The sequence below is a fragment of the Nelumbo nucifera genome, chromosome 7 (assembly GCF_055504915.1).
Source record: "Nelumbo nucifera cultivar China Antique chromosome 7, China Antique-T2T, whole genome shotgun sequence".
Taxonomy (NCBI): Eukaryota; Viridiplantae; Streptophyta; class Magnoliopsida; order Proteales; family Nelumbonaceae; genus Nelumbo; species Nelumbo nucifera.
This window is the reverse complement of record NC_142655.1, coordinates 34,208,435-34,329,466: the sequence shown is the minus strand read 5'-3', so window position 1 is coordinate 34,329,466 and position 121,032 is coordinate 34,208,435. Positions and strand designations below refer to the sequence as shown.

The window sequence follows — 121,032 nt, the reverse complement described above, 5'->3', positions numbered from 1 at the left end:
ATAGTCCTCATAGCAAAAATTCATCATTATATGTCCATCATAAACATAAATATAGTCCTCAAATCAAAAATTAAAACCATCATAGAAAAATGTATAACAGGTGACATGTCCTTTAAGCCATCCATCACTTGCATGTATGAGAAAATTTGAATTTCAAGTCTTCGACCAATCTCTTCATCACCAAGCATCCACTACTTGCACATTCCTACTCACCATTTGTTGTATAAATAAATCAATTACCCTAAAAAGTTTAAAGTAGAGAACAAAAGAAAATAATAAAGTAGCCATAGGAGAACTTTTTAAGTATTATTACCTTGGGTCCAAAATAGTTGCAATCCCCATGATTTCATGAATCACATTCTAATACTTTTCAAATTTTTGCAACATGTTTTGAGCCATCTTATTAATCACCACACTAGGAGGCCTGAGCCAATAAGACCTCACAAAGCACCTTACTTGTATGCAAACAAGGCACATAAATAAACTTAAAGAAAAACAATAATAATATATAATTTATTATCAAATTTATGAATCAAATTATACACAATGAATAAATTAAAATTAGCAATTTAAATCATATATAATAACAAACTATCACCTATAGATAAAGTCATATTTATGCATGCAATTAATTAAAAAATGAAGAAAGAGAATTAAATTTAAAATATGCCTTAGAATTTGGCTATGTAATATCTAAGAGCTATTAATGAAGTGTGTAGTAATAGCCATAAACCCCCTTTTCTGATTGCTAGATGTCAACATGTCACTAGTTATGGCCACTCTGCTTTCATTTTTCTCAAGCATTTTCATTGTCTTCATTCTTTCAAAGTAATAAATCTTTAAATATCACTCTTTATAGTGTTCTTGGAAGGGCATTTAAATAAAGGCTGAAGAGCATTTGGATATCTCCTCAATCCAACATTCTTCACCCTAGAAAGGGGATATTCATGCATTATGATCATATTTGCAAGTTGTCTCCTTCCAATGTCTTGATCAAATGTATAAGTAATTATCTCTGCTTTGGTGTTGAAGTTGTTTGTTAAAAACCTTCTGCCTTGTATCAACCACTCTATGCCTTGGTCACTTCTTTAAATGCTCATGTAAATGTTTTGTGCCATTCTTTGAAGCTCCCCTAGGTAATTTACTAAAATAATTGCAATTGTCTTCACCATTCATTTTTTTTTTCTTTTTTAAAGTATTCCCACACAACACTTTTAAGTTTCTTACCCTCTAAAGTACAAATACTTTCATTTTCCATTGTCATTTCTTCTATGGATGGATTTGAGCTTTTATTTGGTGTATTTAGTCCAAAGCTAAGCTATCAACCGGTGTTGATGGATTGAAATTATCACTTGGTATAGAATGTTGGGAGCTAACTTTTTGAGACATATCCTACCTATACAATTAACAATGAATAAAAATAAATAATACAAGAACCAAAATAGCATTCATATATATATATAGAGAGAGAGAGAGAGAGAGCCAAGGCTATTTCATGATAAAATTGCTAAAATGAATGTTTAACATAATAAAATTACTAAAATATAACTTTTCAGATTACATAATATTATAATATAATCTGAAATACTTTCACCATTAACCAAATGTCAATAATCCATAGAATCAAGTAACTTACTGTGCCTTAATGAATCATATGCCTAAGAGTGAATTATATGATAGCAAGTTACCAACAAAGATCAAATTTACAAATTCCAACTTTCATGTTTCAAGTATTCAACTATTCATTATTCAAACAAATAAATTTTAATGGCTAATTAAATTAAACATCTATTAGACCGAAAATAAATCTAATGGTTCAAGCAAAACCCAAGATAACTTTAATATGTGGGTCATGCCATTAAAGAAAGCAAGGATTAATCAATCAACAACTGAAATGCCTAAAGTATGCCCAAAATAAAAACACATAAGACAGTTCATGGTTGCATATGTATTTCTCATTTCCAGAACTGAAAGCAAGGATTAATTTCTATAGTTTTTGTTTTAAAAAAAAACATTATTCTAGTGGTTTCAAAATTTGAAATAAAACCAACCTCTTTTCAAAAACATAGTACAAGAATATGCTAGCTTTTCTTTTTTCCTTTTTTTGTTGGGATTTCAAAAATAAATGAAAACAAAAATATGTTGTAGAAGATTCCCAAAATCTTTAAAACAAAATTTTCATTAAAGTTATGCCTGATTTATTTGGAGATTCTTTGCCAAACTCACCTCCCAAATGCAATTTATAATTCAATAAGCATGTTTTGAATGATTTGAGGCCACTAGTGATACTATTTGACTCTTGAAAGAGGGAGTCCATATATACCAATACAAGGTGGATATGGGTTTTGAATGGACTAAAACCTGATAATCCTTAATGGACCTAGCCAAACAACAAATGAACCACTGGTTTTCCGCTCTCTGCACTTTAGGTGACTTTGCAAGACATCAATATACACAAATAGATACAACTAGAATACTCAAAGAATAAGTAAACTAAGAATGAAGTCTATCTTTTTTCTCATTTTAGGTTTTATTTGATTTCATATTATTTATCTTTAATTACTATTTATCTCCTAAATTATATCTAATTTGGTAGAGAGATTTTCTCCTAAATTTTCTCTTATTCTTATTTATCCTCTCCTCCACTTTTCAACTAGACCTATCTAAAAGGGTTTGAATAAAAAAATTTACAAATTATTTTAAGATTATAATAAAATTGTGTAATAACATTAAATATTTATTAAAAACACAAAAAAATATAATATGTTTAACAATATTCATATAATTAATAATTTTACATTTTTATGAAATTCATAACGAAAATTTGTACTAACAAGATAAATTATAATTTTATATATTATTCAATTAAAATTCTATTCAAATGATACAATTTTAAAATTTTAAAATAAAATATTATTTAAAAATTTCAATAACTAAATATTTTAAATAACAAAATACTAAAAGTTGCTAAATAATTATATAACAAAAATATTTAAAATTAAGTAATAACTTTAAAATAAATAAAAATTAATTAAATAAAGCTTTAAAATATTTTACTTATTATTTAAATAACAAAATAGTTCACATAACTAAATTTTAAATGCTTAAAATAAGGAAATCATGTAATAAATTTAAAATATTTCTTAAAAGTAGAAAAATAATTATAATGGTTTCCATAACGTTTTAATTAATACTAATTTTAAATTTTAAAATATTAATAACGAAACTATGTAATAATGGAATAGATTTTAATCTTATGGATTATTAAGTTCAATAAATAATTAGTATTTAGAAAATTTAAATAATGGTATTATTTAAATAAATAAATAATTTTTAAATATTTTCAATAAATAAATCATATTTTCAATATTATTTAAAAACAAAAAAGATAGATTAAATAACGAAATTATGTAATGACTCTAAAAATTTTATCAAAACGCAAAAATATTATTGAAATCATGAAAATAGATTAAATAATTTTGATGTATTGAAACTTACAAATAACAAAAATATGTAATAACTTTCAAAATAATATTTTTAATAGATATTAAAAACATAATAATAATTACAATTATTAATGTACTAACTATAAAAATTATTTCACTTATCAATTAATAATTCAATGAACTAACTTTCCGAAAATTTAATATTTATTAATAATAATTTTGAAATCTTAATCTATATTTATATATGATAAAATTCATATTTATTGAATTTTCAATAATTATTTATTATATTTTGTGATAAATATATTTTCAATAATTATTTATAAATCTATTTCTATTTTTTACTTAATAGAAATTTTTTCAATAATTATTGGAGAATAAAATAATGTTATTGGACTTTTCAAATTTCATTTATTGTACTTATTGTATTTATTTTATTTTTATTGTATATTTATTTTTAGTAATTATGTAAATTACCATTACAATTTATTGATTACTATTGATTAGAGATCAAACTCTTATTGAAGATTACACTATTTATTGACTAATTTAATCTATTTTCAGTATTTATTGTATTTTTGTAGTTATTGTATTCATTGAATTTTTATTAGTTATTTATTATATTATCATTCTAAATTTATTTTCAATAATTGTGTGTTTCCGTTATCAATTTTCAATAATTATTGGAGATTAAACTATTGTTATTTATTAAAGATTACTATTAATTTAGCTAAAATTAGGAGTATTCACGAATCGGTTCGGTTCGGTTGTCGGTTGTTTGACCAATAAAATCGACTTGGTTGGGTTGGGGATTTGGTCACTCAAAACCAACTGACCATTAGGGAAAATCGGCCAACTCGGGTTGTATCAGTTTGGGTCAATTTTTGGTTTGGTTGATCGGTTCAAAAGATTAAAACTTAAAAATTAAATTTAAATTAAAAAAATTGAACGATATTACTAAAAGATAAACTACAAAATTTTAAATTTACAATATAACACATTTTACACTAAGAAAATATGGGAATTTTCCCACTTTCCCTTATTAAAATATGGTGGGTTCAATTCGGTTTTCATTTTACAAATGGCCAAACTGAAACTGAACCAAAGTCAACCGAAAATACTAGCAAACCAACTCGGGTCAAGTTGGGCTGGGTTGGTAGGTTTCATTGATTTGATGAACAGCCCTAACTGAAATTAATTATTGTTATTTTTATATTATAAAAAATATTAAAAATAATATATAAAATATAAAAAAATATTAATTATTTAAAAAGTTAAAATATAAAACAATTGTCTAATTTTATGTTTTTCTATTATTTATCCACTTAACAAAGCTCATACATGGCATAAGTCATCGCTAGTTATTCACTAATTCAGCACATGGTCGTATCACCATTATTGCTTTTACTTCTAAAAGCAAAATCAAGATAATGGATGTTTCAAGTATGTTCAAGTTAATATTAATAAGCATTTTCTTTTTTATTTTTTAAATGAATATCCTAGTTTCAGTTTATATGAATAGTAAATACCCTTGTTTTTTCTTTTTTTTTTTTAAATTTTTGTGACGGTTGATATTTGTAGCTTGTCAGGCACTCACACAATGAAGAAAACCCAGAGAAATGTCAGCCCAGGCTATTCCAAATTAAAAGTTAGAGAAGGATGGTCTGGGAACTGGTTGTTATTCTAATGGAAGGGATGATTGCTTATGATGCAGAAGCTGATAGATGGCATCCTTTGCCTCAACTCCCAAGTGCTAGTGCTAATTGGCACCACTATGAGTTTTCATGTGTAAGGGCTTGTTTGTTTGCTCTGAAGTCTAACATCTAAAAGTGTAATGATTACATTAAGAAGTATATTGGTATTGGTGAACTTTTCTTTCCTCTAAACTCTGAATGCAGAGAATGTTGTTTTGAATCCTGAATTCTGAATTCTGTAAACTATCAAATATTCATTTTGGCCCCATATATAAGAGTTTTTGTATGTCTTTTTGGGGGTATCATTGGAAAATTAACAAAAAGTTGTATGATTGCACTTTAAGAGATAAGAGATAAGAGGAAATGAACAACCAATTTTTTCTTAAAGTTAAAAAATTCCTCATAAGAGATAAAAGTTAAGAGGAAACGAACAAACCCTAAGTCAGTAAGTGCTTTTTATCTCTTTGGAAATGGAGTAGAGGAATAGGCTAGCCAGTATCAAATGTGAGACAACAGATAGAGCTAAAGGATCTCTTTGGCAAAAATCTGAAGAGAATCTGAAAATAGTAAAAAATAAATAAATAAATAAAAATTAACTTATAGTAGAACTGCAGAACCAGAACACTTGATGACTAGAATGTTGGCTTGAACGTTGAATCTTCGATCTTCAAGTTCAAGAATCTCTTCGGTACTTAGGGTCTATTTGGTTTGCAGGAATAAAGGTCTGGAATCGGAATCATAATGGGCCATTCCGATTCCAACTGTTTGGTTGGGCGGAATCGGAATCCCATTCCCATTCCTGCTGGAATGGGATTCCCCCATTTGAGGGAATGACCATTCCTTGCCCCTCCCTTGGGAATGAAATCCCATTCCTACTGATTTTAATTCTCATTCCCATTTCTGTCCAAACCAAACAGACTATGGGAATGGACCATTCTGATTCCAATTCCAGAAGATTTTGATTCCGATTCTAACTACGAACCAAATGGACCCTTAGTACTTTATAGAATTGTAGTTTGGAGGTCAGTCGATGGAGAGTCTCTCAATCCAGTTACCGCCATAGGTTTTTTTATGTGTTTTGACTTTTGAGTTTCCATTCTTTTTGACAGTTTTGCCCCTTTCAAAGTTTCAAACTTAAAAGTTAAACCAAGGGGCCAAAATATATATTGGACTTGGACTTAGACATTGAACATTCCAACGTCCAATTTCCAATTTCCAACTTTCAAGTATGGGCATTCCAGCTTCCAACTTCCAATTCTGTAATTTGTTAATCTGTTTATCGTCAAAGTTCAAACAATATTACAAAGACTCAAAAAAGTTCACATTTTGAAAATGAAAAGACCAAAAGCCCCAAAAAGGTAGGTTTGGGTAATTAGATCAATAGGACTTGGTTAAGTCTCAACTCTTAACACCCACGAAGGGTTGAACTAAATTCCTCTTTTTGTTTTAATTCTTATGAAATCCTAGTTCTAACATCTTTATGTTTTCAAAAGATAAAGGATATATCAGTCATTTGCCTATCTATATATTATAATATATATATAATTTTATCAAGTAACTCTGTTATATATTACGGGATTTTATCCTGGCAACTGGGTAGGGTATCCATGAAAATTTTCATTCTCAAACCACATCGTTATACAAGTGGAATGTGATGTCCCTCTTAAAGTTTGAAAAACATATAAGACATTTATTTCTTATAGTGGCCCAAAAAGTGATGTTCTATCACCCGTTAGAGCGATTTTATTTCTTAATTCTGATAAAACATATAAGATATATTTATTAGGATTTGACTATAATACCAGAAGAAGTTATAACCAATCAACCAGTATCATATAAGTGGAAATGAATTATATGCATTCTATTAAAATTCATGGGCTCTCTTTTATAAAATTAGGGGGGTTGATTAGTCAAAACTCTTATAGTATAATGTCTTTTGGCATCATATATTTTCTCATACTTGATAATATATACACACTTGCATGGCCTATTGGGTATTGGATAACTTAAGGAAAAAGGACAAAACCCAAACCCATTCCAAAACCCTATAGGGATTTAATCTAAAATCCAAACCTTGTAGTGTTTTGATAAATTGGTCTTATTAGAGTTGGGATGGATCGGGTATCCATTATCCAAAAATTCCCACAAAATCACTAATTTGCCATCCCTTATTTGATACTAACTACTTAATATTTAACATTTCAAATTGAGTTTGAATTCAAACAAATAGTCAAATAGATATCATTAGCAATCATGTTTTTATCAATAAAATTTAAAATTATCTATAAACAAAATAAAATTCATACACAAGTAAAATCACCTAAAAATAATTCCTTGAATTGGACTTGAACTTGACTAGACCAATCGAGTGCTTCGGCAAATAGACACCGTTTGCAATCCCAAATCCTTAAAACATTAATTTAAAGCCCACTTAAATACATAAATAATTACATGAATATTTTTTTAAATTAATTGATAAACATTAAAATTCATAGACAATTCACCTAAAGATATTGCTTGGATTGGACTTTAATTTGCCCAAACCAATTAGTCTTAATATGAATTTTGAAAATAGTTACCATTTGCTTTTTGCAATCTTAAATCTTAATTACATTATTTTAAAATCGATTAAATTTATAAATAAGTATATTAATAAAATTTTAAAATTACCAATAAAATTTTAAATTTCATAAACAAGTAACTCACCTAACTTGAACTTGATGATTTGGTTTATTAATTATCAAGTAACTCCAATTTTGATATATCCATTCTCAAAAAAATAAATAATATATATCATAAGCTACTTTCGTGCCTTGTATAGCTTTTTAGAGGGGTAAGGATTCTATGTCCCCCTGTAGACACCCCATTTTTGCGCTCTTCAGTCTTTCTACAACATTTTGAGCTTCAAAGCATGCTTTAAGCAACCTCTTAGCCGACTTGGGGGCAACTTTGGAATTTTACAAAAGTAGGGGTCTATAGGATCCAAGACCATAGGTACGTAGAGCTCGAAAATCTAATTTTGATGACACTAAGATCACACAAATCCAACATCATTTACCCCTTCATCTTAAGACCCAAATACTGATCCGAATGATTTTGATGTTGAACCACATTTCATGTCAAATAATAAATCCAAAAGCATAGGTACATAGAACCCAAAACTCTAAATCCAACAATACCAAGATCACCTGGATCCAACCCCATTTGCCCCTTCATCTTAAGACTTAAAAGCTGGAACCGATCCTGATTGTCTGATTCGAGTCATTTTGATCATGAACCTCATTTCACAATAAATTATAAATCCAAAATCATAGGTATGTAGAACCCAAAAATACAAATCCGATGACACCAAGATTGTCCAAATCAGACACCATTTACACCCCTTCATCTCAAGACCCGAAGCTTGAACTGATATTGATCATTCGATTGGGATCATTTTTTATCTTGAACCATGACCCACATTAAATCAAAAATCAAACATTGCAGATTAATAGAGCTCGAAATTCAATGTCCAATGATACCAAGGTCATCCAATTCCAACATTGTTAACCCCTCCATCTTGAGACCCGAAGCTAGACTCGATTTGGGCCCTTTGTTTGAAATCTTCTTAACTATAACTTCGAACCTAAGAACCCTCACAACCAGATCTTTCTCCTAACCTCTACAACTATCTTAAAATCTAAAATTTGACTAGTTAAGGAACCTTCAATCAATCAAGTCAATCACCTAAACATGGAGTGTTCAATTTAAACAACTTATACCACTAATTGTCTCCATTAACTAAAAGGATCTCTCCCAAAGCTGTCATGACATCCCCTTCCCTTATTTAACTCCCTTCCAAAAAACCCTTTAAACCTTATCCATCGATCTCCATAGTCTCCCAACCTCAACCCCCCATTCCCTTCTACATTCCTCTCCAAAAATCTATAAACATCCCTCTTTCTCATACACAAGGTTACACATTCTAACATAGAGTGAGAGAACTCTACCCCAAAGCAATACTCCCTTCATGTCCAAAGCAATCCTATCCTTCCCTCACCATGTCCAAGCTCATGACAATACCTCCCTACATGTCCAAGGACTTCCCCAAGCCTTCTATACCATTGTTGCAATTCTTAACAACATTGTCTTCACTCATAAGTCTTCATAATCCCCCTCCTCCCACACATCCTAGGTTTTTATATAGGAATGTTTTCCACCACTATAGCACCCTTCCACTTCACCCACAAACTGAGAAAACCCAATAGTCGCCCGAAAACCCATCATAGAGCTTAAGAGACATGGTTAAACTTGCTTGAATTCGGTGATTGCTAAAGGGAAGGGAGATCCATCATATGGATGGCCGAACCATATAGGGTGGATGGGCGAAATTTCAAAAAATTTATTTCTCCCTTCCGGGAATCGTATTCCCAGTTTTAGAAAAATTGCATTTTTCAAGGGTAGTTCTTGAAACAAACTAGACTAGATTTGGAACCAAAATAAAGGGAAGGCTATACTTGATAAGGAATCCACAAACATAGCTCTCAAAGTAGGTGTTCACACCCAAAGAGTGTACCAAATGCTGCCTCCACTTAAGATGGCACAGCTCAAGATGAAGTAGGATCAGCAATGCAGTCCTTCAACAAGAATTGCAATCCTTTAGCAAGGATCAAGCAAGGGAGGTGAGCATGAATTCAGTTCTGATTTTCTTGCAAAAATCAAAATCAAGATCCAATCTTAAGCTATCCAAGAATGGAGATCGAACATGGGATATGGCGGCAAGAGCAGAAGGAGAGGGAGAACTGAAAACAGTGTGTAACCTTTTTGCAGTTCGCCCTCCTCTATTTAAATAGATCTTAAAGAGTTTATCTCCTAATCTGATTAGGAGATTCCTAATCCAAATCTTTATTTGGATTTGACTCTTTAAGTGGATAAGACTTATCCTCCTATCCTTACCTGCTGATCCAAACCCATATTTGAACCCAAATTCACCCATATTGATTAATCATATTAATCTTTGGCCCTAGGCCCATTAAGTAAGTTCGCTTGCCTCCCCTTTCAATAGCTAGCTAGCTTGGCTCTCTTTGTATGGCGTAGGACCCTAACATTGATCTTCACAAAAGCCATATGGGTTCAGCCTAGCCTCTGTTACAAGACCTGACCAAATTCACTATTGAACACAGTAAACCCTTGAGCCCATCAGTATGGACTTTTAACATGCCCAACATTTATACTAAATGGTCATTGAATCTAGCCACCTTATGAAGGCCCAAGTACTATGGTCTTAAGTGAGATTAGCCCATCAGGTATAAAAGCCTTAAATGGTCTTAAATTTAACCTCTCAACCTATAATGATCAAACACTGCCCGATAAGAGTGGATCTCTCCATCGGCTGCAAGGTACAGTGTTGCACTCTCTACTCGGATGGATCCCAAGAATTAAAACCTTTGCAAACCTTTTTCATAAAACATAATATAGGTATATATAAATATATTTTGCAAAACAAATCTCAAACAAGTTTGAAATCAACTACCGGTAGTTTAGGTTTCCATCAGAAAGAGTGCTATCCCCAATCATTCACTTTGTCCGACAAAGGGGCTGATTCCGTCACTATGATCACCCATTCAGGTGAATTCTCAGCCTGTCCCAACATACCCAGGTTTTGACCCCCGTTAGGGATCTCACTGATTGACATATCAAAGACAGCCCAATCCAACACCTAGTGTAGTACCATAACTGAGTCTAGGGGTTAGGTGTAACTTTTCAGTTTTGCCCATTAGTCTCCAAGGTCCAGAGTATAATTAGAAATTGGTCTGGTTCAGTGTTTCCAACAAACACACGCTACATGTGCTTCGGGTCTAACTTTGAAAGTTGAGATAAGCCACCCCAATCGACTTGGCAACACATTAGTGTTAGCCTTGGCAGGATAAACCTCCCCAGGTCTATCCAAAGGCTGAGAACATTCTAAACTAACACGAGTTTCATAAGTGTCAAGTTTAAGGATAATTACAAAGAAACATAGTAGATATAATATGAATCAATTATGTACTTTTATTCATTTACAATAAATATCAAATGTACATCAATCTGATTGGAGATAAGGGCATACACTGTCTAACAATTACTACATAATAACAAAAAACTTCCAACAATGATTTATTTATTTCTATGGGCTACATATCTTGAACCTTGGGAGTGTCAAAATGTCTAGGAGCAAAGGAAATTATTTAAAGGGTTTTTGTTATTAAGTTGCATGAGTTTCAACGAGAACTAGTTAAAATTTCAAAAGCAGTAAAGTATATCACGTAAGTCAACTTTGCTTATTTATTCTGCTTAGGAGGTATGGTATCTTTTTTAAGTTTTTCCTTTTTTTTTATGATTCTAATTTCTTTCACTTTATTTTAATTTAAGCAATTTGGCTTTCTGTTTTAGAAGTAGTCTAGTAGGATGGGATCATTAGCCATCCGGTGATAAACATATCTCCATTAGACTAATGTTGCAAATGCTTATCTTGCATTCAACTTTACATGCCTAGAATCATAAATGGGTCGACTAGTTTCTTTTTTTTTTTATGTATTTTGTTTTGTTTTTATCTCAATGTTTTAGATCCATTCATCATCACGTATTTAGCTTCTTATCTCATGTATGGTCAAGTTGGATAAATGTGTGGCATTTTTTTAGTGCTATTAAGTGGTTAAATAGGTTCTCTCGGTGCTCTTTAAATAGTGGTCACTTCACAACATTTTGGCTTATTTGTTAGCTTGAATCATCCTTATTATTATTGTTGTTGTTTTTGTTCTTGTTTCAGCTATGCTATAGTATTTGTCTTTTAGTTCACCTATCTTATCATAATGTGCTTTATCTTTTTATTGGACACCATCTCTTACTTTAATTTTTTTTTAACTTCCCAATTCAATTAAGTTCTTGGCTTTACTAAAATCAGCATCCATTAGGTTAGGAAATTGTCATCTTTTTGAGCACTTATTTATTTATTTATTTTTTCTTTTCTTAGTAGACTTCAAACTCCACTATTTTCTATTTTTAGCAAATGACCTATTTCATTTTTGTATGCCTCAATTCCCTTTTCAAATTAAAAGAAAATGTATTTCTTCTTCCTCCTCTCAAGTAGGCCTTTTCTTAGGTCCTTGGATGCACTAATCATATCAGTAGTTAAAAGTCTTCCTCATCTTGTACATTAACACCGGGTTAAGTTTGGATTTTGGGTGCATTCATAGTCAGAATATTCGGCCTACCTCTTCACATATTATTCATATTTTTTAGTATTAATATCTCTAGGTTTCTACTTGTAGCTTTGCATCATAGAATTAGTATCATTAGAGTCCCATTCACTTTTGCCTTTGTCTTCCTACCTCTTTCTCATCTATTGTGATAGTTGTAGTTTGTTTTTTTCTTTCTAGTTTAAATCGTTAATTCAATCTTTTTCTCATTGTTTAGCATTCCATTAGCACTTATTCTCATTTTAATTGTTAGATTGTTGTATTTTTGTTTATCTTGTCAATTTGGTTTAGTGCTTACTACTCTCTTGAACCCAAAAATTATAAAAATTTTCCTTGGAACTTTGGTAAAGTAATGGCCAGTTTAACTAGGCGAGTATGGGGTGCTTAACACCTACCAACATTGTACCTTGGTCCCCAAAAATCACTTATCTCCCTTGGGCTAATTAGTCACCAAGAAAACCATAATTTTTCTTGTAAAAATCCTGGGTTTTCCTGAATTCCCATTTCTAAAACTTCAGGTGGCGACTCCCTACTCCATCCATATTTCGTCCTCCCTCCGGGTTGGGTAGCTACACTCCCTCAAAGGTCTTTGTTTATATATTAATAAAATTTATGGTGCCCCCCTCCACCAGGAGTAAAGTTTAGGGTATATTTTAACCTCAATTAGAATAAATACCATCCAATTAGGGCCAGGTGGATAAATACCACCCTTGCCCCATCCTCAATTGAACCTAGTCAATAGTCAAAAAACTGGCCTTGACTAGGACAGGGCCCTAACTGGGGTGGGTCAGGTTGCCATCCCTAATATTTATAGGGGCTTGGCCAACTCCAACCCACGTCCTCTCCCTAAGCACATTACTTGAAAATTTTCACTAAATCATTTATATTTCTCATGTGCCAACAAAACCTTTACAACTAGTTGGACTTCTTAGGTGTCAAAAAGACCTTTATAATAGTAGGGATGCAAATGAATCGAATCATGGTTCATTGTCAGATTTGGATATCCCTATTTCGGATTTTTGGATTTTTAGATGGATTTGGATCACACCCTATCTGATCCGATATATATGTTCTATATATGTGTGTGTTATTTATTTATTTATAAATATGTTATTTATATTGCACTTTTGTAAATTTTTGATAGGGCAAATTTCTTAAACTACCCCTACTATTTAGTTAATTAAAAAATTGTGCCCTTATTGTTTAACTATTATCTTGCACCACTCCTACTGTTTCTAACAATTGACTAACTCTACCCCTGTCATTAGCGTCCTTTAATATTTTGTCAAAATCCATACACATGTGACACCATGTGACGTTTAATTTTTTAAAACCCAATATTACCCCCGTCCCCTTCCTCTTGATGCAACGACAGAACATCAACACCCCCTTCCTCCTCCGACCTCTCTCTCTCTCTTCCCTCTATCTTTCTTTTTCTTCCTTTTCTCTTTCTTCTCTTTCTAAAATAAGACACTGATCTGAAATGTTATTAAACTAGACATAGTTTGAATGTGGAAAGTCGAGATTTGTTGATCAACGTTGAGGGAATAAATACCTAGACTATCATTCGTCACCACTATGGACTTTGTAGGATTAGATTTGAGGATTGATTGAAGGAAAGGGGGAAGGCAATACAGGTTTGCCACTACAACTTGCGGTGACAAAGAAAGGGTAGAGAAAGAGAAAATGAGAGAGAGAGAGAGAGGGAGAGAGTGAAGAAGGGGATCAAAAGAACGAGAGAGGGAATGAGGGAGAAAGAAAGAGACCTTTCAAGAGAGGAAGATAAAACGTGGGAGCTTCTAAAACTCCTTTGTCGTCACCTTCTTTTGAGTTTCAAATTTCAAGGTTTAAATCAATATAGTCCCATCTGATTCTTTGTTGTGACCTTCTTCAAGGTTTTAAATTGAGATTCATCATTCATGATGCAGTGATGTTCAGACGTCATAGCTTCTAAAACATGCAATTGATTCTGAGAAAAAGGGCTTCCTCAAATCCAATCACAATGAGTCAATCACCTATTCAACAAAACTATTCTATCGATTCTTCTTTATCTCTGCTTTTCCTATCTAGAGAAGTCTATTCTTATAGAGAGTTCACAACCGATGAGATTAGAGTGGCAACTGATGGGATCAGTGGTGATGACATCATCGAATAGCTTAAACTGCACTTACCACCACTGAGATGGTAATCACTTTTTTACTATAAGAGATTAATGTGATAGCAACGACAGAGTAAAAAAATAAGAGGGTAAGAGAGAGAGAGAGAGAGAGAGAGGAGGGGTGGGCTGGATGGGTAGTTGGATTCCAAAATCCATCTTCATATCCAATTCTGACTCCATCTTCTACGACACCACCTTTGCATAAGTCTAGCGAGTTGTCCATTTGGTTGCTTCAATGGACAATGATCACCCACTTAACTAGTATTCTAAATTGCTCCAACATACCTAGGTATCTATCTAACCTTAAGAGGATCTCATTGGTTGGCATCCCAAAATCAACTTTGTCTTAAACATAATGCAATGTCATTATCAAGTCCAAGGTAAGTACAACCTTCTAGTTTTGCCCGTATATCTCCAAGGTTGAGGGAACAATTGGAAATTGGTCCATGTTCAATGTTTCTTACAAGCACCCACTAATTGTACTTAGGGTTTAACACAATCCAATTGAGATAAGTCGCTCCACCATTTCAGTAGTACATCAAGGTTGTTAGCCTTGTCAACATAAACTCTCCAAGTTTATCCAATGGTTAAGAAATTTCTAAACTAATATAAGTTTCATACATGTCCAGTTTAAGAGGTAATTCACATAAACATACCAATCACAAACATAAAACAATAATGAACTAATTTTAAACATCATTTTGATGTAGTTAAGGGCATATACTATCTAGCAACTCCCACTTGCACTTATGTCCAATCAAATACAAGTCATAGTGCTATACTATTCCCATGCCTATCAAATTCTTTTATTTAAGTGGCTTAGTCAATGGGTCTACCGCATTATTCGTTGATGCCACTTTCTAAATATGAATATCTCCTCTCTCAACTATTTCCCACAGAATATGGTATTTTCTCTCTATGTGCTTAGACTTTGAGTGAGCTCCTAGGCCCTTGGCTTAAGCAATGGCTCCAATATTTTCACACAACAATGGAATGGGTAAAATGTTGTAAGATATAACTCCTAATTGTTGGATGAATTTCTTCATCCAAACCGCTTCCTTAGCAGCCTAACTTTAACACCAGCTTGATCTAACTGGTGGAATGGATTGTCGATTACTAAATAGTATATTCATCCATTTTCATTCTACATTTTCAGACACTAAGGAGTAGCTTTTGTAGTTTGGTTGGATGTGGGAAGAGTAGTGAGCTTGTTCCACTAACACATTGGTCTTGAAATTAGGATTAGTTCTCATTATTTATTTATATTATTTTTCTTTCTTTCATGTTTTAATGGAACCATTCTTTGAAGTTAATTATTGGTTGAATAGGGATTTTGATCCCACATATTAACATGAAGTGTTTTGGGCATATTTGATGTAGGAATATTCAAAATATTTTAATAACTTTATTTTGAGATAATTAAAATTATTTTACAAATATCCAATTGTGACTTTAAGTAGGACAACCTTACATGTTCTTTGAACATGCGGTGTTGTCATATCTTGACTTAGGTTTAGGGCATGATAATTGCTTTGGCATTGATGTACTTCTCGATGTGAAGGAGGAGGTTGGCCATGTCCTATAGTGGCTTGTCACTAAGGAGAAGCTGAACTCCTAGTTCCTTATGCCATTTGTGAGAGCAACCACTACAAGGGAGGGGGTCGAGGTCCCTTACTTTTAGGGCCTTAGTGTTAAACCTTTTGATGTACTCCCTTAGTGGTTCATACCTCTTCTACTAGACCACAATTTGTGATGTTGAGGTCATCTTGTACTTCCTATTGCTAATGAAGTGGTTCATGAACTTAGTGCATTGGCCATGATCTGATTGGTTGGTCAGTAACCTATAAAACCATTGTTTTGCTATGTTTGTAAATGTAGATTAGAAGGCCCTATAGGTGATTGGCTAATGGTATCCATTGAGGAGCATGAGGGCTCTAAATTTCTCTAGATGGTCTACAAGTCCTCATGTGTCGCCTATGGATAACATCTTGAGGTTGGCCAAGAGCAACTTGTCTCGAATGTACGTGGTGAGGAAAGGGTCATTTGATAATTATTGTTTGAGGTTGAGTAGCATCTCTCTTTCTTCCTTAATGGTTAAAATCTAAGCTTGCATGTCTTTGAGCTTCTCATTGACATTTGGTTTCCAAGTCAATTTTGGGGATAGGTTGTGCACATATGTAATCAAGTTGAACATGGTCCTAGACTACCAAAGGGAGTTCGTTTTGAATGGTCCCCCTTTTGGTGGGTCCGAGCATCATCCTATCTAAAGGAAGGGGTAATCCATCATCTGGATGGCCAAACTATGCTAGATGGTTGGGTGAAATTGAAAAAATTTTCTTTTTACCCTTTTAGGAATCATATTCCAAGTTTTAAAAAAATTGCATATTTCAAGGATTTTTCTTGCACCGAACCGGACCAGATTTGAAACCAAAAATAAGGAAGAAGTATACTTAATGCGGAATCCACAAGTGTAATTCCCAAAGTGGTAGTTCACTCCCAAAGAGTGTACCAAAACCTGCTTCCACTTAAAATGACACAGTTTGAATTGAAGTTGGTTTAGCAATGCAGTTTTTAGCAAAAGTGTGACCCAACACCTTGGATCGAACAAGGGAGGTGAGCATGAATTTTCTCTATACTTTTCTTACAAAAATCAGAAAAGGAACTGATCAATATCAATCCAAGAAGTGGAGGTCAAATTAGGGTTTTTGGGGCGGTAAGAACAGAGAGAAAGAGTTAATAGCAAAGTGATTTAGAGCAGATTGAACTATCCATTCTTAAACCTTAAGGATCACTACTCCTAAAGAAATTAGGAGGTTCATAATCCAAATTTTTATTTGGATTTGGACTCTTTAAGTGGACAAGACTTATCCTCTTATCCGAATGGCCGATCTAGACCCAAATCCAAACCCATATTTGCCCAAGTCACATGACTGCTTAAGCTGTCATGTGACCACTTGATTAATCCAATTAATCTTGGGCTTTAGGACCATTAAGCAAGTGGATCACATCCCTACGTAGTTGCTGGCCCATTTGGTTCTCTTTGTAGGACCCCAACAATTACCTTACATAAGCCCATATGGGTTCAACCTACCCTTTGTTAAAAGGCTTGTTCGAATTCACTATCAAGTACAGTGAACCCCTGAGTCCATCAGTATGGGCTCTTAATGAGCCCAACATTTACATTAATTGATCATTGAGTCCAGTCATCCTATGAAGGCCCAAGGACAATGGACTTAAGTAGGATATAGCCCATCAGGTAATTAGCCTTAAATGGTCTTTTACACTTAACATCTTAGTCCTTAATGATCAACCACTGCCCGACAAGAAAAGACCTCTCCCCTAGCTACAAGGTGTAGTGTTGCACTCTCTGCTCGGATGGGTCATGGGATTTAAAACCTTTTGCAAACCATTTTCTTAAAATCATATAAATATATTTTGCAAAACAAATTTCAAACACGGTTGAAATCGACTGTCAGTAGTTTTGGTTTCCATTAGAGAGAGTGCAGTTCCGATCATTCACTTTGTCTGGCAAAGGGGCTAATCCTATCACTACGATCACCCACTCGAGTGAATTCTAAAACTGCCCCAACATACCTATGTTTTGACCCCCAAAGGATCTCACTGATTGGCATATCAAAGATATCCCAATCTGACACCCAGTGCAGTACCATATTCGATTATAGGGTTATATGTAACTTTCTAGTTTTGTCCACTAGTCTCCAAGGTCTAGTGCATAACTGAAAATTGGTTTGGGTTCAGTGTTTCAAACAAACACACATTGTATGTGCTTTGGATTCAACCCTGACAGCTAAGACAAGCCGCCCCAACCTTCTTGGTAGGACATTAGTGTCAACCTTGGCAGGAAAAACTTCCCTGTCTATCCAACGGCTGAGAACATTCTAAACTAACACGAGTCTCATAAATGTCTAGTTTAAGGGTAATTACATAGAAACACACCAATTATAGCATGAAACAATGATGTACTTTTGTTTATATACAATAAAAGGATATGCACATCAATCTGATTGGAGGTAAGGGCATACACTGTCTAACACTACCGTTGTTGCAACCATGGGGTTGCTACTTGTTTTGGCCACCTAGGCAATGGACTTGGTTTCCTTTGGACCAGGGGGAATCATTTTGGGGTTGGCAATCAAAGTGATTAAGCTGGTTGGTCCAGGGTTCAGATCTCAACCTTGCTATCAGGATGCTCTATAGTCATGATCCAATAAGGCAAGGAGATCTTTCACTCAATGCTAGAGGCTTTGGAACTACTCTTGCATAATAGGTTGATTCTCCTGTGTTGGTTATGGGGGTTTGGCTATGGTTAGATTTTTTGGTCATTTCTTTATGACTGTGGAGACCTACTGAGAGAGGGAGAGTGCTTGTGGATCACTGTTGGCATTGATGTGTCTTTGGCAAATGTTCATCAAGCTTTTCTGATTGTTTCCTATAAATGGCACTAACTTGTTGCAATTCAAAACTAGGTAATAAATGGGGGAATGAGATCAAGAATCAAGCAAGCCAAGGAGAGAGTGAATGATCTAAGCTATTTCTAAAGGCACTTGCAAGAAAGATAGAGTCTTAAGGTGTGTTGCTAGGGGAAAACTCTATGATGCTTAAGTTAATAAATGGACAAAGAAACATCAGACTGAGCTAAGGAGGTTGGATCAATGAGGAAAGTAGAAAGATGAGGTGAGAGATAAAAGAGTGTGATGGTGTGCTTCTCTTTTTCCGGTGGTGCTTGCCTATTTATAGAGGAGTCGTGCTCATTAAGAAGTTCTAATCTTGTTAGGAGATGGCTATCGAGCCCGACCTAAGTTTCTTGGTGACTTCCCTTATCAGGATCTAAGCATGTCGAGGGATTTTGAGTGAGACCGATCGATCGGGTCGATAATTGGCTAGTTTGGGTCATCATTGAGTTCCTTGAGTATTTCATCCATGGGCATGTGGCGACTTAGGATTGGACTGCACAAATGGACCTTATCAATAACAAATATATAATAATTGAGATGTTAGGTGTGCTCAAAGTTTTCTATAAATTTATATATTTTGTAGAACTTTACATATTTTCATTATTTAATTATCACATAATGAGTTAACCCATTTGACCTAGATAGTTGAATTGCGAGACTTAGGATGGAAAAATTGTTTTCCTCATGACTTTAAAATTTTACTCACACTTATTTTTTGCTGAATATAATGAATATATAGCATTATATATGTGTCCAAATGTTTTTTAATTTTTTTTTTATATTTTTATGTTACCATCTCTTTTTAAATTTTAATACTTAATTATGACATCATGGACTGACCCATTTGACATGGAAACATAGACTATTAACCTACTACCTAGATATATGAAAATGGTTTCATTTTTGGATAGTGTTGAAGTTTTTGTTCAAATTACATTATTAACTCACAAAATTTTTGCTTACTACACTTATTTTTATTTAATATGATTAATATATATTATTAGAAATGTACCCAAATTGTTTTATAACTTTTTGGTGTTTTCCCATAATCTTTGTATTTTATCTATTTTTAATTATTTTAACCATTGCATCATGGGTTAACCAATTTGACCCAAATTGTTAAACCATTAACTCACCACCTAGATAAAAAATGGTTTTATTTTTGATCAATTTTAAATTTTATATTCCATTTTTATTAATAAAAATAATTATTATTTATCATACTTTTTTAGTTTAATATGATGAATTTATAATATTAGGGGTGTACTCAATTATTTTTCACAAATTTCATTATTTTTTGTGTTTTTTGTACTTTTATTTGTTTTTAAATATTATTATTTAACTATTTCATCATGGATTGATCCATTTACTCAAATGGTTAAATTGCTTACCCATAACCTATAATGAAATAAAAAATCAATTTAATTTCTATGTTGATTTTAAAAACATATGTTCTTATACAGTTATACTATTAGAATTTTTCTGTATGGATGTAATCAATGGAATTTAATGATGAGAAACAAAAAATAGCTTAAACATTGGATTCAATTAGAGAAAATGTGAGTTGATACCTTAAGTATGGAACTTAATGAGGGAGAATATAATTAAATGAACTAAGTAATAATATTCAAATTACATTTTCTACCCTCACATTAGAGAGGAACTAAATTCAAAAAGGAGGGGTATTTTAATGTATAATAGGTAATAGATTTCTCGGTCGTTAACTTCATATAAATTTATATAATATCTATGTACACATAACTGTACTATATATTTAATTTTTGTTGGACTGGAATTTTAATTAGATCAATTGAGGTTAAATCTACATCCACTCTTTGACTATTATTTAGATGCAAGTTCTAACATCTAAATCCCATATAACCAGCCAACTTTTGCATCTATTGCGTGAAAACAGTTATGGGCAATCAAACATATCCCCCCTCGAGTCCCTATATTACTCTGGCATTGGTTGCATAATTGGCATCCCATCTCCTCTCAAAATGATGATTTTTAAGTGGTTTCCAATTTGATACTTCTAGATTGTTGGAATATTGGTTCTGGGAATGGGCTAGGCAGGAGGGTTTATATGAGGAGTCCAATATGTCATAGAGGATTTTGGTATTATGGTCATTTATTTAATAATGTCTTGCATTGGATTTATCTTTAAAAACAAGAAAATTGTTGATAAATATTTATTTGGTGTTGTTTGACAGTTAGGCACCATTAGATGTCATTAGGCACTACATAAACTAAATAGTAAATAAATTGCTGGGTAGTGAGGGAAACATTAAAAATGATGTTTCCCCCAATGGTTGGCTCTCATACAAACTAAGAAAGCGTTTAATTAATAAACAGTCTTATCAAATAGCATTTTGGAATAAACATCTATGTAGCAATGAACTAATGTCATTTCTCAAATAAATGACCACAGAATCAAACACACCCATCATGTTTTCTAGGTGTTTGTTCCATTGTGATGTAGGAAATGAGTCTACGATCACCAGATGCGTGAACCTGCCAACTAGATAAAGACACATCAATGGGGCTGAGAGATCCAAACATTAACGGGACTTTGGTTGTTACCTAGATGTGTCCGGTTTCACCCCGTTTCAAGTCTGTTCCTCTCTGGAATTCATTTGGCCTTCTATGGCATCCTCCATTCCTCTCCGACTCCACTCTCCTCAGCCACCTTTGATCCTATCTCACGGGCTTCAAAACCCTCCAAAGCTCAAATTCATCATGTTTCAAGTCTACAAGTTCTCCTCACTCAGTCTTAAGATTCTTCTAGCTTTCACTTCTTTGTCCTCTTCAAATCCGTCGGATTGGGATAGAGAAGAATTAAGATGGTTCGGAGAAGAGTAACTGTGGCCCCTCGAAGAGCAATGATGGATTTGTGAAGAATCGTGTTGGAATTCAGAGCGGGAAGTGCTCCTCCAAGAAATCTTTGAGTTGAATTTGCGAATTCAAGCCCTAGAATGCCAGAATTCTCTACAAGGAGCTGCAATGTCGGAGACAGTTTCCAACATCGTGTCACTCCTACAAGCACTGAAGGATGTTGAACTGAACTTGCTAAAGCAAAATCGAATTGCTGAGAGTGGTTCAGGGTTGACACCTCTAGACACCCCATTTTTGCGCTCTTCAGTCTTTCGGCAGCACTTTGAGCTTCAAGCATGCTTCAACTAATCCCGCGGTCGACTTAGGGGTATTTTTGGAATTTTACAAAAGTTAGGGCCTCAAGGATCCAAAACCATAGGTACGTAGAGCACAAAAAACCAAACCCAATGACACAAATATCATCCAAATCTGATACCGTTTACCCTTTCATCTTTAGACCCAAAGTCGAATCTGATTTCGATTGTCTGATCGGAATCATTTTGACCCAAAACCATATTTCACACCAAATTAGAAATCCAAAAGTATAGGCACGTAGAGCCCAAAAAATCAAACCCAATGACACCAATATCATCCAAATCCGACACTTACCCCTTCATCTTTAGACCCAAAGTCGGAACTGATTCCGATTGTCCGATTGGAGTCATTTTGACCCAAAACCATATTTCACACCAAATCAGAAATCCAAAACTATAGGTGCATAGAGCCTGAAAATCCAAATCTAACGACACCAAGATCACCCAAATCCAAAACCGTTTACCCCTTCATCTTTAGACCCAAAGCCGGAATTGATTCTGATCGTTTGATCAGAGTCATTTTTACCTTAAACCACATTTCACACCAAATCATAAATCCAAAACTATAGGTACGTAGAGCCTGAAAATCCAAATCCAATGACACCAAGATCATCCAAATCCAACACCGTTTACCCCTTCATCCTGAGACCTGAAGCCAAAACCGATTCTGATCGTCCGATCGGAGTCATTTTAAGCCTAATCCTCATTTCACATCAAATCCAAAATTCAAGACCATAGGTTCATAGAGCCCAAAAGTCCGAATCCAACGACACCAAGATCACCCGAATCCGACACCACTTACCTTTTCATCTCAAGACCTGAAACTGGAACCGATTCCGATCGTCTGATCGGGATCATCTCTGATCCTAAATCCTGAATCCCGTAAAATCTGAAATCCAACCTTATAAATGGATAGAACTCGAAATACCGAGTCCAATGGTACCAAGATCGTCCAATTCCGACACCTTTAGCCCCTTCATTTTGATACCCGAAGCTATACTCGATTTAGGCCCTCCGTTTAGAATCCTCTTCACAATAACTTCGAACCTAGGGTATTCCACGACCCAAAACTCCCCTCAGCCTTTGTAAACATATTAAAAATCTAAGATTTGACTAGCTATAGCCTCCAATCAATCAAGCCAATCACCTAAACTTGGAATGTCCAAGTTAGGTAAATTGGTGAAATCTTTATCTCTTTGTCTTGATTGATTGAGAGAATATCTAACAAAGCTGTCTTGACAGCCCATTCTGTCAATCAATCTCCCTCCAAAAACTATTTAAACATCATCCATTGATCTCCCTTATCACCCATCTCAGCCTTCCATTCCCCTCTCAAAAAATCTATAAATATCACCCATTTCTCACATCCTAGACACACAATCTAACCTAGACACAAGCTAGCTTAGGGAGAGAGCTCAGCTCCCACAGCCATTACCCATGTCCCAAAACCTCTCCACTCACTCTTCAGTGTCCCTAGAGTCCCCCATATCAAGCCAAACAACACCCTTGGGTCATGCCTTAATTCAAAAGAAGAAGTATAAAGCCTTCTTGAAACAATATCATCAATATAGCAGAAATGTACAAACATTCAGCAGTCGTTCCACACCATTTGGCTATATCACCAACGTCCTTGGTCACCAAAATGGACCAAAGTTCATTCTAAAACTTGGGGATCACTCAATCCAAAGAAATGCAGCAAGAGTTGCAATGGAGTTCAATGGTTTTGGTTGCATGTTTGAGAAATGTTGAATGTTACGTTTCGAGTAGTAAGGCAACCTTCGCAAGTATTTCGAAGGTCCGTTTTCTTTATTTGAATGGATATCCTTTGCAGATCTCAGGGTATATTGGTTATAAAATTGTTTTTTTAACTAATAGTTAATGAACGTTCTTTCAAGTTTTTTTTTTTTTAATTATTTAAATCGCAACATGGTTATTCTTCCATTTTCTTGATGATTTCTGGTTTATTTTCTTTTCTTTTTTTCTTTCTCTAAATAGTATAATAGAGATTAAACTTGGTTATAGAATTGTCTCTTTTTCTTTCTCCAATCTATTTTCTTGTTTTATGTCTCTTTTTATTTTTTTGTTTCGGTTGATTGATGTCAGTCAATTATCTGTCGTTTAGCCCCCTTGCACTTATTACTTATGTTTATCATAATAAGATGTTAGTTTTTTTTTTTTTCCTTTTTTTAGGAATTTGTCCCACCATTAGAAGTTTGCATTAGAATCATTTTACATCCCATGATAAGTCTTCTCATTCACATTCATCAAACGTTCAGGTGTGCGAGCTGCACAACTTTTTTTTTCTAGTGTTCAACCCCCTAGAACACTGAATCCAGTCCTTGTTTCGCACAGAAGAATGAAAATGTTTGTGAATGAAGACTAGACCTTCACCTGATTAGATGGCGAATTTATGAGAGCTTTCTGGGGTGTTGAACAAATGTAGTGTTTTTGGTGGGGGCTCATGAGGCCGGATTGACGAACATGGTGTTCTTGTTGCAAGGAGCTGTGGTGGTGGGATGGGGTCTGGAATGGGCTTCTGAAGGTGGCCGATGGGATGTTTGGGTTAGGGCTCAGAGGAGATGAGGAGATGAGGACAAGAGATGGTGAGGGGAGAGTTCGATTGATCTTAAACTTTCAAAAGAACCTTATTTTTTGAGTTTTGTTTTTTTGTGGGCGTTTGAACCGAGTTTGTTGAGCTAACGATTGAACACCCGTTAAAAGTTGGTGGCCGCCTGTGATTGGTGGGTTCATGCATCCAATGCACCCATGGGTGCTCAGATCGCGGACTCGAATACTCGTAGGAAATATGGAAGGGGAGATGTAAGGTTAAGGGTGCAAGTTGGGCAGGTTGGGTTAGGTTTATGGCCAATTTGGGCCCAAACCTAAAATTTGGGCTTAAGGCCTGAGCCTAATGTCAAGCCCGATTTTCTTAACCAGAGCCCGACCCGCATTATAATATGGTGCACTTGGATTGGGTTAAGGCTCGGGCTAGACTTGGATTGGTCAATGAACCCATTCTTAAATTATATATATACATATATATGTATGTATGTATATATAGTTGGGTCAGATTCGGACCAAACTCGGACTACTTAAGGAGTAGGACTAGGCCCAGGCCCAATCCAAAAATTAAAAAGCTGACCTTTTGGGCCTGAACCCAGCTCGAAAATAAAAAATCTAAGATCAGCCTGTGTAAAATTTCGGGCTGGGCCCGACCAAGTTGCACCCTATGTAAGGTCGCCTTAAATCGATCACAACAGTTCAGTCTCTGCCATTCTTCATAAAGCGGAGGCATTAATTGCTGACTTGCAGTCGCAAATTCAACTTCACCGCGGAGTAGATTGAAAATTGTACACAAATCCCGGTGTTTGGAAAGTCAGTTTTGAGAGAGCAACTTCCTCCTCCAAATCAACCATAGGAGTGGTGGTTCGGGAATGTACAGGAGCGCTCTTTTATGCTCGTACTGTTGTTGCTTCTGACAGTTTAACCTGTTTCAGACTTGGGCCCATTGAAATTTTGACAAAATCTGAACCCTAACCCATTAAAGTTTTGTGCTAAGCTTCAGTTACATTCTATTTATTTTGAAGAGTATGCACAGGATGTTATTCCTACTCCTTCAAGGCAGATTTACCTTATCTTGTCCGAATCTCTCCAAAGCTTCATTTTGTTCCCAATTTGGGCTATCTGTGTTGAGGCCTCAGACTTGGGCTTCTTGCCCGTCATTTCTGGCTTCCCATTCTCATTAAAGAAATTGTTTAATCAGACTTGGAAAAAATATTCAAGATAATCGGGTTTGAATTTGACATTAATATTGAATTTGGAATTCATTTGCAGCCCTAGAGGCTGTTAGTTCTTGGGTGAATGACGGTTTAACTCAGCATATATTTAAGGTAGGTGTCAGCTCGGAATTGATATCAATTCACAGACAGGCATTGATGCATAGGATGGGGTAAATGACATTTTAAATTATTGTTAATCTGCAGTGAAAATCAGAATTTTGCCGTGGGCCTGTCTGGCTGCCCATACTTTTCCGTTAGTTCTTTTCAATATAAAACAAAAATTAAAGTAATATAACTGAAAGCTTGAAATCAAACTATTGATTTGTAATCCATCATTACGTCAATATATAGACAAGTTTGAATGGATTTAATTTGGTTTTCTATTTAGAGGCCTTCCCCAAGGTGGTACCCACGTGACTGATGCTTGTGACGAAGAATGCAACATAAAAATTTATTCTTTCCCTTTTCAACTTTTGTTCCAACCCTTGAACCAAAGAATCGCCCCAATTTCTCACCATAGTTTTAAGTCAGGTTTGGACATGAATTTAGACTAATGGGTTTGGGTTTGATCATCCGACTTTTTTATTGATTGAACCCAAAACATGAAATTCAGACTTTTTACCGATTCTTTCAGGGCTGCCTATTGAAATAAAAATAGGCTGAAAATAAAAGGAATAAGTTCTGGATGATGTGCTCCATCATTCTATCTTTTCATTATCGAACTGTTTAACAAAAAATATATCATAGACTTGACTTCTCATTCTTTTACTTTTTTACTGTGTGATAGAGGATCTCTCAAGTCTTTGTAGATCTTGACTTTTCGTTCTCGCTGGATGGTGACACAGGAAATAAAGAAGAACCTTCACATGAGTCCTTCAAAGACTTGGCTAATTTTGTTTTTGATAAACCCACAACATTCCAATGGAAAGAAAAACAGAAGAGATGCCCCTGTTTGTGTTTACGGTGGCAGAGTTCAACAAATAATCTTATCTTTCGTTGAGAATTGGTGTTGTGTAGTGTCCTTATTAAAAATAGAATGTGCCCAAAACATCTCTTCACCACTTTCGTGTTTCACGGGATCACTAGGGTATATGATTCCTCCACAAAGATTAGATATAAATTCCTTTCAAATAATTAGCTTCCAATTCTGACTGGTTGTTTGATTCTTTTTGGTTCTGGCCTTCTTACCCTATGCAGGCAGCTTACAAGCAGAGCTCAGATTCTTGGTGCGGAGAAGCTCCTCTTTAAGCTTTGGGGACAGAGCAGGCTACCTAAATTATGAGATCTTCTGAGACAGACCAGTAGCTCAAAAGGGAAAATTTTCTTTCTCCATCTCCTGTACTGGCGAAGAAGACTCTGTGGACTGGAGAATCCAGCCAAGGTAATATGGAAATCCAAGTCTCTGTTTTGTGTTTTGCTTGCAATCTGTGAAACTATGTTTAGTCCCTGAAACAAGTGATGGAAACCTAGTTTAATCAGTAGTGTTTCCTCTGGTAACCATCTGTTTTGATGAACAGAGTCTGATTGCTACACTGTGAGAACGCTTTTCCACAAAGAAACATGTCTCTGCTTGTTAATACAGTCTTCCTTATCCTTGTGGGGCAACTTAATATGCTACAAGCTTTGCTCCCTATTACATCAAATGACATGGCCACTGAAGAAACCCCTTCTTTTCTCTGCAAACTGAAGTTTCTTCAAATCCTTGATTTGTCTGATAACCAGCTGAGTGGCCCTATACCCAGATGTTTGGGCAACTTCAGTAATTCCCTTTCAGTGCTGAAATTACGAGGGAACAACTTCCATGGAACCATCCCTTTTGAGTTTCCAAAAGGAAATAGTTTGAGAACATTTGACCTCAATGGCAATAAACTTACAGGGCAATTGCCAAAGTCTCTGGTTAATTGCTTAAAGCTAGAGGTTCTGGATTTTGGAAACAACCAGATAGAGGATACATTCCCCCATTGGTTGGGGTCTCTTCCTGAATTGCAGGTTCTCGTTCTGCGGGCAAATAAATTCCATGGCTCCATCGGCCGTCCTGAGATTGATGCTTCCTTCGCCAAGTTTAGTATCATCGACCTCTCCTTCAACAATTTCACATCAAAGTTGCCTGCAGAATACTTTTCATCTTGGAAAGCCATGGCCATCGGAAATAAGAACAAATCTGAGGCTAAGTACGTGGGAGATGGCTACTATCAAGACTCAGTGACAGTGATGAACAAAGGACTAGAAATGAAATTAGTTAGAATCTTCACTGTTTTCAAAGCCATTGATTTCTCACACAACAGATTCGAAGGAGAAATACCAGAGATTCTTGGGAATCTTGGGTCACTCATTGTTCTCAACTTGTCTTCCAATAGTCTCACAGGTTCAATTCCACCATCATTTGGAAAGCTCACATCTCTCGAGTCACTGGACCTCTCTGGCAACAAGCTTGCTGGCAGAATTCCTCCAGAGCTCAGGAGTCTGACATTTCTTGCAGTCTTGAACCTCTCAAACAACCTTCTTGAGGGGCTTATACCACAAGGCCTTCAGTTTGATACATTTACAAACAACTCTTATGAGGGGAACTTGGGATTATGTGGATTTCCATTGTCAAAGCGATGCGAGGATGATGTAGTGGTAGATCATTCACCACCAATGGAGACAGAGGACTCTGGTTCTGAATTTGACTGGACAGCCATGTCCATTGGATTTGGATGTGGATTGGCAATTGGGGTTGTTACAGGAATTATAATTTTGTGGAATGAACTTGAATACTTAGTTAGGACCATAAGAATTAAATATCTGATTTCAAGAAAGCAAAGCATCAACTAGGATTAGCTTCGTTTACTTTGTCATTTTATTGTGCTTGACAGAAGCTGTAGCTGGTTGGAAAGTTGAGAATGTAAGGAAAAAAATAAAATCAGTTTGATGGGTGGTCTTTCAAAACTCTGTACAACCGAACTTTGTTTGCATCAGAAATCTGTAATTGACAAAACTAGAACCATACAGTTGCGATTGGCAATTGGGGTTGTTACAGGAATTATAATTTTGTGGAATGAACTTGAATACTTAGTTAGGACCATAAGAATTAAATATCCGATTTCAAGAAAGCAAAGCATCAACTAGGATTAGCTTCGTTTACTTTGTCATTTTATTGTGCTTGACAGAAGCTGTAGCTGGTTGGAAAGTTGAGAATGTAAGGAAAAAAATAAAATCAGTTTGATGGGTGGTCTTTCAAAACTCTGTACAACCGAACTTTGTTTGCATCAGAAATCTGTAATTGACAAAACTAGAACCATACAGTTGCGGACATGCAGTAGCCATATTCAACATCCTGGTTCATCTTTTGGCCTCTTAACAGTGATCAAGAAAAATCCAGCTTTATCACTTAATTGATGAGAATGCAAAGTTCAGGGCTGCTCACGGTTCGGTTAATTGATGATAACCTTGGGCCTAAATTTCAATCCGAACTGGTAGTACCAGTTTTTGAAAAAATGGTAACCGGAGCAAACCGAAGCAAATCAGTACTCCCCTCCTTGTGAGGCTCGATAACCAAGGCAGGTGAACCCTAAGACTCAGCTTAGAAGGAGTGCAAATGCAAATATGTACAGTATAAATACATACAAAATTATAGAAAATGTAAGGTTTTGCACTCTGCAATTTTTTATTTGTACTTCTTCAAAACTGAGCCTAAAGAGTTCACTGCCCTGCAAAGAAAACTTTGTTGGGAATGAAGAGTTAGTTGTAAACAAAGGGATAATCTTTTAGGTTGGATTATATTGGAATATAGGAAAAGTTGTTGTCTATACGGATAACTGGGTAAAAATCATTACCCTAAAAGGAATACATGCTGAGTAGGGACATTGTAATGCAATACACTGGGTGAAGAGGACTGTTAAATCATTTGCAAATGGGTTAGCCAAGCAAGAGGTGAACAGGGAATCTATGTTTTGGGCTAATTTTTAACTTTCTTTCAACATATTCTAGTGGTGGGGACTTAAGACTTTTTACCTCCCCACTTTGTAATTAAAGTTTCACATCATTAATAAAGCTTTTTTATTACTGATAAAAAAAATACATGCCAAATGACAATCTAAGGCTATGTTTGGTTTGAAGGAAAAAGTAGGGAAATGTAAGGAAACTTATACAAGGTTTGTAAAGGTTTCCTTTCCTTTCCCTACTTTTTCCTTCAAACTAAACACAGCCTTAGAGATGCAATTTCCCCCATCCCTGCCAGGTACCCAACCTCCCTGACGCCATTGAATCGGGGATGGGGATTACCTTGGTAAGGTGTGGACGGGGATGGGGATTTATAGGGATCTTAGACTTGGAACAGGGTTGGGGATGGGGAATGAAATCCCTGCCCTGATCCATGGAGAAGCCGTCTTCATCGAGAATTGAGGATGGAAGATAACTTTTATCCCTAGGGGGAATCAGGGTTGGGATGGAAATTTATTTCAAAGTACCAGTTGGGGACAGAGAATATGATTCTCGCCCCCAAAGGTGTCCCATTGCCATTCCTAAATCTAACAAATCATGAAAATACAAAAGTGGAAACAATGACTGGAAATTAAAAAGAAAAGTCTTAATTATTTTTAAAAAATGTTGTCAAAAACATACAAGCAATCGTAATTCATAGAAGACACAGGATACTATAGTGTGGGGAGTCGGTACGAGTGGGTGTTTCACTGTGAAATTTAATGACCCTCAATAAGGAGGAGGAATTTAATGACCAAATCAAAAGTCTAAGCAAGAAAATGAACAAAATATGTGTCCTTGAAAAAGAAGATTTTTTTTTTCTATGGAACACCCTCGTATATAAATTATCAACTAAACAAAGATTATAAGGAGAATGACCAATACCCCCGGTGTCAGGATTTGTAGGTTCAATATACAGTCGGGGTAGGTGCCAGTTCGGAATTGATGCCAATTCACAGGTGGGAGTGAGTGTATAGAGTGTGGGTATTGGTCCCTTTGAATGTTTATAGCCCTGCAGTGTAAATCAGAAATCTGCATTGGGCAAATCCATACTTTTCCGAAGATTATATCAAAGAGGTTGACCCCGATTGTCCATTTTGCAGTCAACCGGCCGGAAGATGTAAACCACATTCTTGTAAATTGCCAACTGACAATCCAAATATGGTAAATAGTAGTAGATGGGCTTCAAGTTGCTTTGTTAGGAGACTCAATCCTGAACTGGTGGAGTAGGATAAGATGGTTACAATTGAATAAAAGTTTTAATTTTGTGTGGGAAATATTGGCCTTTCTCATTGGTATTTATGAAAAAAATAGAAATGATAAAATTTTCAATAATAAAAATTGGAATCCCTCCCAACTAGGAACCACCAAATCCCAATTAAAAAGGCTGGTGGAGATTGTGTGTTTGGTTTTAAATTGGGGATTATGAGTTCAAATCAGCCCCCCATAATGTCTCATAGCACATCTCTGCCTTGTATTGAGAACATTTCCCAATGATAACATCATCATTTTTTATATTATCATTAGGAAATATTACCAATACACGGCAGGGACGTGCTGTGGAATGTTGTAGTAGGGGGCAATTTTGTGGGGGGCTGATTTGATCTCGGGGACTATAAAGGAACGATAATCAAAGTGTTTAGCGGGATAGATAGGTGCATCCTCAATCACAACTGCTGAAATGAGAGATGGATAGGAAGCCCACAAATTAGCAAAAGCAGTGGGAGCATGTAAGGTCTTAATAGAAGGATCGAGATTCAAGATCAACCAGGAGCACTTCAAGGATGATGTACAACCTTGTGGAGATGCCAAACCAATGCAGGAAGATTGTCAAGGAGAGGAACGGTTAGGGATGGTCTAGAAGCATTCTCACAGTCAGGTAGGGGGTTGGCTGGCAAACCAAGGGCACAATAGAAGAAATTAATGAGGCTACTTTTTCTTTAGATGTTTTTTAAATTATTTAGTTTTTTTCTTTTTTTCGTGTGTAGGGGCGTCAATGGACCAGTTTTGGGTTGGATTTCGTCCAAATCAAAATCCATTTGGATGGATTGAATGGACCAATAAGATATTAAATTTGGACGGATTGGACGGGCTAATATAACATATTGGATTGGACCTGGTCCGTCTATAATGAATTTATATTGGATTGAGCCGATATTTTGTCCATTGATAGAAGATAAGAACATAGGTGTCAATGGACTAGCTGGTTTTAGTTGAAACCAATCTAGATCAACAGGAATTTAAACAGATTGGACAGTCTCTTGACCGGTCTAAAATGGTTCAAAATATTTACTGGACTGGATTGGATCAGGTTTATTTGTAATGGACTCACATTGGACTGGACCAAATTGGATTAGGTCCATTTGTAATGGACTCACATTGGACTGGACCGGATTGAACCAAATCCAGTCCAATTGACACCCCTACTCGTGTGGTTTAGTGTACTTCCCTTGTATAAAAAAGAATAAAAAAAAGAAAAAAAAAATTGGGATGATGGTCCAGACGTGAGGGCAAGGCAAGTTAGGATAGTAGAGAATAGTCTCAATTTCCACCGCACCATCAAAAGTCCTTTGTAGACTTGACTTTTCGATCTAACTTGGATAGTGGTAAAAAGAAGAACCTTCATATAATCCTCTCCTCCAAAGATTTGGGCACAGGGCAGTTTAGGGCTGCAAACGGACTGGATCGGATCCGTAAAGGTATATCCAATAAGATCTGTTAAGAAAATCCAGCTGATTCGAATTTGATAAAAATCCGTCAGATTTTCAAGAGCATGATTTGAATTTGGATTCAAATGTACATATATAATATATATAATATTTTCATAATTAACGAATCGGATGGATCTATATTTGAATTCGATGCATTATGTTAATTGATTAGCTTTTTCGATGTAATCCAATTTGTTAAGATCAAGAGGGATATCTGAATCTGCCTCTTATTGGATCAGGTTTAAACTTGAGTTGGATCATCACTTGCTTGCAGTCTTAGGGCAGATCCTACATACAACACACCATGGTTTTCAAAATCAGACCAGACTGGAAAAACCAAGAACTGGTCACTTGATTGGTTCCGTTTTTTCTCAAAACCATTGATTTTGGTCAGCAAACTACTGAATTGGCCAGTTAACCGTTCAAACCGTTTGAACAGTTTTGACTGTTTTTTAAATTTTTTTTATTTTTTTTCAAAATGGGCCGACCATTCGAGTCGAACGGTTGGACCGTTCAAACCAGTAACCGGACCCCTGACCAGTTCGGTTTTAAGAACCATGCAGACGCAACACGCACAAGACAATAACACACATAATACATAGGAAAAGACACACAAAGCCCGTTTTTTCTTCGCACAAAAAGACACACCTTTAACCAAACAGTCTTTAGGATATCAAGACCTTAATGCAAAAACTCACTATGTCTTTTGACTGTCAGAACTTCAAGAAAATCTTTCAAAAAAGATTTACCAAACGACCCTGAAGACGAGAACGGATCTGCTCCTCACAGAGGGTGCCTCACACCAACCTCACATGCACATCCTACCATGCATTGGGAACATCTCCAAGTTATTATCCACGGGAGATGTTCCCAATGCACGGTGGATGTGCCTATGAGGCGCTCATGTGTGAGGAGAAGATCCCGTTATCCTGAAGACTTAAAAACGGTCTTTCATAGACTTGACTCGCAGCTGCAGCAGTTGGCCTGATAAAGTAGATTTACACCAAGAATTAGTTAAAGACGTCCTATTCCAGTCTCCATTGGCTTCACCGTATAGAACAGGCGGTATTGGCTATTTTGCCTTTCATTCTTCACATAGTTCACAATACTCTTCCACAGACCTTAAGCGTAATTAAATCAGTGAATTCCTATAGTTAACAATAATCTCTCAGAGCAGTCAACGAGCACAATTCAGATTCATGGTGTCCAGAAAGCTCTCTTCAAGCTTTTAGAGACAAAAGGAAAACACTCAAAGTTCAAATATACATGGCCGAAAGTATAAACAGTAGGACAGCTGTTATTATCATATGTTCCTCTATAATTCTTGTTAATTATCAGAATTCTTCAATTGCTTTCAATTTCTAGCTATACAAAGAAGCAAGCCTCCTCTTGTTACTTTAATCACTCTTATCATCGTGGGATCACCCAACATGCTACAAGCATCAATTCCAATTCTGCTGAACACAGAAGCTTCTCCAATCATTTGCAAATTGAATTCTCTACAAATTCTTGATTTGTCCAATAACCAGCTGAGTGGTCCAATACCCGGATGTTTGAGCAATTTCAGCAGCTCCCTTACAGTCCTAAAATTATAAGGGAACAACTTCAGTGGCATTATGATGTAGTACAAGATTCGGACTAATTGAGTAAACATTTACAAAGTTGGTTTTCGAAAACCCATCTTAGTACATATAGGGAGAGGATGATGCAACACAGAATGAAACTAATAAGTTCTATGCAAATTGGGACCATTCCACGATACATAAGAAGAAGAGATGACGCCACCGACCCAACTAAGTAAATATTTACTGATATAGTATCATTACAGAATTTCTATCTTAGTTTGTTTTTACCAAGTTGGTATCATTGCAGAGTTTCTATTTTATTTCATAATTACCAAGTTAGCGTTATAACGAGATTTCGAATTTGTATTCAATTAAGACTTTTTTTTGAAGAGTTTTAGTAGGATTCTTTTATGGAGTTTTTTCTTAGATTATGATTAATTAAGACATTCTTTTTGAAGAGTTTTAGTAAGATTCTATTATGGAGTGTTTTCATAGATTATGAAACTTTATTGTAGGAGCTACAAGGGTGTATGCCTATATAAAGAGTAACTGGGGGAAGGCCAAGACAACTTTTGTTATTGAATTTTCTCTTAATTATTCAGTGAAAAATTCTTTTTCCTACTAATTCGATTTCTGCTCTTTTATTTAAAACTTTTCTCAACGTGTTTTGTTTCCATACTGTACCACACCATCCCTCTGGAGTTTACTGAAAACAATAGCTTGAGGACGCTTGACCTCAATGACAACAAACTAGAAGGACCTTTACCCAAGTTTTTGATCAGTTGCAAAAAGCTAGAGGTTCTAGCTCTTGGAAAGAATCAAATACATGATACATTTCCCCATTGGGAATTGGGGGCTCTACCTGTCCTGCAAGCTCTTGTTTCAAGATCAAATAAACTCCATGGCCCCATCGGTCGCCCTGATGAGTGATGATCAGGCAGGTAATTCTTCATTATTCTCCAGGTTAAGTATTATCGACCTCTCTTACAACAGCTTCACATCAGACTTACCATCAGAATACTTCTCCTCCTGGAATGCCATGAAGACAGGAGGTAAGAAAAAATCTCTAGGTAAGTATATGGGGGATGACTACTATCAAGATTCTGTGACAGTGATGAACAAAGGATTGGAAATGGAACTGGTTCGAATCTTCACAGTTTTCAAATCCATTGATCTTTCAAATAATAAATTCCATGGAGATATACCAGAATCCCTGGGGAGTCTCGGGTCACTTATTGTGCTTAACTTGTCTAGCAATAGTCTCACCGGCTCCATCCCATCATCATTCGGAAAACTTTCAGAGCTTGAATCACTAGACCTCTCCAACAACAAGCTCAATGGAAGGATATCTGAACAACTCAGAGACCTCTCCAACACCAGCCACAGTTGATCAAAACTGATTCCATGAGTGAATTTGACTGCACTGCCATGTTGATGGGGTATGGATGTGGAATGGTAATTGGAATTATTACTGGAATTGTATATTTTGGAATGAGCTTAATTGGTTGTGTAGGATGGGTGCTCGACGTGAACGAGGCAACAGAAATTGAAGACAAGTTTCTTATGCAGTATCAGTAATGAGTAGTGTCTTTGGAACATAAAAGGGCTTGCTCTATTGGATGTATTTAGGGTTTGGATTTGTTGTGCAAATAGCTCTGTCCTCAATCTGATCTTGACAGGCGTATGCTCACTCATGTCAAGATCTTACTGGGTTTGCATAAGCTATAAAAGGCTCTTACTGGGTTTGCATAAGTTGTTTATTATATTTTAAAATTGTCATGAATTAAGTTTAGTTGATTGGATGATTTATTCTTCTTTTTTCTAGTCAATGTTGTTTAGGGAATTTGTCTAAAACTAACCATCACTTTTCATCATCATTTCTCTTGAACTCGTCATAACTTTTCATAACGTCTAGGGAACCAGTATCAGTAACTTGATGTTAAATAGACTAACAAGTGTTAGTAGATTATCATTTTACCCTTCATTATATTCGACCCATTTTTTAATATTTCAGAAATACTCCTTTTATTATTCTATTCAAAACCCATTTTTCAGCTTCATTGGAATATTTTCAAGCAGCACAATGAGACAAAACGTCTCTCACGAGTAGAAATCTTATATATAAGACAGTTGGGCACTTAAGGGCATTTTAGTCATAAAAATATGTTTAGTAAGGCTGACTCACCATTCAGGGGCAGTTTGATCATGAAAATTGCATTTATGCTGACATGGACAAATTCTATCAATGAACACTAACGATGCTCTAACGAATGGTGAGTTTTGAAAAACAAAAGCTCACTAACATGGATTTCCTAGATGTTTTGAAAAGTTATTGTTTGTTTAGAGAAATGATAAAAAGTCATGGTGAGTTTTAGACAATTTCCCATGTTTTTGACCCAGAGGGTTGGACCATTCAACCCGGAAGCTTGCCACAAATCCAGTTTTATTTTTCTTGTGAAGTGTGACAGTTCGTTATACTAGTGGGCACCGTGCGATGCACGGGATTTGTTTAATTGGCATGTGGTGCACTGGATTTATGTAGGCATTAAATTTATTAAATAAAGATGTCATTCTGTAATCAAATCTACAGTAGTTGAGTATGATGGTAAATGTTGGTTTAAATTAGACAAATAGATTTGGTTTGTCTTGTCCCAATTAAGACTGCTAAAAGACTCTTGCATCTTGCCTTAACTTTGCTTAACAAAGTGAAGCAGCCCACTGAATCTATTAATGCGAATGGTATGTTGAGACTTTCCAATTGTAAGTAGAACTGGATTAATTGAATTGAGTTGAAACTTCATTTAGTAGAGTATTTGGATAACTGAACCAATTAATAAAAATGACTCGGCCCAATAAAGCAATTCATTTTGACACTGTTCTTGGGTCTTTTACATTAACTACAATTGGGTTAATTGAATCAGGTTGATACAATATATTTGGATAACTAAATTGGTCATTAATTAAGTTGATTTTCCCCGGTCAATCGGTCTTGGGTCTATTACACAGTAAGTAAATATGGGTTATATTGTTGGATCTAGATGACCCTCATGGTCTCTTGCATTTACCCATTAATCTAATTTAATTAAATTAATCAAAATTAAATAAATAAATTTTAATAATTATTTCATATAATAATCTAATCATATAATGAATTATTAAATGTTTGATCTATTTCGTAACTAATTATTAAGGGTATTATTGTAATTTAATAAAAAACAAAACAGTCTTTTATGTTAACTAATTCACTATTTATCCATTCTATTTAATAATCTATTGATATAAGCATTGCACTAATTACTTAACAATTTGTTATTTTTCAAAAAAAAACTTCACAATTTGTTAAATGTTTAATTAAATTGGAAATTAATTGATCAATTATAGTTAAGTGAAATAATTAAATTAATAACTATAATAATTATTTAATGTACTTAATTGGATTAATTTGCATGTTAAGACCTTGGATTTATTTTTAACTAATTCAATTAATTAATTATTGTGGGTTTGCTTTATGTAAATCATATTCAAATTAGGGATGGAAATTTTCCCTATCCCAACGCAAGGGGGACGGGATGGAGACCACCTTGGTGGGGACAAGAACGTGGATGGGGATTAATAGAGATACTTGATTAGGGGTGGGGATTGAAGTCCTCACCCTGCCTTAACTCCAATTATATATATTAAATAGGGTAAAATGTAAAAACCTCCCCTGAAGTTTCTGACAATCCTAAAAACCTCCCTTATAGTTACATTTTAGCAACAACCTCCCTTCTATTTTTGACAAAATACAAACACCTCCCTTCCGTTAATGACTAAGACAAAAACGTTAAAGAGATTATCATTTTTTCAAAATACCTATTTTACCCTTTCTCAAACACTGTTCATTTTTAACGTTTTCCGTCTTAATCATTGATGGAAGGGAAGTATTTATTAATTTTGTCAAAAATAGAGGGGAAGTTTTTATTAAAATGAAACTACAAAAGAGCTTTTTATGTTTGTCAGAAACTTTAGGGAAGGTTTATGTATTTTACCCTATTAAATATATGTACAAGGGAATCATTACGTTCCAATCTTGTTGGGGATTCAAATACATAGAATTGTCAATTTCAAATCATTGACCAATAGATTGCAGCAAGGTTTGGTTCTATAGTGAAGGTGATGATGAACAATAACTTTCCTATATGTCAATGTTCTCTCCATTGAATGATTGAGTGGTATATTTTGAATTTCATCAAATCCATTAGATTTAACCATTGAATGGGTCAACGAGGCATGTGTAAGTTGTTTTTGAAAGTTTAGGGTATATATAAGTAGTTTCTCATATATACAGGGCATATATTAGTAATAATAGTCTCTATAAATATAATATGTATAGAATACTAGTGAATGACCCCATAATTCAACTTGAACCGTTTATTACTTTAATTTAACCATTCTTATTCTTATTATTAAATTATTTTAGTATTTAATAATTAACATTATTAAAATACTTATTAATTATCATTAATTAATAATACAAAAAATGTAGTAGACTACTAAACCGATTGAAAATAATTATATTATTATTATTATTATCACTAATTATTACTAATAATAATGATTTCTGATAAAAATTATTTATTGATTATAACTACTTTAGAAATTAATGTAATTAATTAGTTACCAATTAATAAAACCAGAATAGGTTGATTTAAAATAATGTTTTGAAATCTTAAATTATTGAAAATAAAAAATATTAATTTCAAAATACAAAAAATTTAAATAATTATTGTGAGAATTAGTTAGAGTAGTTCAGATAATTGGTGAAATTAGTAGTTTTAAGATCTGAAAATTCTGATAATAATTGGTTTTAAATATTGTTTTCAAATATGAAATTATTGAAAATAAAAATAATAACATCAAAATATAAAAAATCAAAATAATTACTGAACATTTATTACCATTTCAAGTATATTTTGGAATATTTATTATATTTTAAAATAACTAATAATTATTGAATATATTTATTATAATTTATTATAACTAATATCAAAATCTAAAAACTCGATATAATTATTAAAAATTTGAATTACTCAAAATATTATTACTGTTAATTAATAACTACATTATTTTTCATGTATTTATAGTAATGCATTAAAATACTGTAATTATAAAATAAATTACTGTAGTTATCAAAATACTGTTAATTACACTTTAAAATATGGTAATTAAGGCGGGAAGGGGCTTCATTACGTCGATGCGACCTTCTCTTCCTGCTGGATAAGGTATCCATCCGCATGTATGCAATTCAAATATTAACAATTCAATTGAATTATTATTATTATCATTAATAATTCAATCCGGTTAGTATATATAATAATAATCATATTATTATTATTATTATCAATAATTATAATTAATTATTACTAAAACTAATGATGGTAATTATTACTTCGGAATGCTAATTAATTAATGATAATTAATAAGTATTTTAATAATGTTAATTATTAATTGGGATGAAACATTAACTGGTTATTATAATTGTATATATTAGATATATTAGATATTTAATTATTCAGTATAATAATTAATATTATTATTAATGAAAATAAGTATAAAATGTAAATATGCAATAATCATTACTTATTTTAAGTTACTGTTGATTAATTCAAATAAACAGTAATTACTGAAATTAATTAAGTACATTAATTTCTGAAAATGTTATTATTTGAAAATAATAATTATTCATGGCAATAAATAAAATAAGTAATTTCAATAACCATTAACATATTTCAGTAATTTTCAATAATTATTTTGAAATTTCAGGTTTCAAAATAATTAGTTATCATTTTTCAGTTATTAAATATTTCCCTGAAAAATATACAATAATTACTCACATAATAATTAGCTTTTACAGTAATTACATTAATTTGAAAATAAATGTGAAATTTTGAAAAGTCAGACTTATTGTAAGTATTTATTTTTCCTAAATACTGAAAATAATTACTAACATAATATTTTAAATTAAGTAACTATTAAATTAAGTAATAATATTTTATTATTGAAAATAATAATATTATCAGTAATATTATAAATTCAGACTTATTTTAAAAAATTTTCAGTATTATAATATTATAATATTTAATTATTCAGTATAATAATTAATATTATTATTACTGAAAATAAGTATAAAATGTAAATATGCAATAATCATCACTTATTTTAAATGTTTATATATATTGAAATTTTGGTTAATGAAATTACTGTTGATTAATTCAAATAAACAGTAATTATAGTAATTAATTAACAGTATTTTGATAATCACAGTTAATATTTATGATAATTATCTGTAATTTAAGAAATTACTATAAATATAATTAAATTAATGTATTTATTAATTTACGGTAATATAACTAACAGTAATTAATTTTAATGGATAATAACACTATTATTCATTATTATTACTGATATTAATAATATTAATAATTAACTTTACTTATATATTTATGAATTAATATGAATATTAAATGATCATAGTCAAATTAATAATTACAATTGTTAATATCATTATTAATTATCAGTCTGAATTAATAAGTATAATTATTATCTCTAGTTAATTAGCAGTAAGTAATTTTGTTAATTAATTATTATCAGTAATTATTCATAAATAATTATTACTAATAATTAATTATCGTTGCTGGGAACTAATTATCAGTAGTTATTATTAGTAAGTAAAAAATCGTTATTAATTATCTCTTTGGGATTTGAATAGTCCGAATTAATGAGGGTCATTATTATCACTAAGTATCATTATTAATAGTTCGAATTTAAATCGTTATTAATTATCTATATTTTAAAATATAAATAACAGTATTTATTAATATTCATTAATAAATTAATGAAGTATTAAGGTTTGTAATAATAATGTGAACTGCCCCTGAACCGGACCCAGCAAACCATATCATTCATCTTCTTTACCCGAACTTCATTTCGTTCGGTCGTTTGAGCCAGGAAAAAAGTAAGCTGCGTTAGCCAAAAAATGGGTGCTTTATCACCCTTTTCAACAACAAAACAGGTTTAAAAGATTAACATAAGTACAAATTATTTAAATGGAAAACTAAAGAATGAATGAAAACTAATCTAAATATATATGAAAAAGTTTCAGTCGCTGATAGAGCGACCAAAACAAAAGGCTTCGGCAGATAAAAATGGGTGCTTTTTACCACCCATTTCAACAACATATCAAGTTTAAATAACAAATGTTTAACGAAAACAGAGATTCATACAGGAAAGAAATGTTTAACGAAATGTAAATAGACTAACCGGATTGAAAGCGGTTCTCTGAAAATAAAGTTTGAAGAAATCAGGCTAAGCGCTTAGGTTCGAATGAGGATTGAAAGCGTTTAGGTTCGAATGAGGATTGAAAGCGTTTAGGTTCGAATGAGGATTGCAGTTTCACAAAGGAGATTCCTTGAACCAAGATGGCTGTTAGGATCTGTGCATTCAAGAACCAAGATGGCCGTTTTCCATTCACTAACATGTCAAAAAACATGAAAAAAAAATGATCAAAGAATTCAGAGGAAAAGAAAAAAGCAGTAATGGAGAAAATTTGAAGGAAAGAACGGAATCAGTAAGAGATATAGCTACCAGTTTCTTGGAGGTTGGAAGTGATATGACGTTCTATACGGCTGCTTTGTTGAAGTAATCTGAAGAGGGTGGAGGTGACCGTGAGTGCGGCGGGAGTCTTCAACTTCAGTTACAACACCAACTAAGATGAATGAGCAGAAAGGTTTCTCAAAGTTGGAGACGTGCTTGAGATGCAAACATTGAAATGTATCTCATTCTCCTTTTTTTAGGAACCGATAGAGAGTGGGAGCTTCCACTCCTCATTTCTCGGAGCTTCCCACTTGTCACGAACTTACAATGCCACACGTCTATGAATGCATGGGTTTGAATTAATGGTTTTTTTAAAAGGACAAGTGTCTTAATAGAAGAGAGCCACATGTTTGACTGAGGAGACTTTGGCCTGCACAGTATAAATCTTTATCGTATTTGCAAATGATTATTTTGCAAAGTGCCAACTAGTTGGTTGGTAAGATCTTCTGCGCCACCATAAAGATACTCTCCTAAGCATAAAAAATTACCAAGACATTTGAAGGAATCACATTTTCCCACACAAACATTGAAAATATTAAACCTTTCATTTTCCCTCTCTACTTTGCTCATTTCTCACCCTTCTAACAAACCTCTTATTCTTCTTGTTCATTTCCTTATCAAGTTAAAATTTCCATATGATACACTCCATATCCAGCATATTGTATCATATTGTTGGGGTCTCAAAACACATGTTTATAGGTGTTTTGGGAGCCCTCTTTTTTTTTTTTTTTATAAATAAAAAGTATGTATAAACACCTTCCCAAAAACCAACTTTTGAATAAAAAGATCTATTATAAGTCATAACTCATAATAAACTATAGTCATTTCAGACACTTTTTTTTTCTCTGAATTTTGTATTTAAAGAATCAATAAAAACATCAACAAACAAATACTAATAAAACATAGGATTAATATATGTAGTAAAAGTTGAGTTAAGATATGAGATTAAGAAGTTTTACAAGATTATAAGGGATGAGAAGAATGTTGGGTTAGGCTTGGGTTGAGCCCAACCCAACCCGGAATTAACTTTTGGTTGGGTTAGGGTTGAAGGAATTTAGTTAGGGTTAGGGTTGGGTAGGTCAGGTTGGGTTAGGATTAGGGTTGTGGGGGTTTAGAACTTCAGATTGAGTTAGAATTGGCCTCAACCCGACCTATCCTGGCCCGACTTGCAACCCTAATTGGTATATTGGCTAGGCATAAACACGAATTCGATTCCCACAACCATGGACTTTGGGGAGGGGGGTTATAAAAAATGGAAGCATTATCTTCATTTATATAAGAACATGTAAGACAAGTCTAAGAATTAAATGAGGCTCATTCCTTATTTTTGGATGGAGCAATAGGTAAAATTTGACCAAGCCCAAGTGGTGCAATATTTTTTTCATGAATTATATATTATTTAATTCAAAATTTTCTAAATAATTAGAAATTTTCATTAGGCCTGGTCCATATAGGAGCGAGTCCAGGCTTGTAATTTAGGCCTGTGGTGCGGGCCGGTCAGGGCCCGGGCTAGGCTGAAGCCTTTATCATTGGTTCTAAACTCGGCCCGGCCCCGGATCATCCCTGCCAAGACCCCAACTCCAAGTCTCCGCTGCACAGCTATCTGGAGAACTCCACTCGAATTTTGTATTTCGAGTCTGTTTGATTTCAACTTTATTTGAGTTTGAGTTCTTAGAAGGGAGGGAAATTTTCAATTTCTGATCTTTGATATGGATCCGGAGGCCGCTCGGACCGCCAGGGAATCTCTGGACCTGGCATTTCACATGTCGAATATTCTTGAGACAGGGCTTGATCGTCACACTCTCTCCATCCTCATTACCCTCTGCGATCTGGGTTTGAATCCTGAATCACTTGCAGCAGTTGTCAAGGAGCTCCGGAAGGATCCTTCCTCAGCCCCGACACCAAAAGATCCTCCGTCAGTTTCCTGAACAGGTCTGTGAGACCTCCTATTATTCTCTTATTCTCTTCTGCATTTGTCTAAGAACAACTTTGTTCTGTTTGTCATAAAAAAGGCTTGATGGGCTTCTCGCAGACCCTTTGCCCTCCCATGATGGGTTAACCCTAGTTCTTCAGAACAGGAGACACCCCACAACAGAGCCAGGTTCCCCTACACATCTGCGCGCTGGGTCATAACTTTTACTAATAATAGGAAAAACTAGTGCACGAGAAGATGCTGCCTGACCCCGAAAACAGAGTAGTTCTATGCCACAGGGGCCCATAAACAGATGAAAAGAAAAAAAAAACCTAATTTCATATAAAGGATGACTGCAGTATCTTCCCTGTGAATCTCATTGATGCCATTTGGAAGATCAAATTGATTCCAAATTGCTGTGCTGTATCTGTTACCGTATGTTCAATTTGCCACAAAATCAACAAATCCATTTCCTCCCTTTATATGTGATCTAACACCAGTATAAATCCATCGAGAACCTGTTAAAAAGGAGTCCAATGTCCTATATTCTAAGGATATCTACCATTGACAATGTTGACCAAACTTTCAGAGTTTCTGTTTCCCTATCTGTCCAGGAAGCAAATCTCTTTGCAGTTTGCAATATCTGAGACCATCAGGAAGCACTGTCGATTTCACTGTGTCTGTACAAACTGTAAATAGTGAGCAAATTCAAAGAGAAACTCCTCCACCCTTTTCTCCTTGGTTGTTGTGTGAAGCCCGATCAATATTAATTTCACTCATTTCCAGATGGGGACTTTCCATCTAATGGTTCTTACTTTGGTCAGTTTGATCACATTATGTTCTTATTCCAGTTTTTCTATAAGAGATATTTTAATTTCTGAACAAGTCTTGGGAAAATAGTTGGGTTAAAACACAAGCTTCAACCAAAACTCAATCTCCTCTATAACAGCACGCAAACAGGTGAAATTACATTTCATATCATAAAATGTGGAGAATGCCAACAATGCAGCTCCACTGTTTCTTGAAATTATTTGCTTTGTTTTACTGATAAAATAAACTATTTGATTTGTTTTGCCACCTGAAGAAAAAGGTTCACTAGCAGAGTTTGTAAGAATGCAAGGAACCTCACAAATATTACAAAAGAATTTTCAAATCTTTTGTACCATAATACCAGAAACAGAAATGGTTTGTAGACTCTGCCTTGTAATTTAAAAATCAATTCCAACATGAAATCAACTTAATACCTAATTCTATAAATCTATGTCAACTTGAATTTTTCATTGGGGGACTGAATTGAAGGAAAGCAATTTTTCTTGCACTATCACATTATATAACTTGTTTTCACCCAATGGCCTTATTGTATCTTTGCCAGATATAACTCCATTTGGACTTCGTAGTGAAGGAGCCATTTAGATTTAGGAGTCTCTGGTCAGAGACCAGATAAATTTATAAAAGCATGAGGGGTTTGTAGTGAAGGAGTCATATTCTTCCCATTTGCCTTCTTTGGTTGGATCTTCCCATAATACTTTGAAATGAAAAATGCTTTTGTCAATACCCATCTGATTTCCTGAGTGATGTTCACCTTGCTCCAAGGAGATGCAAACTTGATCAAAGCCTATCCGGTGATCTTTCCTCCCCTGCTGTGTCAAACTAAAGTAATTTATGGAGGAATGGTTTTGTTCCTTTTAGAACCTTAAACATAACCAATTAAGATAATCCTGCCACCCCTAGAGAGTAATCTACCTTCCAGGCTGCTGCCCTTTTGTTTTGTTTTGTTTTTTTCAACCATATCATTGAACAAAGCTTGATTTAAGCTGTGCTTTCATCCTTTCTTTATCGGCATAAAGAAATATTTTAGAGAGAGCATTCTTCTTGAAAATCAAGTGATTCTGCTGATGATTGCTACTTTGGCAGTTGGGGATTTATCTAAGACAAGAGCCTGTTTGATAATGGCTGAAGTTGCTAAACTAGATGACTTATTGCTTTTTCTTTTAGTGGATAAGATAATTAAACAATAAATTATTTTTTGGTAACTATTAAACAATAACAACAATAAAATATTTGAGGCTATCATAGTTTTCAAGGTGTCTAGATGATTATGGACGACACTAGGGCGCCTAGTCACCTTGTCGCCTAGGCGATAAAAATTTTATAATATAAAAAACTGACTTTTGGTTAGTTTCCTAGTTTTATATACCATTCAGCATGTATGTTAATTGAAAAAATAGCAATTCTCCTTATTAAGAACATCAAATTTCCTCTAAAAATGTGGCAAATCATCACATCTAAAAGATAAAAATCTTGTACATATATTAATTTCATTATTTTCAAAAATAATACTACTATAATAAGTATTTAATAGAGCAAATTCATTTTAATTAGCAGATAAAGAAGGTTATTAACTTTATATGATAAATATTCAAGATGGAAAGTAGAATAGAAAAAAAAAACAAGGATGGAATTTCTGTTTTATTTAATTAGAGAGAGAGAATAGAAAAGAACTTTATTATTCTATTCTTTCTTTCTTTATTTTTCTCTTCTCAAAACCCTATGATCTTTTAAATTTCAATAGTAAAACATTAAAACAAAGTATAATTGATATATATATATATATATAGCATATAATAAAATGTATTAACACATACATTAATAAGATACAACAATATAAATGATATTATAAAAGGCTCCTGCCAAGAGCGCCTAGTCGCCTAGGCGACGCCTTGACAACATGTAGGCTATAGTAATTAACTGCACTTCAGCTTCAGCCATTAAGGAGCTCACAACCACCATAAAACTTAATCACTAAAGACAAAGCAACAAGTTATTCAGTTAAGCCATTTCAGCTGCTATCAAATGGTCTCTGATAACTTTTAGACTTATAATAAGCTTACCTGAGGAATCCTCATATTGCAAGAGGAATGTGTTTGTTGGAAGTACTGAATGGTCATTGGTGGTGATAAAAATGCATGATTCTTGACGAGGATGAACGTTGACGAGCAATGGTTGATCTAATATGGTGTAGAGTAAGGCATAGCTCAATGATACGAGGTAACTGTAAATGCTTTCAACTGTGGGTGATGATGGATGCAAGAGGGGAACGCAAGATGGTGAGATGGGGCAAACCACTGGAAAGGATACCTATTGCTAGAGACAAGGGCTACAGGGAAAAAGTTAAAAAAAAAGAGCTACAGGGAAGAAGCAGGTTTCGAAGAGTGGACAAAGGGTAAGGGCATTGTAGAGATGATTTATGGGAAAAAGTTTACAGACAGAATGTATGTTTAGATTTAGAGGGGGATGTTGAGGGAAGATGCTTTTGTAGATATACTTGGTAGGCAAGTTCAGAACTTTAGATATATCTGGAGAGGTTTCTTGAGGCTTGCAACTTGCAAGTGGAGAAAGAATACTCTTGAGAGTATTAGAACTATTAGAGATATCTCCAAATACAAGTTGTTGACTCTTTGTGTCAAGTGTGGTTCAGAAGGAATACTCTATGTTCTAACCGTATGGTTGGAATTTCTACCTAGCATTTTCCTACCATTGGAAAAAGTGTAGGATTTCTCTCCAAGTTGAAGTGTCACATATGATATATAGGAGGGGAAATGGGGATGAGGGTCTTCTATTGAAGTCTTTGTTGCACAACATTTTTGGCATTTTGAAGAAGCTTGTAGGGGGTATTTGGTTGACAATTGGGGAGACTAACATGTGTCATTGCGTTGTGGTGGCAATGGAGGTAGATGGAAGAATGGGGCCTCGAAATAGCAAACCGATTAATAGGAGCAGAAGTGGAGAGGAAAATCTTTAGGTTGGTGAAGGAGATGCACATGTCAGGTGCAAGATTACAGTTAATCCACTTTGATCTTTGCTCCATGATGTATCAACATTGGAGAACTAAGGCCATTCTATAAGGAGTAGGTATAATTATGTACAATCCTAACTGTTTGTTTTGTGGAGCAAGATGTAGACAACTGACCATTCATCAAAAGGGACTTTTAAATTTCAAATGCAAGGTCAAAATCTTATGGAATGTCTGAGATGGAAATTAAAGCAGATCATTAGAGAAGTATTGGAAGAGTCTGTTCTAGCCTTGCTTTGGTGGAACTCAAAAAGAAATGCTTGAGGTCAAATGAGGTATTTCACTCGGGGGAGGGACAAGAGGTAGGGGTGATCATTACTAGCCTAGCCTGACCCACAATATATTTATATATTATATATATATGTTTTGTTTTATAGTATACAATATAAATATTATAAAATGACCCACAATATGTTTTGCTTGCCAAATTGCTAGCCTTAAGGTTGAGGAAAGTGCTGGATTCTCTGATTTCTAGGTACCAGGGAGCTTTTGTACATAATAAGCGTGTTCAGGACAATGTGATAGTTGCAAATGAGCTTATTGACTCAAGGCGAAGAAGTGGGAAGCAAGCAGTTGTTATAAAGGTAGATTTGGAAAAAGGAATATGATCATGTCAATTGAGTATTTTTGGATCATATGCTAGTAGAATGAATATTGGGCAGAAATGGAGAAATTGGGTCAAAGTTTGCATGACAACTCCAAAGTTTTCTATTTTAATCTATGGCTCCACAAGAGGAAATTTCAAAAGTTCAAGAGGATTAAGACAAGGGGACCCTATCTTCCCTATTGTTCCTTATAGCTCTGGAGGGTCTAAGCCAAATGACTCAGAGAGCCATTGAAGGAGGTCTTTTAGAAGGGTTTGAAAGTGAAGAGTAATGGTTCCAAAGCCTGGCCTAGGCTTGTGTTATATAAGTTATAACACATTTTATACGTATATTATATGTCATATAATATAAAATACTATATATGTTAAATATAAAGTACTTAAATTCATACGCCCAAAGCCTGGCCTAGGCTTCTGTGTACCTGGGCCCAGGGTTATATTTCAAGCCTGGTATTTGGGCTGTGCCGGGCCCAGACAGGCTATAACCCTTATCATAGGCAAGGATTAAAATTTCGCAATGTATCAGAGCATATCGGCTGAGGCATATCGTATTGGTGACTCTTTGATGCACCCCTACAGTAACTATTTTGGGGTTTGACCTATTTCAGGGGGTAGATAGGCCTTATACCAACCCCCCTGAACAGGTTTGAGAAAAAAAAAGTGGCCAAAGATACAGGCTGATATGCCCCATCCGGCATATTGGCCTGTATCTACATTTAGACCCATGATCATAGGTGCTAAGCCTGATCTGTGCCATGATCACCCCTAACAAAATGGATCATATAGGTGTTTCTTTGAGACATAGGAAGGTCAATACAATGGCATGTAGACATCATCATCATTTAAACCTTGTCCCAACAATATGGGACTGGCTAATGAATCTTGTTTTGCCATTCCATTTTTGTTTAGTGCCATATCCATTGCTAAATTACGAGTCCATAGATTATTTCTTGTTATTTCAAGCCATGCCTTTTGGTCTTTCCCTACCTCTTCTAGCCCCTTCAACTTGTACTAGATCACTTATTCTTATGGGTGTTGTAGATGGTCTTATCTGCACATTACCAAACCAATTTAATCTATTTCCCCTCATTTTATCACCTATTGTGTTTACTCCTAGTTCCTTCAAGTAGGTTAATTTCTGACATTGCCCTTTCTGGTTTTCCCACTCATCCATCTTGATATTTTTTTAATCAGCAACACAGAAAAGATTTCATTGATTAGAAGAAAAAAATGGTTTCGACAAGATGTTGTGAAAGAAACCCAGCTTTAGAAAGCTGACCCAAACCAAATTACAATTGAGCCCTAAACAGATATGCTCTTTGTACCCCTTGCTTAGCTAAGCTATCTGCCAAGCTGTTGGCAGTTCTCCTCACCCATGTCACTCGGATTGACATGTCCTTTGAGAGCCATTTAAATCTTCTGAATTTATTTCTCAATTGCCATGTCACTCCTCCCCTTTATGCAGCCATTTTATCACAGTTTTCAAGCCCAAAACTGCCATTTCTACCACATTCATTTTCTGGACATGTTGTTTCTTAACTGCGTAACACTATGTTTCATGCAGCATTGTTGGCCTTAGAACCATTTTATAAACTTTTGCTTTTAGCCTAAGTGGTATTTGATCCTGTAGACCAAACTTGCTAAATGTTTATTCTTAGGGAGGTGGGGATCAGAAATCTCTAAAAGAAGGCAAAATCTAAACTCTTGCATGCTCTATCTTGAACAACATAGGCAACTGGGCAAGCAACTATTCTGCAGCAATGTTGAACTAATGCAATCATGGCTTTGGTATTGGCGGTGAATGGAGCAACATGAGATCTAGGTGTTACTTCTAAGATTATGATGACATTGGGGATAGAGGAGATTGTGCCTTGGAGGTAATTTCGTTGGAAATGTACCTCAAATTCAAAGAAGCATAAACAATGGTCCGCTTGGAGATAGTGATCTGATTGCTTGGGGGTGATGAAGTCGCTATTTTAAGGGGCAGTAGTTGTAGTTGAGGTAAGTCAGGGGGTGGAAGATGAAGAGATCCAATTGATACCACTGCTAGTAGTGGTGGAGGATTTGGAGGTGCTTCGATGACCCTGATGGAGGCAATGGTAGAGAATGGATGGTTATGGTTCTGTAAGAGTATAGCCATGCATAACACCATCATTAGGCATCAGTAGATGTGTGAAATAGGCATTCCAGTCGTTGCAGCTAAGTGAAATTGCGGTTTTTGTATCTCCATTTCACAGTTTAAGTGTGGAATAGGGTTGCTAATAATTGTAGGTGACCAAGTGCATTTGGAAATGTGTGGAGCTGGGAATGGCATGTGACTTTGTTACACATTCCCACTGTGAAGAAACTTGATGTATTGTATTGCTATAGTCCCTACTGTTACATAGCCTTGTTCTTTTTTATATCTTTGTTTTTGCTTTTCAGCCCCTCTAAGGGCTCTTTTGTATTTTCCTTTTTTATCTTTTAGTCCTCCAAGGACTCCTCTGTAATTATTAATATTATTTAATATGTATGGCAAGTGTTTAGACACCCCTAAAACTCTTTCTCTTCTCTTCCAACTGGTTTGTGACATGGTTTCAGAGCAGGTCCATCTGACCTGGGTTTGATCCTTGGCATTCAAAGGGAGATTTAAGGATTTCAGATTGACTACTGTGTACTTCTCTGTGAGGCTTTTTGAAACTGTATTGATCAGTGCGAAGCTTCACCTTTTTTCTCTGAAAATCACAGGTCTGAACTGTATTTTCTCTCTTTCTCTCATTTGGACCGTTGGATCTGGCTAGAAATCTGGATTTTATGTCGTCCTATCCTTCTCTTTTAGACTATCAGATCTGATTTAGAATTCAGTCGAGTTTTGTAGGGTTTTGATCCTCTCTTCCTGTTGACAGTGCTGTAAGTTGCCTTTTTTGGACTGTTATGTATTGTTTCTTGATTGCTCTGAGATTTCTGCAGTGTAAGATCTTTTCTTTGGTGAAAGGGTTACTTCAATAGTCGATTTAGACTTTATCTGATTCTAGTTGGGTGTTTTTAATCAGTTTTTTCCCTTTAGCCTTGATTTCAGTACTGTGATTTTTTTGGGGCTGTGGTTGTAATCTGTAATGGCTGAGAAGGCTAATATTATTCCTGTAAAGTTTGACGGAACTAACTACAACATGTGGAAGTTCCATTTCGATTTCTTTATTGAGGGAAAAGGCCTGAAGGGATATTTGAATGGAAAGGTCACTAGTGGAAGCTGATAGTGGGAAAATTCTCTTGGATACTCAGTTTGATAGTCTCACATTGCAGTACCCATGAGGAGAATGCGTACTACCTATGAGATGTATTCATATTTGGAGAATGTATATTATCAATCCAATAAGTCAAGGCAATATCAGATTGAGGCTGAAATTTTTGCATATTGTCAGGGAGATAGGAAGATTCAACAATATTATGCTGGTTTTCTTAATTTGTAGGCTGAATATGAACTCGTCCACATAGAACCCACAGACTCAATAGAAAATGTTATGTATCTCCAAAAACATTTTGAGAAGAGGAAGGTGAACCATTTTCTTATGAGATTGAGACCTGAATATGAAATAATCAAGGCTAACATATTGAGTAGAGGAACTCTTCCAGATTTAGATTTAGTGATCGGTGAACTGTTGAGGGAAGAGATTTGGCTTCTAACTTCTGCAAGTATTGATGGGAAATCAGTGAACTCTAGAGTTGACAATGCTTTTGTTGTTCATGGGAGCAAGAAATTGAGCCTTTTGCAATTGTGGCACTATTGTCTTGGTCATATGTCCTTTAAATCTGTAAAACTTTTGTTTCCAAATTTGTTCAGTTCATTATCCAACTTGAATCCTCAATGTGAAGTTTGTCAACTATCCAAATAATGCAGAACCACATATTTTGCGAGTAATAAAAGAAATGATGTTTCTTTACATTTGATTCATACTGATGTTTGGGGCCCATATACCATTCCTTACATGGGTGGATATAGATACTTCATTTTTTTCATTGATGGCTACACTCAATATACATGGCTCTACTTGATAAAACATTGTGATGAAGTTCCTATGATTGTTCTTAGGGGAAAAAAAGGTAAAGGGGAAAGTAATGGGTGATTAACCAAGAAAAAAGAAGTTCCTATGATCAAAATTTCATGAATATGGTGGAAACCCAGTTTGAGAAAAGAATTAAGATAATAAGATCTGACAATGCAAAGGTGTACTTTGAAAACCACCTTTGTGTGTTCTTGAAGGATGAATATGTTGTTCAAAACTATCGAGGTGCTGGTGATTTTAGTTGGGCATTATGTCTTGGATTGGGTTTTGGTGCTCCCTGAGTTTGAACAAATTAGCAGATCAGATTGGGGGGAGATCTTTTTGGACTGTGCTTGAATTTCAGTTTGTAATGATTAGTTGTTCTTTGTTGGTCTTTAGTTGCTTTGTATTGTTGTGGTGCCATCTTGTCACCTCATTTGTTGGTCTTTAGTTGTTTTGTATTGTTGTCAGGCATTCTCTCTCTCTCTCTCTTCTTGCTCTGATTTGTCTTCTCTTTTATTGCTATTTTATTCAATAATCTCAGCACCCTTTTTCTGTTGTAGTTTTCTACTTTAGAGAAATAGGATATGGTTTCTGATCTGATATCACCTGATCAATATCCGTAGAAGATTGACATTGCACTCTGCCACTTTTATTCACCTTCACAGTGTAAGAATGGATTTCATATGCTTGTCCCTTTCTACCAATCACACATTTTTGCCTTTCTTCTACTTGAGTCAAAAAATGATGCACATGTAAAACTTTGTCTTCACATCTTTGACTCAACACCATTTTGCAAAAGTGTTTTTGTTCCTGCTTCAATTTGTTCCAACTCAACAAAGGCTTATCCTAATTATATGAAATTGGCTAAATGAACCTTGTTCTGCCATTCCACTCTATTGAATGCTATGTCCTATTGTTAACTTGTGCATTGTTGAATCATTTCATGATTCTTGCTACTTCAATTCATGGCCTTTTTGGCCTGCCCCTAACTCTCTTGAGTCCTTCAACTTGCAAAAGATCATTTATTCCTACTGGCATCATAGTTGGTCATTCATGCACATAACCAAACCATGGTCTACTTTCCCTGATTGATGTTTCAATATTTATAAACAACATACCAAAATTCTCATGAAATGTCTATATGTGTTGAGATTTGAAAGGTGTTGGACATTATTATTTAACTTGCCAAGAAACCCATGATACGCCAATGTTCTGAATTTTCCAATTAAGGTGGTCATTAACTGGAATGAGTTGGCTCATTGAGCATGCACTAACATCCAATCTAACCAATCCCAAATACAATATTTTCTCACTTGGTTATTATTCCATGTGTATCTTGATATCTTCTGCCCTTGTATTCAGAATCCAGTAAACCAGCCCATCGTAATTGCTTCTTGGAAGGCTACCATAAAAAACCAGGATATCTACTATAAAATCAGTAGAATATTTTGTTATCTTCATTTGGCTTTAAATTCTCCTTGTCTTGCTTTAATTATATTGTTATTTACAACATTTTGATGATTCAATAATTAAACTTCATTTTTCTTATGGAAAAAATATATATTACCATGACTGTTGAGTTCAATGAATTATTACATAATGAAGATTTGGTTTGGTTTATGCTGGGCATCTAATTTTTGGTTAACCATGATCCTTGATTCTGAGGTTTAGACTTGTTCCAATGAGAGTTTATGGCATTTCCCGTGGAAGATGTTGGTGATCATAGTGCAAAACAATTCTCAGTACCAGATTCAAAGATTGCTCATTTGTGTGTTAATAAATCTCTATTTTACTGTCACTAAACTGACTAATTGAGGGGTTGGATAATTTACAATAAGAGTTGGCCAAATTCATAATATAAATACCCCTCCTATGTGGGGTTCACTACAGAATCCTGTCTCCATTCTTCCCTCTCTAAACCATTTCTTCTGTGGAGAAATAAGCACAGCCAGTAAAAAGCCGACTGAAAAAATAAAACAAAATGAATGGATCATAAATTTTTCGAAGACATTTTGAGCTTCATTGAGCTAGAGTATATAACACAGGATGTCATCTTTCTGTTTCCACTGTCTCTACTTATGGATGACAACTATAGTTTGCACTTTGCGCAGATACATAAGCATTGGTTTTTAGCTTGCAATCGACCTTGACTTATGGTGCCATGCTATAGTTTCTAATTGTCAGAGTCATACTGGTTGCTGTATTGGTGTATGAAATGGTTCTAAAGTCGAGGTTTCTTAGGTCATTTTTATAATCCAAGCAAATGATGTTTAGTCTGTTTCTTTTACTGACCTTCATGTCCTTCCTTGCCATGTATCCTAATGATATTGATGACATTGTTATGATAATGATGCTATGATTAGGTTTAAGCTGGATTTTTATGATCATCCAATTAGGCTTGGTTATCTCATGACATTTGCAGTTGATAATGCCTAGTTGAGATACTTGCCTTGTATTTTTGTCTGCTTTTGTCTACACCTAGTGGTGTCCAAACTCAAGATATTTACGTTGTATCATTGGGAATAATGAGCTATTTAGGTACTCAAAAGTGCATTTTATGAATTTTTTTGTATGTTGAGATTATACCTTTTTACTTGGTTTTATCTGAAACTCGGAATACTTTCTTATTTATCAACTAAAAATATCCAGGTGAGGACTATATCCAGAATATTGAGGCGTGCTCAGAAAGGATATTATTCATTGCTTGTTTCATGTACACAGAAATGGTATCTTGCAAGAAGTTTTGTACAAAGTAGGATGCCATACTAAAGTGTATGCCAATTTAATTGTGAACTTTTGTTTTCCCACCCTATTCTACGTCACTTGCAGGTGATGCTCTAGCCTTCTTTTATTCTAACAGGCCCTTGCATTATGAATAGTATAATGCTTCCCTCTTTAGTGCAGTATTAACTGGTAATTAGGTGATTATGATCTTGACCAAGTATGTTGTGCCATTCTGAACTATAAAAGTACATAAGCATGCTATGATCTTTCTGACTATCAATGGTGAAGTTTTTATTTAACTAAATCATATTTTGATGCATATTGACATTGTCGGTGCGAAAATTTTAATAAATTCTTATGCAACTTAATTCTCTCAATCAAGTGATTGAGTTTTTATTATTTTGGGTAAGGCCCATTCAGGGAATCATACGGATTTTTCCCCTTAATTACATCTCCATGAGAAAGTAGAGAACAACTTTTGATTCTGACTTAGAGAAATGAATAAATAGAACAAAAAAAAAAGAACAATAGAGTACTTCTTAAAAAAAAGAACTTTTCATTTGCATTTCTTTTACATACAAGTGTACAAGAGTGAGAAGAAAAAAGAAAATACAATTGAGAAATTCTATAACAATACATTTCTCTCTTTCTTTTCTTTTTGATACAAAGAAGATTTCCTTCTCATACATTCCTTCACAATAAGCTGTAGTCAATCAGATGAAATTCTGACTGTAGACAGCCTTAATCCTTTGGATTTTGTATACAAGAAGGGAACTGTAGTCAATCAAGCTGAATGTTTGATTGTAGACGGTTTTTATCCCTCTGTTCTTCATTTTCATTTGAAGGGAACCAGAACCAGTCCTCAGGAATTAGACTATAGATGATTTAATCCCTAACCTGTCTTGATAGAGGGACCATAATCATCCATGTAAAGGCACCTGGTCGTAGATGGTTTATTTCCTTCTATTTCCTTTCTTAAAAGTAAAAATAAAAAAGAGAGGAAGAAGGATACATAGCAGAAGACATATATAGGAAGTATTTACGGAGAGGACTTTCCTTTTCTTACCTATATTAGTGAGATTTCTTTTCCTTCCCTGTCTTCCCTTGATAACTTCTCCTTTCTTTTATCTTTCTTGGCTTTTCTTAATAATCTCTTGAGACACAATTTTCTCTGAAGAGGCCCCTCTAGCTTCCCCTTAAGGACCTTAAATAGGGAGTGGGGTAGTTATGCAACTACCCTCTCCCCTTAGGTGAAGGACACCTGTCCCTCCCACGTAAAGAGAGGGAACTCCCATATGGGACACCTGTTTTCTTAGTTTTGATGATTAGCTAGAAGACTAGCCAACCCACTTATTTGGGTTATAAATGATTTAAATACTATTTGGATTAAAAAAATTCCTTGAACAGATAGAAAGAAAAAAAGAAAGAAGAAAGAAAATGGTGATAAGATGAAGATCCTTAAACCTTTCCCAAGGTTGCTAACAATTTATAAAACTTCCCCTCACCTTTCTAATTAAAATGATACCAATCTTATTGATTGACATGGCATGGCAATAACCACCTCATTTTTTTTTGGCTTCATGGGGCTACACAATGGGGGTAGCGGATTTGATCCCAGGTCTCTCCTACGAGTCAGAGGTCCTGCCAACTGAGCCACCATCAGTTGGTAGAGAAAGAAAACCATTTACTCTATTGTTACTTTGTTGATAACCAAGTTTTAAAATCATTGTTATAAGATTTGGACTGTTCATCGAACTGGAAAGGTCATCGAGTCACAGGTCATATGGTCCATCCAACCACTGGGCTAATCCAGTGACCCGTTATGTCACATATATAAATACATTATATATTATATATATACTCTAACAGATGCTTTGTCTACGGTTTAATTGCTATTTTTCTGATCTTCATGTAAGTGATTTAGGTTAAAGTCTTATAAATCATGTTTTTGTTAAAAAATACATATATAGTCAACATAGACATCAAAGAAACAAAATAAATACAAATGACGCTGTAGCTTAATCATCATCATCATCTAAGTTTTTCCAAACTAAATGGGGTTGGTCATTCCATTCAGCTTAGTGCCATGTCCATCGTTGTAGCTTAATGGTAACACGAAATACACACACACGCACACACAATTCCTCCTCGTTGCCATTTTATAATATGATAAAGCTATGTCCTGGGTGGGTTGTTAGAAAATTGGCTGAATGGTTTTCCTGGGTTAATAGTGGATCAGATGATTTTTGGAAGAAACTGAAAACTGGAGTTTTAAAAAACCAGACTGCCCTCTAGTTCTTGAGTTTGATGGTTTGACCATCCAATTTGTTTCGAGTCTTACAACATTGTTTAATATATTAACAAGATACACCCTATATAGGGTGCGTATCTAGTTTGATAGAGACTGGTACTAACACAGGTGTAATGGGGTTGGTGACCATTCATTCTTGATGTGCTAATTGTACCATTCTTATTGTTTAATATGTTAACAAGATACACCCGATATAGGGTGCATACCTAGTTCGATAGAGACTGGTACTAACACAGGTGTAATGGGGTTGGTGACCATTCATTCTTGACGTGCTAGTTGTATCATTCTTATTGTGTCATATCCAACCTTTGGTTAACATAGATTAATAGAGGTCGATACAGACCAATATGGGCCACATTTTGGAGGAACGATTTATGTTCATTGGTTTTACTTTTCTAATACATTATCTCATTTCCAATCTTTTCAACTTCATCCTGGATGCTTGTGGGAGAGTTCCTGTCTACATTTGATATCTTGCATTAAAAAGAAAGAAAAATTGATTGGTATCAAGAAGAAAAAGAAGAGTGCATTTTTTCTTTTAATTCTTCAATATTTAGTAGATTCATATATTTTGGTGTTTGAAATGCAATGATACATTGATTTGCTGTTGGATCAATATTTTTGCTTGTATTAGTATATCCATAGATTTTTCCTTGAAATTTTGGAAAGTCCAGAAGTCATAAAAAGTAATATGTTTTAAATGTTTTGATTGTGGGAAAGAACTATAAGATGGAATGAATGGTCTATAAAATCCATTGATCTTTCAACAATTTATGTCAAAGATTTTCTAGTTTGTTGGTAACTTATAGAAACAAAATAATAAAGACAATTTATTAAGTTTATTATTTCTATAAATTATTAATTAATAATTTATTTACAATAAGTGACGGCATATTTATTATTTATAAAACAAAAAATACATTGTTTGCAAATTTAACTTAATGCATATTAATAATTTTTAAGAAGTTATATATCCATTAGCTAGCATATTAAGAATTTAGGATTAAGATGACATTTTTTTGGCATTACACAAGTAAAAATGATAAAATATAGAACAATTGATTTAGTGATTAAAATATGATTGACAACTAATGAGTGCTGTCAAAAGCTACACAGATTGTTTTTGACTCTGCTTGATGCATAGTCATAGTTGTCTAAGACCCTCGCCTTGCCCAAGTGCTGAAATATTTATATGCATTACACCACATGATGTTTTTATATCTTTATTTTAAGTTATTAATAGTAGTACAATGGATATTATTAGACTAAATTATTCATATTGTGGCTTATAGTACTAATACTATTATTCTTATACTAGATGATTTTTATTATTTTATTTTATTTTATGTTTATTTCTTTTGAAGGGCTACACAACAGGGGTAGCCCATCCCCAACCCAGGTGCAGGCGGGATTTGATCCCAAGTCAACGCTATGACTTGTTGCTTTGTTTTAATTGATAAAACAAATAAATATAAAAAATTTAAGGGTATAGTGATCAATCCAATTTTGGTTTCAGCCAAGTGACCCACGACCGCTGTTATCAACCAGTCCCATAGTCTTGAACACATAAAGACTTTAAAACCTGAATTGATAAGTAAGAAGTAACTTGATAGTTTTACACAAGAACGATCAATTGGACTTATTCTTCATCATCTTCTTCCTAGGACCAAAACAAGGGTTCAGCCCATATGTTTTGTATTTTTTCTTTTCTTATTTTTCTTCTCATAAAGATGTTTATTTTCTATATTTTGATATGGGATTTATACATATTTCATGAGGATTATGATAAGTATTAATTTAAAGATTATTGCTTATTACCATGAAACCTAGGGAACTACCATTGGATTTATTTATTAATTTATTTTTATAATACTCATCACCTAAGCGACTGTTAGGTGATGCCTAGGCGACAAGGCACTCCCCTATTGCCTAGTTTCACCTTGGCACCTTGAAAGCTATGCGCATAATTAATAAAGTTATTCTATGATATCTTCCTTCGTATAAAGAATTAAAGTATGTGGTCCTAGTATGTTTATACGTTTTAGTTATTTTAACCTTAAGATTTAGTGTTATTAATTTATCTATGGGATTTATGAGGGTTTTGTTTTTTTAATGTTTTAATGTGTATCCACATCTTTCCACTAGATTCATGTGTAACCAAAGTGTTATCAACTTATCATAAATTCATAATACATATCTTACGAACACCCTTTTTACTGATTAAATTGACACTCATTTGCTACAAAGCTGTAAAAACACATGTTACAAAATTGAAATGCTTACTCAAATTAGGGCTGCAAATCAATTGGACCTTGATCCAATTATCCTGAATTTGGATATTTGTCAGGGATGATCATTTCCAAGCCAGAGGGTCTGGCTTGGGCCCAATACCATGGTCTGGCCCAGATGAGATTTGAACCCTAGACAATTGGGGCTAAAATCAACAAATTAACCATTCCACCAGTGCATTAAGACGTGTTATATTTCACAAAAAACATTACATATATAAATGAGACTTGTGGTCAAACCATTTGACTCACGACTTGGCATGCATTCTGGTTGTGTCCTGTTTGAGTCTTAAAACACTGCTTTTTATCCTATTAGTGTCTGTTTGGCATCAATGCCGTTGCTCTAGAAAACGGGAATACATCAGTACATCGGAAAAAACGGTGTTCCAGGAAATGCCTGTTTGTTTGGAACTGTTTTTCCATAAAAAATAGTGCTCCAAGCCACACCTTAGAAATCGGGAAGGTGTGGCTTGGAGCAACGGTGAATTTGGCGTTTCTTGGAGCTGTAGCTTGTTGCTGCCAACAGGGACATGAGGTGGCAGTGACAGGGACATGATGTGGCATTGGATAATTGGTACCAGTGCTTAAAACGTTTCTTGGAACATTGGTACCAAACAGAAAACGTTGCTGTTGCTACAGGAAACGTCCTACCTGGCAGCAATGTTTCCAAACAAAATAAAAAGACACCATTTTTTCAGAAAGCGGTGCTTCCAACCCATACATCATTAGCATCGATGCCAAACATATACTTAATGTGTTTAAAATCATGGCCTGTAACCAAGCCTGGCTTGAACTAGTCTCATAAGCCTGGACATGTATATTTCAAGTATGGGGTTCAGCCTGAGCCTGGACCAGAGCCCTTAGGCACGGGTGCTAAGCTCGGCCCATGGTCACCCGTAGAACTATCCTCAAAGGCGATAATGAATTAATGATAAGCAAATCAAATTCGAATCAGTCTTGTACGATTATTAAAATGAAAATGGTTTTGTATGATTCATTTTCTTAAATGGATCTAATTAGTATATAGGCCGATTTAATTTGTAATTTGTAGTAAGTAGTATAGATGATTGTACCTTTTTCTAAATGCTCAATATTCTTGGCAAGAGGACAAATTGGGATTTTCAAAAATGCAAACGCCCAAAACAGTAATATTGAATCTGTTGGATTTGAGAAGAACAACCATCAATTGTTTCCTTAAGGTTCAGTTTGGTAGGAGTACAAATGCAAATATGTAGAGTGCAAAGCCTTGCATTTTGTATTATTTTGTATATATTTGTATTGTATGTATTTGTATTTGTACTCTTTCCAAACTGAGCCTTAAAGTTTCTTTAATATTGAGCTGCAGCAATAAGCGATGTAAATGCATGGTTTTGAAAATCGAACCGAAAATGGAACCCTTTTGGCCATTGGTTCCTGGGTCAAATGGTTTGAATGTCTGGTCCAACCCTGGGTCAGATGGTTTTGGGGTCTAAAACCAGACCTGAATCTATGATCGGTTCCTAGGTCAATCAGTCCGACCATCTGGTCCGGTTTAGTTTTTAAAACCATGTGCAAATGTGCAATACTTGTATCTTTCTCCTGACCTCAGCTATCTTCTTGCAAGTAAACAAGGGACTAGAAATGATTAGAGAAGTCTCTCTTTGAATATTATAGCAAGAGAAATAAACTATTGGAGAAACAACAATTTTTATCCCAACTAGCAAGAGGTGATCAGCCATGTTTATTGTTTTCAATCTTTCTTTACTTCAAAGAGATATTGAATGGATAACCCCGGTCCTCCGCTATCATATCCTTGGGGCTGAATGAGATAACCCCGGTCCTGTCTCCTGTCTCGTCTCTCCAAGTTACACTAAGGTCCTAGCCATCTTTTGATGTGCCTCTGTGGGGATACTTTCTTCTTCAAAGGACCTCTAGAGATGTTCATTGCTGAGGAACCTCCCAACCAACACTACGAGCGTTGCCATGTTGAATACAATATGCTGATAATGTTTATGCTCCCCATAGGAGCATGGGATGGCAAGGGCTGCCCTCATTAGCTCCCCCAACAAGCATTTGAGAGGGGTCCTTCAACTGCATGAACTCCTCAAAGTACTTTTGGAGTCTATAGCAGTCTATAATGTTGTGAGAGACTACTTGCAAGAACTCACAAAAATATGTACTCCACTTCTCCTTCATTGGTGGCTGTTGAATCTTTGCTATCCACAAGCAATGTCTCCATGATGGTCATCACCTCGGTGAATAGGGCTGGTTGTGGCATGTTAGACCTTTCTCTTCCTCTTCTTCCTCCATGTGTTGGGGACCTTTTGCAGGAACTCACTCATTCCGCAACATAAGCTTCTCCATACCACGACCCCTAACCATGGTCCTCCTTGGGTCTCTTCAATGTACATGCTATCCTTGTTATGCATTGCCACAAGTTGGTAAAGTCTTGCTGGTTTAGGATCTCCAAGTTGGCACAATAGTGAGGATTAATGTTCCTGATGCACTCCTCCACAAGACCAGACTTCCTCACCTGATCAACATGAAGCTTGTGGGTGGCTGCACGAAATCTCTCCAAATAAACCAGCAACTCCTCACTAGAATATTGCTTTACCCCTCTAAGATCAGCCATAGTGAGCTAGGTCTCCATAGCAAACCACTTTGATAAAAACTTCTCTACTAGATCCTCCCAAGACTTAATGCTTCCTAGTGTCAAGTTGACAAACCAAGTATAAGCTATGCCAGTGAGTGCTTTAGAAAACTTCCTGACCTTAAGGTTGCCATCTATTGAATGTTGACCTAGGGCATCTTCAAACTTGTTAACCTTGAGGGTAAGGTTTTTGTGCAATGCGTTGACAATAAGGTCTCTAATAAAGGGACTAGTAAGCTCTATTGCTAGAACTGCATCCAACTATTGATTGAAGACATTCTAGCAGTTTTTCTTTGAACATCTTATGTAGGCGATCTCTCCAATTGCCTATTGATGGAGATCCTAGGTCCTATGCTACATGGACTCAGGGGTGATGGTGGCCATGGAGGCATTCTTGGTGATACACCAAGCGATAGTGAATTTTGTTCATAGTGCTCTACTAATCGAGATGGCTCGATCGTGGGATCTTTATCCCAATGATGATGAATCAACACCTAGACTATAGATCTGGGCCTTGACACCACTTCTATTGATGGGTGTGCCGATGAAACTGGTGCTGCAAGTCTCTCTTTGAGCTAACTAAAGAGCTAGTCCTGCTTCTCTTCCATCTTGGAGAAATGCTAATGCTGCAGATCCTCCATTTTATTTAGGTGTTCCTCTAGAATATAAGCCTTACCAACTTGGATGTCTAGGTGATCATGGATAGGATCATCATCAGAAAAGTTATCTTGTTGAGCTTGTGCTGGTGAATCCGAAGCTGGATCTTCTAGCATGGGCTATTGAGCGAGTGGTTCATCATGAATGATGGTGATGTTCTTTCTTGGCGACATCCTATTGTGCACATGCAAAACCAAAACTAGGGATTCTACCATAAGATCAATACTATAATTACGGTCTTAGTTCTAATAACATAAGTAGGATGCAGAAAGGGAAGAATAACAAGAAATCTTAGAAAGGTACTTTGGAGATGAAGCTAAGATCAGGACTAGAAGAATATTTTGATTTTTGATATGTTTCTCTAGATATGGATGTGTGTATTCTCTTTCTTTTGTCAAGGACCCCCTATTTATAAACGAGAAGGGGAGTCAATTTCATGTGTGCATATATCAAGAATTCTAGAATTTTTGCTCATCTATTACAAATGCAGATCTTAAGGTCGTTAAGATAATGACACATGTCGGATTGTGATTCATGGAGTAGACACATTCTATTCCATGCTCATAGATTCATACCATATGTCACATCTAAGTTTCTCTGTCATCTGTAACTATCATGTGTGTTCTCTGTCATCTGTAACTATCATCATAGTTTCTTGTTTCCCAAGTTTTGTCTTTTACGAATATAGTCTATGGGTACACTTTTTAGCGAATCTGTATTTTGTCCGTTTCTTAAGTTTAGGTTATCAATCCGTGATGATACTTAAGAAAATCCGCTTACACTCATAACCCACTATCAATTAGACATAAATTTCAACCACTTCTACCATCGAACAATCCCTTTTTGGCAATTTAAATTCGACTAGTTGCCATTCTTTCCAAATTTCCCAGGTTTAGTAAGTCTAGAATGCCAACTTTTAATGGCCATAACTTTTGCCTAGAAGTTCAAATGAGGATTTTTACCTACTATTTTGAAGATCTCACCAAAAACTATAGTTTGGAATCAAATTCTAGCCAAAGATGTTGCCGAAAGACTAGTTTCTAGTGGCCATAACTTTCCACCACTTCTATCATCAAACAATTGCTTTTTGACAATCTAAATTCGACTAATTGCCATTCTTTCCAAATTTTCCAGGTTCAGTATATCTAGAATGCCAATTTTTAATGGCCATAACTTTCCACCTAGAAGTTCAAATGAGGATTTTTACCTACTATTTTGAAGATCTCACCAAGAACTATAGTTTGGAATCAAATTCTAGCCAAAGATGTTTCCAAAATACTAGTTTCTAGTGGCCTAAAGTTGGTTGATGCCCACTCTATTACAACCTAAAATTTAACATAATTCCCAATCAATGGCATGGGGTTCCAATCTGAATTATTTTCTTTATTGTAAAGTAACTAGAAAATGGACATATAGCTTAAAAACCCTATTTCTTGGTTTAATACTAATCCTAAAATGTGAGAGAAAACAAAACTCGATGATTTAAAGAAGAAAAATACTTACCTAGATTGATTGTAGTAGAGAAGTCAATTTGAACCAGCCCCTCTTTAAGCTTTCAAAACCTGACTTCCTCCTTTATTTGAAAAGAAAAGAGAAAGACTTCTCACGTTTAGAAATGAAAAAAGAAGGGATGACTCCTTTTATGATCAAGACTAGAACTTTAGGTTTGTCTTTTGTGTTTTCTTTTTGGATATTACATCCTTTCACCCTTAAAAGAAGTTTAGTTCTCTAAACTTTACATACCTGAGTTCTGAAAAGTTGGGAATACTTCTCCTTCATATCATCCTCAAGTTCTCATGTGGTCTTTCTCTCAATGTAATTATTCTATTGCACCTTAACATAATGAGTAGTGCAACGCCTCAATACTTGTTCATTTTTGTCTACAATTTGCACCGATTGCTCCTCATGAGTTAGATCCTCTCTAATTTATAAAGAGGAGTGATCTATACATGATAAGGTTCTAACCATGGTTTTCAAAACCAGACCGGACCAGACGGTCGGACCAGAAAAACTAGGAGTACTAAAGGTGTGATGTCTAGTGCTCAACTTACCTTGGTCTGGCCCTCTAGTGCTCAACTTACCTTGAATCAAAAATATCATCACACATTTAGTAGGAGATACTTTCAAAAACACATGATCACCCACTTGAAATTCTAAATCTTGTCTTTTATTATCTACATAACTGTTTTGTTTGCTTTGTATTGCACGAAGCTGCTCTTTAATTAGATGAATCTTATCCATTGTTTGTTGCAAAACTTCAAAACCCAACGATTTTTTTTTTCACCCACATCATCCCAATAAATAGATGATCTACATTTTCTCCCACATAAAGTCTTATATGGACCCATCTGGATACTAGCATGACAACTATTATTAAAGGTAGATTTCACCAACGCCAGATTGTTCCCCCAAGCGCCTCTCATATTTATTACACAAGATGAAAAGTTGTGTTGAAATTCAATGTGGTTCCAAGGGCCTTGTGCAAACTTCCCTAGAATTGTGACTCAAATCGATTCTCAGTTTGATACTATAGTCACTAGGATACCATGCAACCTTACAATCTCATTAATATATAGTTTTTCCAACCATTCCAATGAAACCAACTTTAATTGCTAGAAATGAGCCGACTTAGTCAATCAATCCACAATCACCCAAACAACATATTTACTAGTCTATCATCTAGGTAATCCTTTTACAAAGTCCATGTCATGTGCCCCCCCTTCCATTTTGGGATTGTGAGAGGTTGCAACTATCTTGCTAGACTTTGGTGCTCATCATTTACATGTTAACATATAAAGCACTATGCTACATATTAGGCAATCTCCCTTTTCATGGTTTTCTACAAAAAATTCTCTCATAGATCCCTATATATTTTAGTACTTTCTGGATGCACTGTGTATTCTATATTGTGGGCTTTTTATAGAACCTATCTTTTAATCTCTAGATCATTTGGAATACACAACTGGTTGCCAAACCTTAATGTTCCATCCTAATGGATGCAAAACTTTGTCTCTTTACCTACTACTGCTTGACCCTTGGTCTTATTCAATTGGGGGTCATTACCTTAAGCATCCCTAATTCTTTTCCTCATTGCAGGGCGAACCCTTAAATTTGGAAATTGTACTCTTGATTTATGCATCCATACTACCTAAATTCTAAGCCTTCCCATATCTTCCAAGATATACCTCTAAATGATGATTAAAGCAGCCAAATTTCTTGTAGATTTCCTACTCAAAACATTTTTTACCACCTTGGCCTTCCTTGAATGGTAATTGATAATAAAATCATAATCTCTTAGCAACTCCAACCACCTTTGTTTCATATTTAATTCCTTTAGAGTGAAAAGGTATTTAAGGCTTTTAAAAGGGTAGCTCAATGCACAAGGCTTTGACCAATGTGGGGCCTAGGGAGGGATAGATGTACATAACTTTAACCCTGCACATACAAAGAGGTTGTTTCCAAGATTTGAACCCTAGTCACCCAAGTTTTAATGGAACAAGAACCTTGTATTTAAGACTTTTATGATTTGTAAATATTTCACATCGCTCCCATACAAGTAATGTCTCCATATCTTTAGGGAAAATGCCATAGTTGCTAACTCTAGGTCATGTATGGGGGTAATTTCGTTCATAGGGTTTTAATTTCCTTGAAGCATAAGCCACCATTTTACCATGTTGCATGATAACACACTTTAAACCTCGCTTAGAAGCATCACTATAGATGGTAAAACCTCCACTGCCATAAGGAATAGGGAGGATTGAAGCCGATACTAACCGATTCTTTAAAACCCTACTCAAATTCATTTGACCATTCAAACTTAACACCTTTTTTAGTTAATCGAATCGAAAGCATGGCTATATAATAAAATCCCTCAACAAAATAGCTATATTACCTTGCCAAACTCAAGAAACTATGAATTTTGGTAAAATTAGTTGGCCTATTTCAATCCACCACCTCTTCTACTTTATTTGGATCCATTGATAGTCCATCCTTGGATATTACATGACCTAAGAATGCTACACTATCAAGCTAAAATTCATACTTTTTTAGTTTTGCATAGAGTTTTTCCCTCTCAAAACTGGCAACCCCATTCTTAAATGCTTTTCATGCTCCTCCTTATTCCTTAAATACTTTAGGATATCATTTATGAATACTACAATAAACTAGTCTAGGAAGGGCTTGAAGACTATCTATTAAAGCTATTGGTGCATTAGTTAAACCAAAAGGCATCACAAGAATCCCGTACTGTCTATATGTCATTCTAAAGGTGGCTTTGGTATCATCTTTCACCTTAATCTTTATCTAGTGATAATTGGAACAGAGGTTAATCTTGGAGGAAATTTGGCCACCTTGTAATTGATTGAAAAGGTCATTGATCCTAGGTAGAGCATATTTATTCTATATTTTTGCCTTATTTATTTTCCAATAGTCAATCCAAAGGCGTGTACTTCCATCATTTTCTTTACAAATAATACTAGAGCACACCCCAAAGAGACACATTAGGTCTAACAACTACTATAGCTGTTCCTTTAGCTTCTTTAACTTTGTTGGAGCCATGCCATATGGGGCATTGGAGATTGGTCTTAAGCTTGGCATTAACTCAATAGATAATTCAATCTCCCTATATAGAGGTAACCCATGCAAGTCCTCTAGAAAAATATTTGGAAATTCTTTCAAAATTGGAATATTCTCAATGTTTTGTTCTCTCGCTAGTGTCCCTCATTATGGCCTAATAAGCCTTACAACCTCTTCTCAATAACTATTTAGTCTGTAGGGTAGAGATGACTCGAGAAGGAACGTTTTCTCCATAACCTATGAAGGAAAATTTTGGTTTACCAGGAACTCAAAAGATCATTTTCTTTTTGAAACTAACTAGAGAGATGAAAAGTCACTTACCTGGAACGCTAAATCCTAAGTACCCAATATATACCAAGTCAAAGTGTGTCTTGAAAGCCTATAAAGAATTAATACATAAAAATAAATGATTATTACAACAAATTCAGAATTATTGATGTTATGTGCACAATGCATATGCTTCTAGATCATTGCACAAATCCCACTAAATATATGATGGTTTATCGCTTTAGGCTTCTGAGTTTCTCTAATTTCTAGTTTTAGCTATCATGCCCCCAAGGTCAACTTCCAACATTTATAATTCTCCAATAAGAAGTTTATGAATTTATCCTTCAGATCCTCCATGAGTAACTATAAAATAAAATCAAATTTGACCTAATAATATTGCAAACTACTTTTTTTTGGTCACCCAAACATTGACTATCAACCAACTTATTTCCAGAATACCCAGATTTTCCATGATCAAGTACTTGACTTCTCAATGCCATAACTTTTAGTTTGGTTATTTGTTTTGAGAGTGTAACATACTGCCATGAAGATCTTGTAACAAACTATCAATTATACACAAATTTCAACCACTTCTATCACTAGAGGGACTCTTTCCAGTGATCTAAAGTTGGCTAATTGCCACCCTTTCCAAATTTCCTAGGTTTAATGTCTAGAATACCAAATTCCAATGACCATAAATTTCCACCTAGAAGTCCAAATGAGAAGTTATACCTACCATTTCAAAAAGCTTACCATGAACTATAGTTTGGAATCAAATCCAACTAAATATGTTATCAAGTGGCCAATTTCTAGTGACCTAAATTTGGCTAACTGCTACTCTGTTACAACTAAAATTTAACATAATTCCCAATCTACAATTCTAAATGTTACAAGATTGAATTCACTAGGCTCCTAAAGGCATGGGGTTCTAGTCAAAATAATTTTCCTTGCTGAAAAGTGGATGTTCAGCAAAAAACCCTAATTCTTCGTCTAAAACTAACCCTAAAATGCAAAAGAAAGCAAAACCCAAAGATTTAAAGAAGAAATAACTTACCAATATTCTTTATAGCAGAGATCTTAATTTGAATCAACCTTCTTTAAGCCTCCAAGACCTAACTTCCTCTTTGTTTGAAAATAAAAAAGAAAGACTTCTCACAATTGGAAAAGTAAAAAGAAAGAGGGAAGACTCTTCTTACTACCAAGACTACAATTTAAGGTTTATCCTTTTTGTTTTTTTGTTCCTTTTTGCTAAATAGTCCCTCCAAGATAGAAAGTTATAAGGTAGCCCCCAAACCTTAGTATAAGTAATTAAACCCATTAAGGGGGAGGGGAGACTCTCTCTCACTCTCTCTCTCTCTCTCTTGCCCCTTTTGAACCACTAACCTTGCAACCACTGCCGTCATGCTCCGGATTTTTAGAGTTAGGCCATCCTCATCATATTTGCAGGCTTAGAAGGCTAAAAGGAGGTTCTTTTCTCTTTTCTTTTAGGAATTTCCACCGAAAACCATACACTCTCTAGTGATTAATAGATGAAAATAATTAGAGATTTGATTAGTCCATTGTATGCAATTCATCAAGGTTCGATTATCACATAGAAGACCTACACTGAGTTCTTGAATTCAGTTGTGCCATCTTCAGCTTAGAAATCGAGTTTGGGCGATTTCTTGAGTGTGTTACACATCTTGGAAGCTGTGTTTGTGGTATCTATGTTAGGTAACGTTCTTCCCATTTTAAGATCAAATTAGTTTATTGTCCTTGATCAATCTAAGAGAAAATTGTTTTCTTCTAGTGAGTTCGACTCTATTTTGATTAGGCTGAAAGAAATTTTTGAAATTCTATGCTTTCCATCATCAAGGTTTGACCTTTTTGGGTCCGTTACATTCCAATCAATGGTGGTATTAAAGCAATTGGTTCTGATCTAGGATTAATCTAATTTGATTGTTGGACCAAATCACTTAGAATTGTTTTAATCAATTTATCTAGTCTTGTTGTTTCTATGAGAATTTGATTCTCATGTAGTTATGGGCATATGATATGAAAAAATTTTATTTCTTTTTCTGTAATTCAGAATTATTTATGTGTTTGAATGAATGGTTGATTGGCTGGATTGTGGTGGTGTTTTAGATTTAATTTATTATTCAATGTTGAAAGCACATGGGTGATCATACATGATGTTCAAATTTCCCATGTTGCAATTTTATTTCCTTTCCTTTGAAAGAATTTGTTTTAGTTTTTTTAGATGTAAGCATTACAAATTAAGTTTTTTCTTTTGTTTTTCATTCTCAAACCTGATGGAGAATTTGACATGGATATGGAGATCAAGATTGATGCGTGGTGGATACTAAGTTCGACGCAATAAGAAAGGTTTTTCTACTAGTTTTGATCACCACACTCCCAGCCGTAGTTTAGCATAAGTTGATTATGTTGTTTTCTTATTTTCTTGCTGATTAATTGTGTAAGGGATCAACCCGAGTAGCAACGCGGATCGGTGACCGTGACTAGACCAACCAAGACTGGGTCAATTCAATTCATTAAGTATAAGTGTTGAATATTTCAACACAATTAATGAATATTCTAGAAATTAGAAGAGTATTCTTGAATAAGAAATAAACATAGAGCACTCTAGAAATAATTCAAGAAAATAAAACATGTGACAAAAGGGAAAAACATGAAATAACAATTAAAAGATAATTCTAGAAGGGTAATTAGCCATATGTTTTAAATGTGTAAATAGAACATTCTAGATACAAGGGTAAATAAGAAAAACATAGACTTTAGAACCTTTAGAAAAAGACACCCAAAATCTACAAGTAGAGGTCTTGAGACCATTCTTGCTCATTATAGCTCATTCTCTTTCTCTCATTCAGCCTCTCCCCCATTTCAGCCATTCTCCACTTTCCTTTATCCTCTATTCTCTCTCTCATTGGAATTCTAGCACCGGTGAACCACAATGGCTTGAGAGGGAGAGAGAGAGGAAAACTTTGACAAATAGGGGTTCATTCTCACTCGCCCGCTTTCTAATGTTTGTTGAAGAAGATGAATAGTAAAAGTGTTTGAATTAGGTTTAGTGAGAAAGGTTGGTTAAATTTATATGGGGGGCTAATGGCATTTTTGTAACTTTGGGTTTTTTAAGGTGTATTTTTGTAATTTTAAAAAATTGAGGTATTTTTTTTCAATCAGGTCTAAGGGGGGCCAAATCGGGGTTCCTGATGGATGGATGGGTGGGATTTTAGGTTGGAAAATGGAGGGCTGGGATGAATTTTGGGCATTTACGATAATTTGGTGTTTGTAGGTTAACAAGATTGACTAATATGGAATCTTTTCAAATAAAGTAGGGAAACAAGAGGAGTTTTAGTTGAAATTTTGTGGGGAAGGGTGTTTAGTCATTGTAGATTAATTGGTAGGGCTGGATTAGCCCAACTGGGTCTGGATCGGATAGATCTAGAAAGGGATTGATTTGGAAAATGAGGATGGTTTTTGTTGAAACTTTGCAGGGTGAGGTTTTTGGGCATTTTGGGTCAATTGGTAGGGCTAGATTGGCCAAATCGGGCCCGGATTAGGTAGGTTTGTGAGGGGAGTGATTCAGTCAATTCAAGGCTTTAAAATGAAATCTTGGTGTGATGAAGGGGTAAACAAGGGTATTTTAGGCTGAAATTTTATAGGGTGGGGTTTTTGACCATTTTGGGTCTATTTGTAAGGTTATATTAGCCTAACTAGGCCCATATCAAGAAGATATGGAAGTGGTTTATTCAATCAATCCAGAGTCTTGAAACAAAACCTTTGTGTAATAGAGGGGTAAACAAAGGTAGTTTAGGGTGAAATTTCATATATTGGGGTTTTAGTATGTCCAAGATATGCTGTTGATGTCTGTTTGGTTCTAGAGGGTTAAGATCATAGAAATTTAGGTCAACAAGGAGGTTCAAAATGGAATCTTAGTTTGATGGGAGGGTAAATGAAGAAATTTTAGTTTAAAACTTTACGAGTAGATGTTTTGATGTATCTAGTGTTTAATTTATAGTCTGATTGGTTTAAAGGTGTTAGGATCAATGAGATTTGGGTTGCAGGTGTTTCAAGCTAATGAGAGGACTTGAAAGGGAATCTTGGTTTGGTAGTGTGGGAATGGAGGAATCTTACATTGAAATTTCATGTGTTGGTATTTTAGGATGCCTTGGATCTAATGGTGGTGTTTGATCTAGTGGCCAAGGTGTAAATGAGGGTTGACCTATGTCATTGGATTGAGATCGGGTATATTTAATGGTGGAAGTGAGGGCTTTTGGACTAAAATTTGGGTTCTTTGGGTTTTTGGTGTTTTGGAGAGATCAGAATGTTCTAATTAGGTGTTTAAGTTAAATTAGGGGTTTAGGCGGTGGACCAAGCAAAAATCGGGTGATGATACCAATTGTTCATATTTTGCATGTTCTGCATTACTTAACAATAACATGTTAACGCACTTTTATTTGTTGAAAAATTTAGAACTTTATCTTTAACAAATAATTTTTTTCTCTTTAATATCATATTTTCTTTCATTATATTTTGAAACACATCGATATCACTCATTGGTAATTAGAATTATTCTAAGTTTTTTCCCCTTGCACAAATTACTCCAGCACAATACCATGTTTTAAAACTTAAATTTTAGCCCATTACAAATTCATTTTCAAAAATATACAAGTTCAACTTCACATTCATATAGTTTTAAATTTTAACACCATAACAAAGGGTTTTATATTCAAGCTTATTATTCGAAGCATAAATTAACTGTTTTTTTAAAGAAATAATTCTACATCACAATTCATTCATTTAATGAAGCTTTTGAAAATGCATTACAGCACCAGCAATTCATTCCACTATATTAGTAATAATTTTCGTGATATGCTCATAACTTTCAAAAATTTTTAATAAATGTTGCAGCTTTTACTTATTGATTATTCAAAAATATCTTGAAATATCAAATATATGTATATGTTACTAACACTTACAGCTTATATATTATTACTGAAGTTCAGCTCGAGGGCATTAACCCCCTATGGCTATACATATACATATGCATATACATATATATTTCCGTTGTACATATTTTATCTGGGCAATAACATTATGTTAAGGATGACAATTATCATTTCAACCCATGATGAGAATATTTCTGTTAAACATATTTTATCTTCGGAAACTGCTCATTACTGGCCTCCACAACTAGCAACTGGTTAAAGTTAAGAAGTGAGAAAGAAGAAGAAGAAGAAGAAGATCCTAGATCGTTTGCTTCATTGGTGTATTTTATATTTCTAATATAAGATCGGTGTTTAATCTCTCATCTCTTGCATTGATCTTTCGATTTCTTCCTTAGATTTGCATTTTTTATGTTGTTACAACTTAAAAAGAATCACAGAAATGAGAAAATTCAAAATCAAAATGGAAAAACTAAAAACCCTAACTAATTTTGGCCATTGGGAATAACCAAACAAGATTATGAGATATGAAAGTTTTTTTTTTCAATTTTTTATTTTTATTTTCTATTTTAAAATAAATAAAAAATTTAGAATTAGTTTGAAAGCAATTCGAGAACCATTAACTAGGCCAAAAATTTTAATAGTTAAACCATCTTGGTCAGTGGTTCTCTGACCGTTCCAACTTTTTTTTTTTTTTGTAAAATAACAGTTTAGGGCTAAATGGAACCGATGACCTGATCAGTTCTTGAGCCAAATGATTTAACCGTATGGTCTAGTCCATTTTTTAAAATAATGAATAAAATACTTATTTTTTGAATTTAGTCCTATTTAATTGTAAGGTTTGAATTATAACTTGAATTACTACTTTTCACCTCATTCAATTCCTCTATTTAAATATTACATTTTTTTGATAAATAAATAAAAGAAAAAAAGATACAGAAAAAAGATAAAACACTACAAAAGAAAGAGTCTAGCAAAGTAGGTAGGCCTATCAATGATACTTTAAATTTCATGATTTGATATGATTATCACATATTTAGATGAGGTGTTTATGTAATCAGATTTGGATTTTGCAATCTACATCTGATTAACAATAAAAAATATATAAAAACAAAAAATAAAAATACATAAAGTTTATAGACAGTTTTTGATATATTAATACTATAATTGTTGTCACTTAGAATTTCCACGTGCAAAGCATGTGCACACTTACTAGTAGTTTTAGATGTGAGAAAAAGTTAAAAAGCCTTTGGGCTCATACATTCTCACCCACTTATTGAGAGTTTCTTCTTAGAGCTAAGCATCATAAGATTATACACTCTTGCAACTGAAATGTTTGAGCTTGTATTGTTTTATCTACCTATTTTATAGGCTTTTGTATCATATTACTTTGTTTTATACTTACATTTTTGAGTGCAGGAGGTGTTTTGGGTTAAACAACATTCAAGGTTTGGTAGACACTCATAAGATCTACCAAATTAGGTTGGGTAGACATCCATAAATTCTACTAGGTTAGGTTGGGTAGGCACTAACAATTTGTACCAAGGTATTATATGCACTCGAAAGTCCTATTGGTTGTAAGTCTGGTTAGTGGAAAATGCTTAGAGGGTGTCTAAGGTTAATGATGTATGCAAGAGTTTCTACTGAATCATTATAAAAATCTTGTGTACTTCCTCCTTGTTCTTTTCTTGTTTTATCTTTCTTTACTTTTCAATTTTCTACAAATATTGTGCTACTAATCTCTTTTCTCATCTTGCAATTATTGCACATTACTTGGATCGTTTTCTTTTGAATTGCAAGATACAAATTTCTTGGTGTAGTTATTGAGCTACTAACTCTACTAATCCTACTAACTGCACTAACATCTTTGGTGTGTAGTTTGAGAGCCTTATTGATTATTAACTTGTACCAACTATGAACTACTAACACTTAATTTTTTTTCATTTACATTTATATAGTTGTTTACATTTATTTCTTTATCTTTTATTCAGTTGTATCATTTATTTTCAACAGTTAAATTTTTCCTTGAGGTTCTAATAGCAGTTATCTAATTTCTTGAATTCAATTTAATTACTTTCTTGTAGTTAGTTTTTTTCTCAACTACTAACTTATGGTTAGTCCTTAATCTACAACTACAATATTGAAACACACATCTTGTATAGCTTACACTATACATTTCAGTTATTTATATTCCACTTGCCTTTACTTTTCTACAATTACATTGAATTTATTGTTCTTAAGGTCAAATTTCTTAAAGTACCCCTAAGTTTTAGGAAATTGACTAACTGTATCCCCACTATTTACATATTTTCTTATAGTACCCCTAAGTTTTCTAACAAGTACTAAGTCCTCCCTTGCCGTTAATATCTATTAATGTTTCATCACAATCCATTCACATGTGAGACCACATGATGTATATAACTTTTTAAAACCTAATATTACCCTTTTGTGGTTGATTTTGCCCTCTTTTATTCTTTAAATTTTCAAAATAATTTGTTGGCCAATGATTCCGTGCTCGAACATTTTACTTTAACTAAGATCATTGACCAATGTTTTAGCCACTTTTACTTTTAGAATTTGAAACTGATTTTAAGCAGATAAGAAAAGATGAACTATCTCAATTGTCAATATGTATCTAAAAGAACAAGAAATTGGTAGTAAATACTATCCAAAGGGTTTAGAAGAAAATTTGCCAAATGTGTCATTTTTTCACATATTTTTATTTCTTTTTGCTAAAAGGCTAGAGGGTATAGATGCAAAGGCCAAAGCTAGTGGAACTTGTCAATTAGTTGTTAAGAATTTGAAGGAGGAATTTGTAAGAGATTACATATTTCCTTGTTTGCGAGTTGGAGCAATTTATGAAAGAAAATAGTTGCTTTGAACTTCCATGGCTCAACTGGTTATTGCTAAAGGAAGCTCTTTATGTCTGCTTCCACTCTCTATTTACTTAAGCAGTATCCTTCTTTTATTTCATGTTCCTGAAACCTATCATTTTCTTCCATAATGTCTAACTTGTTGGTTGATTTTTTAGAAATGAATATTTGAATCAGTTGCTTTATGAGCATAGCATTTTTTTTATCAGCACTCTTATTAAAAACAAGGTGGAAAATTTTGATATAAGAGTGAAAAGAAATGGGCACTGTGTTTATGGAGAATGGGGGCTACATGGTCTGGCTTAGTTTTAAAAACGAGGGAAAGCTGAGAAGAAAACTCGCCAAATGTGTTTTATTATAGTTACATGATCAAGATTTTCTTGAGTGTTTTAAATTTTTTTGATAGGTTGAAAATGTTTTGATTCAAGAATCAGGGAATACATTGTTTGGGGTTTTCATAAGTGATAGGAAATAATGCATAGAGCCCAGAATAGTGTTAGTGAACTGCAGCTATGGAATCTTCTACTAACAGACTAAAGGAATCGGGAAATATATTGTTTTTTTGTTTGGGATTTTAGAGTTGCTTTTACGGATCATATCTTTGGTTTTTATAGATCATTCTTTCCTTTGAATATTTAAGTCTTGCATTCTATAGTTACGGAATACATTGTTTTTACGAAATACATTGTTTTTTTTTTTGTTTGGGATTTCAGAATTGCTTTTATGGACCATATCTTTGGTTTTTATGGATCATTCTAACCTTTGTATATTTAGATCTTGCATTCTATAATTACAAAAGGGTTATTTAGAGCTAGAGAAGACCAATAAGGTGCTATTCAAATGTTTCCATTAATAGGCGTTAATGATAAGAGAGGATTAGTCAATTGTCAAAAAGCTTAGAGGTACTTTAAGACAATATGTAAACAATAGGGGTAGAGTTAGTCAATTTCCTAGAATTTAGGGTACTTTAAGATGTTTTCCCTTTACTTAGGCTAAGTTTGGAAGGAGTACAAATACAAAAATGTACAGCACAAATACATTCAAAATAATACAGAATACAAGATTTTGCACTATACATATTGTTAGACAGTGTATGCCCTTAGCTCCAATCAACATGATGCACATTATGACATTTATTGTAAATGAATAAAGTACATATTTGATTCATGTTATTATGGTGTGTTTCTGTGTAATACTCTTAAACTGGACACATATGAGACTCGTGTTAGTTTAGAATCTTTATAGCCGTTGGATAGATCTGGGGAGACTTATCCTACCAAGGCTGACACTGATGTACCGCCAAGTTGGTTGGGGTGGCTTGTCTTAGCTGCCAGGGAGAGACCTGGGGTACATGCAGTGTGGGTTTTCTTGAAACCCTGAACAGGACCAAAATTACAGTATTGCCCTGGACCTTGGAGATAGATGGGCAGAACTGAAGTGTTACACCTGACCCCTAGACTCGATTATGATACTGCACTAGGTGTCGGATTGGGCTGTCTTTGATATGCCAATCAGTGAGATCCTTAGAGGGGGTCAAAACCTGGGTATGTTGGACAGTCCGAGAATTCATTTGAGTGGGTGATCATAGTGACAGGATCTGCCCCTTTGTCGGACAAAGTGAATGATCGGGGATGCACTCTCTTTGATGGAAACCTAAACTGCCGATAGTTGATTTCAACCGTTGAAATTTGTTTTTGCAAAATATATATATATATATATATATACCATTGAGCCTTGGGCCTTGTGGGTTATACCTGATGGGCTAATCTTGCATCTGCCCACAGTCCTTGGGTCTTCATAAGATGGTTGGACCAAAGGACCCAATGGACTTAGGGGTTTACTATGTTCAGCTGTGAATTCGACCAGGCCTTGTAACAAAGTCTAGGCTGAACCCATGTAGTTGATGTATAGATCAATGATAGGGTCTCATGCTATACAAAGAGAGCCAAGCTAGCTAGCATTAAAGTGGAAGTGAGCCTGAAAGCTTAATGAGCCTAAAAGCCCATTTTGAACTAGGTTAATTAGATTAATTAAATAAGGGTAGATCTGGGATTTGGATCAGCTGATAAGATAATGGATTATCCTTATCCACTTAAAGAGCCCAGATCCAAATAAAGATTTGGATTAGGAAATTGCTAATGGAATTAGGAAATTTTCTCTTTAAGGCTATAAATAAGAGAGCAGGGCGAACCTCTAAACACACATTCGCTAAATACAAAGAGAAGACAACATTGTTAGACAGCTCTTGCCTTCTGCTCTTTTTCTTCCTGTTCTTGCCACCCCACCTTGTTCGATCTCCAGTTCTTGGATTCGATCAAGATAGGATCTTGATATTGTTTATTGTGAGAAGAAACAATTTAGAAGCTGTGCTCATTGTCCTATTCGATTCTTGCTGAAGAATCACTAGTTCTTGGTGAAGAACTACCTGCTGATCCTACCTCACCCTAAGTTGTGTTATCTTCAGTGGAGGGAGGATTTGGTACTCTCTTTGAGCGTGAACACCTACATTGGGAGGAGCATTCTTGCGTGGATTCTATATCAGGTATGTCCCTCCTTTAATTTGGTTTCAGGTTTAGTCTGGTTTGGTTACAAGAACGAACCTTGAAAATGCAGTTTTCTAAATTGGGAATAGGATTCCCGGATGGGAGTAAAGAAATTTTTGAAATTTCGCCCAACCTTCCTGTAGAGTTCAACCATCCATATGATGGATCTCCCATTCCTTCAGTGGTATCAGAGCCAGGTTCAAGAGTTGAACCAAAATAGAACAGATCTGAACCTGCACAAATGGGCAGAAGGTGTTCTACCCGATTTGCGCAGTTAGCGCTTTTTCTGGGTGTTGGTTCTCAGATTATGGGCAGATGATCTAGAAATAAATCTTTATTATTCTCCAAAATTTATAGAATTGTTCTGTGAAATTTTCTTGAATTTTTGGGCTACACATGTGATGGAGATCGAATCTTTATGGTGCCAAGATTGGCACACCATGCGATTTCTATTCTATTCAATTCTGGTCTATAAATAATTTTTTTTTTAGACAAATTGTATAGGAATTTGATGTGATATAATAATAGAAAAAAATTAGATTTTTTTTTATTTTATTTCCATCTGGAGATCGCTGGAGCGCGCTACAAAGGAGAAGAGATTTTCGCAAAAACAAGTTCTACGATCTACGATTTTGCAATCTACGATTAACTGTTCTTTGCAGGTTTGTAGGATATCTAAGAAAATCACAGTGCAGCCCTTTGATTTTAGTTTCTTGATAATTTGATTATCTTGAATTAATTTATTTTCAGATCATTATTCTTGAATTAAATCTTGAAATGGACACCAAAACTTGGGCCGAATTACACCAGATTTGGTCCAAACTGGTTGGACCGAATTGTTGGTCCAAATTGGTTTTTCTAACCCTAATTTGATTTAGGCCAGAGAGTTGATGGCCCATTCCATCTTTAATTTGGCCCACCTCTGTAAAAACCTAATTTTAATATGATAAAACTGAATCAGCCCTAATTTAGCTATCTGGACCGAATTGCTTTTTGCAGTACATTATGGGCTCTATTGGGCTAACACTGATTAAATCTAATTAATTAAGGATTTTATAGATACTTTAATTTATTGGATCAATTTGTTTCATGCATGTGATTTATGGATGTGTGATGTGCTGCGTACATGGGCCATAAGTACTTGACCCACGATTATTTCGATAGTGGCTCTTTTGCACGCCATGGATGAATGCAAATCATTGCCATGGTGTCCATAAGATCATTGGATGATCTCCCTGCTTGGTGGGCCCTACATCAACTTCCTCCCTAAGAGGATTCGTGCAAAACCCTAGCCATTTGGGACCCATTTAAATTTGGCTTTGAGAAAGTCAATAGGAGCCACTTTGGTTTGACCTAAATAAAACTAGGGCGTAATATTTCGTTCTCTCCATTGAAATATGTGTGCATGTGATAGGGAGGTTCATATGATAAACTCTCTAAAGGCCTTCCATCATTAACATGAAGATGGGTCATTTAGTAATGAGGAAATGCACCATAAAATTGGGCTATCCATTTGCTGTTGGATCTGTTGGATTGTTTCATAAGATGATAGGGGCGTCATAGATCGATGTGGGTGGGGCCTATCCTAAAGTGGAAGACTCTCTCACGGTACCTTGGCGTTCACAAATATGATGGGTAAGCACTCACTGGACAGAAAGGTTAAACCTAAAATGGTAATGAACCTTGTCTAACAGAAGTCCAAGGGAAAGCTCATGAGATGAGTGGATGTGATACTTCACAGAAGGTGGTGGGGTTATGCAGCTGAAACAGTTGGCTCCATGCACCCTATGTGGTTTCCTACATTTCCAGAGACAGTTCACAGTATCCGTCACTGAGATAGGAGGGAAATCTCAGAGATAAACAAATGGAAATGGAGCATAGATTAAAAGCCATATCTATGTGGATAACATGAATCAAATCAGGTTGTTGACTAATATTTGCTTTGCCTTTATCAGAAATGGCAAACGGACAATTCGCCAAATTGTTGAACGATAATAAGCTTAAGGGCCCAAATTACGTTGACTGGTATTGTAACCTTATGCTGGTCCTGACGTTAAAGAAATTGGACAAGGTTGCTAAGAACCCTGCTTCGGATCGTCCGGGTGATAGGGCTTCTGAGGCCTACAGGAGGGAATATCAAGAATGGGAGGAGAAAAACTCTCTTGCTCGATGCTATATCATAGCCTCCTAGACAATCATATACAACGACAATTTGATTAGATCGAGCTGTCCAAAGATATCTTGGATAGTCTAAGGACAATGTATGAAGAACAGAATTGTTCTACTCGTTAGAAGGTCCTAAAACAGTTTATGACCACACAAATGTCCAAGAACCAACTAGTTCATGACCATTGTCTTAAGATGATAGGGTACATTAATGAACTGGAGGCTCTTGGATCTGGGCTAGATCATGTCACCAAAGTTGATGCCATCCTGAACTCTTTGCCTCCTTCCTTCAATCAGTTCATCATGAATTACAATATGAACAAGGTAAATGTTAGCATCTAGGAATTCAACAATATGTTGTAGAGGGCCGAGGAACTGGTAAAGAAGGATGAGCCCATTGCCATGCTTGTTGAAGGTGGCAAATCGGGCAAGAAGAAGAGGAAGGCAAAGAAGAAACCTCAAAAGAAAACTAGCAATCCTAAACGACAGAGGAAGGACAAGGCATCGGATGCGTGTCAGTTCTACAAATAGGCCGGCCATTGGAAGAGGAACCGTCCTCAGTACTTGGAGACCTAGAAACAAGGTAATTTCGAATCATTTGTCATAGAAACCAATATGTTGGTGACTTCTGCTTCCTGGTGTATTGACTCCGAGACTTCTACTCATGCATGTAAAACATTGCAGGGGTTCAGGACAAACAAATGATTGAGTGACGGTGAAGTAATTCTTTACTTGGGGACTTTTGCAAGCGTTGCAGCTACAACCATAGGAACTGTAGAATTGTATTTCAGAGAAGGAACAATTACATTAAAAAATTGTCTTTTTGTACCCAATTTGAGAAGAAATTTGATTTCTGTTTTAAAACTGTGTGCGGATGGATATTCTGTTCTCTTTAGTAATTTGATTACTATTAAAAGAAATAACAAATTCCTCGCATACGAAGAACTTGAGAATGGTCTCTATGTTCTCCATCATTCTCTGGAGACAAATATAACCGAAACTAGGTCGAATAATAACCCCAAGAAAAGAACTCGTGATACAATTAATCCCACGTGCCTGTGGCATTATGGACTTGGCCACATTAACATAGATCGTATCACAAAGTTGGTAAAGGATGAACCTTTGAATTTTCTAATTGTAAAAGATCTTCCAACTTGTGAACCTTGCCTTCAGGGTAAGATGATGAAACAACCATCTAACGGTAAGCCTGAAAGATCAACAAGCACCCTTGACCTTATACATACTGATGTATGTGGTCCTCTGAATGTTAGGACACATAACCAGCACGTTTATTTTATAACATTCATCGATGATCACTCTTGGTATGGTTATGTGTACCTAATGAGACACAAGTATGAATCCTTTGAAAAGTTCAAAGAGTTCTAGCAAGAGGTCGAGAAACAGTTGGGAAGACACATTAAGGCCCTTTGATCAGATCAAGGAGGCAAATATCTCTCTAACGAATTCAGGGACTACTTAAAGGAAAATGGGATAGTATCACAACTAGCTCCTCTTGCTAACCACAATTAAATGGTGTGTCAGAAAGGAGGAATCAGACCTTATTGGATATGGTCCGATCACTTCTCGACACTCAGAATTACCCACATCCTTTTGGGGTTATGCATTAGAGACTGCGATATATGTGTTGAACCGGGTTCCAACCAAATCTGTTCCGAAGACTCCCTATGAGCTTTGGACCAGTAAGAAACCAAGTGTGAGATACTTGAAGATTTGGGGTTGTCCGACACATGTTAAAAGAACAAGTGCTGACAAATTGGAATCTAAAACCAGTCGTTACCTATTTGTAGGTTACCCAAAAGGCTCTGGAAGGTATTTATTCTATGACCTACGAGAACAGAAGGTGTTCTGTAGTCGGAATGCCCATTTCTTGGAGGAAGATTACATCCTAAACAATGATCATCAGGAAGTTGTTTTTGATGATGAGAGCTCAGGAGTAGTGGGAGATGTCCCACAAGCTCCAGTTAATAACCAACATAGGAGATCTACCTGAGAATCCAGGCCTCTAGTTTGTTACGGCTATGACCAAGAAAGTTACTTAGTGGAAGCCACGACCAATGAGGAGGATCCCATAACTTATACGGAAGCTATGTTGGACATAGATTCCTTGAAGTGGGTAGATGCCATGAGAGCTGAGATGGACTCAATGGAGAAGGGCCCCGATGGTAAGGTTGAGACCTACAAGGCTCCGATGATAAGGTTGGTTGCAAATGGATCCGCCCCCTGGGGCTAAAAACAATTGGTTGCAAATGGATCTATAAGAGGAAGAAGGGCCCCGATGGTAAGGTTGAGACCTACAAGGCTCGTCTTGCGAAAGAGTACACTAAAAAAGAGGGAATCGATTATGAGGAAACCTTTTCACTCGTGGCCATGCTTAAATCCATTAGGATCCTGCTAGCTGTAGCAGCGTACCATGACTACGAGATTTGGCAAATGGATGTCAAAACCGCGTTCCTGAATGGAGATCTTACTGAAGATATCTATATGCACCAACTGCAAGGTTTTGTAGCTGCAGGTCAGGAACACATGGTATGTAAACTTAATCGATCCATATATGGACTTAAGCAAGCTTCTAGGAGCTGGAACATCCGGTTTGACTCTACTATCAAACAGTTTGACTTTGAGCAAAATCCTAATGAGCCATGTGTTTATAGGAAGACCGGTGGAGATAAGGTTATATTTTTGGTTCTGTATATAGACGACATTCTACTCATTGGGAATGATGTAGGAATGTTGACTATGGTGAAAGTATGACTCTCACAACAATTCTCCATGAAAGATCTTGGAGAAGCCTCTTACATCTTGGGACTTCGACTCTATAGAAATAGATCGAAGAGGATAATAGGATTATCCCAGTCTACTTATATTGACAAAATAATCAAGAGATACAGTATCGAGAATTCCAAGAAAGAAAATGTTCTTTTCAGGCATGGAGTCACTCTTTCAAAGGGAATGTCTCCCAAGACACCTAAGGAGATTGAGGGCATGAAGGAAGTTCCCTATGCCTCTACCGTAGGGAGCATCATGTATGCCATGCCGTGCACTTAACCAGACATTGCTCAGGCCGTGAGTGTGGTAAGTAGATACCAGTCTAACCCAGGACAAGAGCATTGGACCACTGTGAAAAACATACTGAAATACCTTCGAAGGACAAAAGAGTTTTGTATTGTATTCGATGGTAGTTCACTACAGATCCTTGGGTATACCGATGCCGATTTCTATTTAGACCCAGATGATAGAAAGTCTACATCTGGATACATCTTTACGGTGGGATCCTATGCAGTTAGCTGGAAAATGAGCAAACAAGGGTCCACTGTAGATTCCACAACTGAGGCCGAATACATTGCTACAAGTGAAGCTGCAAAAGAAGCCATATGGATGAAGAAGTTCATTCAGGAATTAGGAATAGTTCCATCCAGCACATCCTCCATTCCATTGTTGTGTGACATATTTGATTCATGTCATTATGATGTGTCTGTGTAATACCCTTAAATTGGACACATATGAGACTCATGTTAGTTTAGAATCTTCACAGCCGTTGTATAGATCTAGGGAGACTTATCCTGCCAAGGTTGACACTGATGTATCGCCAAGTTGGTTGGGGTGGCTTGTCTCATCTGCTAGGGTGAGACCTGAGGTACATGTAGTGTGAGTTTTCTTGAAACACTGAACCGGACCAAAATTCTAGTATTGGCATTGAACTTGGAGATAGATGGGCAAAACTGGAATGCTACACCTGACCCCTAGACTCGATTATGATTCGGATTGGGTTGTTTTTGATATGCCAATCAGTGAGATCCTTAGAGGGGGTCAAAACCTGGGTATGTTGAGACAATCTGAGAATTCATCTGAGTGGTTGATCATAGTGACATGATCTGCCCCTTTGTCGGACAAAGTGAATGATCGGGGGCGCACTCTCTCTAATGGAAACCTAAACTACCAGTAGTTGATTTCAACCGTTGAAATTTGTTTTGCAAAATACATTTATATAGAGATATACATGTTTGTAAAAGGTTTTAATTCCCGGGATCCATGTGAGTAGAGAGTGCAACACTGTACCTTGCAGCCAAGGGAGAGGTCTTCTCTTGTCGGCAAGTGATTGATCATTATGGGGCTGAGAGGTTAAGTGTAAGACCATTGAGGGTTATACCTGATGGGCTAATCTTGCATCTGCCCACAGTCCTTGGGCCTTCATAAGATGAATGGACCCAAGGACCATTTAGTGTAAATGTTGGGCCCATTAAGAGCCCATAGTGATGGACTCAGGGGTTCACTGTATTCAGTAGTGAATTCGGCCAGGCCTTGTAACAGAGGTTAGGCTGAACCCATGTGGCTGATGTGTAGATCAATGATAGGGTCCCACACCACACAAAGAGAGCCAAGCTAGCCAACATTAAAGTGGAAGTGAGTCTGAAAGCTTAATGGGCCTAAAAGCCCATTTTGAAATGGGTTAATTAAATTAATTAAATAGGGGCAGATCTAGAATTTGGATCAGCAGATAAGATAAGGGATTATCCTTATCCACTCAAAGAGTCCAGATCCAAATAAAGATTTGGATCAAAGGAACTCCTAATTTGATTAGGAAGGTTGATCTTTATCTGCAGATAAGATAAGGGATTGTCCTTATCACTTAAAGAGTCTAGATCCAAATAAAAGATTTGGATTAGAAAATTCCTAATGGTATTAAGAAATTTTATCTTTAAGGCTATAAATAAGAGAGCAGGGCGAACCTCCAAATACACATTCGCTGAATACAGAGAGAAGACAACATAGTTAGACTCCTCTTGCCCTCTACTCTTTTTCTTCCTATTCTTGCCGCCCCACCTTGTTCGATCTCCAGTTCTTGGATTCGATCAAGATTGGATGTTGATATTGTTTATTGCAAGAAGAAACAATATAGAAGCTATGCTCACTGTCCTATTCGATTCTTGCTGAAGAATCACTAGTTTTTGGTGAAGAACTACCTGCTGATCCTGCCTCACCCTAAGCTGTGTCATCTTCAGTGGAGGGAGGATTTGGTACTCTTTTTGGGCATGAACACCTACGTTGGGAGGAGCATTCTTGCATGGATTCCGTATTCGGTATATCCCTCCCTTAATTTGGTTTCAGATTTGCCCAACCTTCCTGCAGGGTTCGGCCATCCATATGATGGATCTCCCATCCATTCACATATTTGTATTTGTACTCTTTCCAAACTAAGCCTTAACTACAAAGTCCACTAACAGTCCTGAGTAGTTACTCTATTATTTCATTTATTCTAGTTGCTATTATCTTTAGTGGTTACATTTGAATATTGTTCTTGATGCTCTTACGATTACATTGTTTATTTGTTTGAAGTTTCAGCTCATACTTGTGTTGTGAGTTAAGCATAGTGATAATTCACTTGTCTTCATTGTTGAATAATCTAACTAAGGTGGCGTTTGATTGCACTTTTTAGAGGTCTGAATCTGAAAATTCTACTTTTCAGACCACACCCCTTGTTTGGTTGTACCTCTTAACCTGGGTCTGAAACTGATTTTCAAATATGAAAATCATAGACCTTGGGCCGGCTCTTAACGTGCTCAGACACATTTCAAAGCCGACCCAATGTCCAAAATATCCTTACAATTTTTCGTGAATGACCTGAGTTACCCCTGATACCCCAAAACCCATAAAACCTAAACATTTGACCTCTCTTCTCTCTGTCTGTCTGTCTCTCTCTCCCTTTCTCTCTCCGCCCTGTCTTCCTGCCACTGTTGCTGCGAGTTGCAGCGGTGGCTCTCTCTCTCTCCCTGTCTTCTCTCTCTCGCTCTCCCTCTGTCTCTCTTTGCCCTGTCTTCCCTTCACTGCCACTACAACTTGCAGCGGTGGCTCTCTCTCTCTCCCCTGTCTTCTCTCGCTCTCTCTCTCTCTCTCTCTCTCTCTCTCTTTCTCTCTCTCCCTCTCTCTTTCCCTCTCTCGCTGCATGTTGTCGATTGCTCCTTCCCGCTCTGTAAAACTCCCCCTACCCTCTTGCTTCTTCCGCTGCCTATCCCACCTTCGACGTGAAGCAGAGGACCGGTGCAACATCGCCACTAATTTTGCCAGATAATCTGGGCTTCTGTGAAGCTCAGAAGCAAGCTACCCCCTTCTCACTGGAGTTCAATCAAGCCATTCCCTTCTCTCGTTTGGACAGAGCATTGGTTCATCTTCTATGAAGACAGATGGCTTTGTCGGTGGGATCGAGAGGGCTATGTCGGTGAGCTCGCGTGGCTTCTGTTGAGAGGGCTTTCACACTGTTCATCATCTTATGTTTTCTTCTCTCTCTCTGCCCTGTCTTCTCGCCACCACAACTATCTCTCCCCCTATCGGTTTTCTCTCTCTCTCTCCCCCTCCCCAGTCTTCCCATCACCATTGCAACATGTAGCAGTGGTTCGGTGAATAATAATAATATTTTTATTAATTATTAATTAGTTTAATATTTTTATTAAACATTAATTATTTTTATTAAATTTATTTGTATTATTTATTATTTATTAATTATAAATTACTTTTATTAATTATTAATTATTTTAATATTTTTCATTAAACATTAATCATTTTTTATTAAATTATTTGTGTTATTTATTAATTAATAATTATTTTGATTAACTAGTAATTTTTAATTATTTCATTAATTTTAAAAATTACTTTAATTTTTATTTGTCTAAATTATTAATTATTTTAATATTTTTATAGTCATTATTTTTTTTATTTTAACCATTTCATTTGTTAATTAGTAATTATTAATTTATTATTTTTTTATTTATATTATTTCAATATTATTTTGAGGTTGAAAATTATTTTTTATAATGCAAATTGAACTCAACATTTCCAAATATTATGTTTTAGGGGTAAAATAGTAAAATCAGTAAATTTTAGATGGTAAAGGACTGATCCAATACAAACTTATGGATTCAGATCCTCTAAAAAGTAAAAAAGCATCTATGTCTCTTTTCAGATTTCAGACACTTTTAATATCTTAACTTTTTAGATCTGAATTTTCAGATTTATCAAATGCCACCTAAGCCTCTATTTTGCTCCAATTTGTATTAAAGGCTTAGAGCTTTAATTTAGATTTGGGGGGAAGGTAGTAGACTATGCAGCAATTCCCAAAATTTATTGTCTTTCCTTCATCTAGTTCTAAAATATTTTTATATGCAAGTCCCTATTTAGAAAGAAAAGGATGTGCTTCTATAGAGAACATACTTTACTTTGATTTGTATGTTAAAGCTAAAAGTAAGAATGTGAAAACTCTGTTATTGATGTATTTAGGTCCATTTGATTTGTAGTTGGAATCGGAATGTTAATTAGAATAGAAATTCCTTGAAATCAGAATTGGAATGGTCCAACTGTTTGATTGAGTGGAATCATGCAGATTCCCATTCCCATTCCCATTCATGGTAGAGTGGCATTCGCCCATCCTCCCCTTCCCTTGGCAATGAGATCCTATCCTAACTGATTCCAATTTCCATTCCAATAAAGTCTGAACCAAACAGCCTATGGGAATAGATCATTCCCATTCCAATTCCAAAGAATTTTAATTCCGACTACAAAACAAACAGAACCTCATTCCCAAAGGAAAATCTGAATGGCTATTCCCTCAAATAGAAAAATGCCATTCCAGTGGCAATGTGAATCAAAATCCATTCTGTCCAATCAAACGTCTGGAATTGAAATGGCCACTCCAATTCCGATTCCAGATCCCCATACCCACGAACCAAATGGGCCCTCAGTAAATGGACGCATCTTCCTTTTCTCACCTCCTAACTCTTCCACTTTGTAAAATTCAGCCCCAAACGACTACACAAATGGTTTAGAAAGCATTGATTTAAAAAAAAAAAAGGCACAGAAATCATGTTGGTGGCGCAGATGGCCCTGTCCATTTGCGGGCTCATACGTGTCAGGCGGTGAGGGTTAGAGCAGAACCAATCAGCGAACGTGCACTGCCCTTCTCGGCAGGTTTCGGGGAGCCAATGGCGCAAGGTCACATGGTGGCCTTGGATGGCCCTGCTCCCCGTGTACGGACTCCATCTCGATCGTCTGGGCTCTGTAGCCTTCAGGCGACCTCAAGTATAAATAGGAGGTGACTCCCTCCAGGTAAAGGATCGAACACTTGAGCTTTCTCACTAGCATTTGAGATCTCTTACTCTCCTGTGACCTCGTCTGGGTGCTCGCACCTCAGACCTTTTCTGTTCATCACCTCAGTACTAACTTGACAATCAGAGTCTCTGCCTCGGGTCTTCACCCAAGGCCTTTGACGTTCTTCTCCTTACATAACCAACCTCCTGGTCCTCGGCCACCTCAAACACACGGCATAGCAGACCTCGGACCTCAGACCTTGGGTTTCCACCACCTCAGACATTGGTCCTTGACCATCTCAGTCCTTGGACCTCGGATACCTCGGCCCCACTCAGGCTTAGGAGTGAATTGATAGTGTTGTCCTTGGCCAATCTGAGCCTCAACAGTGGATATTTTAGATGGTGTTCCGTGTCCGCCAATTAATGTATTTTGTTTTTGAGAACAAAAAATGGTTTTTGTGGCTTCAAGCAATATTGAAGAAGAGTTAGGAGGTGATGAAGTAAAATACCATTTATTCTATTATAAGTACTACATGCATAATAGAGTTTACAGAGTTATTTTTAGGTGAATCAATAGACTGTCCCAGTCATCCTTAGTTGCAATCTCCTGGGCCAAACCCAATCCTCTGCTTTGCAAGATCGTAGATCACCTTTAGATTTTGTTGTTGTTTGTTTCCAAGGATAGTCACATCTCCATTATCGTCATTTCCGGCGAAAGCCAGACAGACTTGCGAGACGTTTCCACTGTAAAGGATGCCATTAGGATGCACATCCAGCACGATATCCCCGCGGAAATGGAGGCCTATCTTCGGTATCCTTATTGTACGGTATCTCGTCAAGTCATAACATGTATCCAATATTGAAAGGGCCTCCGCCGATCGGTACTTGGACATCAATTGCCGGAATGCAGAGCGAAGGGCGGAGTAGACTGATGGAGGTAAACGAGTAATGACAGTGCCAGAGTCTATTATGGTTCCTGAATTTGCAAAATCCGATGCTGAAACCGGCAGTCTACGTCCTCCGACGCTGATCGCTGTTAGTTCAAGAAAGTAGAAGGAAGGGTACTGGGAGTTTGTCAGCAACGACGTGAACTGAATGGCTGAGGAGACAGAACTGATTGCTTCTCTTCCAAATGCCAGGTATCCTGTAGAGCTCGAAGTTGAAGGCAAACAGTAAGAGAAAACTTGACCATATGAATTGGCCGTCTGGGACACCAGGGATAGCCGGTGACGGCCGAGTCCTAGCAACCCGGCTGCGTTTCCAAAGAGCCCTTGGTTGTTCTGCCCACACCCAAACAAGAAATTAGGGAAGATGTCAGAACTAGAAGCGGTGAGTCTGAGCATTTCACGTCCAAAGTATCCGACCGAGTATGACCCATCACCGTACTGGATGCTGTAAATGCATGTGGAGGCGGAGCAGCCAGTAGGGGAACTGGTTGCAGAACTGAGTTGAGAGCACTCATCTGCGCTGCAAGTGACATTGGAATAAGACGATGATTTTGTTGGATCGAATATTGGATCTTGCTGTTTGTGACAGTATCTCGTGCACGGCTTGCACTGAATCCATGTTAGGTCGCTCCCGGTGTCAAATATAAGGGAGAGATCAGTCCTTGGGCTTCCCAATCCCACTCTCACAACGTAGTTGCCGGAGCCCAAGTAGCGCCCGGAGCGGGCTGGGACTCTAGCTTCCGAGTTCCTTACTGCAGATCCTCTGGAATTGTTGGAGAGTCTAGACTGGAGGAAGTCGACTCGAGATTGGTCTTCGGAGAGGATCTCAATGGCTGCGAGTGGGAGTGGTTTTGTCTTCCCTCCGCCCAGGTGGGAGCATGGCCCGTTTCTGTGAAGTATCTTTAGTCTATTCTTGCTGTTGTTTGGACCTAAAATTAAGTTGTAGAAACTGAAAAACTTCATTAATCTGATCTACAAAGAAGTAGTTTGAAGTTCAAACTAACTGTGAATTACATGTTTAATTAACCTTGGGCGGAAGCGAAGCAGGCTGACGCCGGGAGGAGAGAGCTGGTTCTAATAGAATAACTGTGAAGATGATGCTCTTTCACTGCAGTCTCTTGTTCTATCTGGTACGCGTATACGTAGGATTTCTCTGGAGAGTAAAGATAGCAGAGGGAAAGGGAAGAGATAAGGAAGAAACTGTGAAACATGGAGCAGCCAGCCATGGCTTCACCCTTCGGACTCTTCCTTTTCTTCTCTCTTTCTTCTCAGCTATCCAGAGTCCAGAGACACCACCTACTACTTCTGTCAGGGCTAACGTATATACTTGTGTTCCCAGCCTCCTCTAATCAGTGTTTTCAACCCGGTCGACCCGGTTAGTTGGACCGTTCGTTCACCCATCATGAAACCCATTGATTAGGTTAGAAACCCAACGACTCGACCGCTTAATCGAAACCACAGATTGCGAATTTCAAATTAATTAATTAAATGATTAAAAAAACTACCTTGACTTTTGATAAATACCACCGGTTCATTGGTTAGGTGTTGTCTGATATTATATCGTCGAACCAATATATGAAATCCTTTGAATTAGTCGAATTCATATATTTAGGTATGATGACGGATTGATCCATTCAACCGGCCGGACCTTTGAACCATTGATATGCAAACCGGAGGGAGGGTAAATGGGTCAGCAGGATCGGGTTTGAAACAATATTGCGTCACGATGGCATCAGTAATTGCCCAATCGTTTTGCGCGTTGGTCCCAACGATCATAATTCATAAATAGTGAGTAGAAAAGGGCTCCTTGGTGGCCTGCCCACATCCTTTATTTTACTTGCAGAGTGGCCACCTTTGTCCACTATAGGCTCATCATAAAAGATTTAATTTAAAAAGGGGGAGTGATATATGGATATTGGGAATGCATGTCCTCGTCATAAGAATCATGAGAATAGAGGTGTAATGTGGGCAGTTCTGGCACGGCATGATTTTGAGGAATCCACATCAGTACCTCACAGCACACCAATGCACGCTTAGATGTACTGTGGGGTGTTTTTGTAACCATCATTTGAAGCAATGTTTTAGAATTGTCACTGATATGGACGGTCGGACCATTTGAACCGGAAATCGTTTAGGCGATCGGTTTCGTTTTACCCTAAACTTGGTCTTTGGTAAAAAACCATTGAATTAGTCAACGAATTGTTGACCTGGATGGTTTGACCATTGAACTATTTAACCCGAAGTACGGTTTGCGGTTTGGAGCAAGAATGAAAAGAGAAGAAGTGAAGAACTCTCAAATCTGAGATCTACTGGCTGGAGAGAAAGAGGGAGAGAGGTCAATCGAGGGATGTGTGAGACAGTGAGAGAGATCTAAGAGATCTGGGAGAGCAGACTAGAGATCTGAGAGATTTGAGAGATCTGAGATCTATTGGAGTCTAAATGATAGATCAGAGAGAGAGAGAGAGAGAGAGAGATGACTGAGAGAAATCTCAAATCTACTTTCATTACCGTTGCTGTAGGTTCGCCATCGCCAACGTCATTGCCGTCGCCGTCACTATTGCCGTTGTAAGTCACCATTGTCGTCGCCGCTGTAGTCTGCAAGTGACCTCCTCATCCTCTTTCTTCTTCTTCTTCTTCTTCTTCTTCTTCTTCTTTTCTCTCTTCTAAACTCTCTCAACCATCGACAACTTCTCACATTTTTCTCATTCTCAAACACTCTCTTATATTTATATGCATCTTACCCTAATATTCCAATCTAATGGGTAAGATGATAAATCACCAGTTACAATATTTAAACCGCTCAAACTGTTTGACCCGGACAGTCGAACTGATGACCCAGAAACCGGTGGACAGAACAGTTCCATTTCTGGGTCGGTTTTTAAAACCTTGATTTGAAGTGTCATGCCCTCCTTGATCTTCTAGCCTATCTTCATCATCCGATCAATCCTTCAAGCATATACACATCTTCAAGCTTTTATCATTCATGTTGCTTCTCTTGTCATCCAGTACCCTAGTACCTAATTAAACTAAAACAAAACACTAATGGAGTTGTGGACATCGGAGGGTTAGTAGATGTATGCCGTGGTGGCAAGCATTGGATAATTTTTCTATGTTCTTTCCACCAGGCTAAAATATCAAAATTATTTAATTCCTTAGAATTGAAATTGAGGAAACCTATTAAATTACTAAAATTAGCTTGTAAATGCAAAGTGCCAACCAATTGGTTAGTAAGGTCTCTTGCAGGTCATAGTGGAGACTTGGGATCGAATACCGCTTGCACCTAGGTTGGGGGATGGGCTACCCCTCATTGTGTAGTCCTTTAGAAAATATAAAAAAAAGCTTAGTGGCACCTGATTCTTGCCTTTTATTTATTAATGACCAAATATCTCTTCCACTACTAGAGCTAATGCTTCAATAGTGGAGGTTGTACAAGTTCTCATATTTCCAAATAATTTTGTTTCATATATATTGCACATTTTAAATAATAAACCATTAACTTCATCTTTTTTGTTCCAATATGGCTTCTCATATTTTCATAATAAGATTCAAGCAAAACATTTAAACCATTTTTCTAATTTTAGGATCTCTAATATTGTAGCTATGTAATATAAATAATTCTAAATTATTCATATATTGTAAAGAGTATTTAATAATTATAAATAATTGATTAACTAAAATGCAAGAAGTTTAATAATAAACACCAAAAAATACATTAGTTGTATCATAAAAAATTTGTAAAAAATCTTTTATACATGTTGCAATTTCCCAATCATCGTTAGATATAAAATCATGGGACATTTTCTCATTATAAAATTTAGTAAGAATGTCTTTATATGAAATACAACTCTTTAATATAGAATAGGTGGAATTCCACCTATATTGAATATCTAATACAAAATTTCTACATTTTAAACCATATTTTTTGACATAAATATTTAAATTCTCGTTTTTTGATCCAAAACTTCTAATATACATATTACAATTTCTAATTTTAGAAATGTGAGGTGAAATAATATTTAAAGGATTTTGTATACATAAATTTAAGATGTGACATGCACATCTAATGTGAAATAATTTATCATTTAAACATGGTTTTAATTGCGATTTTAAAATATTTATATTGGAATCAATATTACTAGCATTAACAAAACTAATAGAAAAAATTTTATTTTGAATACCATAAGTATGTAGCCATTCAAGTCTTGTAAAACTTAAAATTCTATTTTGTAAAAGCCAATTTTCATCAATAAAATGTCTCATGACACAAATATAACTAATATTATATTTGGAAGTCCAAATATCAAATGTAAGTAAAATTCTAGTATTATGATTTTACAAAGTAGAAATTAATTTTTTATATGAATAAAAAAATTTAAAGCATCTACTTTAATAGTATTTCTAGATTTTTTTTTTTAAATCGGGGATTTACTAATTATTGTAAAAATGGTTGTTCAGTATGTACAATATATTTAGCTAATTCTTATCTTATTTTTTGGGAATATTCAAAATTATCAAAAAAATCACACCCAATTTGTAATTGGTTTTGATTATTTTTATTTTCAAATGACTGGCCATATGTCTAGCCAATTAGCCAATATCACTATTATTGTTATAACTAAAATCTCTCTTACATTTAATGCAAACAACTCTTTTTTCCTTTCCCTTAGTGTTTCTATTTTATACATTTCCCAAACATGGTTTTTCTCTTTCCATCCCTAGTAGCAATAATAGGGGTGCCTCCAGGAACATCATCCATAGAACCACTAACACTCATATCAATGCTATCAGAAGGAGGAACAAAGTCCTTATTTGCTACATTGCAGATGTTTTCTTTGGACTCCACACATAGAATGTCCAACTTAACCACGACCTCATTGGCATCGGTCTCGGGGACCACTGTTTTAATTGCCTCTCCTCGAGATGACTCATTCTCACTACTCTACTCACTACCCAAGCTAAAACTACCAAGAAAAGGCTCTTCACCGAAGATAAGAACACACAAAAACGAGGACCCAAGCAAAAAAATCCATCAAACACTCTCAACCAAATGACAAAGGCACCTGGTTTTGTTCCTTCACATTTATAAGGACTACCAATGACCTATATGGACTGGTGATTGACATGTGCCTGCTCGCCCGCTCATGAGCTTGGAAGACAAAGTGTCTCACCTGATGTCTCCTAGTTTGGAGTTTTGAATTTCAAATTTCCAACCTCCCGCGCATGACCCCTAAGACCAAACTGGGTTACAACCTTGACAATTCAACCAAATCTAAACTAGAAAATGAGTGTTGGATATTGTATGCCTTAAGTCCAATAGTGTTTGTAATTGGTTGTTACTATGAAAAAAAGAGCAATTATTTCATGTGTCATGTGGTATGTTTCTGTTAATTTAACCCTTGAACTACATTTTAGGATTATGTTCGAGACACCATATTCGGTATGTAGTCTAAATGTTCTCAACCAATGGATAGACTTGGGTGGTCTAATCTTGACAAGGTTAACATTCACAAACTACCTAAGTGAGAGTAGACTGTCTCATCTTCTAGGGTTGTGACACAAAGAGTGGGAATGGATGTTTACCTAAAAGACTAAAACATACCAAGTTTTAAATTATTGTTTGGCTTTTGGATAGGTGGAATAGCTAAACTGTTGCTTATGATGTCTGACTTTATAAAGATACTCAATTAGATATTTAGCTAAGCTGCTTTTGATATGCGCATTAGTGAGATCCTTTTGGGGTCAACATCTAGATATGTTGGAGCCTTTATGAGGGGTATTTAGGAAAGTAATCATTGTGATATGATCAACCACTTTGTAAGAATATCTGTGAACATACCTTCATTAGTGGATAGTCAAAATTGTCGACAGTGGATTTCAAAAGTTGTTGAAATCTGTTTTGCAAAATTATATCTATATAATTTAAATAGTTAATTCTGAAAGGTGTTTGCAAAGTAATTATTTCCTAAGATCTACTAATGAGAGGGTGTGACATTGGGTGGGTTTCGGGGACAAGTCCTTCCCTAAGGCTGCGTTTGTTTGCGATACAAACATTGAACCGGGGTATTTACGTACTCTGGTTCGCGTTTGCAAGCATTTGTTTGCGATACATATATGTATCAAAAATGAGTGCAAAACTGTATTTTCTGACATGAATGTATCGATTGAAGAGTGCATTACTGCATCAAATTTCTCGATGCAATCTTGCTCTCTTCGCTCGACAATGTAATTAGGGTATGCATTTGCTTTCGACTGTGTGAGAAAAATAGCCATTTCAGGTGAGCGGAGATCTACTGTGCCACCCCCCCCCCCCACCGCCTTCTAACGATACTTTCTCACCTCCATCTCCGACCAAGGCATGGTTGTTGGTGGTCGGCAATCAGTATCTTGTGTTTTTTTTTTGACTTGTGTTTTTCTATTTTCATGTTTTCATGTCGTCTGGTTGCAGGGTTCCTGTCGATCTGATAGGAGGTTGAAGATCTTCACTTCGATCTACACAAGGTAATGTTAGATCTGTCTTGAGATTCACAGATCCGGTATTTTGCTTCGACTAATAAATGCTTTCATCATTTTTTGTTGATTCTTTCTCAGACCTAGCCAAGTTTACACATCTTCCGCTCTGTCTTCAACAATCAAGTACGTGCATGGTGAAATTCTTCTTCTTTGTTACTTTGCTTCCTAATTAATCATTTTTTATGTTATCATTCTTGTTTGATGAAGATATCTTCTTGAATATGTGATATTTTCATTTGAAGGTATATGTATGATATTTGCCTTTGAATATGTGATCCAGTCTTTGCTACAACTAGTCAAAGACCCCTGTGGGGCCTTTCTTTTTCCTTGTTCTAATTTTTGTGACATAAAAGATTACGAAACTAAGTACTAACCATGAACCTAGAAATTAGGATCTGCATCTCCAAACTGATGGCTTCATTTGGTGGACAAGCCAGGGCATTGGGCTCTAATGCCATGCATTCTTTAAGGGATTGAAGGGAGAGATTGAATGTTCAAAATAATGCAATATTTAATTGGTTCATGCAACTTTACTCATGGTTCCCTGTACCCAATTATTTCCAAATTAAATTGAAAAGTTTGGGCCAATGATAAATTAGATATTTGGGGTGACAATGCATCAAGTTTTATCTAAGCACATTAGCAACACTGGGTTATTGAGAGTTTGTTCAAGTTTCATCTAAGCACATTGGCAACACTACAACCCATGAGTTACTTTAGGAAGGTAATTGAGAATTTGTTCAATGTTTTGTTTCACTACAACCCAAAGGATAGTTTTTTTTCTCCTGCATGTTCTTTGTAGCCTTTGTATAAATCTTTTAATTGTCTACCAAAATGGCTGCACAAAGCTAATCTGTCCCATCGGCAACACCTAGTCCATTCAATTACAGGAAATGGACTAAGTTTGGAAACCAACCTGGAAAAAAATTAAGAAAGAAATATAAAAATATGCAAACAAACTAATGGATACACCACTATAAATTAAGGACTTATGATGCATATCTATGTCTTTATAAAGGACCTAACCTATCTTTCCACAATCTATGTAATCCAACACTCATTAAATCATTCATCAAATCATAGTTTGGAGCAACACTACTAAAAACATTACCAACGAATTTACTCTTTTCTTCTCTTCCTTTACCTCCTTGATAGAGAAACTGATGCATTTTTATAAAGCTAGACAATCTAGCCCCTACCAAATAAGATGCATTTTTTAATACCAGTCCATTACATTAGAAAAGTCGCTTTCTATCTTCATATGATTTTGATGTTTGGATCTAGTGTATGAAGGTGAAGTATTAAGGAGGGGGAGGTTTAGAATGGGTTGGCTGCAGATGTAAACATCTTGTTCCACTTGCTACCAATTTGGCTAGGGGAGGCATGGATAGAGCCAATTCTTGTTGTTTGTTGGAACATTACATAGATATGTCCCAACAAATTAAGGTCCCAACATGGATATGTCCCAACACAGATATGCCCCAAGATATCTATATCTCGAAGATTTTAGGATTGAAGGACTTGAAGTAAGGGTCCACTGGTACCCAAGTAACTATTTGCACCTTCACTTAAATACTAAAAATACAATAGTAGCCATGATAGCAATAACCGAAAAACTCAAATTCTATGATACTTGAATTTGATAGCTTGGTAATGAACCAAACTAGGCCCAAGACACAATCTGCAGTTGTCCTACTTCTTAGGCCAAGCTGGAAGCAAGACAAAGATTAAACTGAACTCCCCATTTGCCTCTGGTTTTAATAGGGTTATTCTTAGGGGACCTACTCTGTTGTCTGTGACAGTCTTTTTTAACAGGGTTATTCTTAGGGTACAGGCTGAGATCCTATTGATATGGGTCTATCCGTATTGCATACATCATACAATTTACAAGTGAAGAATCAATAACAAATTGAAAAATAACTCTACTTCTAGAGGATAGAGGTTGATCATATATAGTTAGACTTCTACATAAGCATTGACTTATCAAATGTAGTGGATAAGTGTTGCATGACTCAATTTCCCCCTCACAGTAAAGATTAGATAGAACAAGGGTGAAACCAACCCTAACCTATATAAAGCCAATCTGCACAGGCCCACACCAATTCTAAGGTTTATATATGATCGGCTTTAGCCAACTCAGTTGACTACTCTTAGAGTGGCTAATAAGCTTCAACCTGAAATTGTAGTTCATAATTATTTTGAACTTTATCTGACAATTCTTAATATAGATCACAAATTTGGTAGGGTCTCATGAATCCAGCAAGGGGGATACTTCATGATGCAAGATTTACAGCTTGAATGTGCAAAGTTTATAGCTCTAAATAGTGCTTTCATTGTAATAGCACTCTAAACATTGCTTTTTCCTTTTATAATGACTCATTCCTTTCATAAATATATTGGACAATTCTCATGGGCTCTTTTGACTTGTCAGTCAAGCATGGAGGTAACACATACTATGGCCAAGCATAGGAAGATTAGTGTGGCCATTAGTTCCATTATAACATATCTTGCAGTGGTTGTCATTGTCAAACAGTATACTGAATCTGCAAGTCGAAGGGTGCGGGAGGTCAGAAGCCTAGGGAAGGGAGTGTTTCTTAACACTGTATTTAGTAGTGAGTCATCTTGTTTATCTCAGATTAGGATGAGAAAGCCATGTTTTGATTCCCTATGTCATTTACTTGTTACCCATAGTGGACTTCGGCCAACCATTAACATGTCTATCGAAGAGCAAGTTGCAATGATTTTGCACACTATAGGGCATAATGAAAGGAATAATGTCATACATGCTACCTTCGGGCGTTCACAAGAGACCGTAAGTCAATATTTCCACAAAGTCTTGTGTGTTGTACTTAGATTGTACCTTTTGATGGTTATACAACCTACTGGAGAACAAGTACCACCGGAGATTAGGAAAGACTCCCGGTTTATGCCATATTTTAAGGTATGTAACAGATTACTACACTTTTTACCTTAACACCTCCCTAGATCATGAAATTAACATAATGTAGTTAAATGTAGGACTGTATAGGTGCAATTGATGGGACCCATATCCCATGCAAAGTGCCTGTTGAGGAGCAAGGCAAGTTTCATGGTAGGAAGGGGAAAACAACACAAAATATAATGGCTGCAGTGACATTCGATTTAAAATTCACCTATGTATTGGCTGGGTGGGAGTGTTCGACCACTGATTCTACAATCCTATATGATTCCTTGTGAGGGGAATGCAAACTCCACGTCCCCGAGGGTAACTTAAATTGATACTTCATCCTTTCTAATACTCGAACAGTGGACTCTATTGTCTTAACTAATTTCTTGTTGCCAATGATCACTCAACAAAATATAGGAAAATACTACTTAGTAGATGCCGGATACAGAAACATGCCAAGCTTCATAGCACCTTATCGAGGCACCAGATACCACCTCAATGAGATATGAGGGCGATTTCCGGAGTCTCAGGAGATTTTCAACTATAGACATTCATCGTTGAGAAATGTAGTGGAACGTGCTTTCGGTGTTCTGAAGAAGTGTTGGGCAATTCTTGATGCAACACAACATTTTGACTTTGACACGCAGGTCAAGATTATGATAGCTTGTTGTGTGCTTCACAACCATGTCATGGGAGTTGATCCACATGATCGGTACACCCGAGAAGAGATCCGTGAGGTAGACAACCAAAATACATTTGATGGGGATGAATTTGTGGAAGAAAGCGCCAATGCAGATTCTCTTGCACCAAGGCTACAAAGAAATGAACTAGCAAGGTGGTCCACATTTAGGGACCAGATTGGGTCAGACATGTTTTGGGACTGGAGGAGACTGTGGAGATGACTAGGAGTTGTAGTATTTGGATTAATTGCACATCATCATTGTTAGAACCAATTTGTGTCGATTGCAGTTCTTATAATGTTTAAAACATCCAATTTATTTCTGTTATTAGATATCCATGACTTACTTGTTAGACAGTTTATTATATCAGCAATATTGTTTAAACACCATATTTCTATATTGCATATGCTTACTTTTATGCTGTTGATTATTAGAGGTATTTTCAATATTTCTTTATGATAATGTATGTACATGTCTATGTGTTATTTATTTACTGCATGAAATGGAATGCTTTTGGCCAGGGATGGTCTCTAGTAGAGATACAACAAGAACATCTACATACACAGAGTAAGGCAATGATGAACCTCGAGCAAAGAGGGACACGTGGTGAACGTCGGCCGAAGCCCATCACCCTTCACTTTGTCTCTCGTATGAAGGGCATAGAACTTAAGCCCTAAAACCTTAGTCAAGGATGACCTAGGGACATGACACGTATCCCAAAAAGCGAGGAGCATGACACTCCCTACAAGTATTTAAGGGCATATTGCACAAGGTACATTTTTCTTCCACTCTCGAACATTCTAGCTCTCCTCCTCTCTAGATCACTTGCTTTTCCAAACTCTCTTCCTTGGCTATGACTAGCTTGGCCTATTAGACCCCTTCATTTCCTTCATTGACTTAAGCGTCAGAATGTTCCTCCCCAAAGAATCACCTTAGGGCCTTTGACCTTTTATACTGGCCTCATAAGGACAACTTATCTGCTGGTCATCCATTTCAGCTTAAACAATATCATAGTCCATAGTCCAAATTAAAAGTGGAATGTATCTTATCCTCAATGGGTCATCAAAACACTATATATTGACATATGATAGATCTTAATTGTTTTAGATGATAAAACATGACATGACTTACTGATATCTCTATAAAATCTACCCTTTTAGACATAAAATATGAAAAAACTAAGACCTCTATAATATATTATTAATTATATATAATTGATTAGAAACGGCAAAAATTGACCCCAACCCAGTTATTAGCTGGGATACAACTACAAAACTAGAACCAACATAATCGGTCTGATAGTTCGATTCTGTTGTCAACCTGACCCATTGACAGTTCTATATTATTTATCCAAACCCCTCCCCCAAATAGTATGGATTAAGGGTAACTTCAAAGGATTCCTATATAACTGTTATGATCAGACCACAATCATGGTAGCACTGCTCTTTAAAGGATGGATTTTCATTCAAAATGGACGCCTCACATGATGGGTCATTTAGATGAATCTGATTAATATTCATACTTCATCTTGTGTATGATACAATCCTTTGGTTAAAAGCTTTCATGATTCTACAAGTGAAATTTAGATTCTCTAGTGAAGCACACTACTGGATCATTGTAGTGGAGAGTAGGTAAAAGGAGACAGTAGAGTTCTACCATTCCCCACCACTATTCATGTTGGTATGTTAGGGTGTCGGCCACTAGATATTAGTGCCCACAAGAAATTAAATCAAGTCCACGTAACACCACACCCAAGAAATGCTTGGGGTGAACATAGATTAAAAAAAAAAACGAGAATCAAATTAAATAAAATAAAATGGTAGGTTTGGACGACTTACTGCTTTATGTTTTAGTTTATAAAATAATTAAATAATAATATTTAAGGGTATATAGTACTTTCCTTAAGAGCTTTTACAAAATGACAAAACATGCAATAAACTTTTCTTTTCTTTCACTTCAGCCGTTAACGGGTCCTTAGTGAGGCCGTGGAGAAAACCATCAAAAATATGTTCATATTAGGCAACACGTGGCCTTCCATCCAACACGGAGCCAAACAAAGTTAAGCCTTGGAGAAAACCATTCAAATGTGACCATATTCGACAACATATTGCCTTAACACTTGTAGAGTAAATCAAATCAAATTTAACGCATAATTATAAATGAATTGAAAATTAAATAAAACTAGTGTTAACCTAGTTGGATGAAGACTTTGATGCCAAAATTTCCAAAAATGCGTAGAATTTTGGATGCAAACTCATGGCGTCGATCTTCACGAGAATGTTCAAAACTATTTCGAGAGAGAGAGAAGGTTCAAAACTATTTCGAGAATGGAAATGAACCAGTACTAAGAGCCTTGATCATCCCAACACGTCTGTTGTGAGTACAAATCTATATAGCATATGGCAAACAAAAAAAAAAAATAGAGAGAGAGGAATGAAGATTCAAAGCTCGAATGGTGGTTAGAAAGAGATAAAATGGAGAAGCACACAAACATAGAAAAAATAGGGTTTTGCTCGGGTTCCTCTAGAAAATAGAGAGAGGGCAGGGAAAGATGGAACAAGGCACAAAACAAAGAGATGGGAAGAGGGACAAAGAGAGGGAGAAGGGAGAAACATCAAGAAGAAAGAAAAAAAAACATAAAGCAAGACTGGGAAAAAGAGAAATGGGCAGAACTGCAGAAGTGAAGAACAGAGAGAGAGAGAGGAACAACTGTGTAAATTTAAGATAATCGGGCCAGATGGGAAGAGGGACAAAGAGAGGGAGAAGGGAGAAACATCAAAAAAGAAGAAAGAGAAAAACATAGAGCAAGACTGGGAAAAAGAGAAACGTGTAGAACTACAGAAATGAAGAACGAAGAGAGAGGGAGAGAGAGAAGGAACAACTGTAAAGAAACTCACGTCATCACATACCATACATGCGGATACCATTTTCTCAAAGGAAAGGTTGTCCATGAATCAACCAATCCCATCATATATATATATATATATATATATATATATATTTCTAGGGTTATAAAATTTTGGGGGGAATTTCACAAAATTTGTTAACAAAATTAATTTCTCTCTTTTTCTCTCTTGTTTCCTATCAAACCAAACACAACCTTATTAATTGAAAACATATGAAGTGAAGAATGTAGAAAGGATTAATTACAAACCTTCATGTAGGACTGTCAATGGACTAGATATTGTTCCAATCTGATCTGGTCCGGTATGAGTCCATTACAGATGGACTAGGTCCAATCCAATCCGATGAATACTTTGGACCATTCTGGATTGGTTCAATTCAATGTCTGAATCACCCATCCTAAACCTAGTCCATTAACACCCTTATTCTTATCTTATGTCAATGGACCACTATTAGTTCAATCCGACCCAGAATAATATAAATCCATTACAAATGGATCAGGTCCTATCCAATCCAATAAATACTTTGGACAATTTTGTCCGGACTGGTCCAATTCAATGTTTTATTTTGTTCATCCAATCTATTCAAATTGATTTTGATTCAGATGGGGTCTAATCCAAACCAGGTCCATTGACACCCCTATCTAAGAGTGAAATGGTTGAACATGATGCTTGGTATCAGACACCATATGGTTAGGACAGTCTTTGTTAAGGTGAATTGAATATTAGAAACTTTTACTGTCAACAACTTCGTTATTGTTGTTGTTGTGGTAAGTACCAAAAATAAAGGTCCTACATTTGAAAATATTCTTGATTGTTGGTTGTGTAGCGTATTTATTGTTTCCAAAACCAAAATCAGAAGGGAAATTGACTAAAACTCACCATAACTTTTCAGCATTTCTCTCTTAAACTCATCTTAGCTTTTCAAAACGTCCAAGGGATCCCATGTTAGTGACTTTTTGTTTTCCAAAGCTAATCATCCATTAGGGCACTGTTAGTGTTTGTTGATAGAAGTTGTCTACATCGGCACAAATGTAATTTTATGACCAAACTACCCCTGAATGGCATGTCAGCCTTATTAAATCATTGCTAGTCCCTTAGCAATTTTGAGTTTGATTTACTTAATTTCCCCTTTAATTAATTAGTTATTTAATTGTTAATTAGGAAATTATTCAAAATTTTGAATTTGAGTTTATATTTCAAATTTTGAATTTTAATTTGAATTTTAATTTTAATTTCAAAGTTTCAAAATTTAAATGTCAAATTTCGAATTTAAAGAAAAAATTAATATTTTAAATTATTTTTGCATTTGCATTCCAACATTTAGGGCTTGATATGTTCTAGAGCATGCATCATATAGGATTATTTAATTGCTAAAATCATCTTGTTAGTTGTTAATGTGTTAGGGGTTTCATTTTTTTAATTGCTCTCTTTGCTGAATTAATTTGTTTTATTATTTTGTTGCTGAATTAAATATTAGAGATAAATGTTCATGCATTGTAATTAGTTGCATTTATTTTGTTTATTGTGTTTTTCCATTAATCTATTTAAGGGCAATCCAATTTAAATAAGATAAGGTGGGGATTTCATCACCCTTCCTTGGCCCAAAAACCACCACTCTTTCACGTGTGGTTCACCCTAAACTTAATTTAAAATTTGGATAGTAAGATCCTTTAGGAGGCCCCACACATTTGGTTCAAAAGTGTGCTGAATTTTAGGGAAGCTTGTAATTACTTTCCATAACCGGTGGTTGGTGTCTAAGGAAAGAGGTTAACTGACTGAGCCTAATCAGGTTTTGTGGTTACTTAATTAAGTCCTTGCGAGAGCAAGGGGAGCCTCCCACATCCCCACCTCTTACTTGGATAACCAAAGGAAGTGGTGTAATTTCAAGTGAGCCTAAGAGGATTCACATTGGTTGAACCACTAGTTTAGGAAACCTTAGTTTAGCCCTTACGTCGTGTGTTTTACTTGATTGTGCTTAATCAAAAACGAAAATTAAAACAAAATAAAATGAATTCAATGGCCAAAGTTTGTGGAATGAGAAACTACTTCCAACTTAAGCCACATATAGATTGGAACCATGTATCTCAACAACTAGATAAGATTAATGGGAAGGCCCAAAGACTTGATTAAGTCCTTGCATTTCATTAACAAATATGCCCATACCCAACCTTGTCATCTTACCCAACATGTTCCATTTGTGCCAGCCCGACCCACCAAGTTGATGATTGTCCAATGGCGGCCCAGTTTCCGCCGTTTATCCAAGAATAGGTTCAAGCAGCCTAGAGTTTCTCGAGGCCTAATAATGACCCATTTTCAAATACTTACAACCCTGGGTGGATAAATCACCCTAACTTTTCTTGGAAGACACATCAACCTGACACACAGTCCTAGCACTACCATCCATCTAACTCCATGGCTCAGAAATTTCAGAGGCCACAAGTGTAGAGCCAATTCTAGCAGACTTACCCTAGGAACCAACTGGTTCAACCTTATCAAGTCTACCCACAACCTCCTCAGACTAGTACAGTTGATGACAAATTCATGCAACTTTAACAACTGATTCTAACTCACCAGCAGTACATCGCTAGATTAGAGAGCCAAATAGGACAGCTAGTCGAAGCCAATGCGAGGAGAGAAGTAGTACAACTACTGAGTCAACCGGTTGCGAATTCTAGAAATCAGCCGTCGGGTTTTCCTCCACAACAGTTTCAACCACCTCCTAAGAACCCTCAATTTGAAAATGCCAAGGCTATTATGACCTTAAGGAGTGGGAGGATTTTAGAGGACCCGTATGAGAAAAAGAAATTTGAAAATATCAATGAAGAAGAAAAGGAGCAAGAAGACCATAAGTTGGGGGGAAGAAGAATGAAAGGAAAATTTAGAAGAAGAACCTATAGTGAACCAACCTGTAGTTCCATTTCCAATCGCACTCACAACCAGGCTGTTGCGAAAGATGAAAGAGACTCACAACGAGGAAATCAGGGAGTTATTCAAGCAATTCCATATTAACACCCCTCACTTCGATGCGATCCAATATGTCTCAGCCAACGCCAAGTTCTTGAAAGAGCCGTGTATTCAAAAGAGGGAGCCACGATCGGCCCCACGAAAAGTGATGCTCTCGGCAAATGTTAGTGCGGTTCTCCTAAACCAACTCCCCCGGAAAATGAAAGACCCTAGTGCTCCTCTAATAAGTTGTGTCATCTCTGTAATCATTTTCGATTGGGCCCTATTGGATCTTGGGGCCAGTGTAAATCTGCTCCCCTCTATTATTTATGAAAGGTTTAGGATCGATGAGTTAAAACCTACCCCGGTAATTTTGCAACTTGCAAATCGGTCAGTCAAGACTCCTCGAGGTGTTATTGAGGACGTCATTGTCAGAGTAGAGGATTGTTACTTCCCAATGGATTTTATCGTCCTAGACATGACCCCAACCGAGGAACTAAACCATAACCCGATAATCTTAGGACGTTCGTTTCTAGCAACTGCCAATGCAAACATCAAATGTAAATCGGGAGAAATGAACATTTCATTTGGGGAGTACAAATTCCGATTAAATGTATTTAGTGCCACTAAGTATCCAAACTTAGGGGAAGATGAGTTTAAGGTAAATGTAGTGGACGACCTTGTAGATGGCCTGTCTACCCTTTGGTTAGTCCAATTTGAGCCATGTCTGTGTAAAGAAGAAAGCGAGTCTGGAAGTGTAGATGTGAGAAGTGAGTGATTGTGTTTGGCTGAAGACGTTAAACTTAGCATTGGTTGGGAGGCAACCCAATGAAGTTTTATTTTAGTTATCTTGTTAGAGTTTGTCTTTTCTTTTGAATAAGTTTCAGAATTCAATTGACAAATTCTGAACCCCTATTGAATCCTTACCTGTTCCCTTTGGCCCAAGTCCCTTTTGCATCATTCTAGTCATGTCATTGGGGACAATGGCATTTAAGTTGGGGGGTGAGGAAAGAGAGAAAATTTTGAAAAATTGAGAGAAAAGTTTTTAAAAAAAAAATTGAGAAACTAAGGCTTTAAATATGTAGAATTAAAATTTCACTAAAAGTTTAAAAATTTTTCCATTAAAAGAGATTCCCAAATAAAAAAGTTGAGGAAACTGATAAAAGAATATTGAATTTTGTAGAGATTGGTAGCAAGTGATAGGAGTTAAATTGGTCTTGTTTGAATGTTGTCAAAACCGTTTAGAAATTGAAAATACTCCTAAGTTTGCCTCTATAAAGATAAGAAGATAAAGATTGAGAAATCAAACGAAAAATTCTTCAAATTAATAAAGATAGTGGACTATCCCAAATAGTGTTGAATTTTACACAACAAAAAAAAAATGAGAGAGAATAAAAGGTCAATGGACACCCTAGACTTAGTAACCAGGTCTCTTCACCTAAGTTAAGTGTCGAGATTTGCGTCAAACGGGAAAGGGAATGCCAAAAACACTTACCTAACACTTAGTAACTGGGTCTCTTCAACTAAGTCAAGTGTTGAGATTCGCTTCAAACGATGGAAGGTAGCAATAAAAATGTGTGTGCATATCAAGATTAGGGGTAGAAATCCACTATCAGAAATGATAAGAAGAATACCCACCTGATTTTAAAAATCAATCTCAGCTTGTCGAGACAATCTACAAATGGAAGGGTGTATAAGACTTTTAAGCCAAGTTTCTGTATTGTTCAAAGAATGATTGTTTTACCCCTTAAACCTAATACTGATCTATACAAAGTTTGAGAATTCTGGAATCAGGATACTTAGCTAATTTTGTTAGGGATGATCTTGCAATGGGAATGATCTCTTTACTCAGTGTAACTTTAAGGGCATCATATTAGGGGTATTTTAGACCTTAGACTGACTAATCTGTACCATTTTTCTAGTTAAATTCAATGTTGTGACCTTTGAGGGTCTCTATGCAAATTCTAGGTAAAAACTGGGAAATTTACAGAGTTTTCTGCAGATTTTGGGAAGCTGCTGAGAATTCCAACTGAGAGAGGGGGTGGTTCTATAAAAATCTGAGCACAGGAGGGCGCCTCCTATCTACTAAACCTAGAAAGGCACCCCTTCTACTGTATTAGCATACTCCCCTCTCCTTAGCAAACCCTAGGGTGCCTCCCCACTCATTCTTTTCACCTCTAACAAATCCTAGCCGCCCCTAGCTGCTAAATCTTAACCTTTCACTCCTCCCTAACATCTAATCTCAATCATTTAAGCCTTAGAAACCTCTCATACCCTTATATCTTCACCTTGCAATCCCCACCCTCCATTCCAGGGCGCCACCCCCTCTTTTTAATTTTCAGCCCTAGGCACCCAAATCCCCACCATTCAATCCTAGGAGCTTAAATCCCAGTCCTCCATGCTTATAAGCGCCCTCTCCTTTTCACTCTAATTGTAGGATCCCTCTATTTTAATCCTAGCCCTCCATTCCTAAACCCTAGGGATGACCATTTTTTGCATAAACCCACTACCCGCCCCTCTCCTTCTCTCTAATCCCAGTTTTGTCCATTCTTTTCTATAAAAAAGACCCCAAGGGCCCTGGAGAAGGGGTTGGTCAATTCACCCAGTTCACAAGGCTAAGGTTTCTTGAGGAGTTCAAGGGTTGCAGAAGGGAAGGACGCCCAGATCTTGTCAGGAGGGGTTCCTACAAGTAGTCCAGCCAATCTACAACTATCGCCATTGGATTTGTTCAGCTATCCCTTTTGTTTTATTTATTTTCTTTTATGTTATTTTTATTCTAGCAATCTTTTAGATTTAATTTCTATTTGCTTGTGTGTTTTGCAGATCTAAATTCGTTTCGTTCAAGGCTAAGGTGTCTCGAGGGGTTTGAAGGCTGAACAGATGAAGAAAGCGTGTATTTCATCTTCTCGGAAGCTACCTCCACTGGATCCAAATTTTGGATCATTTTTATTTATTTTTTTGTTGATTTCAGTGTTCCTTAATTTCTGAATTTTAATTATTGCCTTGTTCAGTTTAGAACATTTAATTTCAGCATTAATAAATTTTATATTCTTATTTTCTACAAATCCTAGATCTATTTTCCTTTTATTTGCCTGAAAAGAAAATAATAATTTTTATTCTTGCTTCCCTGTGGGTTCGACCCCTTCCTCACCATGTACTATGTTGTTTAAGGTTACGTGAGGATTGGAAAATTTTACAAATCTCTAAATTGGTGCCATGGGTGTTTGATGATGCATCCCGGGCACACTAGAACCCGCATAGACTTACGATGAACTCAAAGCCTGAAATGATCTCAAAACCCGCATATACTTGTGATGAGCTGAAATTCATTGCACAACTGCGATGAGCTCAAACTCATTGTAGGTCAAGAATGAATAAATAAAGTAGCACACGTCTAATAGGATTAGAAAAGACATGTGAGATAAGTACTGACGTCACCCATGCCACGTCAGTATAAGAGGCTTGCAAAAGGAAGTAGCACATGTATATTATAAGAATCATCAAACGAAAGGAAACCTCATCCTTGATATATCTCATAAGACATGTGGTGAAACCCTAGCAGTGTTCCCTGACAAACCCTAGCACACGTAGCCTTACCTCCCTACTCATAGACAGTACTAAAGGATACTCTTTTTAGGTGATTGTAGCAATTAGGATACTATTGATCTGAGATGAAAGGCAATGTGGCAAAGATGCATAATAGCTATAGCAAGTGCATATCTTAGACAAGTAGATTTAAGTGCCTCGCTATAGGAAAAGTTGACTAGAGGAATACTCTCTACTACTTATTCTAGTCAGCCATTAAGGAACACCACAGGGGATCAAATAGAACAAATACTCAAAACAACCTATAGCCTTGAGCCAACCACACACCAAGGACAGATGGCCTTATACAACTAAACACTCCATATGGGATTCTATTGGCCTACCATGTTAGACGATAATCAAAAGCATTTCAAGAAATGCCACACATGTTAGATGCACATACAACATATCTGTCAACCTAACAATGAACTACATCCTATAACCACAACATGGCCCTTCTACACCTAGGGAGTAGATTTGATTGGAGAAATTAGGGGTATTGTTCCATCATTGTGGCCACAGACTACTTTACCAAGTGGTTTGAAGCCATTTCTCTGAAAAGGGTAGTTGCAATCAATATCACAAATTGCTTGAGAAAACATGTTATCCATTGCTTTGGAGTACCCATGCAAATCATCACTAGAAATTGCCTTTCCATTAAAAATCAAGAAGTGCGGGACTTGCTAGAACAATATGGAGCATGATTAGGTACAACAACCACTTACTACCCTTAGCATAATGGGCAAGTTGAGGCAATCAACAAAACATTATCGAAAATATTGAATAAAATGGTCTCCGAAGAACCAAAGAGATTGGGCTGCTATCTACCACACTATAGGCATACAAAACATCCATCTAGAAGGTGACCTAGGCCACGCCTTATTCACTTGTCTATGGACAAGAGGCTGTCCTGCCTGCCAAAATACAAACCGTGTCCACAACGGTAACATATGTAATGGAGAAATAGTTCAACACAAAAGACGTGGAACAACTCCTATGTGATAAGCTAGTAGACACCATCAATGAGATTCGGGAAAAGTGTCTCTAGAGGCATGTAAAATACAGGTAAACATGGCATCCAACTTCAACAAGATGGTGAATCCATGGATATTCAAAGAAGGAGACAAGGTATTAGACATAGCTCTACATGTGCAACAAGGCAAGTCTATAGGAAGTTCAAACCAAACTGGGTTGGACCCTATGTAATCAAGGAAGCTCACCCTACAAGGTACTATATGTTGTGAGACCCACAAATCAATGAACAAGTTGAAACAATGAATGGCCACTGGCTAAAACTACACACTGACTAGATTATACAGCTACACATCTTGCACACTTAGTTTTTTCATATCACGGAAATAGATGTTCCTTTCAAAATCCTACACACATGAGGGAGGCTCCCTATTACACCATCTTTATACTATATTTTCCCTCCACCGAACACTTTACTCATCAAAACATAGAGTCCTAATGCTTTAAAAACTATTTTTGAACCTTTCTAGTTTCAGATGCCCACCAACAACACATCAATGACATTAACCTCACAACATATGATTATTGATAGAATAAGTAGGGGCTAAGAACTAAGAGCAAAAAACGTAGAATTACTAGATCTATTCATCGCAGCTCAAACCACAATCAGAAGTAAAGATAACTGATGCTTAATAACAACATACTTCTATCAACAAGCAGGGGGATAATGTAAATACATGGGATTAAACATTATGGAACCATTGATGAAGGTCATGTCCACTATCGGAACATAGGTGTGATCGCGTGTCCAAGAATCAAAATCGCAAGTCTACATATTTGTCGAAACTCAAAGCTTAGAAACACTAAAATCTACAATGTGTGCAAAAATAGTAAAGCTTGCAATGTGAAAAGAAATACCAAATTCTGTGATGCTGCTTACGACATCAGACTACCCTTTACAATATGTACCAAATTGCTCCAAATGAACATTTAAGATACCATATATCCTGTGATAAATCACAGAAGTTACAACATAGCACTATGACACATTCGTTGTCCTTAACACCTTGCTATCTGGTTCAACATCGCATGATCCTCTACTAAAGTACTAGCGCAACACCACAATACTCTCATCATAGCACTATGACACTCTCGCATCATAGCACTTGCGATGCTACTGTCAAAGACTTAAATGCTCCCATAATGGGGATCATGTTGTACAACAACGTACAAGCTTCTAAAAGGGGCTATAATCACAAATGTGATCACATGAGGACTCTAAATATGGGAGTTCCCAATGCTGCGAGATTCTCATGGACACATAGCAAAACCCCAAATCATTTACTTGTTGAGTGCCTATTTCAACCACTTTCCCACTATGAGAGAATTTCCCTTATATCCTCCTTGTTTTTCCTACAAACCATGGCCATTTACCTATATAAGTAGGAGGGGCTCAAAACCTTCAAAAAAGGAAGATGACCATCTTGGACTCCCATGGAAGACACCACTCTACAACCCTAATCCTAGGTTTTTCTACAACCATTCTCTTCATCACCATTCTATCTAATCCTTTGAAGACTTGACCAACTGATCGGAGTTCATGGCACCAACACTTTCCAAGTTCTTTTATTTATTTCCTTCCCTCTTTTGCCGATATAGTTATTGAAAAAATGAATGAACTCCCTGAAGAAAAACTCATAAATGAGAAGGCAAATAAATAAAAGATAGAACAACATGTTAAAAGCATGCTATCTACTCGTTAATTTAGGTATTGTTTTGCAAGTCTTTTTAGAAAGATCATCTAATAGCCCATATGGCCAAAAGACAAATTGAGATTTTGAAGTCTTGCCTTTAAAAACAAAGACCATTTGGTAAGCGGATCGGTCTATCGGTCTTTTAAAAACGCATTTAGAGGCAATATAACACGTAGAAAGATAAAAAAGCTTCATTTGAAGCTTCTCAAAATTCAGTGTTTTTGATCTTTTCGAGTATTTTTGAGCATACATCTTTTACATCTTTTCTGGATTTTGATTACCAAATGGAAAAAGACTGACTTTTGGTCTTTTGAGCTTGTTGAAGTCTAGAAGAGCATGTGGAAAGACTTGCTAAACGCCGCCTTAGCATCACACTCACAACATATTATCTTGTGGAGACACTTTTTGATTTTGATTAAGATAGAATGGGTTGATGAATAGAATCTTTTTGTACAAAAGTTTATGTTAAATTTATTGCAATAGAAACTTACATTTATCAGAAAAAATTAATAGAATATTCATAATTATGAATGAAACAACCAATGTATGTAGAGGTGTAAATCGGGTCGTGCAGCTCGTGGCTTGGCACAGCACGATTGTACGTGTCGTGCTGCCCACGGCCCACGTGTCGGCTTGGCCCTGTTAGACAGTGTATGCCCTTAGCTCCAATCAAATTGATGTACATTATGACATTTATTATAAATGAATAAAATACATATTTGATTCATGTTATAGTGGTGCGTTTCTGTGTAATACCCTTAAACTGGACACTTATGACACTCGTGTTAGTTTAGAATGTTCACAGCCAGTGGGTCGATCTGGGGAGATCTATCCTGATGAGGCTGACACTGATGTGCCGCCAAGTTGGTTGGGGTGGCCTGTCTCAGCCGCCAGGGTGAGACCCGAGGTACATGCAATGTAGGTTTAACTTGAAACCTTGAACTGGACCAGAATTCCAGTGTTGCCCTGGACCTTGGTGATAAGTGGGCAAAACTGGAATGTTACACCTGACCCCTAGACTCAATTATGATACTACACTAGGTGTCGGATTGGGCTATCTTTGATGTGCCAATCAGTGAGATCCTTAGAGGGGGTCAAAACCTGGGTATGTTGGGACAGTTTGAGAATTCATCTGAGTGGGTGATCATAGTGACAGGATCAACCCCTTTGTCAGACAAAGGTAATGATTGGGGATGCACTCTCTCTGATGGAAACCAAAACTGCTGGTAGTTGATTTCAATCATTGAAATTTGTTTTTGCAAAATATATTTATATAAAGATATACATCTATATATTACGGTTTCTAAATGTTTGCAAAATATATATATAAGATATATAGATATGTATGGTTTCAAAATGTTTGCAAATGGTTTTAATTCCCGGGATCCATGTGAGTAGAGAGTGCAACACTGTTCCTTGCAGCCGAGGGAGAGGTCCTCTCTTGTCGGGCAGTGTTTGATCATTATGGGCTGAGAGGTCAAGTGTAAGGTCATTGAGGGTTATACCTGATGGGCTAATCTTGCATCTGCCCACAGTCCTTGGGTTTTTATAAGGTGGCTTGGCCCAGGGACCACTTAGTGTAAGTGTTGGGCCTATTAGGAGCCCATATGATGGGCTTCAGGGGGTTCACTGTCTTTTCAGTGAATTCGGCCAGGCCTTGTAACAGAGGCTGAGCTGAACCCATGTGGCCGATGTGTAGATCAATGTTTGGGTCCCACGCAATAAGGGGGCGGATGTGGGATTAAATCAGCAGATAGGATAGGGTGTTATCCCTATCCACTCAAAGAGTCTAGATTCAAATAAAGATTTGAATTTGGAAACCTCTTGATAAGATTAGGAGAAAGTTGATCTAATCTGCAGATAAGATAAGGACTTATCCTTATCTCTTAAAGAGAACTCCTTATCCAAATACAAATTTGGATTAGGAAACTCCTAAGTAGATTAGGAGCTCTCTTTAAGGCTATAAAAGGAGGATGGGGGCGAACCATTCTGTTCATCCCCGACCCATCCAAGAATTCAGAGATCAGATCTCAGATCACCAAGAGAGAAGATAGCTACGCCATCTTCTGCTCTTGCGTTCTCCTCCAATTGCCACCATACTGCCAGTTCGATCTCCATTGTAGGAGCGATCAAGAAGAGTCTTGATTTCAGTCTTTGGAGAAAGGCTGATCAGAAGTCGTGCTCACTGCCTCCATCGAATTCTTGCTGAAGAATTCGGTTCATTGGACGGACCCTGCTGATTCTGCTCCACCATTCGTTGTGTCATCTTCAGTGGGAGCAGTCTTTGGAGTTTTTTCTTTCGGCGTGAACACCTTCGTTGGGAGATAATGCATCTTCGTATCAGGTATATCCCTCTCCTACTGAATTTGTTCAGATCTGGTTCGATTCTTGGAACAAGATTGATCCTTGAAAAGTAGTTTTATGTGATTCTTAGATGGGAGGGAGAAAATTTTTGAAATTTCGCTCTACCTTCCGGCAAGGTTCGGCCATCCATATGATGGATCTCTCATCCCTTCCGCCCAGCCTGTGGCACGGCACGCGGCACAGCCCGTGGACCCTTAGCAAGCCATGCTTGGCCCGTCCGATGAACTAGCCATTGGAGGGGTCCCCAACGACTAGTTTCATCATTTTAGGGGTTTTTTTACAAAAATATCCCCCAACAACTATATAGGGGTATTTATGTATTTTGGTTTTGGGGGGAGAAAGAATGACACAAATGCCCCCCAACAGCTATATAACAACTAGTTTTGGGGCATTTTGGGTAAAGTGATAAATAGCTTTACAATGACCAATATACCCCTCCCAACAACTATATAGGGGGTATTTATGTATTTTGGTTTTGGGGGGAGAAAGAATGACACAAATGCCCCCAACAGCTATATAACAACTAGTTTTGGGGGCATTTGGGGTAAAGTGATAAATAACTTCATAATGACCAACACACCCCTCCCAACAACTAAAAAATGACTAGTTTTTTAGGGTATTTTAGGCAATTGAACTATTTTCAATTCCCATAAATAACCCTATCCTCCACCATTCTCATCACACCAATTCAACAATTCTCTTAATCTCTTCTCTAATTCTCATACTCTCTCAAGTCTCAATCTCTTAATCTCTCAATCTCTCATACATTCGTTGATTCTCCAATTCTCAACTTTATCGAAGTTTCAATAAAAAGGCTTGCTCAACAACTCAAGTATCTCAACTCTCAAGTTAGCAATTTGGGAGGTTGGACTCTTGGAGTTGAAAGGCATCAATCGTTGAAATCAAGTTGGGATTCCAAACTAGCAACCCGGGTAAGTGTAATTAAATTAATTTTTATTTTTTTAGAATTTAAAAAAAATGATTGGCTCCTCCCAAAACCAATTCCCCAACATGTTTAATGTCGACGATATTCAGTCGCAACATGGTAGTATTGCCACTAATATGGATGCTATTGATATTGATGGAACTTCCACCCCTAGTACTAATACTAGGGGAAAAGAAAAAGAAAGCCACTAAGTTGATTATCCCGGTTTGGAATATATTTAAAATAGAGAAGGTTCAAGGAAGGGAAAGAGTTATTTGCCAAAAAAATTTAGCTATTGTAGCAAGGGTGGTATTGGCCATTTGGACAGACATTTGCTCACCCATGAGAAGAAGAAGAAGAAGAAGAAGAAGAAGAAGAAGAAGGGAGAGAAACAAGACAAACACAAATTGGGTGGGGGTTTGGTACTTTTAAATATTCTCAACAAAAAATGAGGCAAGAATTATCAAAATACATTGTACATGTTGAATGATGTGTGCACCTGCTACACATTATTTTTATTGCTCTCTACATGGTTTTGATGGTAATTCTTAATGGTTTTTACACTAATTGAGCAAGATTTCAGGATAGTAAGAGTTTGGGATATTCTAGGGTGAAGAGAGTGTGAAGACATGTTGATATGGCGAAAAGGGAAGCACTTCGGCCCATCAAGAAGAAAGGCCCAGCCGAAACCCTATGGGAGAACACTTTGGCCCACCAAGGAGAGAGGCTCAATTGCAGCCCAATCGAAACCCTATGGGAGACTCCAAAAAGGCGACTAACTTTAGGAGAAAGAAAAGAAGAAGGAGTATAAAAGAAAAGGAAAGAAAGGAAATTAGGGTTCGACCCCTTGACACAAGAACAGAGAGGAGAAGTGCTAGAAGTAGGATCACAAGGCTGCTGAATGCGAACCATGATGGATTTTGCGAATTTGGTAACCTAGACTCAATTATGGTTTAATGGTTTTTCTTGTTGAATCTTTCTTTCTTTCTTTCTATTATGCGAACCATGATGGATGTTAATTCAGATTTGTAATTAATCTTTTAAGTTGTTCGATCGATTGTGATTCATCCTTGGGATTTCTTGATTAGGGTTTTCAATTATAAGAGTAATCTTGGCCGAATTATTCTTGTTTCTTGGATTACTTGAATTGCTTAAGAAAGGGTTTAGGTAATCAGATCAACTGATTAAGAAAACGGATTGAATGCATTTTAGAGATAATATGCATGATCCGTTTGGCATTCATTCAACAAGAGATAATATGCATAATCCATTTAGCATTCATTCAACAAGAATTAATTTCCTATAGAAATATAGAAATTGTTGCTCATAGATAGAGTCAGCTGTGCTCGAGAGAGGTTGCTCATACAATTAGGAATTAGCCAACCCATGATTGAATTCAACTTCGGTTGGACAACTTAATGGTATAATTGCTGAACCGGTCCTACTAGTATTTTCAAGAAGCACTTCTTCTCATCATTAAAGGCAGGTTGACCCAAGAATACTTAGGATAATTTGTTAATTAGGAGTTAAGTTTTTCTTTGTTTAACCTTTCGGATTGTCAGATAACAAAATGTTGATTCAGTACTTGTAGTTGTTGGATTAATCCATGTGGGAATGATACTCTACTCATCATTATATTACTTGATCGGCTAGTGCACTTGCTAATGTAATCTAAACGCATCATGTTTTTGGCGCCGTTGTCGGGGATTATCACAACAATATTAGGAACCATTTATTGATGTTAATTTGATTTTGTACAATATGTTCATGATATGTGTGTATTAGTATCTTTATGACTTTGACTTGTTCAGTTTATGACACACAGAAGTGAAAAGGGGAGCATCACCTATGATCCAGAGATTGAACAAACTCTCCCCCGCCGCCTTAGAGCTTCTAAGCAAGGGAAAGCTGAAAATACAAAGATGGCCACACAAAGGACCATGATGGACTATGCCAAACCAACCCTCACTGGGGCAGCCTCAAGCATTGTGAGACCAGCAATAGCTGCTAACAACTTTGAGATCAAACCAGCAATCATTCAGATGATACAGAACACAGTTTAGTTCTACAGCTTAGCTAATGAAGATTCGAACACTCACATCGCCAACTTCTTGGAGATAAGTGACACATTCAAGCACAATGGAGTTAGTGATGATGTTGTGAGGCTCCAATTATTTCCATTCTCGTAGAAGGACAAGGCTAAGACTTGGCTGAACTCTCTTCCAGCTGGATCGATCGCCACTTGGGATGAAATGGCCAGCTGCTTCCTATCCAAGTATTTCCCTTCGTCCAAGACTGCAAAGATGCGGAATGATATCACCACCTTCTCTCAGCAAGACGGGGAATCATTGTATGAATCATGGGAGTGTTACAAGGAATTAGTGAAGAAGGTCCTTCATCATGGACTTGTCGTATGGCTGTAAGTTCAAACATTTTACAATGGTTTGACCGAAGCAAACCATTGAGGAAATGGCTGCAGCTGGACGCTACAACTAGAGGATCCATTAACAACAAGACCCCTGAAGTTGCCCATGCACTCATTGAGGAAATGGCTGCAAATAATTATCAGTGGCATTCCGAGAGAGCTTAAGTTAAGAGACAACCCGACCTTCACAATGTAGACACCTATACAGCACTATCTGCACAAATAGGTGCCCTCAGCAAGAAGATCAATGAGATGCAGTAGGCAGCCATGCATGTTCAAACCGTAGCCTATGACTGGGGTGGGGCAGGTCATAACAGCACCGAATGTCAAGTTGGAAATCAGTTCATGCAATCCCCCGAGCAAGTAGATTTTGTAGGGAATCTTCAAAGGCAGCAAGGTAATCATTACCCTCGGGCATTTAACCCCGGATGAAGGTGTTGGACAGTTTTGTATGCCTTTAGCTTCAATTAGAATGATGTACTTTATAAGTTTATTATAAATGAATAAGAGTGCATATTTGATTCATGTTCCCTTGGTATGTTTCTGTGTAATACCCTTAAACTGGACACTTAATGAGACTCGTGTTAGTTTAGAATGTTCATAGCTAGTGGATCGGTCTGGGGAGACCTATCCTGATAAGGCTGACACTGTTGTGCCACCAAGTCGGTTGGGGTGGCCGGTCTCAGCTGCCAAGGTGAGACCCTAGGCACATACAGTGTAGGATTAATTGAATCTTTGAACTGGACCAGATTTCTAGTATCGCCCTGGACCTTGGAGATTGATGGGCAAAACTGGAAAGTTACACCCGACCCCTAGACTCGATTATGATACTGCACTAGGTGTCGGATTGGGCTGCCTTTGATGTACCAATCAGTGAGATCTTTAGTGGAGGTCAAAACCTGGGTATATTGGGACAGTCTGAGAATTCATCTGAGTGGGTAATCATAGTGACAGGATCAGCCCCTTTGTCGAACAAAGGTAATGATCGGGGATACACTCTCAATGATGGAAACCAAGACTGCCGGTAGCCGATTTCAATCATTGAGATTTGTTTTGCAAAGTATATTTTATATGAGATATAAAAGTATATATATTATGATTTCTAAAAGGTTTGCAAAAAGGTTTTAATTCCCGGGATCCATATAAGTAGAGAGTACAACACTGTTCCTTGCAGCCGAGGGAGAGGTCCTCTCTTGTCGGGCAGTGTATGATCATTATGGGCTGAGAGGTTAAGTGCAATACCATTGAGGATAATACCTGATGGGCTAATCTTGCATCTACCCACAGTCCCTGGGTGTTACAAGGTGGCTTGGCCCAGGGACCACTTAGGGTAAGTGTTGGGCCCATAGAGCCCATTTGATGGGTTTCAGGGGGTGCACTGTCCATAACAGTGTATTCGGCCAGGCCTTGTAACAAAGGCTAGGCCGAACCCATGTGGCTGATGTGTAGATCAATGCTTGGGTCCCACGCCATACAAGGAAGCCCAACTGGGCAGTAGTTAGGGAGGTTAAGTGAGCACATAAGCTTAATGGGCCTAAAGCCCATTTCGAACTGGACTTATTTAATAAGTTAAATATGGGCGAATTTTGAGATGGATTAGCAGATAAGATAGGGTTTTAACCCTATCCACTCAGAGAGTCCAGATCTGAATATGATTCAGATCTAGAAACCTCCTAATGATTTTAGGAGAAGGGTGATCTAATCTACAGATAAGATAAGGGTTTATCCTTATCACCTAAAGAGAGGTTTGATCCAAATATGATTTGGATAAACAACTCCTAATTGGATTAGGAGCTGATCCTTTAGGTTTTACAAAAGAAGGAGGGGGCGGCAGCCTTTAGAAAAATAAGATAATCACATTCTCTTGAGAGCTAAAATCAGAGAAGAAAGATTTCTGCAATCCCTACAAAAGATCTTTCTTGCCGCCTCCTTCCTGCAGCCACCAGACATCCTGTTTGATCTACAGTTGTGGGAGAGAAGTCAAGATTCGATCTTGACATCAGTTCTTTGAGAAAGAATTGATAGGAAGTTGTGCTCACGTGCCATCCTGTTGTTTCTTGTGAAGGACAAAATTCTTGGAGAAGAATACTGTTGATTCTGCTCCATCCTGCACTACGCCATTTTCAGTGGGAGCAGTCTTTGGATCCTTCCTTGGGCGTGAACACCTTCGTTGGGAGATACTTTTACTCTGTATCGGGTACAATCTTCTCCTATTACTTTTGGTTCAGATCTGGTTCAGTTTATGGTTCAAGATTGATCCTTGAAAATATGATTTTCTAAATAGGGAATGCGATTCCCAATTGAAAGGGAGAGAAAAAATTTTTGAAATTCGCCCCTTTATTCCGCAAGTTTTGGGCGTCCATACGATGGACCTCTCATCCCTTTAGGAGGAACTACCCCAATCTGTCGTGGTCAAATCAAAATGTGGTGAAACCTCTCCCTCAAAATTTTGATCAGCCAGAAAAGAAACCTAATCTAGAGGAGCTGATGACCAAGTTCATATCAAGTGCGGAAATGAGATTTCAGAACCAAGAGGCATCGATCAAGAACTTGGAGACTCAAGTGGTGCAGTTGGCACAGATGATATCCTCTAGAGTCCAAGGCGCCTTACCCAGCAATACCAAAGCACACCCAAGGGAATAGGTGCAAGCCATTACCTTGAGGAGTGATAAAGAGCTGCAAGAGGTGGAGAAGAAAGCAAAGGTAGAAGGTAAGATGGGCGCAACCCTAGAAACCAAAAAGAAAGAGGAAGAGCAGTCTGATTTAAGGAAGGAGACAAATCAATAGCCGCAAGTACCATTTCCCAATAGGCTTAAGCGAGACAAAACGGAAAAGGAATTCAATAAGTTTCTTGAAAATTTCAAGAGTTTACATATTAACATTCCTTTTGCAAATGCCTTAGCCCAGATGCTGCACTATGCAAAGTTCCTTAAGGAAATCTTGGCGAACAAAAGGAAATTGGGAGACGTGACTACAATTGCATTGAATGAAGAGTGCTCAGCAATCCTCCTCAACAAGCTGCCTCAGAAACTGAAAGATCCTGGGAGTTTTACTATTCCTTCCACTATAGGCAGTTTAAAAATTAACAAGGCTTTGTGTGATTTAGGAGCTAGTATAAATCCGATGCCCTATTCGGTGTTTAAGAAATTAGGGCTGGGTGAACCCCAACCCACTAGAGTTGCATTGCAATTAGATGATAGGTCCATCAAGCATCCTAGGGGAATCATAGAAGATGTGCTTGTTAAGGTTGACACAGTAGATTTCATAGTGTTAGACATGCAAGAGGATGTTGATGTCCCTCTTATCCTAGGGCGACCCTTCCTAGCTATGGGAAAGGCAATGGTTGATGTCTAACAAGGGCAACTCAGCCTTAGGATTCAAGATGATGAAGTAATTTTTAAAATGTCTGATGCTATGAAACTTGCACCTTCTAGTGATGATTCATGTTATATGATAGATGTCATTGCTTATGCGGTTGGTGGGTGTTTTCAAGTTAACAGGTTGGCCGACCCCCTTGAGCTGTGCATACAAGAAGGAGAAGCCATAATTGGAGAAAACGAAGAAATGCAAAGCATGGTGGCGTACCTAAATGCCAATCCGCAGTTTCAAGGGAAGGGGTTCATCAAGTTGAGGAGCTTGGACAGACCCTCGATGCCAGAAAGCAATCCTTCAATCGAAGAGTTGCCCACCCTTGAGCTGAAGCAACTCCCACCGCATCTGGAGTATGCCTTCTTAGAAGCACCTTCAGCCCTACCAGTGATCATATCAACAACCTTGACCCCTTTGCAAAAGGAAAAAACT

The 121,032-nt window shown here is 36.2% G+C and overlaps 3 protein-coding genes, 1 long non-coding RNA gene, 1 other non-coding gene and 1 pseudogene across 5 annotated transcripts; 4 read left to right on the top strand and 2 right to left on the bottom strand.

Moving 5' to 3' along the window:
* Positions 1-26,450: 26,450 nt before the first annotated feature.
* On the top strand, positions 26,451-28,999 carry LOC104598313 (receptor-like protein 32). Its single transcript, XM_010260329.3, has 3 exons — positions 26,451-27,044; positions 27,155-27,338; positions 27,475-28,999. Exon 3 carries the CDS (start codon positions 27,518-27,520, stop codon positions 28,769-28,771), a length of 1,254 nt encoding a protein of 417 aa, XP_010258631.2. The 5' UTR covers positions 26,451-27,044; positions 27,155-27,338; positions 27,475-27,517; the 3' UTR covers positions 28,772-28,999.
* A 5,672-nt stretch (positions 29,000-34,671) lies between these two features.
* LOC148790354 (receptor-like protein 43) lies at positions 34,672-35,583 on the top strand (annotated as a pseudogene).
* A 7,814-nt stretch (positions 35,584-43,397) lies between these two features.
* GIP2 (mitotic-spindle organizing 1B-like protein (DUF3743)) lies at positions 43,398-55,036 on the top strand. The gene is made up of 2 exons (XM_010260327.3): positions 43,398-43,757; positions 54,869-55,036. The coding sequence occupies exon 1, from the start codon at positions 43,535-43,537 to the stop codon at positions 43,751-43,753; it is 219 nt and encodes a 72-aa protein (XP_010258629.1). The 5' UTR covers positions 43,398-43,534; the 3' UTR covers positions 43,754-43,757; positions 54,869-55,036.
* Positions 55,037-69,043: 14,007 nt separating this feature from the next.
* On the top strand, positions 69,044-108,201 carry LOC148790353 (uncharacterized). Its single transcript, XR_016078382.1, has 5 exons — positions 69,044-69,383; positions 95,687-95,739; positions 95,830-95,874; positions 99,879-100,129; positions 108,030-108,201. It is a non-coding gene; the product is annotated as an uncharacterized LOC148790353 (long non-coding RNA).
* Positions 88,788-90,554, bottom strand: LOC104598311 (aspartyl protease family protein At5g10770-like). Its single transcript, XM_010260326.3, has 2 exons — positions 90,269-90,554; positions 88,788-90,170 (listed from the first exon to the last, which is right to left on the bottom strand). The coding sequence occupies exons 1-2, from the start codon at positions 90,465-90,467 to the stop codon at positions 88,888-88,890; spliced, it is 1,482 nt and encodes a 493-aa protein (XP_010258628.1). The 5' UTR covers positions 90,468-90,554; the 3' UTR covers positions 88,788-88,887.
* Positions 108,202-117,106: 8,905 nt separating the features above from the next.
* On the bottom strand, positions 117,107-117,213 carry LOC148790352 (small nucleolar RNA R71). The gene has a single exon (XR_016078978.1). It is a non-coding gene; the product is annotated as a small nucleolar RNA R71 (small nucleolar RNA).
* Between the last annotated feature and the right edge of the window lie 3,819 nt (positions 117,214-121,032).

Excerpts from the sequence above, each read along its gene's own strand:
- LOC104598311 (XM_010260326.3), bottom strand. The coding sequence starts at position 90,467 with ATGGCTGGCTGCTCCATGTTTCACAGTTTCTTCCTTATCTCTTCCCTT. Across the intron at positions 90,171-90,268 it reads CTGCTTCGCTTCCGCCCAAG|GTCCAAACAACAGCAAGAAT; the intron begins GTTAATTAAACA and ends ACTTAATTTTAG.
- GIP2 (XM_010260327.3), top strand. The coding sequence starts at position 43,535 with ATGGATCCGGAGGCCGCTCGGACCGCCAGGGAATCTCTGGACCTGGCA.
- LOC104598313 (XM_010260329.3), top strand. The coding sequence starts at position 27,518 with ATGTCTCTGCTTGTTAATACAGTCTTCCTTATCCTTGTGGGGCAACTT.